At 33.3% G+C, this 123,208-nt stretch overlaps 2 protein-coding genes across 5 annotated transcripts in view; both read left to right on the top strand.

The window, feature by feature from the left end:
- The window catches only part of LOC129226583 (synaptopodin 2-like protein), a 178,717-nt gene extending 177,183 nt beyond the window's left edge, over positions 1–1,534 (top strand). For all 4 annotated transcript variants that reach the window (XM_054861206.1, XM_054861202.1, XM_054861205.1 and 1 more), the window contains one exon: positions 1–1,534. This exon is cut by the window's left edge and continues 752 nt beyond it. The gene's annotated coding sequence lies outside the window, so the exon portion shown is untranslated.
- A 12,150-nt stretch (positions 1,535–13,684) lies between these two features.
- LOC129225559 (ophiophagus venom factor-like) lies at positions 13,685–113,251 on the top strand. Its single transcript, XM_054860004.1, has 41 exons — positions 13,685–13,759; positions 21,518–21,678; positions 22,541–22,738; positions 27,409–27,479; positions 28,718–28,849; positions 30,638–30,680; positions 32,249–32,333; positions 33,666–33,768; positions 36,176–36,418; positions 37,176–37,346; positions 37,999–38,121; positions 38,811–38,876; positions 39,259–39,453; positions 46,660–46,812; positions 47,953–48,076; positions 50,116–50,169; positions 52,181–52,375; positions 52,891–53,035; positions 69,428–69,659; positions 73,738–73,947; positions 74,929–75,031; positions 75,133–75,234; positions 76,754–76,942; positions 77,917–77,992; positions 78,938–79,094; positions 85,387–85,461; positions 86,178–86,346; positions 94,818–94,984; positions 96,387–96,545; positions 97,032–97,142; positions 98,715–98,865; positions 99,776–99,862; positions 101,673–101,748; positions 103,989–104,076; positions 105,154–105,228; positions 105,324–105,429; positions 105,509–105,598; positions 108,650–108,751; positions 110,008–110,091; positions 111,060–111,207; positions 112,903–113,251. The coding sequence occupies exons 1-41, from the start codon at positions 13,692–13,694 to the stop codon at positions 113,033–113,035; spliced, it is 5,220 nt and encodes a 1,739-aa protein (XP_054715979.1). The 5' UTR covers positions 13,685–13,691; the 3' UTR covers positions 113,036–113,251.
- The last annotated feature ends 9,957 nt before the right edge of the window (positions 113,252–123,208 follow it).

A 123,208-nucleotide genomic window follows, 5' to 3' on the forward strand; every position in this document is an offset into this window, starting at 1 on the left:
AATTACCGTCCATTAGCCAGGGCTAAGGAAGAATTACATCTACCAGTTTGTTTGGCACTCTTGGCTTCCTTAAGAGGTTTCCCATCTCCAGCTCAGTCACTTTAATATGCCGGGCTGTTGAGTGCTAATAAGCACGAAACTGCAGTCTTCGGCTGGAATGACTGAGCTGGCGATGTAATTCTGCATTAGCCCTGGCTAATGGGCGGTAAATTACTGAATATATCTGCTTTGCCTTCAATCTACGAGTTGAAACAAACCATTGCTTCGGCCACTCGTCTGGTCTGCTGATTCTATATTAGCTACCAGTTTGTTTGGCACTCTTGGTTTCCTTAAGAGGTTTCCCTGTCCAGTTCAGTCTTTTTCCTATGCCGGGCTGATGAGTGCTAATAAGCACAAAACTGCAGTCCTCTTCTGGAATGACTGAGCTGGCGGTGTTTTCCATAGGATGTTTTCATTGGTTTTTATCTACCTGTAGCTCTATTAGAACGCGCCTGGTAAGTCACCGGTTACTCAGTTTAAACATTCTCAATATTTGGTTGTTTGTAGCAAGCAATTATTAGTTGAATATTGGACTATGTTAACAGCTAATTATGCAAAGTAGTCAATTTGAAATATTGTGATTGCAAACTACATCAACTTATAACACTGGCCGTAACAGATCGTTTTTTAAATGAAAACTTGATTGGGCTACAGCATTGCTTTGAAGATGTAATAATCATTTGTGGTATATTTTTCTGAAATACTATAGGTAAGACTCAGAAGCAACTTAATGAAGGAATTAAGTATTTAACTCATTATTCCATTGTTGCCAGACTGATTTTTTTTTCAATTTTAAAATAAAAATATTAATTAGCTACTTTAAAATTTAAATTACAAGCTTCAAAAAAAAGTGAAATGAGTTATTAAAGAAAAATTTTATGCAACAAATAGTTTCTGTGAGAACTGTTGTAGTTAAGCAAATAATTTGCATGTGGATTATTTTCAGCAGTTCCATATATTTGTCCCATATAAAATCATACTAGCGTTATATATGCATGCAAAATTTCAGATATTAAAGATATTTTGGACGTTAATCATAAAACAGTTTAAAAAATCAATTTTTAAATTACTCAATTATTGTTGTGCTTTACATAATAATAAAAAAAATACAAAATTAATAAAAGTTCTTTAGAAAATTTCAATATTTTTAAAAATATCTTTTTTTAATTTTCTTTGGAAAATGTCTAAAGAAAATTTCTCTTTTCTGAATGAAAACTACAGCATGTTATTTTTCGTTGTTAAATTTATACTTTTCTGAAAATACTTCAATGAAACTATAAAGACAGTTCAGGTAGAAATGGATAATCTATAGATCGACAATTTTGAAACTAGTGAAATGAAGAAATAATTGTATTGGTTGTACAACAATAGAGCTGTTAAAGAAATATTATTGCACTTATATAATGCAATTTGAAAAAGTTATATTGGTTTTTATTTCAAACCAAATATTTTATTGTATTCGAGTTTGACAAATAAAAGATTTTTGAGTTTTCAATTTGTGATCTGTCGTTCTCTATTTTACGTAAACTATCAAGAAGTAGGCACTTCCCATTATGTATATGTTTTTTTTTTTTTTCAACTTTAATTATTATAGTTTCGCTACTGCATATGGATTTATAACTGTTTGAGAATTAAATAAACGATTTGATGTTAAACTAGAAATAGCCGAAAATATGTCTTCTTCTCTTTTTTTTTTTTTTTAACTTGTCATCGCATTTTATTTGAATCGTAACTGTTTTTAAATGTTATGTTTATTTTCGAATGCTTTTAAACTTGGAATATTTATGGCATTTTATTTAAATCATAATATCGTCTCCTCAGAGTAACAGTAAGCAGTGATATTCCCATCAATTTGTCTGAGGGTATACTCCCAGTAATCCATTACTCAAAATATGTGAATGTGATCATATACATAGTATGTCATAATGTAAAATTTTATGAAGCTTGAGGGTATGCGCTATATGTCTAAAAAATGGTTGAAAGGATAAGGCGTATATTCCCTGACAGTAAGATATCTAATCCCAGAAATAACACTAAGATATCTTACTGTTGCTCTGAGGAGAGGATATTCTCTTTAAAACGTTGTAAAAATTATATTGATACATTAATATTAGATTTGCGATTTTCGACTATTGGCGCCATTGTCAATCACATTGCTCTACAGATAGTGGTAAAATATTACAAATTTTGTTGCCTTGTTTTTCCTGCAATAAAGTTTCTACAGTACAGTAGAACCCTGAAAATCTGAGCTAAAGTGAACCGAAAAATAGCCGAGTTATTGAAAATGCCGGATTTTTTTAGGAATGCGCGTGCTACAGCTTGTTCGTGCAGGGTTTTCTCATCCGACCAGAGTGTGGCCGAGTTTTCTAGATTTGCCCAGGTTTTCCAGAGCAGAGTTCTCGAGTTTCTTATGTTCTCAAATCACACACACACACACACACACAAAGAAACAAGAAGTTTTGTCTGGAACTAAACGAGCGTACTTTCCCGCATACCAACATCGATTTTCTAGCATAATATCAATCATTGGTTGCAAGTTGTGTCAAACATAACTTTTTAACATTCATAACTGATTTCAAACGACTAAATATGCATCTTTATGCAACCCCCCCCCCCTCCCCCCTAGAATCAAGTTTAGTTTCTCATATTATTAGAGTTTATTTTTCAGTTATGATCAACCATTGTAGTGCAGTAGAAATAGGTCAAAAAACACCTTGGGGTCAAACAAATTGCAACAGAAATGATTCTTGTGGAAAATGGTAAGTAACGCACTCCTAATGAACACACTAAAAATATACATCCGTACTGGTGGGACAAATGCGTTTTTTGGCCTCCATCTTGAAAAAATATTTTTTTTTTAATCGTGTGTGGTATCAAATAAAAGGAAATTTCATGCTGAAAAGGAATATAAAATGGGATATTTAAAGTAAAGTGGACAGAATAAAAATTTACATCCGCACTGAAGCGAGAAATGTGGTTTTGTTTTCGGTCGCCATCTTGAAAAATCACGGAAAATTTTCAAAAATAAAAAGCATCATGTGTGGTATCAACTGAAAGGAAATTTCTTGCTCAAAGAGAAAAGGATTTTGTTTTAGATTTAAAAGAAGGGAAATAATAAAATAGGAGAATAACTTTGCGTCCGAGGACATTTTTCAAAAAGGTTGAATAAATACATTTAAAAAAATAATAATAAGTAGAAAGAAAAAAACAAAATCATGAAATTAAAGGAGTTTTATAAAATATGATATTTACATCATCAAAATAAAATTTCATCTTTATCTTCATCCAAAATCAAAATGTTTTCTGTGTTTGTGCAGCTATATCCACAACAGTTTTACAAAAGTTTTTACAAATTACCGAGTATGGAAGTCCATATCGACGGCATACACATTTTGTAGTGTTACATCGTTCTTCTAGTATATTTTGGCAAGTAAGAGTTGATCTAGCGCTGGGCTCAAGTCTGGATATTGGCTGTAATTCTCCATTTACCAACTGCCATCCCGAAAGTCTGGGATCACGAGTTTGTAATTCAAGGTTTTTCCAAATAAAGCCTTGCAAATGTACTCAAAATAGATGACATTTCTATGCATTTTGCGTTGGGGGCAAACGAGCTATGTCAAATTCTTATTTAGCTTTAATCTTTTTCCTGAGGTATTGCTCATAGCGAAGCGCGTTTAAGTGGCCTGGGTCGATGTTACCTCCGTATAGTGGCACAATAATCTTACAACCGATTTCAACCAAATACTCTAAAGTAACGTGTTTCGACGATCCGAAACAGCATGATCAACAGTCTTAAGAATCAAATTTTAAGAACAGAGGATACTCATGAGAATAGATATTATTATTCAGTTGTATTATTAGTTAGTTAATTTGGATGCCGATGTTGGATTAAGTTTTAATAAATGTAATGGTTGAAATATTATTACTATATATTCCTTGTGGCATTTCAGAAAACATAACAAGGCTTTCCCACCAATAGATTTCTGAATGGCTTGAATGTCACGAACTTTATCAGATTGTGTGGCAAACTGCATTAAAATATTCATTTGGTGAGTCCCTACAGAAACAGGAACAGGGGATCCTCGGGGGTGATGTATTAAAATATTCTTAGAAGAATGATATAGTAAAAGGATTAAAATGTCTGCATCATCCGCAACTACCGTCACGTGTTTTTCCTGGGCAATTTTCACAGCTTCGTTCACTATCACCGTATTTGCATCACCTTCCGCTTTAATCACAGAATGACCCCTCATTTGAAAACAACTCGCCAGTATGTTGACAAAACGTTGTTTGTTTAAAGAATTGGAAAGAAAATTGTCTTTCGAAATAATTAAAGGTAAATTTTCATCAAATGCTTTTATATTTGGTTTCTTACACCCATTGAATACTATGTTCTCTTTTCAAAATTTTTTGCTTTCATATGCTTCGTGATGAATTGCCTATCTCCAAATATTTTAGACGTGGATCAGGGTAAGAAAGTAGGAAGTACTCTCATGCAGAACGTTTTTTTCATTTAAGGTATCTAACGACTCTGCCAATGAAGATTTATCTGTTTTTCTCATTTGCTGAGTACTGTGGCTTTAGTTGGCAGAGTAGATAATGCGTAGTTTAAAAATTCGCAAGCATCTTGAGCGTTATTGTCTAAGGAGATACATGCTAGCATCATCTGTGTTAATAGACGGGAATTTATGTAGTGAGTCTCTCTAGCTTTGATAATCCTTTTTCAGTACTCGCGTTACTCATCTTTACTTCTTATATAACCGCAATAAAGCCTTTGCCGGTGAGTTTATCTTGGATATTTCTTCTTATGACATCAGAATTTTCTGCAGTAACATTGTTTTTGATATCCATCATTCCGTTAAAAATGTTCCTTAAACCACTTGAAAGAATAGCAAAAAAATTATGGTCTTTGAAGAATTGCATTAGCACTTGCGGTGCTAACATAAGTTCATGTAAGCATAATTGTTTTACCATTTTCTACCTATTTCCTCTTAAAAACACTTCGCTTCAAAAATCTGATTAATGTCCTTTTCCAGTATAAAATTTACTTTTATTTGACGCCACAAATGATTTTTTCTTTTTTTAATTTCGAAAATATTTCATAATTTTTCAAGGTGACTGCAAAAAAATAATAACTTTTTCGCGATAGCATGGGTGTATATTTTTACCATGTTCACTTCACTTCAAAAATCTCATGCTATATTCCTTTTCAAGTTGAAAATTTCCTTTCATTTGATACCACACATGATTTTTTTAATTTTAAAATTGTTTTCATGACTTTTCAAGATGGCGGCTAAAAAATGCAATTTTTCGTGATAGAACGGGAGAATGCTTTTAGTATGTTCACTCCTCTTTTAATATCTCATATTTTGTTCTTTTTAATCTGGAAATTTTCTATCATTTGATCCCACAAATGATATTTTCTTTTAATTTAAAACTTTTTCTGTGATTTTTCAAAACGGCGGCCAAAAAACTTATTTGTCCCATCAGTACGGATGTATATTTTTAGTATGTTCATTAGGAGCACGTTACCTACAATTTCTCACAAGAATCATTTCTGTTGCAATTCGTTTGACCCCAAACGCTATTTCTACTGGACTATTAATGGATTTTCTATTGGGAACACTTTAAATAGATCTATTTTGTATACCGTTTAAGCGTGCAATTTTACAAGAGGCAGATTGAAGAACAGTATTACAAAAAATATTGCTCCTAACAGATAATTTCGAATATGAATATGTAAAAACTAATAAATATTGAAATCAAGAAAAAGCAGAAATACAAGAGCAGCTTATATTAGCTTTTCAAAAAACACTTTTTATTCGTTTGCAAAATAAAATGGAGGAGAAATATTTCGCGATAAATAATTGATATCAAAAGTGAAATCGATAGCAGCTCTTTCATTACTGTAAAAAAATCATCTCCTCGTATCTCTTGCTTTTCTTTTATTTCCGTTGCCAAAACTTAAAAGGAAAAAAAATTAAACTTTAGAAAAAAAATAAATGCAAAAAAGTACCTATACGTAAATAAACTATTTTTATCCAAAAAATAAAAAATCGACTGCAGCTATTCTTTTTAGGTAAATAATAAAACACTCAGAATTTTTTTTTATTCCCGTTGCTAAAAATAAAGTAATTAAATTCTCCCATCGACGTCAATGTTTAAAAAAAAATTTATGCTTATTATGAAAATTTGTTTCTTGTGTTGATAATCGACAGAAAAATGTGTTCCAACAAAGTTTGTCTCAAGCAAATAAATCTGTCTTTACGTGCAGGATCGGTATTTGCTTCAAATTTTAAACATATAAATATTTAACAAAAATGTTAATATGAAACATGAATTGTTCATTTCGAACCTTCATTTTTTTCCATGTGTGTGGGCGTGTGTGTTTTTCGTCAAGAATTTTTTCAACAAAGTTTGTTTAAGGCAAATCTGCCTGTAACTTCGCCATTCTTGTCATTCCTCATTTTTTTCTTTAAAAATTTTACAGGAGTAAGCTAAAAAGGACTTTACTTTTGTGTTCCATTGTGTTTTTTCCTATGCTTCATATCTTCAATTACTTACAGACAAGGGTGCCCACAGGGGGAAGGGGGAGGATTGCGCCACTGAAATTTCAAGGAGGGATTTTAGAGCGCTTTTGATCTACTGTTTTGGGGTTATCATTCTTGTGGAGTTACGCCATTACTTTAGGAGGGGGAGGGGGGAGATGGGCACCACGTTTGTTAACTCCTAAAATGGAAAAGGGACATTCATTAAAATTAAGCTTAGGCAAACATAATAACTCTGAAACTTATGGCAAAGGAATAAAATTTTGCCAAATTTTTTTTTATTATTTTTCAAATATTATTTCTGAAACAAGTTGTACTGCACGATGTAGTTATCATTGCACAATCATTCAGCTGTAGTACCGTTCGATTTCGTCTCGTCATGGACACGTCATGATGATGATCATGATCATCATCATCATCATCATCCAGTCCGTCATTTAAGGGGACGGGGAGGATAAATTGCCCCTTCCCCTGACCGTTTGAAATTAATGTATTTACATGTTAGTGGAAGTGGTTTCCTCTGTTTTTTGGTACCATCTGCATTGAATATATGCCCTTTACCGCCCTTCCCCCTGGGAAAAAAATTCCAAATTACGGACTTGGCATCATCGATTCATTCAGCTATCTTAAAATAAAGCTATGTTCTGAGCAAATTATTATAAATGGATTTCGTGGGCACGGAATAAACAATTCGCCATATAATTGTGAAAACTCACAAAACATTGTCGCAGTTCTCTCCCTCCTTATTTTTCACCCATTTAATGTTCTCTTCAACTAACAAAAGATGGCAGCACTAGACAGATTTTACTTTTCTTCAAAATTTATAATTAGACTTTTCATCGAACAAATGTGAACCGATAAAAATATTATTTCAATCTTTTCTAGTAATAAAAGAGAAGATATGTCTGTACTAGAGTCAGGGCCAGCGCTAACAGCTTGAGAACCCTCCCGCAAAATGTCTGAAGGGGTCACTTTCAATAAATAATCTATGTAGTTTAGTTCACTTTCAGATGCTTACATTTTACCAAATTGTACATTAATCTTTATAACATTAAAATTTAAATTTTAATTGCTCAACAATCAAAATGACGACACGTGTCAAAATCATGCTGGGTTTGACATTCATTTAAATTGAACCATCTGCACAACATAATTTTATAGAAGCAAGTGGCGTTGCCAATCAAAAGGAAAAAAATTGTAGGAATATGGTTAAATTTGGGGCGGGGGGAGGGGATAGGTTCGTTTAAGTTTTTTTTTTTTTTTTTTTTTATGTTTAAAAAAAAGGAAAATGTCTGTGTTTCGGAGGGCATATATATTTTCCCCCCAAGTCCCCCAAATCTCCCGGATACGCCACTAACAGAAAGGTTATTGCTCGATATAATTTCAGAAAAAAAATTGAATAAAGAACCGTTTTCTTTACAAAACATATAGAACTTTGTGCTTCGGATTTCTGTGTAATAGACAATTAATATTTTTGACTAATCTTCAATGTAGGGGAGACTGGGGATATTTGATCCCCACTTTAGTTTTCAATTTTTTCTCTGCTGCAAATTATCAGTTTTTTTTTTTATTTATTATTTTTTATTTATTTATTTTTTTTTAAGTACGTGAACAAAGGTGATTTTTCCCTCTATCTGACAGTATTTTGTTAGTTGAAATTAAACAGATAGTTTTGGTAAAATAATTTTTTTCAAACATTTCATAAAGGGATCATGTATCCCCATCTCAAGGGATACATGATCCTTTCATGGGGGATAATTGATCTCACTGAGAGAATACATAGACTTTTCATTAGACCGGCAATTTAGTTATGGATTTTAGTTTTCTACGTAATGTTTCTAAAAAATAACAGCATTTCTAATTTTCTTTATTAGATTATAATAATGTGATCACAAAATAACATAGTTTCAAATTTCACTAGACATTTGTAAAAAAAATGTACATATCTTTCATGAACTTATGATGCTTTTGATCAGTTACTTATTGTCCAATAAAGTTGTAAACAAAAATACTATATTTTATAAATGAAACTAACATTTTTTTTTAAAGTAGCGTAATGAAGCTAAGATTACATCAAATAAAGAAAATAGGATGACATGCACGAAAATCATTTTATTTGCTTCTTGTCTTGCAATAATAAAATTAAGAGTTTTATCACTTGAATTAAATTTTAAAAAGGGGGAATAAAAATGTAAGTATCAGTGTACATGTAAAAAAGAAAGCCTAACTTATATGTTTTCAAAACCTGAAAAGTCAAATGCAAACAATTTGTTTGTTGTATATTTCTTTAAGTTCCGCTCAACTCAACTGGATGTGTGCAGCTTAACACATTTTGTCAATTTTTCAGGAAAAATAGATTGATTAAGCATATTACCTTTTCGCTTCAGAAAACTCATTTCAAACTCTAGAAATCAAACTTTGCATTCTATCCGCTAATGGGTCTACATAGTGGGCAACTCACTTTTTTGTTGTAAATCTAACTATAGCAAAATCATTTTTTTTTTCATTCAAACAGGGATTTGACATCTATTTCAACTTGTTCAAGCTCGTTTGACTGATCAGAACATAATTCATCAGTAGAGTTAATTTATGTTTAGATGTTTGAGATGTTATGTTGGTTACAAGTGAGAACTGACATTTTAATTGTTTAGCATATTTACTGCAGTGATTTTTAAATATATCACGCATACTATGATAACATGGTTTTGAACGTTTAAAGTTAATGTCAACTAAGTAAACAATATTTATATTGTTTTCATTATGTTTATACTGTTATATATTGTCATTATATTATATTGTCATATACTTGATCCATGATCCCTGGGATCATGTATCCTTCTAAACGAAGGGATTAATTATCCTTATTATGCAATTTTTACAAACTTACTTGTTCTATTATTTACAATCAGTGGCAATTTACTAAAAATATGTCTCAATTATTAAAGACTGTCTATACTTTAACAATACATTTCGGATTTTTTTTTTTAAAGTTGTAATTAATGGATAATGTAAACTTCGGGTTGCTTTCCTAATAAAACGTTTCCCATGACACATTCAGACGATAATTTCTTGAGCTAAAACAAAATGGCTGAAAGAAACAAAATGTTGCCAGTTTTTATGTGTACAAGTATAACTATAATATAATAGTCAGGTTTCAAATCTGTACTTAATGATTTTGGTACATTTTTGGCTATGGGATCATGTATCCCCAGGGATCAAGTATCCCCAGTCTCCCCTATAATTTCGTCCATATTGAGAAAATAAAACTTAATGTATAATGCTAGAATTGAAATTTTTTCACTGAAATAAAAACTATTATTAACTGCCATCTATAAAATGGGTGGTTATTAAAGCATTTTTGAGCAGTGGCTTCAAAAACTTGTTTCTTTCAGTCATTGTACGTAAGTTACATTTTTTTTGTTAGGTTAATCTTACTTTTGGACTCCTTAATTTGGATGCATTGAATAGCAAAAAAAATATTGACTATAATATTAACAATGTTGCTGTTAAAAATGTCGACAATTACTTCAAAACAAAAAATCACTTTTATATAAAAATGAAATTGTGGCCAATTATGTAAATCACCCATGTCATCGTCATCGAATCTGCGAATTCACACCAACTACATTCAGGACGAATAATGTGTTCACATCAAAAGATTGGCTTGTCCATACCGGCAACATAAAATTCCCAAGAAATGGTGTGTTTTTAAAAAGTAACTAAGCAAAAGACACAAAAAACTTACATTTTACGTAAGAATATTTACAATCGAATTTTCTGAGCTTTTTTTAAAAAATGTATTATCAAATTCTGCTCATACATTAATGTTATTTAATTTCCGCTATTTTTTTAAATTATTATTTATAGTATTTAAGTACAACAGTCACCAACAAAAAAAATCAGAATTTTAGTTGTTGAGCGAAGTATTGACAGACAGATAATATTGAAGATAACTCATATTTTAATAGAGAGTTAAGAAAAATAATGTTTTCAAAAGATAAAGATAAAAATGCAACTATATATTTATAAATACATAGAGGTTGCAAAACAAAATTTATTTTTAAACACGCACATCACACATATATATATTTTCGTGCGCAAAAAATAAAAGAGAAAGAAATTAAAAATAGGGAGAATAAAGAAGGAAAAAAAAGGAAGAAAAAATTCAATAGTTTCACTACACAATTTCTATGGTATATGTTTTTTTATAATGCAAAATACTTAAATTAAAAAATAAAACTGATTCCCCTTACCTGAAGCAGAAATATTTTTAAAACACCGTAGCAACCAGGGCAGAAGGGACAGTTTCTTGGAATTTTATTTACTTATTTATCTATTTGTAGTAAGTAAACGATACCTCTTTCAGTTTAATGGAAAATAAAATTCCTACTGCATTTTCAAGCCAGTCATGCATTTCGGTTATTTCTGCGTTTATTTCATTAAACAATTTATTTATTTATTTATTTATTTTATTACTAGAAAATCACCCGTCAAGATATGACGGGTGAAAATTGCTTTTACATTTGAAAAAAGCTATTGTCTGTTGGATGATATTTTGATAGTTGGAATTTTGACCCTAACTCCAATGAATTCACCCTAAGCTACAGTAGATGGCGTTCATTGTTGACCCCTTTTTCGTTTCTTCATTCCCCTGAAATGACAAAGTCTTACCAGTAAATCAGTAAAGTTACCGGACCGAGTTCAGCCTTGTCACAATAAAGCCTTTCCCTACATTTTAAACCTTACCAAAACATCTTATCAAATTATCATGCCGTGGCGCGAGTTTCATTGTTAATGACGTCAGGAGCGTTACTCGATCATTAACTCTTATATATATGAGGATTATTATTATTATTATTTTTGCAAATCCTCCAGTAAATTTTTTTAACTGTAAATAATTCTAGCTTTTAAAATGCTATTGAATTCGAAAGCAACTGTATCTGCACACACTGGTTTTTTTCTTTTTTAACTTCGTATTTATTTTTTAAATTGAAGAACAAACAGTACTGTTAACTACATTATTAATAACACGATAACGATCAAAGTGCATCATAATACGTGTTATTAAATTAACCTCGTATTTCCTGACTGATGTGAAATTAATTGAACAAATTTCTTTAACATCCCACTCCCACTCAGAAAATAAAACTTCCTTGCTTTTAGTACTTTTATCTTTGCAAAAATGTAAAAACATTTCTCCTCCAACCATTAATGATTAAGTTATTAAAAATGTAAAATTTTAATAACTCTAATGTGTAATGAAATCGGTTTCCATGGGAAAAATATCCTACTAAACCATGGAGAAATTTTCTGAGTTCCCTCCCCCCTTAAAGTTTTGCATATAAGCGCCCATGCAGAGTTAAAAGTTTCTGCAGTACTCTGACAAGCCACCGCAGACAAAGTGCATGAAATACACCGCCAGCTCTTTGAATTCCAGCCGAGGACTGCAGTTTCGTGCTTATTAGCACTCGTCAGCCCGGCATAGGAGTGACTGTGTTGAAGGTGGAAAATCTTTTAAAGAAGTCAAGAGTGCCAAATAAACTGGTAGCTAATACAGAATTATCACTAACCACAGCACTGAATTAGCACTGATATTATCGAATAGCAGACAAAGTGTTTTCTTTTCTCTGGTATTTTTGAATTACTGAAAGAGGTCCGGACCTAATCCTCCTGATGTATCAAATGTCTACTGCATAATTCTTTTGACATTTTAAAATTAAATTTGCACGAGATATGAAGTTTTTGCGCATTCACCCCCTCCCCTCCCCCACCTCAAAAACCAAAAATTTTACTTTATATTCAATATTTTCTCAATCAATTAGTTATTGAATTTTTATTCGATGTTTTCATAATCTTGTAAATTAAATACTAATCAACTATCAAAGGGACCTCTGGTCCTCAAACTATGAAGGACTGCGTGTCAGACGCCTTGCCTTCAGAAGACAACACAATGTATGGTGGTACCATCTATGGACAGTTCGAGAATTTAGAACCAGGCCAAGAGCCGAATAGCTTTCTGGTCTGGCACCCCCAGAGGTATTGTTTCACTTGGAGGAGATTGTGTCTTCGAGCATATTTAACGTCTCCCAATCGCCATTAATGACGACGGTGGATCTTCGACCAGAAAGGATCGAACCCGAGACCCTACGGCCTCAATGCCTTACCGATCAGGCCACCACGGCCCTAATTAAATACTTCCCTGCTACATTAGTTCCAAAGTGTTAAAATTATTTTTTTATTATCATCATCATCATTATTATTATTAATATTGTCGTTGTTGATGTTGTGGTTATCATTCATTTACTGTCACTGCTATTATTATGGCTTATATTATTATTATTATTATTATTATTATTGTTAGTATCATTGTTGTTAGTATTATAAATTTACTGGGTAATTATTGTTATTATTATTTTTTTTTAATTTATTATTTTTATCATTATTATTGTTATTTATTTATTTCATTTTTATTGTTATTTATTTATTTCATTTTTATTCTTATTTTTACTACAATTATTTATGAATTTGTGAATTCTTTTAAAAATATTAACAAATAATGTAACCAAAAAAGTTCGTTACATTTATTTTTAGCCGCATTTGTCGCCAAGTCTATGCATGAGAATGTTTTAAACTTTGGAACTGAAAAATAAAATGAGAAAAGCTCAAATCAAATTTATAATGGCTAAGTTTCGTGCAAAAGTTTTAAAATTTAAAAAAGAATAAATAAATGTTAGCTTTTAAATATTTTCTTTTTCTCTGTTAACTTTTTATTGAAACAGCGTTTGACATGTAGACAACCCTTTTAAAAAAGCTTCATTCCCGCCAATGATGAGCCACTTGACTTGACGGACAAAATGTGCGCAATGCTGGAAAACCCGCTTGCGACTTCTTGGATCGAAAAATCATCTAATTCCATGAAAACTTCTTAGGTTTGTTGTTATTATCGGAAGGTCAACAGTTCGTAAGTCACTCTATATCACTGATCAATCAACCAATCAGAACCAAAGATGCACAGAAATATTTACTCTTACTTCCTCGTCCGGCGTAGTTACGCAAAATCAAATCTAAATGTTAAAAGGATTTTGGATGTTGGAAAACAAAGTAATGGATGTCCGGTGGATCGTCATACGATCCATCTTGCTTGTTTTTTGTACCTTATGCAGCCAAGCACAGTAAGATATTTATTAATTTACTATTTATTGTTAGCTGATATATATATTGTTTATCATTAAAATAAATGAAAACATCAATGCAAAATAGTATTTGCATCAGGACCTGTCAAGCATTTGCTCTTGAATTTGTAAGCATCAAGCCAGAAATGCTTTGCTGTCAATAAAAGTGAACAAACTTTTTAAATGGGAAAATGAATGAACTTTTAATTAATTTTACATTATCAGCGATTTAAATTGTGACTTCATTTCTGCTAGTTTTTAAAAAAATCTAATTAACCTTCTTCTAGCAAATAATTATTTTAATGTTGCAACTGTAAATTTATTGCCACTATTTCTTATGATCTCATTAATTAATCGATTTTTTTATTTTATTTATTATTATTATTATTATTATTATTTTTTTTTTTTTTTTTTTTTTTTGAAATCGCTAACACTTATACACAAAAATGGGGTTAGTAAGACATTTTGAAGATCAATGTTTTTAATTTTCTAGCAGCGATATTATTCTTTACTATAGGTTATCATGCTTGAATGTTTTTATTGGTGAACTAGATATAGATTTCAATCAATTTCATTCGAGTTTCAAATATTTTTCAAATATTTTTACAAATATCCCTCCGCCAGCTCACCAAATCTTAATCCTATAGAATTTGGACATTCTAAGACTGAAACGCGTTTGAAAAGCAAGGCCCGGATCTGCGTACTCACAGACCGTAATAATAAATAAAAATAAATAAAAAGAATCTAGCACTATGACTTCATACTGAGACTGCACTCAATAACTGAATTCCGAAAATATGAACGTATATTTGTTCAGTTTACCTGAGTTCAGTACTATAAAGCAAAGATGACCTTTGACAGTCTGAGTTGTTAGATATATCTTCGTGTAAAAAAAAGAATAAATAAATAAAAATAAAATTAAAAAAAAAAACATGTGTAACTACGCTAAGTCACTACTTTAGTTCCAGTAAGTTTTTTTCTTATTTTCGGCAGCCTAAACATTTTTTTAATGATTGGTTACCATAAAATAGGTGAATCTTAATGTTTGGCATTTGTAAATGTGTTCTGGACAACAGGGATGCTTTTAAAATACATAAGAGCAGAAGCAGCAGTGACTTGAAACTAAAGTTTGTTGCTGTCCATATAGTCCTTAGTTTTTAAAGACATTAAAAAGTCATTTTCTTCTAAAAGTATGTCATCGAAATAACTAAGAAAGTCTAGAAATTAAGCAACCATTGCAAAAAATCACGAGTTGAAGGTATTTGATTATTGTGAGAAAAAAAAAACGAGGATTTTAAAAATCGCTCTCTTGTATTTCACCTGTAAGTACAGTTGATTCCGGTTAATAGGGCAACTTTGGGACGGGACCAATTTGGTCGGTCCGATAAAGCGAACAGGACTTGTGTAGCTTGACCAAACATGATATACACAAAACATTTAAATTCCCTATTGTGAACCCTATATGTATGGTGAGCATGCAAAGAAGAAAAATTGCTGTTTACAAATTTTTTTCAGTTAAAAATAAATTAAATTAAAACGAAGAATCATTTTACACTCATGCAACAACGTGTTTAAACCGATAGGGTTTTAGTTCAGCACGATTCAATTCAACAATCAGAAATAATTAAAAAGGTAAAAGTAAAAAAAAAAAAAGTGCCGAAAATACTTATTAGCCATCGAAAACTCCAATAAAATAAAAATTTCGTATTTTACAACATTTTTTTAAAAAACAAATTTACATATTATTGCATGTGCTAACTGAACTGAAGAAATTTTAAATTTCAGATTTTTTTAAAGTCTCTACTGGAATAGTGCCACAATGCAATGGAAGTTTCGTTAACCATTTTTTTCCTGTCGATATTGCTGGGTTTAATTGAAAGTTACTTGGAACCAATATTAATTTTTATTGCAGTATTAAATTCCTTGACCCAGTTGAAACTCGCTTCAAACGGGTGATTTCTAGATTTTTTCCAATTTGTTTTCATGTTCCTTGGTCCGATTAAGCGAATTTTCGGTTCCTATAAGCGAATAATATTAAGCTTGTGTCATGGGATTTGTTTTGGTTCTTTACGATTTAGTCTGAATAAACTGAAAATTTCCCAATTAAACGGATTGCACTGTACGTATTTTTATAAACTAGCTATTAGAATTTCATAAACTGGTTTGAAAGTAAACGTTTAATTGCTTCATCTTGCTTCCTACTAATCACATAAAAAGTCATTTGACACTGAAACCATCTCTTGCGGATATCCGGGAAATTGGGTGTCGTCTGCATCGATAATTTTAGCTACTGAGAAATCGCTATCAAATCTTAAAATATGTATTGTCTACTGACATAAGTCTATTGACTGAGATGAATCGCTATTGAAATTTTCGTGATTTAAAAAAGGCCACATTACGCGGTCATGCCTTCAGGGCTGCTCCGGTGGGAGGTCACTGTGATCTTCTAAAAAAAAATTTGTTCGACAAACTTATCATCATTCGACGTAATTTGGAGTTGATTCGTCAAAATTATTCATAATTTGGCAAATTATAGAGTTCCAGTCGGTTTTTCCGACTCAGATTTTCACCCCGCCTGCCCCCAAAGTTTAAGTTCGGGGCGCCTCTGTGTACAGTGAACACTTTGATACATTGCAGTGCATCAGATAATCGAAAAATGACACAAAAAATTTAATTTCACTCATTTCGCTGAATGGGTTAATTTGACCCCCGAAATAAACCCCTCAAAGCTTTTTATTTTCAACTCGGTTTTATTTGCTCTGAAATCAGCCACCACTTCCTCATAAAACCAAATTTTAAACTACGTGTACATTACTTTGATACCCAAATTCTCATATATATCCTCGTTATTAGAAGTAATAAATATTTGATTCCATCGGTTAAAATAAATATTGTATCTAACAGAAGAACTTCATCGATTTTTTTCCCCTCAATCTACGACATGGAAAAACGTAAACAGCAATTCGAAATTTAACGGAATGAAACTTTACAGTGGAAAACTGTAACACAGCTCCAATCAAGATGATGACACAGAACTGTGCAAGAAGATCAACTGATGAGCAAACGCATCCCGGAATTACAGAACAAATATGTTGGACTAAAAAATGAAATACAATCATATGTATTATCAAAAGTGGTTTTTTGAGAGAACGCCGTAACTTCTTCAGTACTTTGCAAACTTCTTAAAAAAAACTTCATTTCAAAGATTTTTTTTTATTGCTTTTGGCGAAATTTAAACAGACAGCTCAAATTTTAGCTGTTTTGTAGGATAAAAGAAAGATTTTTATTTATTTTACCGTGAATTTATTTAATGTATAGCGTCAGGAAATGGAAGCCCACTGGTTCAGTTTGTTATAGTGAATAAATGCGAAGCTAATAATGCAAAGGGCATGAGCTTGAATCTCCAAAGACAAAAAAAAAAAAAAAAATTGTAGCTTCAATGACTTATTTTCTTCTGCAAAGTTCTGATCCGAATTTCCATCAATATATAGTCTAAATTCATTACAGGATCTGAACTACAATTGCATTGTCGTCAAAATTAGGTAATAAAACATTAACTTTAACATGGAAAATAAGTCAGCATAAGTTTTTAAAAATATTTTTAACTATTTACATGCACCTATTTCTTTTGTTACTTTATTTCGCATTGCCTCATAATTGTATATTATGCTGTAATGGAGACCCTTTAAAAGTTATTCTTTGATTCGGATCTTTGAATTCCAGCAATCGAGCGCAGAAAGGTTCCGTACGTGTCAGTTAAGCTTAATAATACATAATTTCGTTCCTAACAACACGGATATCATCACCGGGGAGGTAATTTTTGGAATCAAGATATTATACTTGAATTTCTGATAGAGGAATTTGAAGAGTTGGCTTCTTGTGTCAACAAACAAAAGCTATATTAGTTTGCGTGACTAAACTCTAAGATGGTTTTGCAGCTCATCTTGTACGAGGTTCTTTTTCGTCCAACTTGGTGAAGCGTGACATGTACTAAACAATATTATTTATCTAGCATTCAACAATGTAAAAGTTTTTAAAAAAAATGTATAATTCATAACAATTTATCATTGAATGTTTTTAAAAATAGCAGTTTGATATTTAAACCATAACGGGAATACAGTGAAACCTGTGTAAGTTGACCACTTGCGGTGCAGTACTTTGGTGGTCAACTCTGACAGGTGGTCAACTAATAAAAGGCTAATGATTTTTTTTTTTTTTTTTTGGTCATTTCTTGCCCCATGTGTTAATTTTTTGACTAATTGACACTTACTCTTTCCTTTCAAGTTACTTTCATTGTTTAATATTACTTTGAAACAATAATTTAAAATGTTATTCAAATATTTTTAGGGTTATTTTCTTAGAATGACGTATAATGTGTCATGTAAATTTAAAATTTCAGTAAATTGATCAAAAAAACAAAAATCATTGTTTATAAAAAGTAATTTGATATTAATAGTTCCTAAAAATTCATAGTTAATCAAAAATAACAAATTTTTCGCTTCTTTTTTTTCATATACATTTAATACATTTATAACCATGATGATCTACTTTTCAACAAAATAAATCCTTATTGAAGTTTGGCGCACTTATTAGACACTAGTTTTGGAAACCCCATATGTGTCAGCTAATTTTCTCTGGATTCTTCACTTTTCAATTAATTTTAATATTTCATACTTTTTGTCAATCTCAAGTTCAACTAACTTTCTTTTTGAAGCCATTTTATGTAAAACTATAACACAAAGAGCAACAAGCTAGACTCTCATAGTTCTAAAAGGCAGTTGAAAATGAAAATGTCCTATTTCTTAATCCCTTGCACCAGAAATACTGCAATGAAAGTAACTTTTACTCTAGCACAATTCCAGTGTTGCCACAAAATATTGCAACTGGAAAAAAATACTTTGTACTTTTCTGTTGACACATGTCTTCATTGAACAGAGAGTACAAAAGGTAATCTCAAACAGAACAACATAAGAAAAACAAGTTTGGAGAATAAAAGGGTTCATAGTAGTTTTCCAATGTGGTTAAACTTACAAGGAGGTTTAGTTATGCTGCTGTTTTATTTAGTTGGTAAAATGCTGGTCTGGCATCAAAAATATTCTTGGAAAGCTATTAAATAAAATAATAATAAAATAAAATAATTTGCTGAATTAATTTTTAAAAAATAAACCAGGTGGTCAACTTTCAAAGGGTTTTTTACAATACTCCAAACCAAATTTGGTGAACATTAGTGATCAAGATAGACAGGTGGTCAAAATAGAAAGGTGGTCAAGTTACAGAGGTTTTCCTTCATTATACAAGATAGTACTAATTCCGTTCCTGACAAAAGCGGTCAACTTAGACAGGTGGTCAACTTACAAAAGTGGTCAACTTTACAGGTTTTACTGTACAACGCAATTTTTATTTATGTTTTAGGTTTAACCGGTATTATTAACATGGACGGTACTAGGAGTTTTAAACAGAATGACAAATGTTGCTGGATATTTTTATCTCAGAACAGGAATTAGTAGCGGGGCGGGGGGGGGGGGGAGCGGGCAAGTCCAATAATTGGCTTTGGTGCTTATGAAATGCTGTAGCAAAGATCTCAAATCACATGGCTCAACTTCGACGAATGGGAGGCACGTTTTAGGTGAAACAAATGGGAGAAATCTGATTTTTTCCAATACTTTATTTTTAAATGTGTCACGCAACATGGTATTCTTGCTTCAAGAATAGAAGGCTTCACTCTTCCCACATTTTATTCCTTCTCAATGGTTTTCACGCTATGTGTTCACATAAGTTTCAACTGCATTTTGGTAATAAATTTTATTCTGTGAAATGAATTCGTGAAGCTATAACCACGGATTGAATGGAATTGGCAAACGTTCAGTTAAGACGAATCTATTTGAATGAGGGGAAAAGTAAAAATTCCACTAATTTCCACTAATTTGAATGACACTCGACTTATTTAAGAGGTTAACGTATATTTGCAAACGCTGACATCCATAAAAACTATTGGATGTGTCCATTTCCGACTGTAAAACGGATGTTTGACTTCCCATACAATCCGTGGTCAGACAGTACTGGTGTTAAATGGGGTCGTTTCCAAAATTTTAAAAGTATTTTTTCTGAAAGAGCATGCATAAAACATTGGATCTGACCATTTTTACTTTCTTCTATATCTAATATATAGAAGAAAATATTGGATTCGTGCAAATTTTCGAATTTCGAATTTTGACGGATTCGAACGTTTTGAGGTGTGCTGAGTCCATTTCGACTATTTTTGGAAAATGTATGTCTGTCTGTGTGTGTGTCACGTCGGTGTGTGACCAGTTTTTTGTGGCCGCTCTACAGCAAAAACTACCGCATGAAATCGAACGAAATTTGGTACACATATGTGCCCTCTGTGAACTTGTGCCCATTGGTTTTTGGCGCGAATTCATCCAAGGGGGGTGGAGCAATAGGACGTTTTTTAAGTTACGCGTGATTGCTATTCCTCAGGAAGTAACTGGCGGAATCAAACAAAATTTGGTCCAAATGTTGCCAGTAACAGGAACAGGTGCTGATTCAATTTTGGTGTCAATAACTCAAACGGGGGTTGAACTATAGAACGTTTTTCGTCGTCAATTGTGACTGCTGTATCTCAAGAAATAATGAACGGAATGAAAGAAAAATTTATCGGCAAGTAGCCCTTAGTGGGTATAAGAGCTGATTTTATTTTGGTGTCAACAGCTAAAAAGGGGGTAGCGCAATCGCCCGTTCTTTTTTTCCATTGTGAGTGCCCTATCTCAAGAAGTAATGCTACGTTCTAGTTGAAATTTGGAATATATGTGAATCCATATGTAAACAGGCTTTGGTTCAATTTTGACGCCAATCGCTCCAAGAGGTGTTGATTTTTTTTTTTTTTTAATAAAAATAGCTTTATTAATGCAACAATAAGAAAGATAAATCGTAATAGATTGTCGTCTGCGTATTTCTCGTGATTTTAATTGAATGAAATGATCGGAAATATTATCTCAATGATTTAAAATTTTTAACTGTTGCCATCTTATGTATGTTAACAAATAAAATATTTGTAATTAATTCAAGCAAGGCTTTTAAAATAACTTTCAATTTTCGCTCTTGGCTTTGCTTTTGCAATAATTCAGACATTGGGATGGTCGTCAAGTTTTTGCATGTGTAATTTTGTTTTTGTTAGAAATATTGCTTCCTCGTCAAGCATGGGGAGGGATCAGACAAAAAAAAGAAAAATATAGAAGAAAGTTTCGTGATAGCCACAACATACTAGTTTGATAAAGTTGTTTACGTTTAATACTTTAAAAAAATTACTTAAATCGGAGCGCTTTCATTGTTTACGGCTTCTGCTGATGACATCACAAATGATGAAACGCCATTCAGTGTTGCCATTCACAGGTCAAAATATTTAATTTGCATCTTTACTCACGTGTATTGGCAACGATATGGTTGATAGCAAGCGTAGAGTGCAATATTTAATTCTCTGCTTGATTATCATAACGTGGAAACGTAGTAGAAAGATGCGGCAAAGTGCATCATTTGTGACGTCATCAAGACCACGCCTTGTTTAAAAAATCGGACATTTAACTAAACTTAATAAACTAAAAAAACACACTGTTGGGAAAATGAAAGTATTTTCTGGGTCCATGTGTTTTTTTTTTTTTTTTTTTTGCTCATTCTATCCATTTGAATGACTAAAAGTAGTACTTTTGACTGAAGGAAACCATCCCATTCTATGCATTGAATTAATTTTAATTCTCTCTTCAGAGTATATTATGTTTGTGCTCCAAATGCCTTGCGAGTTGACTCCAGCGAAACCATTGCAGTTGCTTTGGAAGATGGCCCCAGTTCGATGGTCAAAATCTTTGTTCAAGATCATCCCGGGAAAAGAAAAAATATATCTGAGACAGAATTTCAGATAACTGCAGGTAAGGAGTTAGTGGCATAGTACATATCATTTTGCACGGGTTATTGAAACAATTTAACCGAAATTAAAGAGATAATGGTCACACATTTTCTGCATATTTCATTAGCAACATTTTTAAATTCCGCATGGAGTATTTAGAACCAACATCTGTCGACACATCAGGATCAGCGGAAGATCACTTCCCGATAACTAATAAGCATGAGTTTTTATTGTATGATATTAGTACGCAAAGTAACACCCATTGTAAAACAAATTTTTAATTATCATAGGTAAATATAGGGCAAAGGGAAACAGTTAAGATAACTTACTTTTTTTTTAATGAACAAATTGGAAATTTGTTTTTAAAATTACAGTATATGAGGAAAAATACTGTATTTTATAATAGAACTTGCATTGAAACGTTATTTTCTATGTTTGACAGTAAATTTGTACCTTCAAAAGAAGTTTAAAATCTTTACTTTTTTATGGCGCAAAGTGGAAAATAAAATGTTTTTAAAATGAAATACTTTGTATTACATTACTAAAAATATTTTTGGTCAAATGAGTAAGCAAATAACAAAAAGAAAGAATGAATGAATAGACATTGAAACAATAAATTATTGAATAAATTAATTAATTAATGCGTGAGAAAGTAATAAATTAGTGAATAAAATAGTGAACGAATAAGAAAACAAGTGAATGACTGAATGAATGAATGAATTATTAAAGTTTTTAAAGAAAATTCATTTTGTCATTTTATGGCGATAAAATGAAAATATTTGAAGATCACTGTTTTATAATTTTATATTGTTTTGAAAACGAAACTTTCTGAGTGGATGCAATTCAGCTATCATGGAGATCAATTTCTTTTTTTCTTTTTCAAGGTAACCCAGAAGTTGTAAAGATTCCAATATATTCTGTTGATTTACCAAGCGATTTTCTAAAAGGACCAGAGACTAAATACGTCAGTTTGAATGTGCATTCGGGAAGCTTCATAAAAGAACTAATTGTTCCTTTAAACAGGCAATCTGGATATATTTTCATACAGACTGATAAGCCTATCTACACTCCAAAGCAAAGAGGTAAGACTTTTTTTAATCTTTTTTCTTTTAATAAAAATGAATTTTGTAGTACTATTCTAGGTTGAAATTTATACGCAAATTAATATTATGTCCATTAATTGCAGAACTTAAATTCTAACAAATGAAGTGCCATATAGACTTCAGAATCGGCTTTTTTATGTTTACAAACTGAATTTCATATATTAAGTGTGAAAACTCCCAGAAAAAAGGAAACAAGTAAAGGAACTCAGCTCCCATGGGCTCTATTTCAAACTGAGCCTTGCTCACAGGATAAAGATTTACTATGAAAATAATTACATCATAAATATGTGAGTGATGAAAACACTGTCCACACTGAGAAATGAAATTTGATCCAATTGGGCGCGAGGATCGAGCAAACTATCAAGTGTGCCGTAAAGTAAAAAAAAGGTTGAGAAGCACTGCTGTAGAGACTTCATTTGTAACGCCTAACGTCCGTAGTGCAAAATTGCCTTTGCGTTCTGAAGAAGCTTAAGACTTTTCAGGAAAAACATAGGCCAGAAACATCCAAAAAACAAAAATATTATGTATTTTACAAGAAAATTATTTGCAAAGAAAAAAAGGCTAAAAATATGTGTGTGTGTGTGTGTGTGTGTGTGTGTGTAGTGCGGGTTCTTTACAAGACGACGTAAATTTACAGTTTACGTCGGATTTTTGCCAAATTTGGCACAGAGGTCCTTTATGCTCAGAAATTCACATAGGGTAGTTTTCGTCTCCAAATGAGGGGGAGAGGGAGAGAGAGAACCAGCCCTCCAGGAAATTTTCGCCAGAAAATCCGTGAAACGGACTGTTTACGGCTATTAGTAACAATGACTGAATGTTTCGAATTCTAAAGAAATCTAATCTATATATATAAAAATGGAGTTTAGTAAATTTGTTTCCTAAGATCTCAGAAACTATCCGGCAGATTTGGCTGAAACTTTCACCGTTTGTTCTTTTTGGTACTGGGGAGGTTTGTAGACCAGTTCGAAAAAAATCCGATTGATAGTTCCTTTTTTATTCTAATTTGTCCAAATTTTCGCATAAATGCCCCAATATGACGGCGAAAAAATACGTGCACATTTTAAAATTATGTGTCCATCGAAAGCGCTTATTTTTCTGCTGAAGATGGCATCTGTTAGAAAGTTCTAAGTTGTATGAAAAACGAGTTATGAGCTTTTTTTGTTCCATGTTCGAAGGCTTTCCACAACCCAATTCATTATTTAGTGTATCATCTCAACTCCCAGTTCATAGTTAGAATTATTGAATGTTTTTGTGTTTCGTCTGACTGTTTGAGGCTTTTCTCAAGTCAAATCTTAAAGTAACGTTTTTTTCCCCAAGATTGGCTTATCTATATATATAACTAGTATGTTGTGGCCATCACGAAACTTTCTTCTATATTTTTCTTTTTTTTTTCTGATCCCTCTCCATGCTTGACAATATGCAATATTCCCAACAAAAACAAAATTACACATGCAAAAACTTGACTACCATCCCAATGTCTGAATTATTGCAAAAGCAAAGCAAAGAGCGAAAATTGAAAGTTATTTTAAAAGCCTTGCTTGAATTAATTACAAATATTTTATTTGTTAACAAACATAAGATGGCAACAGTTAAAAATTTTAAATCATTGAGATAATATTTCCGATCATTTCATTCAATTAAAATCACGAGAAATACGCAGACGACAATCTATTACGATTTATCTTTCTTATTGTTGCATTAATAAAGCTATTTTTATTCAAAAAAAAAAAATCAACACCTCTTGGAGCGATTGGCGTCAAAATTGAACCAAAGCCTGTTTACATATGGATTCACATATATTCCAAATTTCAACCAGAACGTAGCATTACTTCTTGAGATAGGGCACTCACAATGGAAAAAAAGAACGGGCGATTGCGCTACCCCCTTTTTAGCTGTTGACACCAAAATAAAATCAGCTCTTATACCCACTAAAGGCTACTTGCCGATAAATTTTTCTTTCATTCCGTTCATTATTTCTTGAGATACAGCAGTCACAATTGACGACAAAAAACGTTCTATAGCTCAACCCCCGTTTGAGTTATTGACACCAAAATTGAATCAGCACCTGTTCCTGTTAATGTCAACATATGGACCAAATTTTGTCTGATTCCTCCAGTTACTTCCTGAGGAATAGCAAGCACGCGTAACTCAAAAAACGTCCCATTGCTCCACCCCCCTTGGAGGAATTCGCGCCAAAAACCAATGGGCACAAGTTCACATAGGGGCACATATGTGTACCAAATTTCGTTCGATTTCATGCGGTAGTTTTTGCTGTAGAGCGGCCACAAAAAACTGGTCACACACAGACGTGACACACACACATACACACACACATACATACACATACACATACATACACACACACACAGACAGACATTTTCCAAAAATAGTCGAAATGGACTCAGCACACCTCAAAACGTTCGAATCCGTCAAAATTCGAAATTCGAAAATTTGCACGAATCCAATACTTTCTTCTATGTATTAGATATAGAAGAAAGTAAAAATGGAGTTTGGTAAATTTGTTCCCTAAGATCTCAGAAACTATCCGGCAGATTTGGCTGAAACTTTCACCGTTTGTTCTTTTTGGTACTGGGGAGGTTTGTAGACCAGTTTGAAAAAAATCCGATTGATAGTTCCTTTTTTATTCTAATTTGTCCAAATTTTCGCATAAATGCCCCAATATGACGGCGAAAAAATACGTGCACATTTTAAAATTATGTGTCCATCGAAAGCGCTTATTTTTCTGCTGAAGATGGCATCTGTTAGAAAGTTCTAAGTTGTATGAAAAACGAGTTATGAGCTTTTTTTTCCATGTTCGAAGGCTTTCCACAACCCAATTCATTATTTAGTGTATCATCTCAATTCCCAGTTCATAGTTAGAATTATTGAATGTTTTTGTGCTTCGTCTGACTGTTTGAGGCTTTTCTCAAGTCAAATCTTAAAGTAACGTTTTTTTCCCCAAGATTGGCTTATAATAACTAGATTTGGTTGATTATTTTCCATTTAAACGGAGCTTTAGTGTAATTGGGGCTTTTTTTAATTATTTGTGCTGATTGGATTTTTTAATCATTATCCAATCTAACAGCAGAAACCTCGCCAAAATTTATGCAAAAAGATTTCAGTAGCGGATGCATTTGGCAATTTTTTCACCTGTCGCGGTTTTTGAAGTCAAAGACTACGTAATAATGTTTGTCAGCTTTCACCATGTAAACAAAATATCCTCAATCAAAGAATCTTTAAAAACTTTTTTTACTGTAAAATAATCCAGCAACTAAATTAGGCAAATCCATAAACAGCACCAAAAACTTCCATTAATGTGACTTTGTGCACAAATTCAAACCATCGCCAAATTTTACTACTTATTTTAGAAACATTTCGGATGAAATTGTTTAGCGCCATTTTATGGTGACCAAAAGTATTTTAGCATATGGCGACAATATCTCTTTAACAAAAATTAGTAACATACCGTTTTACAAAGTAAGGAGGGGGAGCATTATCCAAGGGATCCCAAAACGATTCCCGCAAATTCGGTAACATTTTAAATCGCACCAAGAACCCACAATAATTGAAATTTTCCAAAATAACTAAAGCAAGTTTAAGGGGATGACGCACGCGCGGCTACATTTTTTTTAAACAGTTCGTTCTTCAATAGACATACAGAGAAGGTAAGACTCCATGTTAAAAAAAAATAAGTATTAACTGATAAATCTTTTTAAACATGTGAAGTTTAATATCATATTTCGGAAATTCTTCAAATTTGTATAAGCTTTCGTAAATTTCGTTTCTAAATGAATACTATTTTGCTCTTTTTACTTACTGCTACTTTAGTTTTATGAGTAAGGAAGAAGCTAGATTTCAAATCACGTCAAAAAGGTGTGTTTTAAGTTCTTTCACTTAAAAGAGAAAATAAATGCAAGTAACGATTGTTTCTCATAATTATTGCTAACCCAGGCAACGCCAACAGAAAATAAATGCAAGTAACGATTGTTTCTCATAATTATTGCTAACCCAGGCAACGCCGGGTAATTTTGCTAGTAAGGTCTAAATTCAAAGTTTTAGTCATGAAATTGCTCTTTTTTTACATGTATCTATGCATGTATCTATGTCCGAGTTTCTTCTTCCGAACGCCAGTGAACTGACCATTGAACCAGGTATCGATGGATTCACAATTTTACCGTTTTATGTTTTGTTATTTAACATAATTCTTCGTTAATAATTAGAGGAGATATCAATTAAGAACTATTAATTATGATACAAGGATTTTGACATAAAATCCCTAATTTTCGAAGGATTTCTTCTATTTAAATTATTATTCGGCACTTCAACTCAACTTTCCGTAACAATGCTTTTATTAAAATGTATAGCGTGATGAAAATCATTGAGAAGAAAGATCTGTTGCCATTTTTTTCTCGAATATGAAGAAATAAAATTCTGGTTTTTGTTTTGGGGCTTTTCCTGTAATCGGGGGATATAAATTGCTTCCTTTCTGGTTATTTTTCCGCAATGTGTCATTAAATTTTACTGATTTTTTAAATTCCTTTTTTGTTTAACTCTGGATGTTGAACATGTGTCAGTTGACACAACTTTTAGTTTCAAGTTAGACCGTGCAACGCCTTTATAAAGTATGCTTATGAGTTTTACTTTTTCAGTTCAGTTACGTGTTATTCCGCTAGGAGAAGATGGTTTACCGTCAGATCAACTATTCACTTTGCAAATTAAGGTAAGAATTTTTTATAATGTTTTTTTTTTCTGTACACTGTTTTCTGAAAAAATCCTGAAATTTTACCGTAAAATTTACTGGCATCCATATTGCCAGAAACTTTTACCTTAAAATCCTATTTTACTATAAAATTTTACAGTAGAATAAACGAGAGTTTAAAAACGTAAAATGTGAGCAGCAGGTTCGATCTCGAATCTTTCGGATTGGCAGGCGGCTTTGCTGCCCACCACATGAGTTGGGACACATTAAGTGAGGGGAAATACAGTGTTATTTGCTTCACACTTCAAGTCACGTGGTGTATCAATTGGCTCTGCAATCCTTTGTTTTTCGGTAGAATTTACTGTAATTTTTTCCTGTACTGTAAACATTCCATTTTACAGTGGTATTTACCATAAAAGTTTCCTGAATTTTCAACAGTGTAATCAGTTCACTGCATACTTACATTCCTGTAAAATACAAAACAAAAATATTTTTTTTTTTTTAAAGATCTATTCAGAATTCTTCATGCACCACAAAGTATAACATGAGGCTTACAAAAGTAAGTAAAAATCACAAAAGCTTAAACAGACAAAAGAAAAAAAAAAACACATTCAAGAATAACACAAATAAAGAAATTGGTTGCTGAAGGGTTTTTTCATTTGACTTACATCTAAAAGCACTTTAAAGCCTCCTAATGATAGCTTTTGGTTAGTAACCAATTTTAATTTTTTAAACTAGCTGATCGATCATCAAATATTTAACTGCAGTGCCTTTTAGACCGTTGATTTTTATTTATTTTTTATTTAAATAAGCTATTTACTTATGGAACGATGTTAAACTTTTAAGGAACAGAATTCGAACTTTATTCAATCTCCCTTAACGTTTTAGTATAATGGTAGACGTAATACTACAGTCCAATTCATGTTGTATTTTTGCAGGTAATATTTCACTTCACAACTGTGTTTTGGAAAATAGCCTTTAAAACCATTTATAGGAGAAATTAGAACTCCGTTACAAAAAAAAAAAAATAAAGAATTTTTTTGCTGCAAATATAATAAATTCAAACAGTTTTAATATTACACTAAATACTGCTGGCAAAAAACATACAGTTGAAGTAATTTGGATAAGGATGAATTTGGAAAAATTCATTTTTTTTAAAAATTTTGTTTATCTTAGCTAATTAGCTATTGAATTTGTTTGCTGCAATTTACTTTGAGCCCTATCGCATCCCCTCTCAACCAATCTCCTTTCTTTTCCAGAACCCGCAGAATCTGATTGTTGAGGAAGTGAATCTAACTCGAAAAACTCGTGCTTTCTTGACCCATATCTACAAATTTCCTAATTATCCAGCTCTTGGCGAGTGGTCTGCAACTGTTCGTTATGGTCATCAGGTAATAGTTTGACTTTTAGTTGTTGCTTACTTTGAATGCAACATATAACGGATTGTATTTTTTTTTCCTTGGTGAGACGCATTCTACCTGATGTATTTATCTCCTCTGAAACATCACCGCATAAGAATGACTTGTATTTTAGTTAGTCTTTAAGATGGCTTTAATTGCACTATATATATATATATACAAGCAATATATAAGAAAGAGATACACTCACTGACCAATGAATTAGAAATCTTTGAGAGAAATTTCTTGCCTTACTTGCACAGTGCTTGGGTCTGGAGGGAGCATCATGATGCGGAGCATGTTCTGCTGGCATAGAAGTGGTGTCTTGTTATTCCTCGAGAGTAAACAAAAAGCCATGCCATACCTAGATATAATGGCAGATAAAGTGCTCCCTGCAATGTTGAATTTTTATCCTGATGGCGCCGGATACTCCATGGACGATAATGCAACTATACATCGTGCCAGAAGTGTTGAAAATCGGTTCGCTGAGCATCAGTCTGGCTTCCAACACTTTCCCAGGCCACCGCATAGCCCAGATCTTAACCCCATAGAAAACGCGTAAGATATGGAGGAAAGACGCATCCGACAGCTCTCTCCTCTTCCATCTAATTCGCAAGGTCTAAAAAGCTGCAGATTCCAGCATCCAGAGAATACCATGCAGTCACTGCATGGTAGATCAGAGAATACCATGCAGTCACTGCATGGTATTCTCTGGATGTAAATGCCCTCCAGAAGATTATCGACTGCCCAAACGAATCAGAGCAGTCATCTGTGCAAAGAGTAGTAAAATAAAATATTGATCTTGGGTTTCTAATTCATTGACTAGTGAATGTAGAAGAAAACTGCAAAAAAAAAAAAAAAAAAAAATCCTGGAATGTTTGGTAAAAAGTGCTAGTTTCCCAGTTGCCTGTAATTTTTTACCGTAAAATACTATTTTACTGTAAAATTTTCGGTAGAAAACCAAGAACGCTATGGCTATTTACGCCGAATAAAAACTTGTACTTGTAGCCATTCTGAAACTTTCCCTATATCTATATCATGATTTCTTGGATCTAACCACTGATATTCCCATCAATTTTTCTGAGGGTATACTCCCAGTAATCCATTACGCACAATTTATGTATGTGATCATATACATAGTATGTCATAATAAGAAAATTTATGAAGCTTAAGGGTATATACGCTTTATTTCTAAAAAATGTTTGAGAGTATACGGCACATATGGAGAATACCCTTAGCCTATGGGAACACCACTGATGGAGCTAACGTATAACTGCTCATGCAGTCGGTACACTACAATTCCGCTATTCGCAAAAGAGGAAAGATTTCTATGTTTGAGAAATTGATCTTCATTTCTTGTCGTTAATTTTTTGGTGCCAGTACTTGTGCTAGGCTTTTTTTTTTTTTTTTTTGCATCTCTTTTAAAAGCAGTAGAATGTATATTTATAGTGTTAAAAATTAAAAATTCTTTACATATTAAGTGATTTAGTTACTAAATATTCTTATTTTTAAGATTTTTAAGTAGTAAAATTATTTTCATGATCGGAAACCTTTTAAGAACTGCTTAGAAAACTGAAAAACTCTTTAGTTATAATTTATTTCTTGTTTAGATACTGTTTCGAAGTTTTCAATTGTTCATTCAAGATCCCCCCTAGATCCTTTGTAAATCCATTTTTAAACATAAAAATTTTGTGTTTCTTTCTTAAAAATAAACACTACTACTTTTTTCATTAATTTTAAACTTGTAATTCTTTTTTTTTTTTTTTTTTTTTTTAACTTTAGCAACAGCAGAATGCCACAGTCCATTTTGACGTACAGAAGTATGGTGAGTTTCGTATTTTATTATTATTTCTACTGAACAGATTTATGATTTTAAGTAGTACCACTATAGTGTGGCTTACCTTTACAATATTTGCTTCTTTTGAAGGTAATAAGGAAGGGTGATTGACGCTGAGTTTAGCTGGGCAAATTTCCAATTAAAATCCAATGCAAATTTTACATGAGAGAGTTTTAGAGCTTTGTGTAAGATTTTAATATCAAAAAAGATTTCATTGGATTTCACTAAAACATAATGTGTTTTATTACTGGATGATTATGGAGTAAAAACACTTCTAGAGGGACTTTCTCAGAAGTAAACTTTAGTCAAGTGTTTATTTTTACGAATTCGTTTTTTTTTTTTTTTTTTTTTTTTGACTATCATTTCAGTTTCAGTTCTCAACAATGCTTACTCCATAATCAGGTTGTTTTTTTATCATGACTATTCTTTGTAATTAACTAAAAATCATGTTGACTTTTACTGAATAACAGAATCTTAAAATTGTTTCAAATATCATGAATTTGTTTCAAACCTAATTCTAAGGACACTATAGAGACTTTTTTATTGAATTTTTCTTAATTGCAATATTTAGAAGCAGTTTTAGGTGTCATAAAAATACTAGAGATATATCGTTCATGAACGAACGGATCAAAAAGAACGAATCCTGAAAATGAACGGATCCGTTCGTTCACTTGATTACTCACCGTTCTTTTGAACGGTGAGCAATCAATCTCGAATTTTCTTTTTCTCAATGCAGTACAACGAACCTTTTTACTTTCTGCTTTTTATTCATCATTTTTCTTTACCCGTTGCAATTCATTTGCAATTTTCGAATGTATCCATTAGTAAAGTTTTGTGTAACTTGTTTGGGCTACTAGCAAAATGTTTGGACATTCCATTTCCTGTCCCAAGCAACTGCTAAAATCCTTCTCACGCTTTCTGTCACCAAAATTATTGCTACAAATACCTTTTATAACTTTACTGTGGCGATCCTTTTGTCCCTTCTATAATCTATAACATCTAGTGATTGCCATTCCGGTATACCGACTATCGGTATTTCGCGCTATTTTACAATTTGCTGAGGTAAAATAATATTATTAATCTAATAAAACATATCAAATGTACTTGCGTATGTTGTGCACAAAATCTCCTGCATTTTTTTAAATGAACGAAGTCGTTCAAATGAACTAGTTAAATGAACGAATCGAAAGAATGAACGATCCTCTGATGAACGGATCATTAAAAAGAACGGCATTGCCCACCTCTAAAAAATACTTAATGCATAGAGTACAATATCTGTACTTAATGTGTAGATTCGTAATTTTTTGACAGTAATCTAGTGAAATCTCATTTAGCATCTATTGCTCCAGAAATGCTAAATTATCTACATAATGAAAAGCATCTACCACAAAGAAATATCAAAATGCATTTTTAATGAGATAAATCGTTAAAATTAAACGATAAAAATACAAAGCTTTAAAGCTAAACCTGGTTTTTTCCTAACCTCTTAGACATGTGTCCCATTATACTTGAATTATCAAGAAAAATGATATTCATATTTTTATGCTTTTTAACAGTACTGCCGACTTTTACCGTGGAATTAAAAACGCCAGAAGTTATTTTACCCACTGATCGTATCATCGAAGCTTCCGTAACAGCGAAGTAAGTACACATTTAAAAGTTAAATTATTAAATTAAGGAATTAAAAATACGGACAAAATGAATAAGTGAATAAATTAATATTCAAATTTCTAATGCTATTAAGTATAGTTGGTATACAGGATCTTACGGGAACATAATTTTAGGCTTTTTAATTTTGCTTTTGCATGGCTTATATTAGTGTTGTTTTAGTCCAGCTGTTCAAAATTGATATTATTAACTAACTTCATATTTTTTTCCCTTCTTCCTGCCGCAAAAGCGTTTTGTTTTGTCCAATCTGCATGCTGCAAAGCGTGTAAACCTCCTCTGTGTGGAAGCGTTACATAATCGAAGCAATTCGGATGCTTCATCAAAGTTTAGTTTACCACATAAAATATCCTAATAATTACAGTTCATACAAACTTGTGTTACAGAGCTCAAATACTGGAATCTTTGTTGGTGCAGCAGCGATCAGTTCCAAATATAATTCCTTTCAGATTCGCCTCAACTCGTCACGTTCAGTGGTTGTAAATGCGGGTGTGCTTTTTCACTTTAATTTTCAGTAGGTATAGAAGACACGAATACCTGATTGTGATTGATGAAAATCACATGAAAAGAAATCACATAAATTTAACTCAGGTTACCATGGTAGTCATCAAAGACACTGTGAATATCACTGCTCGAAGTTTGTTATTTAAGTGTATGTATGAACATGTTTGAGATCATTTGACACACTCAGAATGCAGAAGTTGTAATGTTTCTTTAGCAGGTAGAATAAACTTTGTTGCTGTATTCATATTAGTATTCATGCTGCGCTCATGTGATGCGTCATTACATTTATTATCTTCTGTATTGAATGCAATGCAGTTAACGACATTTCAAATGGTGCGTAGTATTTATGGGAGGATGCGAAGCTGATTTAAAGACGTTTTCTCTCTAGCTTGTCAAGATCTACTCTACTGCCAATACACTAACATAAATCTTAAAAATATGTAGTTAAAACTCACTCAAGTTAACTTTTCACATTAGGATGTGGACACAAAATACAATTTTAAAATGAGTTTTGGTTTTAAAAAAATCAGAAAAAAAATAGTTGAGCTCGAATGTAGGGTTGTGCTCTTTCAAAGCTTACATCTTTATAAACCAATAAAATTCCTTGTAACTAACTCCAATACACGAGTATACATTTTAAGGCAAAGGTTTATTCTGTGAAACCGTATTTCCTCACATTCAAGTCCCTCACAAAGATGAACAGTATCATTCCTAGAAAATTAAAAGAGTTTGAGATTATCAAAATGCATCTTATTGTAATAAGATTCTTTTTGACTTTTTACCTTTTTTTTTTTTTGCTCATAGATATGTTTATGGAAGGATGGTTAAAGGCTTGGTTACCTTTAAATTGGGTGTGAAAGGTGAAACACCGAAAACTACTTTTTTCGCTACAGTAGGACCTAAGCAGGTAATTATTGATCAGCTTTATTTATAAAAAATACTTTTCGAGTCCTCTTTCAAACGAGCTGATGACTTCCATTACATGACTTCCTTTTACTCCAATTTAATGATAATAGTAGTGCCTTGGATTAAGCAAAGAAACACTTTAAATATTTTTGCTCCAAGTTTGTGGCGAACTGAAGCAAAAAAACGTTTTATACAGATTAAATTTCCCAATATTAGACTTTTTTTATGTGATTCAATGGTTAACTCTTAAATATCGCCAATAGTGTCAAAATGAAACCAAATTAAACAAAAAGAAAAAAAACGCCAAATTTTTAGCCGCCAAGTTGGCGAAAAAACTTGGTGACCAAAAGCTTGGCGGAATGTCGTCAAGTGTTTGCCAAATTATAACACCACTTGATTTTGCATTGATGTTAACAATGATTTCCCCCCAAAAAGGTGAAAACGAACCCCCTTAGGAACATCCGAATGCAACCAAAAGGAGAAGTGCACAACTAGACCCCACCAGAAGTCTACGTACCAAATTTCAACTTTCTAGGACATGCCGTTTTTGATTTATGAGAGATACATGCGCACATACGTACATACAGACGTCACGAGAAAACTCGTTGTAATTAATTCGAGGATCGTCAAAATGGATATTTCGGGTGTCTTTACGTTCTTAGACTTATATCCACGTGTGATCGGGTTGAAAAAAAAAACTCAACATTTATTTGGGGCCGAGCAAAATGGAAAATTAAGGCCTTTTCTTGGGTCAAAATTTTTCCGTGAATACAATACTTCCTTTACTTCGTAAAAGGAAGTAAAAATAAAGTTTCCGCAAGTAATCATCGAGTTTATTTCATCTTCAACGTTTAAAATTTGTGGACGATTGAAAACAAAAAAAGACCACGGTGATATTTCTGTATCTCAGAACCAGACAAACATAAGTCCGAAAATGCCAATTTGCAGGTTATTGCGGCTTTTAGAATCTTATTCCACATTGAGACATCACAAAGGAATTCTATAAAATAAATTCCTTTCTGATTAATTACCAGCAAAGTGCGAGTCCCATGGTTTGTATGCAACAGACGAAAGTTTTTTTCTCTCTATTGCAAAGTAGCAAGAATGTAACTTACGATAGGCCAGTTAGTCTGATTCTGAGGTACAGATTTTACTTTTATGTACAAGTGTGTATAGTAACATTGTGTACAGTAACATTTGAATGAAACCAATTAAAATAGTTGAACAGCAGCAGAAAACTTCAATAAAATTTAAAACTTTAGTTTGTATACTTTACATTGTGAACTTTTACATGAAAAGAAATTTAAAAATTGACCCAGAAATTCCCTGTAAAAATATTTTACTCCAAATTAGAGACGTACCGAGTACTCGGTAACTACTCGGTACTCGGCCTACTCGGCCAATTTGCCGAGTACTCGGTACTCGACCAAATTTCGATCGGGTACTCGGCCATTACCGAGTAGTTGTAAAAAAATTGAATGTTAGTCAAAGCAGATTTTACAATTAATAAAAAAGTGCAAGCATATAATATACTGCAATCATTTACAATTCAAATTTACAAGTCAAGTTTAAATTTTGAAAATAATGAAGTTTGTTATGCTTCAATGAGTAAATTTTTTATTTTACTGCCCCAAAGTTAATGAAACTTATTAATGGATTTTTGCCACAAACAAAATTATTTATAAGAGGCATAAAAATATCTTTTCTTAAAATATAAAACAAGGTTAAAGCACAAATGTGCAGGACACGTGTTTTGGCATTACAAGGAATGCTTTTTTCAATGCACAAAATGTGAGCTTATGGATTTAAAGACATATGACAAAAGTCAGATTTTTTTTACATTCATTAGCTCACATTTTATTCACTTAAAAAGACATTCATTGTAATGCAGAAACATGTGTTTGCAGTGCTCCTGCACATTTGTGCTTTTAACGTTGCTTTGTTTTCCTTTTAAAAATTATTTATCTTTGGTGGACTAGAAGTATATAGATTGATATAATTTGTTTTAGTTCCAAATTGATTATTTCTACCTTTTATTTATTTGTTAATTTTTAATTTAAAAAATAACTTGTTTGTAAAAATTATTGACACAAATAAATCTTTTAAATAATGCGTAATTAAATTTTAACTGGAATTTTGTTTTAAAAACTACTATTTGGGCATGGAGGTCTATACTACTATTCCAATGAGTTCAAAATTCGTTAAGTATGTGTCGGTGGTTCTTCTTAAAACATAATTGAAACTCGGTACTCGGTAACTCGGTACTCGGCCGAGTAGTGAAAGGCCGAGTACTCGGTACTCGGCTACTCGGCCAAAGTGCGACTCGGTACGTCTCTACTACAAATATTATAGATGCGGAAGAGTGCTCTGGTCCTTAGGCTGTAAAATTTTTGTTATTTTTTTAATAGCTGGAAAAAGGAATGTTCAGATTACAAATCAGCGTAGAAGAGCTGCGACTACATAAGAACGTAGGCTGGTTTCCAGAGATCGCTGGATCTAGATTAGTTGTAGAAGCTACTGTGGTGGATGACGCCTCCGGAAACAAGGAAAACGCAACAGATACGAGAGGACGCTTTTCCAACAGTCCGTACATCATTTCTTTTGACCGAAGTCTGAAAGATTTTAAACCTGGTCTGAAGACTGTTTTTCAGGTATGCTTTCTTAGTCAAGTTCATTTCATAGATCGAAACGTCCCTTGTAATTTCGAAACATATATATAAAAGGTCTCCAGAGACTTTGTAGACTGTCTTTCACCAGCCTACAATCATTTTCTATGGTTTTTATAACCTATTCAACAAATACCTTAAATGAAAAATGTGCGTATAAGTTTTGTGCTATAATATGAGTAAAATGAAAAACCAACGCAAATAAAGCAGATATTTTCTAGAAAATACAGCTTTCTGGTTTTGTGGTGAAGTATTGATTAAGAGGTTCCATTGTGCCTATATGTTGTATTCTCTTAAAAATTTATTTACGTTGGTTTTTAACTTTACTCAGTCAAATACCTTCAGCAAGATTCAGAAAAATTTTGCTGCTGAATTATACTTTTGGATGTTGATCCCTATCATGGCTTTACTGAGCAGTGCGTATTATTTGCATACAAAACATTAATATTGAAAAGTTTTTCATTCATTCTATGGGAATTTAAAACATAAAGTAGTCTTCTCGTTATTTCAATTTTTTATTTTAATTTCTTTTATATCATCTTGAACTAATATTATCATTTGATTATCAACCTAACATTTTAACATGATTTCACTTATAACTCACTAATATTCTACTGTTCTAATGTTTATACTATGCAATGTATAATGATTAATATTCTAATGTTTATTGACTTATAAGTCACTATTCTAATGCATCTAATCCATGAAGAAAATCCTATTTAAGACTAAATAACTGTTACAGGCTGATATCCGTTATGTTGACAATCGACCAGCACCTAGGGTACCTCTAACTATAAAAGCAAAAGCTGATGGCCAAGAAATTGCAGCTCCCGAAAATGGTGTGAGTGACGAAAACGGAAAATTCCACATTCAGTTACAACCCGAGATGACGCATTCGGAAGTTACTCTTACGGTTAGTAATTGTTTTTTTTTTTCTCTCCCGTACATATATCATGAGAGCCAGAATAGAGATACAGAATAGGTCAACTAGGCCGTGGCCTAGAGACCCTTTATTATCGGGGCCTTTCAAGATTTTACTCCGGAGAGCCCCTCCCCCCCCCCCCCCCCCCAAAAAAAAGTGCTTGGCCTATGGGCCGTCATTTTTTCAATCGGACCCTGCATATTATATTGTTAACAATGGTGGATTTGTAGGTTTACGTCCATAGAAGAGAATTTTTAGGAACCCTTTGTCTATCACAGAACTATTTCACACATTTACTGTCTGCATTTTTGTATCCCTAGGGGGCACCTGGTGATCGTGGGGTTTTGAGAATTGCATCATATGCGATATGATAAATCCGTCATTGGTTCTTATTCTGGCATTTTCTATAATAGAATGGTTTGAGTTTGACTGGTTTTTATGCTGTTGAAAATATGATATATGAAAGGTGTTTTTATGCTGTTGAAAATATGATATATGAAAGGTGTTTTAAGTTAGATATTGAATTTAATGCATGGTTTAGTTCATATATTATTTAATAATCTTCAAAGTTTTCTGTAGGTTTATGTATACTTGACAAAGATAAAAGTTAAATATTTTTCAATGGTTTATTTTTTCTCAACAGCTTCAGACAAGTGATCCAAAATACGGGGAGCACCAAGCTACTGGAAGTCATGTGCAGCGAAAATTTCAATCTCCCAAGAATGCCTACATTGCTCTGGAAAGAAGTGGTGCGGAAATATACAAGGTAATGGGGTGGTTTCCTTTAGTCAAAAGTAATACTTTTAGTCATTGAAATTGATAGAATGAGTAAAAAAAAAATACATGGACACAGAAAATACTTTCATTTTCCCAATAGTTTTTTTTAATTAATTTTTTTAAATGTCCGATTTTTCAAACAAGGCGTGGTCTTTATGACGTCACAAATGATGCAATTTGGCGCATCTTTCTACTACGTTTCCACGTTATGATAATCAAGCAGCGAATTAAAATTGCGCTCTACACTTGCTATCAACCATATCGTTGCCAATACACGTGAGTAAAGAAGGGAATTAAATATTTTGTTCCGTGAATAGCAACATTGAATGGCATTTCATCATTTGTGATGTCACACGACAGAAGTTTAAACAATGAAAGCGCAATGATTTAAATATTTTTTTAAAAGTATTAAACTCAAATAAATTATTTAAAAAATGCTCAGATCCTATGTTTTTAAGCATGATCTTTCAGAAAAAAATACTTTTACAATTTTGGAAACAACCTCATTATGTGATGTAATTTGAGGTAATTTGAATGGTGCCGGTTAACTTTGCGCCACTGAAAATCTTTTAGTATGTTGGATTTGGGGGGAGGGGGTATTTCATTGAGAATTCTCATTGAATTGATAAACATTAATGTTGTGTTGATTTTATCAATAAAAGTTTCCTTTATTTATAGCCCGGCGATACTTTCAATAAGATTGTGCATCTGGAGCCCGATGGAATAGCCAATGTCTACTACTTGGTAATCATATGAATTTTGATATAGTTTTCTCAAAAAAAAAAATCATAAACTTGCAATGGCAATGTGTTTGTTTCAAAATTCATGTATGTCTAGTATGCAATACATGGTTCGCACACTTTCAAAAACCTTGAAAACTTGACATAAAAAGTTGAATTTTCAAGTGCTTGAAAGCCTTGAAACACATAAAAATGTATCTTTAGTCTTTGAAGTTTAGAAATAATTTTTAAAATTTACATTAAAAACAAAAACCGTGTCTAAAAGGTTTTTATCTCCGTTTTTAGCGAAGTTTCTTTGATTTTGTATGTATACTTCGGAAATTTCTCTGCCCTGGAAAATTCTATTTTTTTTGGCAATATTACTAAATTTAGATCTTTTTCCGCAGGTGAAAAGTCGAAACCGAATTTTAGAAACTGGTAAATTGCGCACTGGTCGTTTCAAGGTACAGCATTTGGAGTTTAAAATCACCTATGACATGACGCCATCTTTCAGAGTTCTCATTTTCGCACATCACGAAGGAGAACTATTGGCAGATTCGTTGAAGATTGACGTAGAGAAGTTTTGCCGTCCCGAAAGTGAAGTAAGTCTTTTTTCAAATTATTTTCCCATAGGACTCGACCGATGTATCGGCCTGGCCGATGCATCGGCGCCGATGGTTCAACGATTCAGCCATCGGCATCGGCATCGGCGGCCGATGCTAACTTGCAGGAAACATCGGCCCATCGGCCTTAAAAACATCGAAAAGCCGATGGAATTGGCCGATGTTTTTGAGAAAAAAAAGAGGACTTTTGTTGTTTTACATTTTAATACAAAGTAAAGGGAATTATTGTTTTCAAACAAAATTGTTTACTTAAATTTCAGTATGAATTTCTATAGTCACCCCTGAAAGAGTTTTTAATACTGCATTCAGGTACCAAACAAGTTAATTATTGCGTTTTTTCTTGCTGCTGGATGTATGTATGTATCTCTCATAAGTCAAAACTTAAAAATGGTAAGCTGTAGAAGGCTAAATTTTCGCATGTGGGATGTGCGCACGTTCTAGTTATGCACTTCGCTTTTTGTTTTCGATCGGGTGTTCTAAAAAGCTTATTAACCGATTTTTTGTGGCTATTAATTACTTATTTCAAAGCAAAATTAATATAGCGTCTCAGACTGACGATCATTTAGTGATATATTGCAGAACTGGAGACCATGAAAACAAATATGAGATGGCGAAACCGGTTTTGTTTCATTTTGTTAGATTCCCGTTGAACCGACGGTAATTTTTAATTTTTCGATATTTGTAATATGAACCACAGTAATGCAGTCTTTTCTGTATCGCTTCGGCGGAGCTACATGTTTGGGGCCCATCGAAATATATTTTGGGGCCTTATTTCTCTATCACAGAAGTTGTAAAACATTTATCATAAAGATTTTTGTAACTCCTACGGTGCCCCTATGTATATGGGACCTCTCGCGCAATCGCAACATTCGCTATATTTTAAATCCGCCACTGCACGTCAAAACAAACTCGGGTGCAAGTTTTAAAAGGGTTTTTCTGCTCAATATTTATGATTATTTTGAACTCTATTTTTTCTCCGACTATTTTTTGTATTTCCGAGAACACTTGCGTGCCCCTCCTCCCACTCCCTCAATTTCTGAAATTAAACTCTAGTTGTACTTCTGAGTTGTTTAAAACTAACACCATTCATAAAATTAGAGATTTTTTTCAAGCTTTATCTATTGTTTGGAAGAATTTAGAGCATTCATGTAAGAAATTGATTAAAGACGTTTTGAATGGTGGAATAACTCGGAAAACAGGGACTTTTGAATTTTTTCTTCGGAAGTGCTGAAGTAGATTCAGAAACTCTTCCGAGACGTTGGTGGTAGCGGTTCTGTACTAAAAAAATTAAGTCGAAGTTGCGGCCGAAGTTTAACGTTGTGAGTTACTCCAAAAACAGAGGGTGACCCCCCTAACCCATCCTCCTCATTTCACGCATTTCTTAAATAATTAGTGGTTATTCATTTTGGTCAAGAAATGCCATCTTGCGTATTTCTTATACTTATTTCATCTACATTTTGTAATGCGTCATCTTTTTTGCATCATTAATAGCGATCGATTTTTTTTTCTGTTGTAAGTAACTATTTTTATGTCTTTATATAAAATCAAGGAATAAGTTATTTTCGTTTTCATCATATGTTTAATAATATGTTATAGAAAAGTTTCAAGGATTTTCTACTATGCCATTTTTTAAATTTCAGAAAATTATTGTTAAATTGAAAAATTTAATTTGAATTTGTTTGTAGTGCTGCATAAAAGATTAAACAATAAAATTGCTCAATATTACGTGTGCAAACATCAGATCAAGTAGTATATGTATTCAGTTATTAACTTGTTGTAAATATTGAGTTTGTTTATTGTAGCTGCGTTTTAAGAACCTCGCTCTTTTCATGGCTATTTCTTTTTTCCGCAAAACTTATGTCATTGTTATACATTTATGAAAAATGCAAACTTTTCTATTCATAAATTTTAAATAAGTATAAAAATATTCCTATTATGATTTAATATTGTAATTTATCTGTTACCTTTTTTGTTTAATTTGATGATTAAAATATGTCGACGTGCAATCTTTCCACTTTAATTGCGTAATTTGTTGACGGTTTCATAGTTTTATTCTTTTTTTTTTGAATGATAAAACAACATAATTTAATGTTTTTTAACTATGTTTAGCTTACCTAAATCATACAATATTACAATATTACTGAAGGCTTTTGTTATGTGTTCAATTTAAAAAAAAATCAATTGGTTATTAAACAATATCTTTGTTTTTCTTCCTTTTTTTTTTGGCTGTTGTTCTTTGTCTTCCATCATACAGCACACAAAAAAGTAGAAGCATTACTACACCCTATACAGATTGTACGTAGTACAATCCAAAAGTTCGGGGAACAAGTTGTATAAAACCTTACCCAGAATAGTTCATATTACCGAAGCACATCCACCTTCAAAAGGTCATTTTGAGGGACTATATTTCTGCCAGTGTTCATATAACTTTTGGAAACACTGCTGGAAGCCATTTTTCGCTACCTTCTGTGATGCAGCTTTATCTTCTCCTGACGGAAGAAAGCGGTGTCCATGTAAATGTTTTTTTTTTGCTGGGAACAGGTAAACATCACACGGAGCTAAGTCCGACGAAATGTTACGTTATTTGCTTGTCATATCAGAGTATTGACCAATCGAACCGTGCATCCTCAACAAGAAAGTCGCCTTCTTCCCCACGATGAAGTTGAAGCAGCAGCGCAAGAGGCCTTACAGGAGGTTGTGACAAATGTCCAGGAGTCCTTCTAAAAGCTATACGAACGTTGGCAGAAGTGTATAACCGTTCAAGGTGACTATTTTGTAGATACAGTGGTTCCCAAAAGTGTTCGCACACCCACGACTTTCAATGAAATAGGCCCCTATGGCATTGGTTAGAATTAATATTTCGGAATAGATATTTAATTATAAGATCTATGATCTATTTTAAACAAAACTGCACGAAAATTTTTAATAAAACATGAAAACTTAATTTTGTAAAAATCAAAAACCAAAAAGTGTCGGAAATTTTATTTTACAGGTCTTCGTACACTTCGGAAAAAATATCAAAAAATTAGTAAATAATCTAACTTTATATTAATAGAATATCATGCAGTAACAATAACAGCTTTTAAACGTCTGAGAAGAGATTTCATTGTTTTTTCTGTCTTTTTTTGTGCAATTTCTGAGTAAGTGTTCAGCCGCACTACGAGTCCTACTGTTTCTAGTTCGCTTTTCGTTTCAATGGTGTATTTTCGTAATCTAGCCACCAGATATCTCCAAATATGTTCCATTAAGTTTAAATCTGGCGATTGAGGAGAAATTTCTAAGCTTAAGGACAAATTTTGAGGCACCAAACTCGAACGTGTGCTTCTTATCGTTAACTTGATAAAAAACAAAGTTGTTTCTGATTACCAAATTTTGGGCTAATAGTTTAAAATTGTTTTTTGAAATATTTAAGTGAACAGCATGATTCATTATTTCATCAAAAAATTCCAAATTTCCAAGTCCTGATGCTGTTATGCACCCTCACACAAAAAACACCTTCACCGTCCTGATTAACTGATCCAGTTAAGCTCTTAAGATTAAATTCCTCATTTTTTCTTCTGTTGACAATTATGCACTATTTTAACCCAAAATGTTAAATTTATTTTCATCTATAAGTAAGACGTTGTTTCAAAACGTTTTGAGCTTATTTATCATTTATTTTACGACGGAAAGCGTAAGTTTACTGTTTTTCGCGCGCACAAGAAATTTTCTGCGGGAAGGGGTCCCTTTTAATCCAGCTAATCAGAGAACTTGGCGAACAATTTCAGGTGAAAATTAAACGTAAAATGTTTCATTCAATTCTGCAGAAACTTTTTCAGCGCTCAAATGTGTATTTTTCATAATTTTTTTTAACTGTAAACCTCCGATCACGCTTTGTTAACTTTGCCAGTTGTCCTTTTGTTACCTTGTTTTCGATCCGATTCTTGTCTTTAAAGCATTTTATCAAGCACTTCACTATAGAATGGTATAAATTAACTAATTTAGAGACATTTCAAACCAATTTATGGCTACTGTGAGGGAAAAAAATCAAATTTCGAATCGTGTTTGTTGTTTTCTGCGCATACCTGCCATTTAAAAATAATAAGCAGAAGCTTAGGGAATAAATAAACAAAAAATTAATGGCAAATGACTTTACAGTGTCATTACAATGTAAAAACAATAAAAAAACCACATATAATAATTTTAATCATGAATTTATTCGAAAATATTTCAGTGTACGATGACTTTTGTGGCGTATTTTTTCTCTGTCTCATCGTTTTTTGACAAATTTCAAAAATAAAATTTGGCAATATTTTGAGAAAAACTACTGGGTTTTATTCTGAATGGCATAAGAATAGTGTAAAAAAAATGGTCTTCATATTCGAATTCAGTTTTGCGTTATTTTGGTTTTACTACAAAATTTCAAAGTGTACGAACACTTTTTGGAGCCACTGTAGATGTACTTCGGTAATGTGAACTATTCACGATATTTTTATACAACTTGTCCTCGAACTTTTAGATCATACTACTTACGTATGATTTTTCAACTTTCTATTTCATAACGTTTTTGTGTAACATAAGTTTACACGCATGAAGACATCACAAGAGAATTTGCGATAATTAACTAAGGAGGCGTTCAAAATGGATATTTCGGTCATCTATATGTTCTTAGGTACATATGCGCTGGAAAAACTTGTAAAGTTTAAATTGGATGATAGTAAAATAAAAATTTAGGTCGAAATCTGATTTTTTTTTTGGGAGGGGGGATTACAATTCCTTATTCCTAGAAAGGAAGTAAAGTGAAATGAATCAATGATCCTTTAAATCCTTGACAATCTTATCAATTTATTTCTGTTAGATTTTTTTTTCTTTTTTTTTTTTTTGCCATCGGTCAAAAGCATCAGCCATCGGCCATCGGCCATCGGCAATCGGCCATTTGAAGGAAAACAATCGGCCATCGGCCATCGGCCATCTTTGAACAATCGGCCAACAATCGGCATCGGCCCATCGGCCAAAAAATGCCATCGGTCGAGCCCTATTTTCCCAGTCAACTATCAGATAGATTCCCAATAATTACTGTCCGATATTTAAATGCGAAACCCTACTCAAATTTGCGCATGCGTCAGGTCTCTTCTGATTTTATCAGAACAGGGGTGATAACAAGAAGGAGAAAATTGAATGCATCGGAAAGTGCGCTTCCTTAAACCATCACCCCTTTTTCAATTGGAACCTTTCGCAGCTGCTAGTCGCGGAGTTCGCCTCGCCATTTTTGTTTCTCTAGCCTTAATTTTTTTATTTTAATGGAACTAATAATGGTTTTTAATCCCTCGGTATAGTTATTTGGTGATTTATTCTACATGGCAATGGACTCTTCATACTGAATGGCTTGTTTTAACTATTTTGCGGATTATTCCACATTTAAATGAAAGTTTTAATCTTGTTTTATATCTATGGCATCACCAAACGAGTAGCTTCCAAGTATTTGACGAAAATGATGGCGAATATTACTTGGGTTGCAGATAAGTATCCAATGTATTCCTATTATACACTCTAGCCACTGTCTTTATTTAGTTTTAATTAAGGGAAAATTCTTCGAAAACTGCAAACTTTGGACTATTTATCGCATTTTTGCTCTTAAATGGTTTTTTGGCAAGTCATTGCGTTACTAAATCGAATATTAAGCCTATTTTCGAGTTCAACTATGGTTTTTGTTAGGTGCCTATTTCTGTCATCAGTATTTCTTTTACTATCTTTGACTAAATAAAGATTTCAGTCGCGTGGCAACCCCTCTTCCTACCAGTTCTGATTATACAGGGTGTTTCAAAATGAATAGCGGGGTATGTTATAATATTTATTGCACCAAACTTACAGCCACAAGTGATATACCAAATGAAAGAGAAACTCAAACAGTTTTGTTTGTTGGCATCAGTGCGCATGCGCGTGGAATGTTTCTGCTGCAATCCGCTAGAAAGCGCTTGTAGCAAAGATGGCGACTAAAGAACAGAAAGCGTTTTGTGTTTTATCTTTCAGCAAGATGGTGCGCCGCCTCACTGGCATAATGAGGTACTCGATTGGCTTAACCTAACTGTACCCGACCGCTGGATTAGCCGTAAGAGGCCTAATGACAGGGCTTGTTTCCCATGGCCTCCACGGTCACCCGACCTAACGCCGTGTGATTTCTATCTTTGGGGGATGATTAAGGACCGTGTGTATGTGCCTCCACTGCCAGCCGACCTTCCTGAATTAAGGAACAGGATTGAAACAGCTGTTGCAGCAATTACTAATGAGACACTCATCAAAGTGTGGGAAGCACTCGCATATCGTCTTAACGTGTGCCGAGTGACGAATGGTGCTCACATTGAGCACTTGTAGGCTATTTTGTAAAACTGTTTGAGTTTCTCCATCATTTGATATATCACTTGTGGCTGTAAGTTTGGTGTAATAAATATTATAACATGTTAAAATCCCGCTATTCATTTTGAAACACCCTGTATTTTGCAGCTCCGTTAAAAAGTTGTGTAAAATAACACGTTCTACTAATCAAATAGAATTAAACGTTCTGAAATTTTCAATGGGGTTTCCTTTACATTTAACTGTTGCTATTTGTCAATGAGTAACAAGATTAGATCCTATGTCATTTACATTACTGACTGATCTATTACAAATTATTCATTTCGTTCCATCTCTTTCTTTAAATGCACCAATACAATTCACTTATGGTGTTTGTGAATTGAATTACAAGAAATATATTTCTAGGGTTTCAGAAAATTGATATAGCTTGCAAGAAAATACGTAAACTAAATTATAAACTATTTAAGACAATACACATTCAATATTTAACAGGATTTTTTTCTGTTTACTAGAGAGTTCGCAAATAAATTATGGAGAGAGTTCAAAAGTGCAAAAATATTTTTAATTAAAAGCTTTTAGGAAGTTGCCCAGAAAAAAATGAAATAAATTATACTGTACCTTTTCGTTATTTTCCATAGCACTGTTTACTAACACATGATATTTTTTATGGCTAAAGAATAACATTCTGTTTTACAGTTTGTATTCCTATTTTTACACAAATTCCAATCTTTCAAAATCGCTCATTAGGCATTTCAGAGATTTGTCTCGTAATGCTCAGGGATCCACTTGAATCATTTGCAGTCAAAAATTGTTCGCATTGTTTATTGACTAATTGCAACTGGTCTCTAACTGCAGGTATCTTTACAAACTGACTTTCCTGAAGATGCTCCACCAGGAGATGCCGGAAAGATCATTTTAAAAGGAACAAGATCAACACTTGTTGGATTACTTGGCGTTGACGAGGCGGTATATGCGCTCTCTAAGAAAGATCTTCTCACCAAGGATAAGGTAAAAGCCTAGCTTTCCCCCTAATTCTCATGTAATTCCTTACAGCTCATAGAGCTTGAAAATATGTTGAAGAAATTGCAAGGAAAACAGATTTAACAGTTATTCAAAAGCAGTCTCGGGAAATGAATTTCAAACGACAATTTAACAGAGAAAGGATTAAAAATACATTAAGACTAAAACACATGCAACCGTTACATAGATCTTTCAACTCATCGAAAAATTATGTATTTAATAACTTGGTTCATTTGTTAGGTAAGTTTTTTTCCCCCTTCAACTAAGTCTTTTTTGATGGATTGATTTTTTTAAACTAAAAAACTCTGCAATATTCATTTTGGCAACGTTTTGACGAGCAAATAAGCTTTTTGCTGCTTTGAAAATATTTTTTTAATGAGCAGTGACATGACAAAACGGAGAAATATCACCCTTATCCGGGTTTTTGTTAGCTTTCGTGATTTATGCAAAAGTACTTTTTTTATTGCTGAATTTTATCGTTTTACCTTAATACAATAAAATTTGAGAAATCATAACTTCGGAAAGATTGATGTGTTGCAATACATTAAGTATTTGGAGTTAAGACAAAAAAAAATTAATACAGTGTTAAAGCTTTCATAGTTGTCCTATTTAAATATGTGACTGTTATGACTAATTTCTATGAAATTTTAATAAATAAATCTTGAGAAATAACCACAGTCAAAATCATGCATCGATGATTTCTTTCTTCACATATAGGTTGAGGTCTCTGCTATTCCACAAAGGTCTCTTATACTTTCATTAATCCACAACGTTTTTTCCAATTTGTTATTCCAATGACAATACACATGAAAGATTTACAAATGCATAAGAAGGTTAGGAAGAACACCCAGAGCTACAGGCAGGAATCGAACCCGCGCCTATCTGCTTCCAAAGCAGTTGGCGAAACCACGCGCCCAACGAGACCTCAGCGATGATTTTCGAAGACGTAATTAGAATCTAAATATACGTTTGTCATCTTTCTTTATAAATTCTCCAAGAACATAGAACTTCTTTTGTTTTTGTTTTAAATTTTTCAGTAGCTGAAATCTTAGTATTTTATGAAATAAAAACATTCTTAAGGTCAATATTTCTTGATGTAATGATAGCAATTGTTACCCTTTTTTCCAGATGTTCGAGGCATTCTCCCGCCACGATCTTGGGTGTGGACCTGGTGGTGGCCTTAATACCAATGTAGTATTGGCTAACACGGGTGTTCTTATGTCCACGAATTTCTATTCTCCCGGCCAATCAAGTAAGTCACTGCCATCATTAACTTAATTTAAGGGCCTAGATGAATCAACGAAAACCTCACAAATGGAACGAGTGTTTTCATAGGTTTTTGAACATCGGTCTTTGCTCTTGTCTTATGGCTTTGCCTTCACCTGATGGTTATTCTTTTACACGGGCCTAACTTGTGATTTGAAGACTTTTAAGTATCGGACTGTACAGTTTAATATTATAAAATCAATTTTGAGTTTCCTATCTGAGATCAGGTAAAAAAGAGGTTAGCCCTTCTACTCCTAATGACGCCCGCCTGCGACGGGCGCACATCCGAATGGAGTGAAAACTTTTACGTTTGAATTATAAGGCTGATTCAAGTGCCATTGTACTTCCTTCAGACTCGAATAAACATCAGCAATTGTTTTTGTTGACTTCTTTTCAGTTGTGCTATAATTTCTACTAAGGGAGAGTTTCTTTTTGTGTCTTTCTAGTAAGTTTCATCTGCTATTTCTCTTATCAACAAATGATGAAAATTTCGTAAGACTTCGATTTTCCCTTTTTGCTGTATAACTTCCTTTTTATTAAAAACTTTTTCCTTGTCGACTGGTCATTTTAAACTCTTCCAAGGAGGGTCAAAGGGTTAAGTATACTATATCAAAAAACAAGAAAAACTACCCCCAAATACACTATATGACCAAAAGTATTGGGACACTTTCAAAAATTTACATTTTTAAGCATTTATCAAGAAATAAGAGGTTAGTTGCTGTGTAACTTTTGTCACATAAAAGGTATACACCAGATGTCATTTTCCAATAAAAGTTATATCACCGTAGGGTTTCAGGGATCAGTAACAAATTGAGGAAAACAAGAATGTTTTTTGATCATCATTCATCGTAAATAGCTGAGAATAAGCTGTACATTTTAGAGATTAGTTAGTTTACTGTATACAATTATTTTACTAACTTCCGAGAGAGTATCACTGATATTCACAAAGATATAAGCATTTCTTTAAAAACTACGAATTTTATTTGAAAGTTTTTGCCTTATAACACGCAAAGTTTTCCATCAAAGCTTACCAAACTTTCAGAAAAGTTGACAACTTACAAGAGAAGTATAATACTAAAATTTGAAATTAAAATGTTGAACATTTGATAAAATATGGACATTTAAAGCAATTACTTTCTACATGCGCATGCGCTAAAGATAGCGAATTTTAAATTTAAAATTTTTTAAATCCAACTAGATTTTTCAACTCATGATAAAATTCCAGTTGAATATTTTAAAAGTTCAGAAAGTTATCAGCGATTTAATGAGCCGAATTTGAATAGCTCTTGGAAAGGTGACGCATTATGACTCTGTTTTATGTTACAAAATACAAACTCAAAATATTTAGAGCAGATTAGCGGTAACTTAGCTGGGAATTATCATGACGTGTAACATGCCAAATTGCCGAAAAATCCCCATTACTGAAATTACTGTTTCTATTTTTTGTTTCTCATGTTTCAATTTTACATTTTAATGAAATTTTTTTAGTTTTTTAAGTGATTTAATACAATTGAACTAGAATATAGTAAGTGTTTAGATTGAAAACTCTGTTTTCAGAATTGTACATTCTCTGTTATCACTAACTTATTCGCGAAATATTTATAAGCTTCATTTTTCAACAACTCAAATAACGTGAATAAATATGGCATTTAAAATTGAAACCCAATAGATACAGTTTGAAAACGGATTACATGGAATTGGCAAACTTTCAGTTAGGAAAAGTCTATCTGATTGAGGGGCAAAAGTAAAAATTTGATGCTCGTGTTCCACTCATTTGAATGTAACTCTAATTAATTTATAGCATGCATCTGCAAAAGCTGGCATCCCTGAAAACTAATAGATGCGTCCATTTCCTCCTCTAAAACGGAAGTTTGCCTTTCCATCTAATCGGTGGTCAAACAGTAACTCAATTCTTAAACGTAGTGTCATGAGAAATTATAAGACTTGCGTTTTACTCACATATTTATAAGAAAGTAATTAGTTAAAAGTTCATTGCGACTCTAACATTTTTTACTTCTTTTCCAGTATCGTCTTGTGCGGAAGTAAAAAGAAGGAAGAGAGAAATAGCTTCTGAGATAAGTACGTTTACTCAGTACTTATTCTGTGCAAAGGAAAAAAGTTCTTTTGGATTATTAATTTGCTAGCAGTACCCGCACAGCGATGTCCGTGCTAAAAATTTAAAGGAAGTCCACTGAATAAAAAACATTGACGCCCCCCTCTCCCTCTGATGTGAAATGATCATTTTTCCTTGTATAAAATGCGTACAAACCTTTTCAAAAAATAAAAAAAAACCTATTAAAGTTTCTTTGGAATTTAAAACTTTTCGTCAAATCATTAAATTAGATTTACAGTTGCTTTAAAACTCTATTTAGCGAGTGAAGCGGTTTTTAATGCAATTTAAAAATTTTCGCCAAATAAAAAATAAAAAAAAAAGACATCAAATAATATGTTTCAAAAGTAAAAATAGTTCCGCGAAATAAGCGAAAAATAACTCTGAAGCCAAATTATAAATCGTAAAGATGCATTTTTAACAAAAAATGAATTTGACGTTATTAAATAAAATGGTTATGTGCTTGACTGCAACATGACTAATAAAAACGTCTAATGACACTTCCTTTTCATAGTGTTTGCAATATGTAATAAAGTTACATGCTTTTCTTTTTATTTGTCTACTGGTCGGTAACCTTATATTTACTCCTAACCACCGGTATAAGGTAAAGGTATATACAGTCGGACTCCGATTTAACAAATTCATCAAGACCGAAACTTTTATACGTTGAATCGGAGTTATTCGTAATATCGGGGTTCGAAAAAAACTACACTTACTTTTTCTGAAAACCCTAATAAGAAACTGCACAAAAATATCTATAAATAGAAAGTGTGCACTTTTTGTTCTGCATTCCGCGAATTCTTACACACTAATTGATTTAAAATTTTATTGCACTGTGTAATAGATTTTGACAATTTTCTTGATATTACTTGACTCGAAATAGTTCTCTTTCGACTTGAAGGAGATTAAAAAAAATACTATGTCATTTACAGCCTTCAGCATGAGATATGTTTTTAGTTTCCATGTAAAGCATTAGAAAAAGTAAGTTTTAGTGAGAGTTTCATTATCGCTTTCTGCATCAGAACCGCTACTCTTTGGTGTTACCCCCTCGCTCGCCAAACATTGCTGATTCCAAGAAAAGTCTTTTTCTGCTTCGGACAAGACGGATATATCATTTGGAAAACAATCCAATGTTCCCTAACTCAAATTAACGAAAAAAAAATGTTTTTTTTTCGACTGTTAAAATAATTCGTTAGTTCGGGGCTTATTATCCGGTAAATCAATGTTTTTGCCTTTATTTTAGTCGGGGAAAAAGAAAAATTCGCTACATCGTGAAATTCGTCAAATAGAGGTTCGTTAAAACGAAGTCCGACTGTATAACACAATATATTTAATACCAGCCACCAGGGTGGCTAGATTAGCCACCTGCGGCTGGTGTATACCACCGAGGACAGTATACTTCGGGGCTTCGCCCTTTTCTTACTGCCTGCTAAGGAACTCTAATTAATCAGTGGTCCGTTAATTTATACCATAGCCACACTGCACGTTGAAAATCCAGGAATTATTGCACCAAGGTCAAGTTTTCTGTAACGTCACTTTCACGAGAAGCAGTTGTTGACATGATATCAACCGCAGACATCCAGAGATTTTGAATCAAATGAAAACTCGCTGAGAACTGATGTTTTAATTAATATTTCCGCTGATAAAAGTCGTACAGGTGTGAGATTGAGCATATAACGTTCTCCAAAAAATTACGAATCTTATGGTAGTACCTGAATCAAATCCCAGCACGATTTTGTTCTCAAGGAGTTAGGATGACATACATGCATACATACGGTCAGATTTTAACAACACAGATGGTGTTACATCTATTATTTTTGTTTATTTATCTATGTTTTTGTAAAAGTTACGTTTTTGTGAAGTTTGTTTGTTCAGCTGTAGTTCAAAAGTCTAAACGGCCTATTTCTTTTTTGTGACCCTTGAATAATAAAACTCCTAAAATTCTTTTTTTTTTTTTTTTTTTTTTTTTTTTTTTTGAAGCAAGCTCTTATACAGGAATGGAAAGACAGTGCTGCACTCTAGGAATAAAGCGAGATAATTACGGACGGACTTGTGAGCAACGGACGGCGATTGTGCAGAGATACTTGGGAAGACACCATGAAGAATGCTCCAGAGCCTTCTTGCGATGCTGCCTCGACGCTAAAGATCGCATAAGTGCACGCTCGAGAGTAGCCGGTAAGTGATTTAGCAATTAAACCGTAGGATTATTGTTTATCTGTATATGGTGCTTCTTGTTTGTCAAAAAAATTCCAATATTTTCAAAAAAAAAAAATCCAATAGTATTTATTTAACTACACATTTACTGTTAAAAATAAGTTGACGGAGAATCCAACACGAAGTCTTTTATCTTATTTCACTCCAAAACGAACTTCCACAGCAAACTTTTTGAATCGTTCCAACCACCGCCTATTGCCATTCAAGTAAAGATAAAACACATCATTAAACATAATTTATACCTAAGAATAGTCTGAACACTCTAATACTGTTTAATAGGTATTAATAATACATTTATCTATAGTCTGCGTGAATTAACATACTAGTTGATTTTTAAAAAAAATGGTTATATGAATTCAACATTGATGCTTCAGCATTGGAAAATACTTTTAAAGTATGTTACAGCAGGAAATTGATACCTTTACTTTATTGCTTTTGCATTAAAATAAATATTTAACTGTTTAATTAATTAACAGTCGTGACTTCTTTGGGACGCATGGGAGGTTTTGGCGAGGAAGAAATGGATTTCGTGTCCATAGACGAAGAAGAGGATGTCGAGAAAGATGTACTGGTGAGAAGGGACTTCAAAGAAACTTGGATCTTTCATGACATTACAATCGGGTAAGAAAACTCGCCTTTCGTTTCGATGTTGTATTTCGTAATTGGGCAAGTTCTTTATACAACAAAATCATATTTAATGTAACTTTCGAAAATTCTGACTCTTTGCGTGTCTCGTGTCATAAGTACAAAGTTAATCCTTTTTGAGGTTATTTTTATCTATTCGGCTTGGGGGGCGGGGCAACATTGGTTAGAGGAAGGAGTTCGATTAGACCTTTAAGGCAATTGTGAAGATTTTATTCAACTTCAAGCCCTGTCCTTTTGCTTTGTTTGGGTTTTCTTCTCGTACTTAAACATTGGCGTATCATATTTCCTTCATCCTTAACTAAAAGAGTTATTAATTAATAAGAGATAGTCAAATCAAAGGTGGATTGAGTTTCTGACAGGAGGGAGAGAAGTTCATTACTAAAATATGAGTACTCAAACCAGAAGTTAATTCATAAGCAGAATTGCGAGGACTTGGGTTTTACTTAAAGATCTAGGGGGTATTGAATAGAAAATTCGAGTTCTTGATATTTGGTTTTAAATTCTTGATTTTTGTTTTTATTTATGAAAAAGACACATTTATTAAACAGCTTAAAGATAAAACATAATATTACATTCACTCTCTGTGACTGATGGAGCTGGAAAGAAACGAAAAAAAAAAAAAAAAAGGAGGAAGAAGAAGCAAAAAAATCTTACTCACTCTAGCTTTGCATTTCATTTCTTTGCACTATCTGCTTAACTGTATCAAATATTTAATAGAACCTTTTATTTTTTTGCAGCAGGCAATTTTCATGCCATTTTTCGAAGAAATTGTTCCAAAGAATTAATTGAGGCATCAATTTTAGTATTTTTCATTATATTTTCTACTTCAACATTTCTAACATATATATTTGTAATAGACCAGTGAATCTACAATTAGCAATTGCATAAAAGAGGGAAACGTTGAAGGAACGATTAGTTACATAGTCGAAAACTAATGTATAGTAGCATTACTGAAGATTGTAAATGTTACTAAACTAAGTTAAGCAATTTCTTTCGCATGAACTGTTGAGTTTCTTTCTAAGATTTATGTTGTTGGTAACCCTCGCACATGGGACATTTGCGATATCGTAAGTCCAACACTGCCTCTAACAAAAAATGAAACTAATGGAGTTCCCAACTTCAACCATGGCCCACTAAATTTCGCATGGACTAATAATAAGAGTAGATCGAGCTTTCTCATTCTTGCTGATGAAGAAAATTGGTTCGAACATGTATCATGCGACTGGTGTGGGGGTTTGGCGAAACCCTTGGCAGCATGGTTGCTAGATGGCGGCATTATCTTTAGTTTGGCACTCGTCATTTATTTTAAGACGGGATCGACTTTCATTAGTTTCTTTTTTCTTTCCCCGGTGCAGAGATTGAATTTTTTTTCGCTTAGTTATGAATTATTTTGACATTAGTAATTAGTTTTAGATAGCAGTTTTCAGTAACTTTTATTTCATTTGGAACTGATCATTTTAAGTGTAATGTTATGTGTTGACTTAAAGTATTCGCCGCAAACAAGTTGAAGCAAGTTGCCGTGTATATTATGCTGAAACATACTGCCTATACTACATTTCTTGCAATAATAAAAGAAATTAGGGGATACTACGTTTTTAATGAATGCCTTTTTGAAATTTAGAATTTCAAAAAGGTTGCTGTCTACGGAAGTTGTCCGCGGTAAGCTATACTATATAGTAGCCAATTTAGAAATGCGCCATTGTAGTAAACTAAACACTGAATTATTTTTCCAGTTTACATTCTTAAATCAATATGATAGAAATAAGTTGTCTTCTCAAAACGAGTTTCGTATTTCAAACTGTCTAAATAACGTCAAAGCATTATTAAACGGATGTCACCACAAATTAAGAGAGATCAAATTTGACAATCCCGAAAATTTTAAAATTTCAGCATAGAAATACAAATTATTTAAAGATAGTATGCGTACATAAAAGAGAAAACTGAAAATCAAGATTGTTTTCATTTTAAAAAGGGAATCTTTCAAATTGGCGGAAAAAAATTGTCGCCAACATTAAGATTAACTTGCTAACACTTAAAAACCTTTCCAAAATGCATTTCACTTCTCTGAGGATAAAAAAAAATACTTCCAGAAGCTAGCAAAATAGTGTATAATATGTATTCCTATGAGTTTCACTGATATAACTTAGTATTTAATAGAAATACATAGTTATGAACTTCATATCGAAATATGGCTCGGAAAAGAATAATTGCAAGAAATGAAATAAAATGTAATATTAATGTTACTGCATACTTGTGAAATGTTACAGGTAATCCTTTTACATATTTTTCTATGCAAGGAAATGCGCAGCAACAGTGAACCATTTTTCATGCACTTGGGGTGCTATGAATAAGAAAATTAACTTAGCGCTTGGCAAACATGATTTCTTTAGATATGGAAGACGTCGTCTGCTACGATCAACACTCGCCGTTGCTAGGATAGCCACTAGTCACATGGTTTGGTTTGTGAGCAGCAAAAGGGTTGCCATAGCTCGGTCTACTCTTATTATTAGTATATGAAATTTCGGTTACGCTTATAGGCCGTGACATTCGCTGGAACTCGTGGCAACAAATAGTGTGTTATAGGGAATCCATGTTTTCCATTGCGTTGCCATTGATTGGTGGATGCCAGGGTTCCGTTCAGCGCCCCTTTCGGTTAAAATAGGTGACGTCCAATCAAAAATATAAAAACTTTGAAACGTTGACATTGATAGCTGGAAGCCAGGGCTCCGTTCAGCGCCTCTTGCGGTCAAAATGGGAAACATATGAAGTTTCGAATTTTTCGAGAATTTCAAGAGCAAATCAAATCATAGTTGCATTTCATTAACACAGAAAAGTCATAAATTGTCAAGGCCCGTAAAGCATCAGCGCCGTCTAGTGGGACCATGCTTTAACGAAGCTGAATTCCTCAATAACTAACTGTTTCCGTTTTAAATCCACTATCCTTTCCTTTACTGTCGGATTTACTTTTATGAGCTCATTTATAGGAAGCGTTTGAATAAACAAATTTGAATTATCTTTGTTTGTCAAAAATGGATACAGCTGAAGGGGGAAAAACCAACGAAATTTATGAAGGAAAACACATAAAGGAACCCGCTGAAGGAAAAAACACAGAGAAAATAGCTAAAGAAAAGGATATCGTTGATACTGCTGAAGAAAAAGATACCACGAATGCTGCTGAAGGGAAAGATAACATGGATAGCAGTATTGAAGAAGAAGACACTAGGAAATACGCGTCGGTTACGGAAGGAGACAGAGCTGATTTCAAGATGAAATTGGAAGAAGTTTTATCTTATTACATTGCAAAAGCCATCGCACAGAAACCTAATAACTACATCGAGCATGCTGCAAAGTATTTTACTAAATTGAATGCTGAGAGACTTTTGTATGGCTCATCTCAGCGAGAATAGTTTTCTGAAAAAGGAAAGAACATACAACATTAAAAAATAAAAGATTTTCAAACTATGCTCAATTTTTTTCTTTTATTTTTAAATGTCAGTGAATGTTCATTCAAAAACTCATGTAGAATTGAAATCAAATAGATGAGCACCTGAATATGTCAAATACTGCAAATGTATATCGTACATGAATACTTTCGCTAATGAAGGTTTTGGTAACACGCTGAATCTCTCCATCTTTATTTTCTTTTTTAACGATATTTTAGCATATAAATCTGATAAGCTAACTAGCTTAATATTGTAAGGATTAAAAAACAATTTTGTTCTTATATTTTGCATAGTTGCTGGACAGTATAATAAGCATGTGAGAATTATCGTAACCTGAAACATGCCAAGTTAGCGAAAAAATTACCAAATGCTGAAAGCAATGCATTTACGTGGAAAATGTTTTCACTTTTATTGCTTTGATTCAATTATTTGGTAGATTATTTTTCATTTTAATTGAACTATGAACTATTTGTCCTGCTTAATGACGTTTTGTTAAAAATTAAACTTTAAATTTTAAATTTCAGAAACATTGTTTTTGGCAAAATTTGGTAAGCACGTAAGCGCTTCATTTTTATCAGTTTGGTGAAAAGCCAAACGTTTCCACGTTATCATAACAAATTTTTAAAATAAATGGCACGTTTACTTAACATCATGTAAAAGTCAATAATATAATGCAAAAGTTAAGGTTGCATTCTGGTATCCCCCCCCCCCCCCCCAAGTTTTGCCGACACGAAATTTCCTTTCCCCCTGTTTTTCAGTTTCAATCATACCTTTTGATTTATTAAAAGGGGGAAACAATTTCAAATGTAGACAAAACTGGGGGGGGGGGGGGGACCTGCATTATATTACACGCTCTTTCTTTTCTGCATTACGTTTAAACTGTTTTAGCCATCCATTTTGTACAAGCTACCTTAATCTTGATAGATCTCAGTTACTTAGAACTTTCTCAAAATGCATTAAATTAAATCAAATTTCCTACAAATTTCAAAACATCGCAGCGCAACAAAACATTTAAAGCGAAGATTTAACGTATGGTGGCCCCCAGGGACGGCATTTCAGCATTTCCTTCGGGGAGTCGAGTTTTTTGAACATGAATTTTCTCCATGCGGTATAAAATATCTATTGGTTAACAGGAAGTAATAATAAAATGGTAAAATGGTTTCAATGTTAAGAATGATTAGATTTAATAAGAACAATTAAAATTTTTGCGACCGAAGCTTTAAATTTATTTTGTAATTAAGTTAGCTCATAAAATATCTCGGTAGTAGTTTTTATTTTTTAGTAAAGTTTGAACCAGGTATTTTTGGAGTCAGGAAGAAGAGAAAATTTTGTAACTGTATTTAATCAATATCCAATGTTTTGCTTTATTGCCAGTATAGCTTAAAGATGAAGGTTTTGCTTGCCTCATTGCACTTCGAAGGTAATTCTCTAACTTCCTGAGACACAAAAGTCATCTTCCAAATCACTGACCTGATTGAAACCGTCAATAATAAAAACCAAGCGATGGGAGCAAGAAAGTTATGTTAAATAGACAAATTTCCTTGAGATCAGTCTCTTTAAAAGAACCAAGAAAGATTTTTAAATTGGGCTAGTCTTTATTTTGCGTCATTAAAAAGCATAGTCGCAATTCACAAAACAATTCCTCTTCCCTCATGCCAGAAACTTTACTTAGAAGTGTAATATTTTCTTTTTTATTTTCTATACCCGACCTACATAATACTGAACTTAAGACCAATGATAAATGTATGTCATCTAATCCTGTCTTAATTTCTTGAGAAACGCTCATTTTATTCAAAATATTGATTTAATAATTTGACTACAACTTCATGTGGGTTTTGTCACCTCTTCTACAATGGTATACAGTAAAAACTGAAATGGAAAGTTCTGTCACAAAATTTGTTCAAGTATGCATTAGTGCGAGAATTACCATGAGTTTCAATGGGGTCGTTTCCGAAATTTAAAAAAAAAAAAAAAATTCTGAAAGAGCATGCTTAAAAATATAGGATCTGACCATTTTTTAAATACACTGGCCTCAAAAAGTCAAGGTACAACATGTTTCTCGAAGCTCACCATTCAAAAAATGGCAGTAACAATAAAATGCATAGTTTGCATGAATGATAATAACGAACTTGAAATCATTTATGAATAAACGATAGCTGCCATGTTCATTTTATGGAAATGAACATATCTTTATGAGTGAGAAATAAATATGCAAATATCAAGCTTTCGCAATTTTTTTTGTAAGTTATATTGATTTTCAACCGTTGTTGGCAGTTTCGGTGACAATAGTCAATAGAGTTTAGAAAATGTCTCAGAGACGTCGTTTGTCCGATTCGTTAAGGTGGCGGGCGGTTGGATATGGATGGAAATGGGATTGTCTCAGGCTGATGCTGCTAGACGTCTCAAGGTGTCTCGTAGTGTTGTTCAGCGACTTAGGGATCAATACCAATCAGCAAATTCTGTGTCCAGAAGACCTAGTCCAGGCCGACCACGAGCTGCCTGCACACACCTGCAGAAGACCGTTTTCTAGTTCTTTTGCCCCGAAGGAGAAAAACCGCTACTGTGCCGCAGCTCGTCGCAGACCACTTTGTAAAATGAGGAAGAAGAATCTCTGCTACTACGGTGTGAAATCGTCTTCACAATGCAGCTCTCTATGCAAGAGGACCAGTTGTGTTTGTTCCGTTCAACGGACCACAGCGAAGGATCCGCTTATGCTAGGCAAGACAACATGTTTCCTGGACCCATCAGCAATGGGCTTATTTGCTGTTCACAGACGAGTCCAGACTTACATTGGAAAGTGGATCAGGGCTTCTACTGATCTGGTGGGAACAGCACATTACATACCATCAATCCAACACTGTCGAAAGGCAGTTATAGAGATGCTGGAATCATGGTTCGGGCAGGGATCTCGCTCGGTGGTCACACTGACCTGCATGTGTTCCATTGAGGAACTCTGACTGGTCTGAGATATCGGGATGAAATCCTTGATTCATATGTTCGCCCATATGCTGGTGCTATTGGTAGTGACTTCATTATGATGGATGGTAATGCACGACCTCCCTTAGCTCGGATTATCGAGGAGTATCTTGAGAACCGCGGTTTGGAACGAATGGAATGGTCAGCTCGATTTCCAGACCTGAATCCGATGGAACATCTTTGGGACTACCTTGGCAGACAGGTTGATGCTTTAAATCCTCCTCCAAGGTCGTTACATGAGTTGGAACAAGGCTTACTCTGTGTCTAGTCTTCGCTTCCTATTCCGGTGTCCCCCAAATTAAAACAAAACATAGAAAATAGATGCCGCCAATGCATTCAAGTTAGGGGGGGACACATTCCTTATTAGAACACATTTTTGCATTGTTTCTATGACATTTTACTACACAACACTGATGTTCTGTTTTCTCCAAGAATGGACTTTTCCGCAAAGATTACTTTTTTATTATAAATCGTTTTTGCAATACACTTACACACATTTTTTTGACGTATTCAATAAAAAACAATTTAATGCACATATCCTCCAAATTTTTTGTTTCTACATTCATTCATTTGCAAATTAGACGCAAAAAACCGGTTGTACCTTAACTTTTTAAGACCAGTGTAATTCGACTAAGTTTAATATTTTTTAAAAAATACTTTAATCGGTGCGCTTTCATTGTTTACGCATCTGCCGATGACATCACAAATGATGAAATGCCATTCACTGTTGCCAATCGTGGAGCAAAATATTTAATTCGCATCTTTACTCACGTGTACTGGCAACGATATGGTTGATAGCAAACGTAGAGCGCCATATTTAATTCGCTTCTTGATAATCATAACGTGGAAACGCGATAGACAGATGCGCTAAAATACATGATTTGTGGCGTCATAAAGACCACGCCTTATTTTCAAGATCGGATATTTTAAAAATTTAATTAAAAATTAAGCGTTGGAAAAATGAAAGTTTTTTCTCGCTCCATGTTATTTTCTTCGCTTATTCTATCTATTTCAGCGGCTAAAAGTAGTACTTTTCACTGAAGGAAACAATCCCACTGTCAATCCAAGAATTAAGATTAGCAGATTGAAATTTTTATGATAGAGTGTAGCATTTTTCAAAAAACGCACCGTTTTTATAATTAAGTAAACAAAAGTTTAATAAATAAAGTAAACAAAAATTCGAACAAATTCATATACATATTAAAATGACATCAGATTTGCTATCACTGAAAAGGTCGCTTTCCAGTCATGCTTCCAGGGGGCTTTTATATTCATTCAAATGAAACCAGGTCAGTGCGTCTAACTTCACATTACATCAGACGTTAGACGATGCGCATGTATGGACACACCATATATTGGTAGAGAGATTGACGCATGTGCAACGTTTCATGTTGCACAGTGATAGTGTGGTTTAACGCCGAAGAGAACGTGGTCACACAAGTTATCGTCCACTACGATACAGGTCCTGTTTTGACTAAAGCCCTCACAAGGGCCCACTCAGGGGGAGGGGGTCCACTGCTAGTCAAGCTCCTGAAACGGGGAACCACCTTCAATGCCCAGCGTTATCAAACCACTTTACAGAGCCTTAGAGGAGCCATTAAGTCGAAACGGCCAGGCATGTTGTCCAAAGGCGTTCACATGCGGCCAATGCAGTGAAGACAACATTGCAGTAATTTCGGTGGGAAACGCTGGAGCTGAAACATCCACCGTGTACCCTTTCATCGTTCAGGCCTTTCACTGTATGACTTTCATGTTTTTGGACCTCTAAAACAAGCTATTCGCAGATGATACACCGGATATCGCGGATATCACAATGGTAGACGAAGTGTATGACTGGGTTCAGTCCTAGATCCGCGATAGCAAACTACTAACTTCTTTAAAGATGGAAATGACCGCCTAGTGTTGCAATGGAATAAATGTGAAAACAGTTTTGGCGATTATTTTTGAGTTAATAAAATCGTAACCATTACTTTTGGCTAATGACCACGTTTCATTTGAATGTCCCTTACAGATTCAACTCTTGAATACCATCTTGTGTACTCAGAGATAGTCAAGTAACGAGCCTCAAGATGTATTTGTTGAGGTGGTACTTTTTTAATGTGGAATGTTTTTCAAAAATAGCATATTTTTCAAAAAGTTTCTATTAAAGCATATAATAAATACATAGAGATGCTAAAATATGTTTCTCGTACAAGGAATCAATGAACACTTACTAGATAAACATTGAGTTATAATGTGAACCTAAAAATATATGTAAACTGACCAGGAGTTTTGCGTAAAAAGTGCGCATTCTCAACACTGTACGGGCTTCTCATACAAGATGCACCATCATAACATAGAGCACACAATTTTGAAATATTTAACCCATATGAAGAGATTACTTCTTTAGTTAAGGCATACAATTATTCTCAATCAATTTTTTCTGTTCAGAAAATGCAGGCAAATAATTTTATCGGAATTGAATTTACACATTTTTTTTATTATTCTTAGTGAAAAATTTGGGGGTGCAACCCCCCCCCCCTATTTGCCACCCCTGGTGGCCCCCGGTTGCAAGCTAAAGACTTTTATGCGGCGACTTTCTAAGAATGTAAAAGCCTTCATAATCTAAAGTCAATTTTCTGGATCTCAAAAATCCACCGAATGATCACTTAGACTCATTAACGTCATTTAGGAGCGTCAACAAGGTAAATTGCCCTCTCCTGCTTTTGAGAAATTGATGCACGTACATACATGTGGGAGTGTCTTTTGTTGTTTTTTAATTATTTTTTGCGGGACAAAACCAAATAAAGAGAGAGAGAGAAAGTTCTGTCCCAAGCGCCTCCAAATTCATCGAGGATTGACTTAGGATGACGTCATTAGCTAGTTGGATGTCCTGCTCCCATCATGAAGGTGATTTATAGCTTATGAAACAAGAAAAAAATGTTGTGAGTTTTATTTATCTCTACGTAGTATAAAACAGAGTCCCCCAAAAGCGTCTGTGTGTTTGAACTCGCTAAACTCGAGAACTACCCTGCCGATTTCGATGAAATTTTCACAGTTTGTTCCTATAAGTTCTGAAAAGGTTTGCAGACCAATTCGGAAGTTATTTGCTTTTTTAGCTCGAATTAGTTTAGGCTTAGCTGAAATTTAGGCACTACTTTCTTTGTTAAATCTGTCAATAAAAAGTGAAGGGATTGTCCCACAGTTTTATTTTTCACAAAACTGAAAAGAGCGGCTTTTTTTACTCCAGATCTAACTCGACCTATGTTCGAAAGTTTAACCCTCTATCTCCATTAGAAAAAAAATGTTACAAGCGAATTAAATGAAGTTCAAAAATCTATTCTCTATTCGGAACTCCAGCGCTCGAATATGCTACCTTGCGGTGATTTACAAAACTGCAAATGAAACTAAAACATTGCCACGTTGCGTTCCACGTGTGTCTGTTGACGTAAACACAGGCAGTTTGTTCTGAGTATTTATTAACGCAATCGATGTGTCTTAGTTTGCTTTCAGCTACAGAAATTAATTCGTCCCTTAGTAGTATTCTCAAGCTTCTCAAAATAATGTTAATTTTCATTATTTCCTTAATAATTGGTGAAAGCGAAAATTCTGCATTAACAAACTTGGATAACGTTATACAAGGTAAAAAATTTTATTGTTTTGTATGAATTTGTAAGAATATGGTGTTTTTTTTAATCTTAAATTAATTAAACTTACCATATTTTACAGCAGCATTTAGTTGGAATGGACAGTATGCAAAATATTTTCTTGAATATATTATCGTAGAACAAAATGAATAACCGAGAAAGAATTTACTTTATTCCTTTTATTCTCAGCTGAAAGGTTTCGCCAAATTTGTTTAGGGTTATAGTTTTAGTATAGTGCGAGCAAAGTAGCCTTGGCGAGATTTCGCTTTTTTAGTTAAACCATTTTTAATTTTTATCATGAGTGGAATAAAATGGTAGTAAGATTACAGAATTCGATAAGTGAAAAGAAATAATGGTCAATCAACTGAAAAGAAAACTACCACCATATATCCGTGAGAATTTCGTTGATGATTTGCATAACATGACACAATTAAATCGTAACTCAGAAATTAGAAAAATCGAAACAGAAAAGTTTTAAATTAACCGATTCGGGAATTCGAGAGAAATAACTCAGCTACAAATGGAAAACAATAAGCGCTAGCCAAGCAAGGCAAAAAAGTATCATCTTCTTTCGATAACAATTTGTAAAGTCATATTGAATTTTCTAGCATTAATTGTTATTCTTATCAGGCCACAATTATTATTTAGTTTTATCAAGAATTGATAAATATCGAATTCAACATCGTGGAAATAGCTGCTTAGAACTACGAACTACGTAGTTTGCATTAATCTTTGACGTTTAGTAATGCTTCTTGAATTCTCATTTCTTTCTACGTGGGCCAGAATATCCACAAGACTTTGAAAATTAATTAAAAAAGAATAAAGCGAAAAAATCATACGTACGAACAAAAATCACAACACTTTTAGCATTTTCTTCGTTACCATGTGCGTTTGTTTTAGTTTTTAAGTCCGCCATTAGACAGTGACTTCAGTGCCCCCTATAGTTCGTTGGAGTTGCGAATACAAGTTTTTAACCATTTTATTTTCCGTTTCCACGGTAACGCTTTTTAAATCCATTCTTTATTTCCATCTTTCTCATTTTCAATTCTCATTTTCAATTCTTAAACTTATTTTACTTTGTGTTTCCATGGTTACGCTTTTTAAATTCATCTTTTTCATTTAAATTTCTTAAAAGTATTTTAATACTTGTCATCATTGTTTGGAGGGGAAATTTTGCATGATGGTTTTTTTTCTTTTATTTAAGCCTGATTGTTTAATATTCTTCACTTGACACAATTTTTATTTTCAAAGTAGACCGGGCAAAGCCGGGCAACGCAGCTATTTTATACACACACACACTTATATATATATATATATATATATATATATATATATATATATATATATATATATATATACATATTTATATATTTATGAAATACGTAAAAAATTGTGATAGTAAAGCAGCTGAGCATTTGAAATTCAAGTTAAAGCATTTAAAGTAAAACCTATAACCAATAAACTCTAAACAGGAAACAAATTAAACCTTCCTGATTGAAATTAACATAATTGAAATTTTTTTCACTATTTGAAATGAAATACAATACATTATACAGCAGAGCCAGTAAAAATTTACAGACGCAAGTCTTTTTAAAGCATAAGGGATATTAATTAATAATCTTGATCATTCAAAAATAAGTAAAGAAAGAGAGAGGGAAAAAATTTAAAAGGATAGAACAGTAGGGTGGTCCAAAATTTTGAAGGTGAAAATTTTTTGAGTCCTACCCTCCCATTTTGTTCCAATGTATTAAAAAATAAATCAGACAAAATTTGAAAACATTTCGATTATATTTAGAGGTAGCTCAATGCAGATCAAGTTTTCATCATTGCTGAATAGAACATGTACGACACACGACCATTGACCTCACTAAGGTAAAATACTATTGCTATTTTTATTAACAAGAAAACAATTGCTTTATAAAATTGCTATTTTATATGGAGACTTAACAATAGCCATTATGAAAATACTTTTGTAAATACAAGTAAATACATAAAATCTATTCCTTTAACAGTCGTGATCGAATAAATTTTCAACTTGTTGTTGCTTATGTATGTATTCTTAATTGTTTTGATTTTGATTTCACCACTGTTGGAATGGCAGTTTGCGCTTATTTTTGAAATGCATATGTCTCTTTACTTTAAAATAACTGAGCATGGCAAATACATCAATTAGATCAAAATCAGAGGTTTATATTCTTAGTTCAACCATAAGTGAGCTGACAGGTAGTAAACTACCTTCAATTCGTATGGTATTGGGTATGTTTCTTCATAACCATATTGAATTAAAGAAAACCTTAAGAGAATCTTCAAGAAATACAATAGAAGAAATAACAAAATTTTGGTAGAAAGCCAGAATACCCGTACAAAGACCCCAAAACTGTCAGCCCAAGTTAGAAAAACTTTATTAACAATGGAAGTTATTGAAAAAAAAAAACAGAAGTACAATGACAAAAAAAAAATAAAGAAGGTGAGCTTTGCGGGACTGGGGCCTAACTGACAAAGTTTCTGCAATGTGCTTTAACACAACGAGTGTCAATACCGGGGAAAGCAAGGGTACCCGTGTTTTACTAGATCAAAAACTAAAGAAGAGGTTACTATATTTTCCACGTCGACATCACATTATAGAATTAATTATTGGTGCAGTGTTTAATAAATGTTTGGGTTTTTCTTCCGCACCAGACGTACCTCTTTTTAAACGATCATGACACGCAAGCGAGAGATGATTATCAAGAATGTCTTGAACTATGCTTAATATTTCTCGGTAAAGCTCCTCCACATGGTATCAAATTTAGCACCTGGGGCTATGCATCATGCTAGATGGATGTCCAAAATTTTGTATTGTTTCAAAATATGGATGTTTAGCTGTCAATTTATCGTCACGTCAATAGAAGAAAAGGGATTGCAAAAAAAAAAAAGCATATTTATTGTACGTGTGTATTTAAAGGCTTGGATGACTGCTTCTATGCCTCAAAATGCACTGTATAACGATTTTAATGAAATCTTTATTGAAGTATAAAAAGATTGATGAAGACAAGCAAAACTGCAACGCAGAAATTTGCCAATCACCTGTGGTATTTGTCAGAAGAGCTCGTGGCATTAGCCCTTTTTGCCAATAAAGTGCCACACTGCATTAAAAGACAGATGGTGAAGGCAATGAATGAAGTAAACAGGAGTGGTGGAGCACCCTAAGATTTTGCTAAAACATTTTATGGATATGAAATTTGAAGAACTTGTGACAAAGGGGTCAATTTAATTTTTTCAAAGCATGGGTTTACCTGATACCTTCATTCACGCAGATCCAGAAATCTGGGAGCTTTAGGAGGATTTTAAGAAAGCAAAAAGGATTATTCAAGGAATTTCAGTGGTTAATGATAATGCTGAAAGGGGTATATCCCTTATAAAAGAGTAATAGAAAAATGACACGCAATGAAGAACAATTCCAATTCTTGTTGCAAGTTGTCGCAGAACATTGACGAGCTTATCCCGGATGTAAAAAGCAGAGTTTGTAATGTGTACTAAGGAAAGTCATATACATAACTATTAAAATACTATTATTATGTAACTATTTTTAACTTACAAAATGCTGGCAATTTCAATTAAATAAATTACATACTTTTCCTAGTGTCAATTTTATTTCTATCTGCATATGTGGCATAAAATGGTAAAACTCGGAACTTTGAGGCTGTTGAGCTACCTCTAAATGTTAAAATTATGAGCTTAAACTTCACAATAATTATTTTTTCCTCAGATGGAACCAAATAAGGGGGTAGGACCAATAAAAATCAGGATTTTTTTAAAAAGGGCCTTTTTTGGACCACCCTATAGATCAGTGTCTGTTAAAAGTATCTGCTAAGTAATTCTTACCTTCTATTAAAAATATTTTTTCGTAATTTCGATCTGAACAAGAAGTTTTGTCTAGAACTAAACGAGCCTACTTTCCCGTATACCCATACTACTTTCTAATACCTGATCAATATTCTCAAAAATAGCTAAAATCGCAAATTGTTTTAAAAATATTTTTCTGATATTTTAAACTAATTTCTAGGAATAAAATGTTCCTCACTCATCTAAAAAATTAGATGCGTAAAAAAAATAAATAAATAAACGAACAAATAAAATAGCAGCACCTTTTAAACAAAGCAGCTAATAAACGTTTTTCCATTAAAAAAAAATTCTTTAACAGCTTTCAAAACGAAAAAATAATAATTAAAATTAATAAGCTCATTAAAACAAAGCCATCATATCAAAAAAAAAAAAATCGTTTATTTTTCCCCTGGTGCCAAAAATCATTTTTAAATGAATTAATGCATTTACCAAAAAAAATAAAAACAATAAAATATAAACTTAAAGAAATAATTTTCACTGTCAAAAAAAAAATCGTCTGCGCATAAATTTATGTAGAAACATAAATGACTTCGAGTTGATCCGCCGAAAACTGAATACCTAAATTAAAACTTCAGCGTGAAAATAAAAACAAGTCATAATCACAATAATTATTTCACAGTTAAAACCATAGCTGTGGAGTCGGAGTAGGAGTCAGTCTCATTTTGGGATAAAGGAGTCGGAGTCGAATATCCAAGAATCGGAGTCAGCCATTTGTCCTCCATGTATAAATTTTTGCCAAAGCTACAAAGTCAGAGTCGAAGTCAGGGAGTCGGAGTCCGATTAATTGTCGAACACAGGAGTCGGAGTCGGAGTCAGGTGCCCCTAAATTATCGGAGTCGGAGTCTGGAGTTTGGCGTCAAGAGCTATTTCCAAGAAAATTTGCTTCAGATAAATTCGCCTTCAAGTACGGAATCTACATTGACTTTCAGTTCGCCGTAGGCGCTAACGTTAAGAGATTTGAACTGTTCAAAATTGAACGGAAAATTGTTCAAATCAAAAAGATATTTTATATACAAGTTTTTCATCAAAAGCTTTTTGCTACAAAGTTTTCTTGAAGCAAATTCACCTCACAGTTCGGAATTGCCTTGAATTTCCCCGTAGGCGCTAATGTTAAGTTTTTTTGAACTGTTCAAAATTGAACAAAAAATAGTTCAAATCAAAAAGTGAAATATGGGAATGAGGTTTCCTCGCCGAGATCTTTCGAACAAAAAAAAGTTTGTTCGAATCGGACAATTAGGGGGACAGACAAACCGACAGACATTTTTCCCCATCTCAATACCCTACTTTCCAATTTTTAATTTTTCGATATTTATTTATTTTATTTATTTTTGACTTTTTTTTTGTTTTTCGCGATATTTTTAAGATGCATTAAGCTTTCTTTCATGCTTTTTTCTTCTTTTTCTGACTTTTACTGGGAAAGTAGGCTAAAAATCAGATAATGTACCCTAAACTCATAAGTTGTTCTACAATTCAAGTAAATTTGGACTGAATCACTAAAAACACAAAATTCCTAAAACCTCATTAAATTAGACTTCACAACATCAAAAGCAAGCATTAAAATGTAGCTAAAAGTTAATATTAACAAAATTAAGCTTCATATTTCTCTTTATGATGTCAACAGTCAAGATATATAGACACCAAAAAAAAAAAAAAAAAAATAAATAAATAAATAAATAATTAATTAATTTGAATTTTGACATCTTGAATTCAAATTATGTTTTTCGCAATCACGAGTGTGTGTATGTAGGCGTGTGTGTTTGTGTGGGGGGGGGGTATGTGTGTTTGTGTGTAGGGGTATGTGTATGTGTGTCTAGGCATGTGTGTTTGTCTGTGTGCTGGCATAAGTGTGTGGGTAGTTGTGTATATGAATGTGTGTATGTGTGGGGGGGTATGTGTATGTGTGTGTAGGCATATGTGTTTGTGTCAGTGTGCAGGCATGAATGTGTGGGTAGTTGTGTGTATGTGTGTGTGCGTGCGTGTGTGTGTGTAGCTGCGTATGTATGCGCGTGTGTGTAGGACATGGATGCAACCTGGAGACGGCTTTCGCTATAGGAGCAGCATCCTGAGGAGCCCGTCGACGGTGACAGGGTGCAGAGGGTGGCGGTGGGAAAATAAAAAGATAGGACAAAAACAGTCAAATAAGAACAATAAGCAATCGTGATTGCTCAAAAACACGACGAACTAACACTGAGTAATCGGAAGAACACTAAAAAAAAAAAAAAAGAAAGAAAGCTAAATTGAATAACCTTTTATTTATTTATTTATTTATTTATTTATTTTTTTGGTGCAATCTATAGTCAAAATTACAGTTACCCATGGTTCAGAACAAATACCTACCAGAAGTTTCAAGCTAAATACATTATTTACTTTGTTGATGTGCTTATTTAATTTCATTCTGAAAGTGATTAATGAGAGCATTCCTGTGATGACCTTTCTAGTGCTGAAGAGAGAGCAGAAGTTGAGCTTAGTTTGCCCCACAGCATCACAACGTGGGTTCTAAGAGCCGTATCTGTCCATCCAAGCTTCGGAATGTGCGTTTTGGATCCTCCGGCCAAAGTGGTCTCCTTTAAGAAACTGTTCCTACAGCTTCATCTTCCTTATTCAGTGGTACGAAACGAACAGGTGGAAGTGCGGGCGACGTTGTTCAATTATGGAAACATAAGGATAAGGGTGAGGCACTGTAAATGTGTTATGATGTGTAAGCTGTCCATTTAATTTCTCTTTGTCTCACTCTATGTTAATACTATTAGTTATTCATATTAAGAGTGAAATTAGTTGCAGTATAAAACTTTAAATTAAAGGTTTCCTGTTATAAAGTAATGTAGCAATAACAAAGAATCTTATTGTTTTGCCGTTTGCATTTCATTTTTGCTCAAAAAACATTATTTCTACTGAAAAGAGGTACATTTTTTAATCAAATGTGTATTTATTTTGCTATTTTCCATAATTTTCAGCTTTCTCTACCTTAAATTGCTACTCGATATCTTTGTCCCTCTCTTCCTTAAGTTTCAGTTCTCTCTTCCTTAAAAATGGAAAATTGCAGCTCTCTCTCTGAAATTGCAGCTCTTTATCTTCCTTTTTCTTATGTTGTTGCTCGCTTTCGCACTTAAACGTCATACCACTCTATCTCCCTAAATTTCACTTGAATTGTAGCTTTTTCTCTCTCCTCATATTTCAGATATATATATATATATATATATATATATATATATATATATATATATATATATATATATATATATATATATCCCTTCAACTGCAAATATATTTCTCAGCCTTAAACTGCAGCTCATCCGCCCTTAAACTGCAAATATTCCTCAAAAATTTCCGTTTTCTCTCCCTTAAATTACAACTCTCTCTCTCTCACACACACACTCTCTTCCTTAATATGCAGTCTTTCTCTCTAAAACTGCTGCTCTCTCACCTAGAGTCTAAGACCATTTGAGGCCTTAGCTTACCTAAAGGTAAATTCTCATTTTAAATTTCTTTTACGCTATACATAAAAGTAAAAATATTTCAATAGGCTTTCGCAATTCATTCATGCAGTTTATTACTCATTTAGTCTTATAATATATCTATTTCACTGAATCAGAAGTTTCCTCACTCATTTGTTGTAGATGTCTCAAATATTTCAATGATTGAATAGTATTTTCATTTCGTTTCATATACATATGAGACAGTGAGAAGCAAAGGGATGCAGGTGGACATTTTCAAGTTTTGAGTAAAACGCGTTTAAAGATTAGCTCTTGGGATGGCTTTCATTGAAATTTTCTTCTAAATCATGCTGTTTAGCAGCAACTACCAGGGCTCCTAGTACCATCTCTTGCCCCAAGACAGATTAGAGGTTCGCCTACCATGTGTACTGCTTATCTCCAAATTTTTAATTTTGCCACTTACATCCCTTTGCTTCTCACTGCCTCATATGTAATGTTTGAAAAATAGGTGGAAGGAATCTTTATCAAGTTGCCATACTCATAGATGATAACAAAAGCTCTATTTGCGAAAAAACTTGAAGATAAAATATTTCCAGAAGTATTATTCTACACATTCAGGTTTAACAATAAAGTTATAGTTTCTATAAATTACATAACTTTTATCTGCAATAGCAAGAAAACATATTCTCTGAAGCAAGGATCGTGAGCGTGATTTTTCTCCAAAGTTTTCCATGTGTTGTCTACCTCGAGTTACCAGTCACATGGAAAGTATTCTTACTTTTATTACGGTTCTGATGCTACATAGCAATTAAAAATAAGCTAAAAGTTACGCCAATTTGAGTCAATAGTTTATCTATGATTGCTAACTCATTTGTGAAAGTTTTATCTAATATCTCGCTCGAGTTTGAGTCTACTTCTTCAAAGAACAGGGATGTAGTTCGTTGTACGCCTCAGAAATTTGACTATATGAATTTTTCACCTTATCATTTACGAGTATCAAAAGAGCTTCTAGTTCTAAAAATATATAAAGAAATTTTACTTTTACCCCCTCCCCTAGGAGGACTGTGGTTATAGTGTTCTAAACGGAAAACCACATGAATAGTTCAATAATTTAAAAAAAGAAAGAAAAAATTAAAAGGAATCGTAAAAACATATTGGAAAATTTTTTAACACAAAAGTTTTTGCCTTCGTGTCCCAATTATCAAAATACGATGTCGGAAAATCTGTCAATATTTAAGAAAAGGTGCCAACTTTAAAGACTTGGCGAGAAATTGAAAATCCTGATTTCTCGCCGACGATTTCACCGTTTTCATGTGGCAAGTCCATTCAGAGGAAATAAATGGTGGAAAGTGACGCCTTTTAATTTTGAAACAAAGATCCCAAGTCACATAATAGCATTTGAAGTAAAGTATTGTAAGAAATTACGTTTCTTTCATTCGTTTCACGTAAAACGTGTCAACCATTCGTCGTAGTTGAATCACGTGACTAGGGATCTTTGCCTCAACTTTTACAAAGCCGATGATTGGACTTGCTTCCTCCAGTTACTAATTCCTGTTCTAAAGGCAGAACAGCAAGCTGCAAAGGGTGTGAAAGATGTCTTCTATTACTCACCGAAAATTGCTAAATTTGGTTACTTTTCTTTCAATTTTGGCGGATTTTAAGGCCTCATATTTCGATAGCGGGAACATGAAGGCAAATAATTTAAGCGTCTAAAAGCATGCTTTACTGCAGTCTGACCACCGATTTTGAGGAATTGGCAACCGTGCAGTTAAGACGAGTCTATCTGGACGAGGGGGAAAAGTAAAAATTTGATGCGCGTGTTCCGCTTATTTGAATGCGACTCTGCTTAATTTAGAGGCTAACATACATCTGAAAAACCTGACATCCCTGAAAACTAATAGATTCATCCATTTCCGCCTGTAAACCGGATGTTTGCCTTTTCATCTAATCGGTGGTCAGACTGTATGCTCTTTTGGTTGCTACTTATGCAAAAAAAAAACACTATTACACTATTATATGGTGTCCTGGAAAGTAGCTTCCTTTTCATTACTCCAAAAAATTATATGAATTTTTAACCGACTTCAAAAAGGAGACGGTTATCAGTTCAATACCGTATGTATGTTTTTTTTTTTTTTTTGTTTGTCCACTCACAGCGTCTCACCTAGTGGACCGATTTTGATTATTCTTCTTTTAATGGATAGGGGATGGCTCAACTTAGGTCCCATTACTTTGTTTGACCCTATTTATTCGTTAGAAAAAAAGTAATAGTCAAAAAACAGTAAATTTCGTGCAATTTCTCTACGAAATGAATAAACATAAAACCCATTGTTTTAACAATTTGGTGCCATACAACAATAATATTAATAGTAATTGTGGTGATAATTTTGAATGAAGGCTTCTCTGAAGCAAGCATCAAGTTTCTTCAGTGTCATTGCTCTATAGTGGGGGTAAACCTAACGTGGAAGCGAGGTTTATGCAGTGATTAGGATCTGCTTAGCCTTCACAATGCTACTAGGTTAGGTTTGCTTCAACTATAGTAGTATTTTTATCGTTATCATGTATGCCAATAACAGATGATTTGGGCTGAGTAAGGAGATACAGGATTGCAATGCTGGGAAATGTAAATTAGCTAGGGAAAACGTAATATTTAAATGGTTATAATTAAGTTAACACACAAATGAATTCCAGCGAGGAACAAAGATAAATTTTATTGTCAATCGCTTAAAGTTTAAGGCGTGTTTTTATTTTTTTTAGTATGGAGCATTTTTATGCAAAAAATAAGGTAAAGTTTCGTTATAGTAACTTCTTAATATTTCTGAAATACATTTATACTAAAAAGAATAAAATAAAAATATTTTGAAAAAAAAATAGAACCGACTTCAAAATTGCTCTAAAAAGTGAAAAATAATTTTATTCTTTAAACACCATCGATAATACTTTTAAACATAATTTTTGAAGTTGGCGCAAAAACGATCGATAAAATCATTCACAGCCATAACTCCACTACAACTATAAATTAAACCAGGCCCAGTTTCTTCACTACCACATGCATTATGCATTGATGACAGCATATTTGAGTAACGATCTAAATGTTTCGTTCCTAACTTTGGATGATTTTTTGATAACAATATGAACGAAGCATGGTTACAATGGATTTTACTTTTTGTTTTTGCGCCAACTTCAAAAATTATGTTTAAAAGTATTATCGATGGTGTTTAAAGAATAAAATTATTTTTCACTTTTTAGAGCAATTTTGAAGTCGGTTCTATTTTTTTTTTTTTTTTTTTTAATTTTTTTCTTTTGTCGTTTTCAAGGCCGTTGTATACATGTATGGGGTGAAGAACTTATGTACGGGTACTGAAGAAGGAGAAAAGAGCGAAAGAAAACGTGTCGTCATCGAGCCTCACAGCGCAGTTTCAGTGCCATTCCCGATAGTGCCCCTAAGAGAGGGAACTTTCCCCCTCAAAGTGGTTGCCTTAACTTCTGGTGAAAGTGATGTGATCCAAAAAGATCTGCATGTTGTGGTAAGTTTTGCAGAACTTTTACTTTTTTATATTTTAATATTTTCTTCTGTGTGTGTACCGAAATTGAATGTTTATCCCTCATGAGGGGAGGGGGGAACATTCATTCAACCTCCCCCCTGTCGGTTGTTTGTAAATTTTCACATACGTCATCCCATAATTTGTAAAATTTAAGTGTTGAATGTGTACAAAGGGATTGCGTATTTAATTTTTTTTAAAGAACTTTTACTTTGAACAATTTCAAGAAATACCGGAAAATTTCCGAAAGGATTTCGTTACATTTGCTTAAGCATGATCATCTGGAAGAGGCAAACTTAACTTAATCGGATTGAAAAGTCCGATGTCATGCTCCTTGCGTTGTCATATTCGATCCGATATTTAAACGAAGTAAAAGTTAAAATACAAATATTTATCAACAAAAATGCTTGTTTACATTTATAGGTTTGTTTACTTTGAAAAAAGTTTTTATTCCTGAGTTATTTGTTTTAATAATAACAGAACTGAGTTTCTCAAGTGCAATTAGCTTGCTTCTTTTGTCGATGTCGACTAAAGTGTTTTTAAAGCCAGTGGTTAAAAAATATCTACCAATTTCCTCTGTTTTTCAGTTTCAATCATACCTTTTGATAAAGTAAAGGGGTGGGGGTTTGAAATGTTGGCAAAACTGGGGATAAACCGTTTTTTTTTTTTTTTTTTAAGTTTATCTCAGTTTTATTGCCTCATATTTCATACTTTCCAAGTTCCATCTTCATAGTTTTCAAAAACTTGTGTTTCTGTCCCATCTCTTGACACGTCATTTTTATTTTGTTATAATGGAATTGCTTCGAAATGTTACAGTTTTTATTTTCTTTATACAAACAATTCACACATTTTACTGGAATTCAGACTAAAGTAGTTTATATTCAAGTGATTTTCGGTAATTGAAAGTAACTATGAGTTTCCGCTTTAATTTTAAGAACTTGTTATTGATACGCTCTCTCGTTCTAGCCAGAAGGAGTTACAAAAGAATTTCATATTCCAATCACACTTGATCCAATGAACCGACAGAAAAGAAAAGACAAACGACATGTCAAATCAGAATTTGTTTCCGGTAAGTTTTTATTATTTTCCTCATTTATGATTTAAACAACTGGTATTAACCATAAATCATCAACAGCAAGTTATATCGGTATTGTTTTTTTCATCCATCAGATTTTATTGATCAGTCTCAGAACTTGCAAGTGACCGCCATAGAATTACGCATCCCGGAAGATTTCGTTCCAGGAACTGAAAGTTGCTCGATTACTGCTCTTGGTATGAAGTAACAATATGCTTTTTTTTTTCTTTGAAAATATGATTTTCTAGCAATTAAGGTGTCACATTACCTTCAGAACATTTTTTTTTAATTTAAGTAAATTTTGTTATTTTTTTGAAATCTTAACATGCACATTTAGTTAGCACTCAATAGTTTATTTTCAAAAATTTAAAATAGTGCCCATTTTTTTTTTAAATTCAAAAAAAATAGAAAATTTTCCAACCTTTTAAAATTCCTAAGGTTTTTTGTTTTTTTAACTTATTTAAAAATGTTTTTTGCTAAATAATCACAATAATCATCTCTAAAAATCTGTACATTCATTTGATTATATATTTATTAAAATCATTTCTGCGATCAATTAAATAAAAAATTTTAAATATTTCTAAAAAATTTGTTTTTAAATGCATAGCATGCTCTAAATATTTTAGTAATTTATAAAATGCTTATCCAATGCACAGCTTTGTTAAATAGAAAAGCCTGACAGCAAAAAGTATTATTTTAAAGCTGTATCTGAAAAAGAAAAAAAAAATCCTTAGGGATTCCTATAACATGAAAACACAAAAAAAAAAAACGATCATCGAGAAAAAGCAATTTAAAGTTTCGCTTTTGCATATGAACACACAGCGAGCATGACCAAAAACCATTCTTAACTTTTTAAATACTTCAACAAAAGCTTTGAAACTTTTCCCCAGTGTTAGGAATACGTTTTAGTTTTGAAATAAGCAATAAAAAAAATTCATCGTTTGGTCTTTTTGAGGTAATGTAACCCCTTAAGCAGTATGTCCCAGTTCCTAAGCAAAGACTAAGGCAGAACTACATCCAACATACGTACAACCTGGTTATCCCATCCCGGAGGTTACAGTTTCGTCCTTGGACGCAGGTCCCCAGATCTCATCAGTCTGGACTAGGGAATAACTGAGCTGACGTCATCTCATTGTAGCTGAAAGTGCCAACAAACTTGTAGATAAAGTAAATTTATCTGACCAGCGAGAGTCTGCAGAGATGGCGCAGTTCAACTTGAAAATCGAAGGCAAAGCTTTGCCTTCAATTTAAGAGTATAAACATCAAGGTATTTTTAAAAGGATAGGCATACATTATACGTTTCAGTGCATACTTGAAAAATTTTAACTAAGGTTAAATTTTAACCTTAATTACAAATTTGTGATGAAAAAGGGGAGACTACCATTTTCAGGTTGATGCTCAATTTAATATGAAGGCATCAAAAAATTTTATGGTTGGCAATCTATGCTATAAATCACTCCTGAAAAATGTCTTTAGGGTAAATAATATTCAAATAGGAGAGTCTCGTCTGATTTTTTCAAAGAAATGCTCATTTAATTGTATAAATGTGCTTCAAAGTACTATTGTAGATTTGTATTTTCACTTCCAATCAAGCTATCTGGCATATGATTTGTAATGCATGCATCGTTACTTGAACGAGACATTTTGAAAATTAAACTAAAATTACAATTTTGATAAGTCCTTTTTATCAAAATAGCTAAACTGTTTCTCTTGCAGGTGATCAATTTGGCCCTACAGTGGAAACTGCTTTAAACGATCCTGGCAGCCTCATCCAAAGGCCACGAGGGTGTGGTGAGCAAAATATGATTTTCTTAGCACCCACCCTTTACACCATGAGGTACTTGAAAGTCACTGGAAAAATGACTGCTGAAAATGAGCAGAATGGATATGCTTTCATCCGACAAGGTAAGTGACAAAAAATGTCATGATTTCAGAATGTTGGTGTAGGGTAGTATCATTAGTAACAGACAAGTGTCCAGTAACAGACAGTCATAAGTTTGGATTTAAATAATAAGAATTTTAGGCCGGAAAAACTGATTTTGCAGTGGCCTATGAAGTCGGTGCACCTATCCTGTGTTATATGAATGAATTTTTTTGATCCAGTTCGTATTTACAAGACAGTGGCGGAAAGTTATGAACTGCTACCACGAGGTCGAGCAGGTGTTTCATGTTCATTTGAATTTAATTATGTTTCAGTTCTAAAAACAAAGAACTTTTGCACATATTGAAGAAAAAAAGGGAATTTTGCCCATTATTCATCTATCCCTCATCCTATCTGTTACTGGGTATGACCAGATTTTTCGGTGTCTGTTACTGGGGTTCGGTTTTTTGTTTTGAAATTGAGCAAATAAAAATAGAATTATCTGATTCAGAGGATCCAGATGCATCCAACATTTAAATAAGATGTAGTTGCATGAGGGAAAAATAGTTTAAAAAGTTAAAAGGCTCAAACGTAACTGACAACCCACCGAATCCTGAATTAAACACTAATTCATCTGAACACGAAATTAGTTTTTAAAACTAACCCTACTTAGTTACGTTAGGTAGTAGTTTATAGGAGGCCCCGACTTCAAAAGGTTATTAAAAATTAAGAGATCGTATGTAATTAGTTAGGTATTTAAAATAATTCATCGTATAGTAAATAAAATGAGTTTATTTTATAATTGGGTGTTTAGTTAAACTGATTTTTGTACTGGAATTGTAAAATAAATTTCATTTCTAATTTTGGGTAGGAAATAGTACGTAAGAGTAATCGGTTATTTTCTGCTTTTTAGTTCCTAGGTGTTTTTTGAAGGCAGTTTTTTTTATTCAAAAGTAACTTATAGCACGAAGTAGCTGATACTAATTAATACATATTTTGTTTTATCTTCAATGCACAGGTTATGGTCATCAGCTATCTTTTCGAAAAGCAGATGGATCTTACGCGGCTTATCAACAGACACCTACCAGCACATGGTAAGTAACGACGTATGAGCAAGTTACTTAACTCAACTTTTTTTTCCCTCGAAAAATAATTCCAGATAAGTCAATGAATTAGGTATGTCAAACAACCCACTATTTCCTTTGATTTTTAAAATTTCAGATGTCTCGTTTGAGAAAGTATCCATTGCATAAGTACTGCCCTCCCCCCTCGCCTCAAAAAAAAAAGTCAGCTATAGCAATCGTACGATTGCTATAGAAGACTAACATTTTCGTGAATTATTGCGATGAAGTACCTGAAACAGAATAAATAAATAAAAACCCTTTTTGCAGCAAAAAAGAAAAAAAAAACAACGTAAAAGAGCACAAAACTTGATATAACTTCAGACACGTGTTTAGGGTTTCAAGGAACCTCTTTTTCAATGCCAAAAGTGAGCTTTCGGGTGAAAAGACGTCCGATATAAGCTTTTACAAGATATTTTACATCCATAAGCTAATTGCGATGTTTTAATTTAAACAAATGCATCGCAATATGGTGGATCGTTAAAACAGTGTATGATATTCTTTGCCTTTGTCTTACAGATCTGACCGAATGTTAAACTCGTTTATGAATTCTATACGAGGCGCATTCCACTGCTAAAAGCTAAATCGTTAGCATAAAATGAAGCACTAATATTTTTTGAGAATTACTTTTAGAAAAACACTGCTACCTGAAACATGCAAAAACCTGCAAGTTTTGAGACAGATGAATTTACCCGGGAATTTCTGGGGAGAAAAAGAGAGGAAACTCGAAAATTTGAGTAAAATTGAGAAACAGGTATAAATTGGCCCGACCATTCATCCCATTGATATAAAGCCATAAATCAAGTTTTTCATAGGTCTTTAAATAAAACTAAGCCTATTTTTATATATTTCTTGAGAAGTGTATCCCTAAAACAAGATTAATAGGTAAATGTTTGAATACTTGTCTCTGTTTCACAGGTTAACAGCTTTTGTGATGAAAGTATTTTGCCAGGCCAGCGAAATGGTGCACATAGACGAGCATGTGCTTTGTGGGGGTATTGAATGGCTCATTAACCACCAACAGCCCGATGGATCATATTTGGAAGCACGTCCAGTCTATCATGTAGACATGATGGTAAGATTGAGATTAAAAAAAATAATAATTACAGACATTTTTCCTTGCTCCACAGCAAGGACTACACGGCACACGTAGACCGAGTCAGAGCGACATTTACTTTACAAAGAGAAGGAAATTACCACCAAGGTGAGTTCGGAAATCGAGTTCTCGATCTTCTTTACTGCTCGCAAGCAGCTGTCAGAGTTAGCACTTCTGACCGTTCTTCAAGACATTTATGAAACTTTAAACATTTTTAGGCGATGTGCTTATTACCGTACAATCTGGGATGTGATTATTACCGTAAGTTATAGAATTTGTTTCAAAACAATAGCAAATAATTACTCTAAATATTTTTTTCTCGATAGTAAATAATAATTCTTAATTCATGTTCCTTTGTTTTTGCATACTAATATTCTAGGAGTTCATTAAAAGTTAAATTTAAATTTCCAAACAACGAAGAATTCTAAAATGATCACTGAGCTATAAACGAGTTGGAGTGGTTCTATAGCTCTCTGTTTCCTTCTTCTCGAACCAAATAATAAAGCTAGACGAGATTCAGCTATCAATATCAAATCGCAAAGCTTTTGTTTTCATTTATTTTTAATTTTAAGTTTAAAAGAACAAAAAAAAAACTTCTTAAGCGTAAAACATTGCATAAATAAGGAAAGAGCTTTCCATGTAAATTTTAGATTAAATTCCTTTATTATTCAGGCAGTAACTTTGAAACTACTTTAACAGAATTACAAATATGTAGCGATATCACAATGAGGCATTGCTGTGACGTATTCCCTTTGTCACATAATGACCGGTCACAAAATAGCGGTTAAGTGATGTCGCAATGGACCATTGTGACTCGGGAGTGATGTCCCTGCTACTTTGCCGTGAGTTTGTTGCGCTCACTTCAGAGTCCATCTAAAATAGATTTCTAGATAAGATTCTAGAAAAAACAATCTGTGTTACGCTACCGAGTTTTAATATACTTACTCTCAACTGCTATTTACCTTTTTCCGCAAAGAAATCAGGGGTGCCCATCACCCCCAAGACCAAGAGCGCATCCCTCTCCCAAATACCACGAAGCCCCCCATATCGGGAGACCGCCCCCCCCCCCCGAGAAAAAAACAGAACAAACTCCTTAAAACACCTCAACCCCTAAAAATTTCAATGCGCAGTCTGAGCCATGCCCCCCCCCCTGGTGGCAGGGGCGTGCACAGAAGTTTTGGGGGCGGTCACAAATGACTTTTATGCCTCCTCTATATTGTTTACCTCAACGTCCCTACATATATTTCACCCCTCATTTTAAAAATCTCGGTCCCCTTCAGGCTAAGGGCCCGCTTGGTGGGTACCCCTGGAGAAATGCTTCGACCTACTCAAGTACCTGTAACAGCCAATAGATAATCCTACTACGGAGATACAGGGTGTTCTGAAAAAGACTGACTGTTTTCAAAAATTTATAACAGAAGAACGGTTAATGATTAAAAAAAAAAGAGAGAGGGTAATGATAAAAATAAAAAATAAAAAATAAAAAAAAAAAAAAAAAAAAAAAACAAGTTCTTGCAGAAAATTTATGCGGCGGCTGCTAAATTTTTTTCCCTCAGAGTTCCGAATTTTAGTTTAAAAATGTTTCAATAGATGGCGCTGCAAAAATTAAGCCTGTAAGTCCAAAAAGAAGAATTGAAATTCACCGATATTTTCTCCGATTGCGACGTGTGATTACAGACGACGATTGTCATTTTGAAAATATTGCTTGTATTTTTTTTTACGGGCTTACTTTCTGCAGCGCCATCTATTGGAAAATTTTTCAACTAAAATTTGGAGCTCGGGGAGGGGGAATTTACGGTCCACCATATGAATTTTCTGCAAGATTTTTTTTTTTTTTTTTTGAAAAAAAAGACGTATTGATTTCGTGAAGTTCTTCTCGCAAGTCCAAAACGAAATAATTCCCTAAAGTAGAGACAAATCTTTGCTGTGATAATTGAGCAGTTGACCTTTCGAATAAAATCCTGTAATGATATGTTAACTGGAGGCAAAGTCTAACTTGATACTTTTAATGCGCTTTCTGTTATCCGGAGAGGCAAAATGGTATTGTTTGAACCACAAACAGTGAAATCCCGAATGGGGCATAGGGGGCATAGGCAGATTTACGGGGAGTGCCAGGGGTACGCCGCACCCACAGCATTTTTCAATGGATTTCAAAAAGAAAATCAAACAGAATATATTTTATTAGAAAAACAATTTTTTTTCAGCAGGAAATTTGCAAAACAACTTATACTTTTCTAGAGTTACAATGCATGTTAGTTTACTTGAAAGCAAACCCAACAATACAATAAAGTGCAGTTCGTTGTGTGGTTCGGTCACCACACATTGCCAGTGCAAGAGAAATTGTGCTACGTATTAAGAAGTACTTTTATCCATTTAAAAAATAAATGTAATAAATAATGACATGCATCAAATAAACACATTTCCTAAATTATTTATTATTCAGTGCTATATTGTAGAATAATTATGTATACTGTAATTGGATATTTAATGGCATATCATTGCAATTTCTTTTTCTTAAAACAACCATGAGTAACTAAATCAAAAACCATGACTATTGTAATATACTTCTTCAAAAGCAATATAAACTGAAGTCCTTACACATCATTCCAGTAAATAACACTAGCGCCAACTCCATGGGACTTGGGGAAGCTCGTAAATAATTTGTGTTTGTGAGTGTTATTTTTTAGAGGGAATGGCGAATGATTTTGCTTGAGGAGTGCTTTATTTTAAGACAAATTTCTTTTTGCTTAACGAGTGTCATTGAGAGTTGTTACATTTGAAAAATTTACAGGCCTTTGTGAAACTAAATATTAAGGCAAAGACTCTATTTAATACACTAAAAGATGTTCTCGTCCGCCTATGCTTATCTTTTCAGGATTTTAAGAGGACTGCTTTTCGGTGCGTCAAATATGAGGGGGGAGTTTGGTGGAATTCAAAAGTTGGTTTTAAATTTACAGCCCCAAGCAATGTATATCCACTGCATAACTCTGGGGCAGTAGGGAGCAATGCCTAGCCTTTTGTGACTGATACTCTACCTATAAAATTATACTTAAAAAAATGTCGAATTCTGGGGGAAAGTCCCCAAAGCCCCGTTCCTATAACGTTAGCAAAGATGCTCTGAAATTAAGTTTTAAGAATTTCAGTTTCTAAAAATTTTGAGAGGAGAGTGCCAAACTCCATCTCTCCCTAAGGACGTCAAAAGCGGCCCCAAATCGCATTTTTAGATCTTCCAATTTTGAATAATTTCTGTTAGGATTCCAGTTTCATCCCTTCCTTCAATGTTATGAAATTATAGCTCATAGTAGGATTTTAATTTCAAAACATTTTAGGGGAAAAGCCTTAGAACCTCATCTGCATTTCTCTAACATCGCCAAAAGACGGTCTAAAATTGCATTTTTAGAACTTCAATTTCTAAACACTTCGAGGAAATGCTCCGAATCCCATTCTTTTGTCTAACGTCATCAAAGGTGGTCAACTGAGTTTTTAGAACTAAGAGTCCTAAAAACTCAGGATGATTTTCCGGAGGGAACCCCCTAACCCCCTTTTACCTAACCTCTTTGAAGATCGTCTAAAATTGCGGTTTCGGAAATTACGTTTTTTGTCGTCACTTGTGACTGCGGCTATATCTCAAGAAATAGTGAACGGAATCAAACAAAAATTTATTCACAAGTAGCCCTTAGAGGATACAAGAGCTGATTGTATTTTCACGTCAATTGCTGAAAAGGAAATAGTACAATCGAACGTTTTTTGTTTTTCATTGCGAGTGCTATTTCTCAAGAAGTAATGCTACATTCTGAATGAAATTTGGAATAAAAGTGAACCTATATGTAAATAGGCGTTGGTTCAATTTTGGCGTCAATCGCTCTTAAAGGGGTGGATTTTTTTTTTTCTTTTTTTCGTATAAAAATAGATTTATTAATGCAACTATAAGAAAGATAAATCGAAATCGACTGTCTTCTGCTTTTTTCGTGTGATTTTAATTGTTGAGAGATGATCGGATATATTGTCTCAATGATTAAAGTTTTTTAACTTTGCGTTTATTAAAAAATAAAATATTTGATTATTCAAGCAAGGCCTGCAAAATAACTTTCAATTTTCTCTCTTCGCTTTGCTTTTGTGATAATTCGGAAATTGGGACGGTCGTCAAGTTTTTGTGTGCATAATTTTATTTTTGCTGGGAATATTGCTTTCTCGGGGGATTGATCAGAGTTCATAAGAAAGATTTTGAAGAAAATTTCGTGATAGCCACAACATACTAGTTTTTTTGGTGGGGTTGAGAGGGCCTTTAGGATTACATGCCCCCTTAGACTACCGAAGACATCGTTTTTACGTATTTCAGAAACATTTACTAAGATAGTCGCCGTTTTTATAATTGAATGCATAATAGTTGTTTTTTCCCACATTTTGATTAAAATGTCACCCTGCTGTCAAAATCGTTGCCTTAGTCACAATGGGCATCCCTGACCCCCCCCCCCCCCCCCCCGATCCCCGGTATCATTGCACCCCTAGGATTCACAGCCTAAATTCGCCTCCTTGATTCCAAAAAACACACACACACAGAAATGAGGAACAATAAAAAGTGGTGCTGCCATCTGTTGTGTTTCATTACAACAAAATTAATTCTAAAAAATAAAATAATTTCTAATTCATCACAAACATTTTTGTTACAATAAAAGCTTAATAATGTTAAGCTACGTCAATATTTTTTTGCATTTTTCAGGGAAGTATATGAGAGTTTCTCGTATACTCTCATAAATTATAGGTCAGAAAGAAAAATGAATACTTCGGAAAACCGACATCTAATAGAAAAAAAAATAATAGTTGACTATTGTCATCCTAAACATGGGAAAATAATTTTTAAAAGAAAAATTTATCTCCTGAGATAGTACATGAGTTTCAAAGTTCTGATAAAAGGGGGGGGGGGAGGCAAACTGTTACTATTTTTTTATTAAAGCAACATAGGCGGCTGGTACGGAGGGCAGAGGGCAACTGCCCCCTCACTTCCAAAAGAAAAGAGGCCTTCCTCTCCACTTTTCTAAGCTTAAAATTCAGTCGACCTAAAAATGATAATTTTTATCAACTCATGCGTTGAAAGAAAGACTAATGGCCTGTGGCCTCAATAAGTGTTTATGTTTTATATTTTCGTCATCATATTACAAACTGATTTTTTAGAGAGGATCATTTAATCCATAATTATGTTTGAAGACAATAATATGGCCATACTTCCGCTTCTCCCCCGCAAAAAAGTCTTCTATAGGAGTGCTGCCTCCCCGTTCACCCCCACACGCAGATCCTTTGACGCCCCCACTTTTTTAGTGCACCAGCAGCCGATGAACTGTAAATATTTAAAATTTTGTTCTAGCACCACTCATATGCTTCCTTTTTATACTCTTTTCTTGTATCTTTAACATTATTGAAATTCCTTTACGGTTTTTAGCTCTCGCATTGGTCGGAAAGATTCGTGAAAATAATCAAATTTGACTTATCAGTGTTTTTTTTTTTTTTTTTGGCACATTGCAGTATTTTTTCTTTTACAGTCATGTTCTAAGTTTTCGCAATACATTTGGATTGAGCTTCTTTGCTGGTAATCATATTTTACTATATTAACGACCCAGAAATCACGAGGAGGTGGCTATAACCGGTGTTCCGCCCGCCCTTTCCATCTACTAAGTCAAGCAATTATTTACAGAATTTACACATTTACAATTTTTTTTTTTTTTTTTTTTGAATTTACATTTACTATTTGATTTTAAGATGTGTTTCTTCTTCTACATCAAAGTTTGAAGTTGAACTTATGACTCAGTTTTGGCATTGATGATCACGATTGGGAACCGTTTCGTAAAAATACATCTCCTGTTTCTTAAGTGTGACTTGGGAACGTTTGACGGAATTCCTGAGAAGCTTTATCTGGTTTTAGAAATTTAACTACTATTAATTTTGTAAGAGAAAGATAGATGACATCGAAGTTAGAAAAACTAACTTAAAAAACGACTAAAAGTATGTAATATGTGTTCTAAGTGCAATAGAAAAAAAAAACATATGGCACTGACCAAGCTGTCAAAAATTTATTTTCAGTGTAAAGGTCAGAAATTTTTGCTCATATTAGCAGAGACTTTCAATTTAATTCAAGCATAATGCTTGAAATTTTTTATATATTTTAATAGCAAACCGAACTAAACTTACAAAATGCTCTTTTCAGCTGTGATGTTATATCAAACGTTGTTGTATAGAGTTCAATTTTATTTATTTTTGATTTCGATTTTAACTTTAGGGTGGTGTAGAAGGAAAAGTTCCACTGACAGCTTTCTGTTTAATCGCTCTTGAAGAATGCACTTGTGATAAAGAGGTAATATTTATGTTTTTGAAAAGTTGATATATTTCGCTAGCACATGCATTTTCTTAATATATAATCAAATAGCTTACATTAAAAAACAAAAAACTATAATCAGAAACTTAATTTAAGCTTTATTATACGAAAAAAAAAACCTTTTTCCTTTCACACTCTAGGGACAACAGTTCAATTTTAACTATTTCTTTATTTATTTAACATTCATTCAGGGTAATTTTGAACTATGCCCGTTAATTTTGCACCCTTTCAAATTTTTTAGTAGCGTAAAACTCCAATTATCTGAAACAACTGGCACTTTAAAGTAGATAAATTGCAGCTCTGAATGAACATTAAGAAATTGAATTTTTAAACAGCACCTAGGATTAAGTTTTAAACAAAAAATTAGCCTGTAGTAGAAAACAATGAACTATTTGAAATTTAATCAAAAGATATTAACCATAGTATATTTAGTAATCAGGATATAAAAATTAATCAAATGCAACCACAAGAGATTTTTTAAAAAAAAAGTAGCAAAATATTTTCAAGTCATAACCCTAAGTTGCACTGAAAACAGACATAAAATATAGTATCTATATCGGGAATTAATTATATGGCCACTCAATTTGTATTTCGTTGTCCTTTTATCCTACACTTAGTTGCTGACATATCATTGTACAAGTATTTTACAATTCTTACGAAGGCATTAACGTAAAATAAAATTATTATTTTTTCAGAAACTAAATATTGCAAAGAGTAGGGCTTTAGCATTCATAGAAGCTCATCTTCACGAAGTTGTGGAGCCTTTACCAGTAGCTGTAGTTGCTTATGCACTCTCTTTGTCGAATAGTGAATTGAAAAAAGCAGCCAATGACAAACTCATGTCCATGGCACACTTTGACGAAGGTAAGACCTTAATAAGATCTACTCTTATGGCTTTATTTATTCTGCGTCGGCTTCAGAATCAGTTTTGATGCAATATTCATCGCGCCGCTTAACAGTAAGAACTAACGCATGTATTGCAAAAGATATATTCAGTAAATTACTGCCCACACTCTCAGAAATGGACTTTCAAATTTGACGAAATTTTCTTCGTTTTTGACGAAACCACTTCCAGGGATATGCTCCGAGCGAACATTTCGTCAAATTGAAGAAACTGCTTTTGTTAGTGGCTTGAGGATGCGAATTTCGTCAAATGTAACGAAATATTTCTTCATTCTAGTTTCGTCAAATTAACAATCATTTTCGTAGTTTTGAGAGCATTAGTTTCGTCAAATTAATTTCGTCATATATGAGGACGTTAGTTTCGTAAATTTTTAAGAAAATTTATTTCCTTTTTTTTTTTTTTTCTTTGAGCACATTAATTTTTTTTTTTTTTTTTTTTTTTTTTTTGAGAATACAGTCGAACCTCGTTAATTCGAACACGCTTAAAACAAATAACTGCTGAAATGAACTTTTTTGCAATCTTTGTCTTATTGTTTATTGTTTTTTGGATAAAGCGAACCAACTTTTTATAATAATCGATTTTAATGGTCCCTTTAAGTTCGTTATAACGAGATTCGACTGTATTTTATAAGATTCGTGTGCGTGTGATCAAATCCTAACTTCAGAATCTTACCACCGTAGTTTCCCACTTTATTACGTATAGTCACTTTCACAGGCCCGTCATTTACGAGGTCAGGGGGTCAATTGACCCCCCCCCCCCCTCCCGTCTTGATTTTTGAACATTCATGTTTTTATACATGACTGGCCGTTGTTTTAGTTCGTTTTCTGTAAAATTTTTATTGAGTACAGACTCTTTGTCATATTTGGGAAAAAATTGAAACAACGGGCCTGCAGCCCCCTCCCCCCCCCCCATCAAAAAAAAGACAAGTAATTGTTAAAAAAAAGAGGCACATAGAATATGTCAAGCGAATTTTTATTTATGTAAAAATGCAAACAAACAACTTCTTAAAAAAGGTAAAACAAATCATTGCAGATTAAACTCTCCATGATATCTAATCAACCCCCCCCCCCCATAATGGGGGTTTTCCTTCAAAAAATCTAATTTTTGTCGGATATTTTCCAAAATTTGGCACAGAGGATCGTTATTGGAGGCTCGGGAATTCACACATGGTCGTTTATGTCCCTCTATGGGGGGGGGGGGACAGACAACCCCACATTGGTGGTTCTCCGTATTAAAAAAAATTTTTTGTCCGATCTTTTTTAAATTTGCTACAGAGGTTCTTAGATGCTCAAGAATCACGCAGGGTAGTTTTCATCACTTTATAAGGGGAGGGGGGGCGATGGGGGGGGGGGGGTTCTTTGAAAAAATCCAGTTTTTGTTGGATCTTTCCGAATTTGGCAGAGTTTCGTTATTTGATGCTCAGGAATTCTGATAGGGTGGTTTTCTTTCCGCTATGGGGGGCAACCCCCATACGGGAGGGGTTCTTATAGAAAAACAGTTTTTATCATATCGTTTCCAAATTTGGAACAGAGGTCCTCTGATGCTCGGGAATTCACACATGGTAGTTTTCAACCCTCCATGATGGGGGGGGGGGGGTAGCAACACCGCATTGGGGGTTCTCCTTATATAAAAAAAAGTTTTTTTCCGATCTTTTCTAAATTTGCCATAGAGGTTCTTTGATGCTCAGGAATTCACGGAGGTTAGCTTCCGTCAATGTATGGGTTGGGGGGGGGGGGGGCAACCCCGATGGGGTTTTCCTTGAAAAAAATTATTTTTTGTCGGATCTTTCCGAAATTTGGCATAGAGGTTCGTTCATTGATGCTCAGGAATTCTCATAGGGTGGTTTTCGCCCCGCTATGGGGGACAACCACCAAATGAGGGGTTTTCTTATAAAAAACCAGTTTTATCATGCCTTTTCCGAAATTGTCACAGATATCCTTTGACGCTCGGAAATTCCCGTCTTCGTCCTGCTATGGAGTGGGAAACCACGTGTGTGTGTGTGGGGGGGGGGGGGGTCTTAAAAGAACTCAGTTTTTGTCTGATCTGTTCCAAATTTGGTACATTTGTCTTTTGATGTTTCGGCATTCTCATAGTGTAGTTTTCGCCCCGCTATGTGTGGCAAACCCCATAGGAGTTTTTCTTATTAAAATCCAGTTTTCATCGGATCTTTTCCAGATTCGGCCAGATATCCGTTGATGCTGGAAATCCACATAGCATAGTTTCCCATGGGGTAGTATTCATACGGTGTTGCTCCCCCCCCCTACCCCATGTGATTAAAGAACCTATGTGCCAAATTAGAAAAAGATCTGACAAAAGCCTGGATTTTTGTAAGGAAAACTCCCCTAATTGGGGAGGGGGGGTGCCCCTAAAGCGGAAAGAATATTTCAAACTGTTTGAACTACATCGCTACATCGCGATGTAAGGACGGCGAATCATCACGATGTTGAAATTCCTACATCGCCCTGCCTCTACTGGGAATATAAAAGTGCTACTTCCTCAGCAGACATTGGGTTCTGGAAAAATAAATCATGTGCCACTTTTATGCACAGTTAGATCGATATATGCTCGGGAGAAAATTGCTGAGAAGTTTCTTCATTGCATCGCATGAAAAATTCCAGAAAAAAAAAAAAAAAAGATTTTTATCCAACTTATACCACAAATTTCAAAGAAAAGTACAATAAATTGGACAACTTTAAGTTAGTACATATTTGTTCTAAAATTAGATACAGAAAATAAAATTAGATAATCTTAAGAAAAAGCTTACCTTTTTCTTTTTCTAATTAATTATTTGTTTTATTAATTTTGCTTGTATGTAGAATGTTTATTTGGCCACATGAAATGCATGCAATAATAAAACTCCTGTTTTTTAATACAGGAATTTTGTTATTGCATGCATTTCATACTTCATACTTTGAAAACAATTCTCTGCCAAAATTGCAAAAGGTATTTGAAAATATAAATCTTAAAAAAATGCAAATGTGAAATAAATCTTTCGGTAAAATTAATTTAGTGTAATGTTTGTTAAATAATTATAAAAATATACCTTTGCTTTTCACCCCTAAGTTTTTATTTTTATTTCCAAACATGTGTAACATGAAATCAATGTATAATATACGAACATTTAGAATATTGTTATAATTATGAAAAAGTCTTCGTCTGTCCTTGTTCCAATTATCTCCGTGATGTTGGATCCATCCTAAAAAAAGTTTTAAAAAGAGAATATATAACATAATAAGTAAAGGTTTAAGTCCATAGGTGTATGCCCTCATGCACATGGAACTTTTTTCTATTTCGAGGAAAGTTTTAAGATTAAATTCATCAGTTTATTTCTGAAATGAAACATGTTTTCACGATATCTTTCAAAATCTGAGTTTTTTTTTCCTTAAGTTTAAAATCTAAGATTCGCTTGTGACTTTGAAAAGCATCTGATTTAATTTTCATATTTTTCAAAATATATGATGATTTCAATGCTGACAGCTTTTTTTCAAGCAGATTGCAAGAATGAGTTATTTTTACAGCGGATGAACAAAATTTTTATTTAGGCAGATAGACTCTCAGTTAGTTTCTGAAATTAATTTCCGAATAATATTCTAGAATTAGAGTTTCTTCAATTTTTCGAGAATCAGCATTATTTAGCCATTAAACGAGTTAATTCTTTTGCACATTTTGAATTTTCATTTTTTTGAGCTATAAAAAAATCAAAAGTGCGAAAATTGTTGATCTGTGATTTTTTTTTTAAATTTATTTTTTATTTTAACCGATAGCCAAAATACACCGTTTTTCTTTTTTTTTCGATTTTCGTGTTCCGTTTTCTTCACGAATGTTTTCTGAAGTACTCTCTCCCCCTACTCAAATTAGTTCCAATAAAGTACTTATGAATTAAGTACTGAAACTGGTGATTATGATTTTATTTGCACTTTTTTCAGAGATTTTATTGTGCTATGTTATCAATGAACAACATTTACTTACCGAGCTTTACCTCCTTAAACCATTATCAAATTCGAGTCAAAAACCCAGGGCTCCAACACTCGAAGCCAAGCTCCATTTCATAAGTTAACTAATAATTACATAAAGCTACCTTCTAGCTGATGGATAGGGATTTAGTAGAAAAAAACTGATTTTTCTGCTATACTGGGGGTAGAGTACTTACAAAATGGGGCGTAGCTTAAGGGCGTGTGTACTTCGGATTTTTTTAACTCAGCTGGTAATGATTTTAAGAGGGAATGCTTGCCAAGTAAAGTTTTTAATTGATAGTATAGTACCTTGAAATCTTATATTCGAACAAAATCATAAAATCATCAGAATCAATCACTAGTACAAAAATATTCAAACGTAGCTCTACTTACTAGTTTGGGACGGAGACGAAGGGAGTATCACCTTTTAACTAAGCATATTTGATTTTTAAAATATGCAATTTTCACGCAGTAAATAAAAAAAAACGCCAAGGGAGAAGAGCTGCCAAAGATAGGGGAAATCCAATAACAAAGTGCATTTCCTTGTTTGTTTGTGTCTTGAGAACTAATTGACTGATATCAATGGATTTTTTTTTCCAAAGATTTATAATGAAAATAGGGACCAGTGTGGTACAAACAAGCAAAGCTTGTTACTTCTTATCATATATTTTCATTATCCTTTTAATTTTACATATTTTTTCATTATCCTTTTAATTTTTCATATATTTTCATTATCCTTTCAATTTTTCAGTTGAAGTTCGGTTAAATTTTCAGACATTTTACTTTGTATCCAGCAAAATCAACAAAAACAAAACATTTGCTCACACATGCTCACATGCATGCTCACACATGCTCCAACAAAAAATTTGGATTTATTGGAAGTTCATCTATAAAATGCTTCTTAGTCTGATTTAATGTAGACCGGGATTTCTCACTTTTTGTTGACAATACCTTGAGGCGGCAAATATGGCAATGAAATTAATGCTGCATTTATTGTAGCTGTAGAAACTATGTATAATGGAAAAATTCATAATTATGACAAATCATGTAGCACAAATTGACATAGAAAAACCTATAAATTTAGTGTATGAAGTGGGAAAATAAACAAAAATTGCTTATTATTGTTATTACAATTTCCAAACATGCTGCTATACTATCTTTTCTTTTTAAATCGAGGTTAAACATTAAAACTCTACTTTCAATAATTTATTTTAATTTGCGGAAAATTTTTAAAAAATATTGAAAATATTCTGCTGAAATATCAAGCACAAAGATAGAGTTCTTTATGGAAATTAATATTTTCTTTATCTTAAAATGATTTGTATTAAATTGATATTTACTTTACTTCATGTTTTATGCAAGTAAAAAAAAAGGCTCCACAAATAATGAACATAAGCACTTATTGCTAGAAACATCTGCTGCAGGGAAAGAGATTATATAAACAACATGGGATATGCATTTAAAAGTCTTGTCTACGAGCTTAACAAAATAAAAGACGGTATCATTTCGGATCCAAAAGCTGATATAAACGGTTTGCATTTATTTTTTATTGCATCAAGCGCTTTTTTTTTCCTCGAGTTTCATCGATTTTATTCAAAGATTGCTAAACAATTATTTTAAAATATTTTCTACGAACACTTTTGTGTTATAAAGTTCTTGATACTTTTTGATTATTAATTTCTTCAAAATCAATTTTTTTTTGCTACTTAAATATTTCATGAAGTTTTGTAATATTGTTTACCCATTCCAAAATATTAATTTTTACTAATGGGTATAGCAATATTTCATTGAAAATGATAAGTTTGCGAACACTTTTGGGAACTACTGTATAAATTATTATATTGAAAAAAACATTAAATGTAGAGTGGAAGAAGAAAAAATATCAATACTTACTGGGGGATTGGTACATAGTATTTTTTTAAGAAAATAAAAATGCAGAATGAAACAAATTTGAACTATTAAACTAAAAAATACACTTCGTTTAACAGAATTATTTTTGTAAAATTCATGGAGAAGAATGAAAACACATAACCATGTAATATATTACACGTTGAAATTAAAAGCTTCAAAGTTCTATGCCATTTATAAAAGCGCTTATATCATCTGTGTTAGTTTAGCTACGGTGGAGTGTTTTTTTTTTTTTTTTTTGTGAGTTTAAATTCGTACAAATTCTTTAGTCATGTTTGTAATTTTTTTAACGAAATAAAGGAAGTACGTTTTGGAAATAAATGTCAACAAACCAATATTCTCTTTTTCAAATAAAAAAAAAAAATAACGCTAGCTAAGCCTAACGTGGAGGTGACTCAAAGTTAACAGACAGAATTCTAAACCTAATCGAACCATTCGTTTTCAATTTTAATGTGTTTTAAATACAACAATAAACACAACACTAAACAAAAATGTAACAATACATAAAAGAAGGCACATTGCACATACAAATTTCAATAAATACTAACCTTTTTTATGAATCCTGTAGGATAATTTCCGTAAGATAATTTAACGAGCAAGTACAAGACTGAAACGAAAATTCCCAGAATGCACTGCAATATGACGAAATTGGGACGAAATAATTTCGTCAAAAATTTGAGATTTCTGGTTTCGTCAAATATCACGTGATTCGGTGACGAAAGGATCGTCGAAAATAACGAAATAGTGCTCGAGGATTGCCGAATCGTCAAAATTGAGCGTTTCATTTTTGACAGTGCATTAGCCAGGGCTAAAGCAGAAATACGTGAAATACACCGCCAGACCGGAAATGACTGAGCTGGCGGTGTATTTCACGTATTTCTGCTTTAGCCCTGGCTAATGGGCGGTAATTTACTGAATATACCTTGACTCGCTTTCAATCTTCGAGTTGAACCAAACCATTGCTTCGGTCACTCGTCTGGTCTGCTAATTCTATATTAGCTACCAGTTTGTTTCGCACTCTTGGCTTCCTTAAGAGGTTTTCCATTTCCAGCTCAGTCACTTTCCTATGCCGGGCTGATGAGTGCTAATAAGCACGAAACTGCAGTCCTCGGCTGGAAATGACTGAGCTGGCGGTGTATTTCACGTATTTCAAAAGATGTCTAGTGGGAGAAAAAACAGTTTTCTTTGGCATGCTTTCCCTCAAAAACTAAAGCTATTACCACACTCATGGTAGTTTTTGCAACTGAACAGTTGGTGAGTAAAGACTTGGTAACATTTTTAGTGAAGTCCTGTTGTAAAGAATACCAGTACAACGAAATATCCATTTCAACGAAATTAATTTTTAGTTCCAAATTAATTTTCATTGCATTACTTGAATTCCATTACAACGAAATTCTTGTTACAACGAACAAAATTTGCGGTCTTTTGAAGTTCGTTGTAACGGGATTTCACTGTAGTACTGGCTTATGGAATACTGGCTTCAGTTCTATTACCGGAGAAAACGGATACGCCGACATATTTTTTGGGAATATCCGGTGCTGAAAATACCGGCGTATGGAACATCGACTCCGGTTTCATTGCGGATTTCTTAAATGAAGCTGGAACCGATGGTTCAGTTAAGTTATTTTATGCCGGAGATTTTTTTCCAACAGAGATAGAAGACATTCTGAGAGTTTCGCGTGTTTTCGAACAATTGTGAAGCAAGGCGTCATCATTGTTTGAAGATGACACTGTGAAAAAAGTTTTTTGAAATTTAATGGCCTTACATTTTCCCGTCCAGCATTTCTACAAATGCGAAGTAGATTTCAATTCTGGCTAAGCGAAACATAATTTCAAAGTTTCAACTTGAAATCCTTTCCTTTCTTTTGGATGTATTGAGACATAAAATTTTGTGCGTTGTGTTCAAGAAATAGTCCACTCTGAGAATAACTGGAAATAAAAATTTTTGACTTTATCTTGTTAGTGAATGAAATTATGTTCCCTCTTACCTCAGTGACTAAGGGATAAACGGAAACACCCCCTTTATTTTCTCATGAGGATTGATGCAGATAGATAATCGCACTACATACCATCAGCTTAGAAGTTTAAGAAGTTCCACACTAACAATACTCAACTCGTGAGTACTTCCTGAAGTTGGGTCGCAGATGTTTCAAGTCTTTTGCGTTAATATTACTATTTTTCAATGGAGATTATTTCCCTAAATATAATTGTAATAGACCTATACAGGCCTAGGGGCCGTATAAAAAGTTGCATTTCGTATTTTTTCACTTTTTTTTTTTTTTTTTTTTTTTTTTTGTTTCAAATTTTTAGTATCTTAACTTTGGATATTAGTTGAGCAACTTTTCAAATTGGAGATGTATCGCGTACGTATCGTGTACGTCCTGTCCGTACGCTACAGAGCTATGAATCTAAGACTAACAGAGTCGAAAATAAAGATCTTTCAGGTTAAAAGTTGACACGAAGTATAATTCTCTGAAACAAGGCATAATCATTAAGTGAACTTTTATAATTTAGAATGCATAATTTGGCTTTTGCGCACAATGCATAATCTTTGCTTTATATTTCTATAGATACGAATACACTACACTGGAAAACGAGCGACTCCGCGAGAGACATTGAAGCAGCTGCCTATGGATTGCTCAACCAATTACTTTTAGGTGATATGAACCGAGCGATGTCGATCGTTAATTGGCTAAATACGAAGAGACTGCAATCAGGTGCCTTCCAATCAACACAGGTTCGCATTTCTGTGATCAATCCGAAAACGGAAAGATCTATAAATACTGCATGTTACATTTCAAATACTAATACGTGTGTGTGTGTGTGTGTGTGTGTGTGTATGTATTTTTATACCATTAAGGCTGTGTTCGGAAGCAATGCACCGGTTAAACCGCGTGGTTAGACCAAGTGCGGTTATGGCGGTCACTGATATTTTTCGGGTTAACCCCGGGCTGTGTTTCTGAACGCTCTTGGTTACAGCGCGGTAGTTTTAGTTCGACCTTAAACGGGAAACTCCAATCAAAACGTAACTTTCGTGATCAGAGAGCCACGTGGGTTACGATGAAAATTTGAAACACTACCGGATTGGCCAAAAACTTCGAGACGGCGGTGCGAGCGGTTGCGACTGGTTCGATCGCCTAAGAGCGACCACAGCGTTTTCCGAACGCTGATAGGTGACATCCCCGATTCCACCGCAAGCGTTTTCGAAGGAATGCAGTGGCACCACAGTGACCGTTCTTTGTTTCCAAACGTCCCTTAAATAAATTTTAAAAGTCAGTTTTACAGCAAAACAGCAAAGTTCCATTTAGCAACAGTGAAAAAAGGAGTCTGCTATTTGAAATTCGTGTTGCAGAGCTTAAGAAGAAATACATCAACTTTGTTTTGCTATGAAGTTTACACAAATGTGCAATGTGTGAGCACCCATTGTGCAAAACAGCTAATCTGTGAATCAGTTTGTTCTACACATTTTTGAGTATCTAATCTCAATTGCTCGCAACGGGGGGGGGGGGGGGGGCTAACAAATGCATTGCTGAAGTTTATGTTGTGTGCATTCGGCATCGGGGGTTTATGAACTGTGTCTTTGACGTAACCTTATAAAAAGAAATCACGTGAAATGAAGTTTTCTTTGAAACGAACTTTTGTGAACGTGTTTTGTGTGTGAAACGAACTTTTCTTACAGATTAGACGTTTGTCGTTTAACAAAAAGTTTACACGTCGAACATTTGTAACTGAAAAAAATTTGGTATATTTCTAATTACATTCATGCATAGCTGATTGTAATATGTGCTACAATTTCAAAAATATGATTTTTTTTAAAAATCAGATCCACTATTTGTGCTCACCCTGTCATATATACATACATACATACATATATATATATATAGTGAAACTTGTCTACAACGATACTGTTGGGACCTAAAAAATATTGTTATATACAGGTTATCGTTATAGACAGTTTGATTATTTATGCTGAGAATTTGCTGAGACCATGGAAAATATTGTTATAGACAGGTTTATTGCTATAGACAGTATTATTATACACAGGTTTCACTGTATACGTAGAAAGTTTCAGCTCATGAATTTATTTTTAATCAATTAATAAACTTACTGATTTACGTTTTTATATTTTGGTGTTTTAGGATACGGTAATGGCTCTACAAGCTCTTGCTGAATATGCTATAGCAGCCAGAGCTCCACCTCTCAATCTGAAAGCTAACATTTCATCTAACAATGACAGGCACTTTCAAAAGGTTTTATCATTTAACGACGGAAATGCTGAATTGCTGCAAAAACTCAACGTAAGCAGAAGAAAATTTTCATAGTTAAGAAAAGCAATGTAATTTTCCAAATTTTATCGCAAGCTATTATTTTTTTATCAGTTTATTGTGTATTGTATCCAAGCTATGGAAATGTAAAGCGTTTACTGTACAATTAAAGTCTTAGATTTTCATTATCAAGTGAATTTCAACAGTCTCAGAAACTCATTTATGAGACATCAATAACTAAGCATACTAAAGGTTTTTTTTTTTTTTTATGATTTTGAAATGTACTTATTTGTTGACTGTGATGCTAGGAAGTTTTCACTATTCTCATAAAATCTTTTTTGTTTTTTGTTGTACCATTTACCCTACGAAAGGAATATACTTCGTTGCGTAACTTGTGGAACAACTTCTCTTGAATACAGTGGTATAAAACTTAAACCACGATTTTTCTTTCACTCACTTTCCTTTTCTTTTTAGTTTTATTGCATTCATATGTAATTTTTCATTGATTCATATATTTAGGTGGATAAAGTTGGAGGAACTATTTTTATCAAAACTACTGGTCAGGGTGTTGGATCAATGGCTGTCAAACTACGTTATAACATACTGAAAGCCCCAGAAAAAATATGTAAGGTATGTATATCATTCTTTCAACACTTGTACTAGTTTCCTACTTTTACTAGGTCAAAAAATATTTTCGTATTATCCTAGAAAGGCTGTCTAACTGTTTGTTCAAAATGTATTGTATAGGAAATAGCAGAAATGTATAAAATTTAAAAGCCCCAACGTTTAATTGCACAAAACTTGAAGAATACTGCATCTGCAAGTTTTGTGTAGTTAAGCGTTGCTGTTTTTATTTATACATTTTTTATTTAAAATTATGAATCTAAACTTCTTAACTATTGTAATTTGCAAATACTTTGTGCGATTAATCTTTTTGCACCTAACTACAACAGTGAAAAATCGATGTGGTTTACAGTATTACTGAAGCAATCAAAGGAAAATCTTTTATCTCTAGTTTAGAATATTTCATTATTCTTCTTATTATTATTATTATTATCATTCTATAAAAAAGCTAAATTTTCTAGAGAGTTTAGGTATGTTTCAAATAAGATTATCATCAAAGCATCTTTAATCAAAACTAAGCTCTTTTGAAGCTAAATTATTCTTATTTCAATCACAATCAGCCTGCGATGTTTTTTTCCCCCTTTCTTTCTTTTTTTTGAAATGCTATGTACTGTTTCATTTACTTTTGTCCGTAACTAAAGTCTTTAAGATCTTTTCATCATAAAATCATTCAAAAATATATGATAGCCCATAAAATGTGCAAAAAAAATATTCAGGCATCCAATTTCTACACATATTTTTTAATGAAATCGCACATTTACAATAAAAGCACAATTTCATTCAAGTCAAATCAATTCTCATTTCTTTCTTTTTTAAAAAATACAGTTCGAGCAAGCGGAGTAGTTCAAGCTACACTTACCCAATAAACTGCAGTGAAAAATATAGGTGCAAAGGCTTATGCCAATCCATGTACTGGCAACATATCGCACTCCAAGCCTACCACTCCTTGTGGTTTAACCGTTAGATGGGGCCCTAGAGGCTACTTTGATTTTTTGATCCAGACCAGAAGCCGAGCAATCCCTGGTCCATCAACCCCAGAGGTATTGGCTCACTTAGGAGGACTTCGTGACCACGACATATTTAACGTATTCCGGTCACCATTAATGAACGCAAAGGATCATCGATCTGCTTTGATTAACCCGGCATGAAGAGTTTCGGTTAACGAACCCTTTGGTTACGAGTCTGATGCCCTACCCATCAGGTCACCACTGACTTCCATCTACTGGCAATAGGGTTTATTTAATTTCAGAATGGAGCAAAAAAAAAAAAATAATAATAATAATAAAATCTGAAAAGGCTAACTAAAATGTATGAAAAATTCTAACTTTTAGAAATGCAAACTAATAATTACCAGGACCCTTCGGTTACGAGTCCGACGCCCTTCGATCAGGCCACTTAGGCATTCCACTGGCAATAGAGTTTAATTTGAGAAGGAGTCAAAAATATCTAAATAGGCAAACTAAAATCTATACAAAATTATAACTTTTAGAAATGCGGAGTAATTACCAAGACGAAATTTTTCATGAAACAGCTTCGTGTTTTTTTCTTTCTTTTTTTTTTTTTTTTAATTACTCTTAGTTTCAAGTGGTAGTGAATGTCACATCTCCAGACAAGAAGGAAGAAATCATGAAAGAAGAAGAATTCGATTTCGATTTGATGAATCCAAGAAGATTAGATGTTTTCGAGCCATTGCCTAATGACCTCATCAGGGGTGTTGCAAGTGCTCTGGGTAAGATATCCAATATTCTTCATTTCACTGTAAAAAAATTCTTTGTGAAGAGGGCCTCATCGATATTTCCTTAACGGATGGTACATTTTGGTATCATTTATTTAACCCAACTACTGACCACTTTGTAGACTTATACAAGGTCAGGCATCCATTTTTCAAACAGCAAAGAACAGAGTTACATTTCAGGAAGAAATTTTGATTTTGCCATCCGACAGAAATATGATTGCCATTCATTTAGCCTTAGCTAGCCTCACTTAATATTCACTTAAGATCACTTCAAGGATTTAATGGTGATGGATCATCGTCTAAAACCAATGTTCTGTGAGCTTGTAAGCTTTAGCAGGTGTTCCCATAGAAAGGGTCTGAGAAGGTGCGTTAAAGAGCAATTCTTCTGCAGAATCTTCAGTAGATGCCAGTGAAATTTCGTACTACTCAGTGAATCATTTCTAGTGGTGTTGCAGCAATCAAATCACGAAGGGCGTCTTCAATTCCCCAATATTCTGTGAGCTTGTAAGCTTTAGCAGGTGTGCCCATAGAAAGGGTCTGAGAAGTTGCACTAAAGAGCAATCTAAGAATCGATACTATCGTATTACGTATTTCCGTACTTAACAACAACTTCCGAGGTCTTTTTCGAGGCGTGTCCATATTTTTAATGTGGATTTACAATAGAAACAGACTAAGTTCTCGTGAAAAGATTGTAATTCTTCAAAAAGTACCGCGAGTCGGAAAAGTTTGGAAACCCCTGATATACACGATAATACAACAATCGAAATGAAAGAAATCTTGACAGCAAGGAAATAATGTCGGTAACATTTTCCTCTAACCTTGCTCTTATCTAATTGAATGAATAAACTAGCTCTATCCTATGCTCATTTCTATAATGCACTGAAATGTGGATTTTTTTCCCTAGATATTAATCCGGAAGCTCCAGTTTTAGAAGAGGATCCCCGAGATCGAGGGAAAAAGAGAGCTACACTGAATGCCATGCCCAATATAGGTATAAACGAGCTGATGTTTGCATCACATGACTTCCTTTTACTCCAATTTAATGTCATTTCCCCATTACTGGCAATTTTAATGTGATTCAATAGTTTACTCTCTAAATATCACCAACAGTGGCCTAAATAAAACAGATTTTTAAAAAATCGCCAAATTCGTCCCCAAGTTGGCGACAAAACTTCGTGACCTGACTTCGTGTCGTTCGTCGATGACTGGCGATATATCGCCAAGTGTCCGCCAAATTATAACACCACTTAAGTTTACATAGAAATTAACAATGATTTCCCCCCAAAAAGGGGCAAAAGCCCTCTTTAGAAACATCCGAATGCAACCAAAAGAAGAGGTGCACAACTACACCCCACTAGGTGTGTACTTACCAAATTTCAACTTTCTAGGACTTACCGTTTTTGAGTTATGCGACATACATACGCACATCCGCACATATGCACATACGTACATACATACGTCACGAGAAAATTCGTTGTAATTAACTCGGGAATCGGCATTATGGATATTTCGCGTGTCTATACGTTCTTAGGCACTTATCCACGTGTGGTTAAGTCGAAAAAAAAACTTAATATTCTTTCGGGGGTGATTAAAATGGAAATTAAGGTAGATTTTTGAGGGAAAATTTTTTCGCGATTACAATATTTCCTTTTTCGTAACAATCAAAAAAAAAGTTTTGTCCAGAAATGGTGGTGAATAAAACGGTGCATTTATTATTCTCTTACTTTTTAGGGCCAGTCTGAAAAAACAAATAGCATTATGAATTCAATTTAATTTGTTCGCTAAAGTTAAGCGTTGAAAAGGTCCTTTTTCGCAGACCATTGTTACCTTTTTTATTACTCTTAAACTTCTCTTAAAATAGCAACATCTATCTATTAGCAATGTTTGCTTGATAAATTAAATGGTTTGCTTGATAAATTCAACGAATGTGTGAAAAGTTTTACAAATATATAAAATTTTAAAAATAATAAACTAAGTCTCTTCTGGTGTTGATATATGTTATGCTATAATAATGAAACAATCTTGTATTGTTTCGAAAACCAAGATTTAAATCTTTCGGTAAAAATCCACCGCTTATCTTATTTCTTACAAAAGACAATTTCTCTCTTTTTTTTTTTTATCTAATTGACATTCACTGCGGTTTCAGCAACAATCTCACATTTGGCAAAATGTTCAGCAGAGGATGTTTAGTTTAGTGTTGCATAAAGATACGTAGTTGTTATCTATTTACTCTGAAATCATAGTATTATATAGGTTAAAACTTTTAAAATAGTTCCCACAAAACCGATTTTTGTAAAAAAAAAAAAAAAAAAAAAAAAACATTAATATTTAAAATGCGCCAAAGGACGCATATCCTGTGAAGGAAGAGTGTCGATTTGACAAAGTTACCTTTAAAATAAATGTTTTAGTCAGAAACACAGAGTCATTTCACTTTTATATGACATTAAATTGATATCGGGAGAGACATTAAAAACTCAAAACAAAAACTAAATTCTGGCAAACTTAAATGTTTAAATGTCAAACACTTCTGTTCTGATCTTTCAAAAGTAATTGTCATCTACTTACCCCTAGAAAAAAATCACCCTTACCATCCTGCCTATCTTCTATATTTTCTCTCCTTAACCATAGCCATTAAGCATTTTGAATTCTATACCAATTAAATACTAAACCATAACCATCTGCTTCAAAAAAATCTAGGAGCTGCTGGCCTTTCAGAAATTACTTTGCTAATGCTTTAGTTTTATTATATATATCTGAAACAATGTCAAAGTAGTCGTTTAAGTTTTCAAACTCTGTTTCAGGAAGACCACTTCGAGTTCGGAGAGAAGATCAAGTCGAAAACAGTCAAGGACGACTTAAAATATCTATCTGTTCAAGGTAAAATTTTAAGTGTTCAAAATTATCTGTTGTTTCATAACGTATGGGACACCTATGTACATTAGGGTGGTTGAAAAATACATGTTTAAAAAAAAGGTTTTTCCTAGATAACAGGACACCCCTCAATATTTTTAGACTTGTGGATAGTAATATACTGGTAGAATATTAGCTTCCTATTTCAACTGAAAGACGGGGCTCAACCTCCTCCCCGAAAATTTATAAGTATGGGGAGAGGGGTTAAAAAAGTACATTGAACTGAAAAAAACAATGCTACGTATTGTAATATACACTAGTAATATGCATATACATTGCATTATAATGATTAAATGTTTCTAAATTTGTGGCATTTTCTACGCTACGGCTAATGTTAAATTAAGGGGTCATTGAGCACCTTCTTAAAATTTGAGTAAGAAGTTTGAGTAGTAAACTTTGAGTAGTAAAATTTGAGTAGTACAACTTTTGCAGCATAACACTATTAGTAAGTCCAAAAAAATAGGGGTGTCCTGGATTTTAGCTGAAAAAAAAAAGTTTTTTCGAACCACCCTAATGCATATGGGACTAACTTTTTTCAATGCAGAGAATTAGTATAAATGCTTTAACTGAAAATGTTTGTCAAACCAAACTTTTTCCCGGAAACTTTTAAAGTAGCCGTAGTAGATCTTAGCAGCTACCAGGGGCGTCCCGATAGGTCACGGGAGGTCATTGTGACCTTCCAAAAAATGGCTTACGTGGCAAATTTATAATTATTCCGTAAGATCTGGAGTTCTGTTTGGAAAAATTATCATCATATTGCGAAATATATTATTGCGAAATTTGGAGTTCCATTCTGCAAAGTTAGGGAATTCCATTCGGTAAAAAAAAAAAAAAAAAATGCTCTCGGCAAATTGGGAAGTTCTACCCTCCCAAAAATTTAAGGTCGGTGCTCCCCTGGCAGCTACGCGTAGGTTTTATGTATGTGTATTCATGTATTTTTGTGTGCGTTTTATATTCTACTAGTGGTACCCGCACGGCTTTGCCCGTAGTAGAAAATTAAAAGGTCATTTGGTTCGCCTGTATATTTACAAATACAATAGACCCTCGTTTTACGTTGAGGTTACGTTCCACGGAAATGCCGCGTAAATTGAGACCTAATAATAGTGTTAAAATAGGGGTTTGGTTCCGTAGATAACAAAATACTTCATTAAAGTGATGACTAATTGTATAAGTTTAATGTGTACTTATATCGACTTTTATGCAAAACATGCATAAAGAAACCATAAATTAATTTCGTGTTCTGTTTATAAAAAGAAGCTGACTATGATAGTCTTAGCAGTCATTAAGAATTTTTTTCTGTAATTCTTTGCAAAGCATTAAACGTATCCATGATCACTTGCGTCATTTTCATGATAGACTCTTCCTTCACTAACAAATCAGAAAGATCATTTCTATTGTCTACGAATGGCTCAAAATTTTCAAAGTGAGCGTTTATGGTTGTGCATCACAGACGTCGGCGTTGGTTTTGGAGTCCTTTGTCACTCCTAAAAGCTCTTCTTCTAGTGAGTTCTAAACTGTGTGAGTTTAACAACTTTACTTCTGGAAAGAGCTCTGGAACCAATCGCATAAAATGTCACCAGTGGTCCAAGCTGCATTATTAGCACGCCAAAATGCAGTTGATTACGCGTAATCTGCAATCTTTAGAAGTCTGAATTTTGAAAGAGGGGAAAGTGTTATCTGTTTGCATTGCCGCATCCGCGTAAAACCGAAACTCATCCGCGTTAAATGAAATAAAGGTGTCAAATCTTAACCCGCGTATAATCAAAACCGGTTAAAATAAACCCGTGTAAAACGAAGGTCTACTGTAATGGATAATTTGCTCGCCCATGTTACGGTTCCACGTTAATATAGTTGTGTAATTTACTCGTCCACGTTTTGATAATTTTGCTCAGTAAAATGTTTTTAAAACAGAAATAGAAAAAGAACAAAATCGAATTTTCGAAAAATAGCTTCCAGGTGCACGCTCCCATGCTACAAACTAATCCTGCACCAAATTTTGTGAAAATCAGCCGAACGGTTTAGGCTCTATGCGCGTCACAGAGAGACATCCCGACAGAGATCCGGACAGATATCCCGAAAGATATCCAGACAAACTTTGAGATTTATTATTAATAAAGAATATTGTGCGCGTCTATACATTTACCCATCCTGAACTAAAACTTTGGGGAAAGACTAAATATCTTTCTTTTTTTAATTTATATCCATAGATATCTGGGAGATAAAGATGCAGGCATGAGTATTGTTGATGCCGGACTTTTTACAGGGTTTGAACCAGAAGAACAAGATTTAAAAGATGTAAGAATGTAATTTATGTTGTTGCGCATTTTTTAGTAATTATGTTACAGATTAAATTTTAATACCCATGGATTTTTCCCCCAAATCAGTATGGTCCAACTTTTAATTCCCCGAGCGGCAACGAAACATGATCACAGAACTGTAAGGGTCAAAAACATTCCAAAAAGTAACGAACTACATATTTTATTTGAAAACTTCATAACTAAAATTAATATAAAAATGAGATTAGTTTAGCAGGGGGTGGGGGTACTAGTTTAATACCATTTCATTTCACAACTGAGAATTAAATTGCAATGTGATGACTGGCCCTGTTACATTGATACAATGACTTCTGTAAGTTTTTTTGGAGAAATAAAGATTGTAAATTGCTGCAGACGTAAATTTAAAAAAAAAAAACTTATAAGTATATAGTATAACTTTAAAACCTAAAGCAGAAAGAAAATTAAATGGATTTTTTCTCGGAAGTTAATTTAAAATATATATTTTGATAAGGGGGAGGACAAGGGCCAACGGAAATGAGCAGGCGGGCCGCATGAAGCCTACTGGTCACGGGTTGAATCACATTGTCCTAAACAGGATTATTAAAAGAATATACATTTCCGAAGTATTAGAATAATTCAACTTAAGTTGATGCTTGTATTTAGTTCAGTATTAATCAATGTTTGCGAATCTTAAACTAAATTACTACATTTTGCATATTTTGTAGATAAAGTTGAATTTTAAAATTTCATGCTACTTTGTTCTGTGTTTATTCTGCGCGAATCTACCTAAAAAAAATGATTTGTATTTAGAGTCAAATATCATCGGTACTAAAACGAAATTCCCATAGCACAAAACATTTAGTTTATAAATGTAATTATTTTAAATGTTTGAAAATTATAGGAGGATATAATTTTATATAATCCTAATTCCTCTTCTTGGTCTACCGATATACCTTAATAGCATAATTGATTCATATCTTGAAATTACTAAGTAGAACTTATATTAAACAGCAGTAATCCGCCTTTTTTTAAACGGAATTCGTAACCTTCGTACTTAATAGACAACGATAGTTACTGTTGCATTCTCCTTTCTTAGCTACAAGATATGCCCCAACATTTGATAGAAAGATATGAGAAATCAAAGCGTGGTGTTGTGTTCTACCTTAAAAAAGTAAGTATTTTCTTAAAACAGAAGAACTACATGTTCTACCATGCATTAAAATGCCCATACTAACGTTGAAACCTTCTTTTCTATGGTTTTACTAGGTTCCAATGGATCAGAACTATTGTTTTAGCTTTCATGTACGTAGAGAATATTTTGTTTCCAAACCCCAAGCTAGCGTCATCAAAGTGTATGACTACTACAACCCAGGTTAAAAGAGTAACTTGTTCTCTGGCTAAATATTTATAAAATATCTCCAAATTTTATAATAATTATTTTTTTTTTCCAGACGCTTCTTGTACTGTGTTTTACAGCCCCGAAAATAACAGCCCGCGGTTGCGCACGTTTTGTGAGGGAGGAGTTTGTCAATGTGCTGAAGGTGAGTGTTTCTATCAATATTAAATCATCCATTAATTATTGTCAAAGGTCAAACTCATGAACGTTTGGTAGAGGAATCTGGGGCAAAGCGAAATGGTTAAGGTAACTTACTTTTTTAAAAATGAACAATTTAGAAATTTAACGAATACCTTTGTGCTGAAAATTAAATGAATCAATGAACCAACCCATGTTGGTTAATTGATTCATTTAATTTTGAATTTTTTTCTGAAAATTACGGTGCATAAAGAAATAACAATGTATTTTATAATATAACCTGCTTTGAAACATTATTTTTTATTTTTGGCAATAAATTTGTATCTCCCAAAAAAAGGTGGAATTATTTCACTTCGTTTTTTCATGGGGAAAGAATGAAAAATAAAATATTTTTAGTGAACTATTTGAATTATTAAAGATATTTTTTGTCAAATAAAGGAGTAAATAAAAGAAAGGATGAATTAATGAAAGAAAATTAAGCAATAAACAAATAAATAAATAAATTAGTAAGTTAATAAATGAGAAAAATAAATCAGTAAAATAGTGAATAAATAAGAAAATAAGTAAATGAATAAATAAATATAAAAAATAAAATAATTAAAGAAGGAATGTAAATGAAAGACATAATAAATGAATACGTAAGTGATTTAATAAAATATTGAATATGTAAATGAAATGAATTATTTTACTTTGCCTCATCCATTTTGCCCCTTGCGCACTTGACTAACTCTACAAGGCATTTAAAACACAAATAAGCTTAATATGAAACAAATAAATATTTTACTAAACATTAGTGCATTTCAATTAATATGTTTAATGTAAATAACAAGAACTTTATAATTTAATAATAACAAGAATAATTTTTGACTTACAACAAAATATTACATTACGAGTAACAATTTTTGAAAATTGCTTGTATTATATTCTTTGATTTTCAGAGGTAATTTCCTTCTTGACTGGAACATGTGTTACTACATGGTTAAAATATTAATATACAGGGTGTTCCGTTTTAACCTGCAAAAACCTTTATTTTCGCAACCGTTAGTCCTAGATGTATACTGCCAGTTACAAAAATGTTCAAAATCAGATGCAGAGTTAGAATATTGAAAGTTGGCAGCAAAAATAAAAATGAGTCAAAAAAATACAAAATTGAACTTTTTATACGGACCCCAGGTCCTCTAACATATTTATGGAAATAATCTCCATTGAAAAACAATCCCAACACAAAAAGTTTGAAATTAGTGCGAGCAATGTTCACCAAGATATGAAACGCAACGTTTTGTGACTTACCCTACTTTTCACTCGCCGTCAATAACGCCTTTTGGGGGGAAATATAGCAGTTAACATGTGTTTATTATATGTGTGCAGGGAGTGGTTTTTCAAATTGTTCGAGGTTTTGCAGTGTGTTTTTGCGTATCACGGCATAACATTTGTATTTATTTTTGAATAGCAATGAAAAATTTAAATACCTTGTTTTTTGTTACTATGACGACCTGTCATTCTTCTGTAAGGGCGATACGTTCCAATCTCATCTTTTGTATGGTCCCTTAAAACTTTAAACTGGAATCTCTCACTCAGTTTTGGTCGCACAAATGTCAAGGTTTTTGTGTTAGTAATATCTTTCAATGGATCCCTAAATATAAGTTAGGGGACGTGGGGCCCGTATAAAAAGTTAAATTTTGCATTTTTTGACTCATTTTTATTTTGCTTCAAACTTTCAATATCTTAACCCTGCATCTGAGTTTGAACATTTTTGCAATTGGAAGTATACACCTAAGACTAACGGTTGCGAAAATAAAGGTCTTGCAGGTTAAAACGGAACACCCTGTATAGGTGGCGCTAACAGCAGAGTAAATAGTTCACTATTTCACTTTGCCCTACATTCCACTACTCTGTTCAAACATAGAGGGCTTAGAATGAAATTTTGCTAGCTGCTGGCGGCAGAGTTCCAGAAGAAACGAAACCTGAAATATCAACGTTTGTAAATGTGAAGAACTACTGAAAAATTGCCTATCAAAACCAGCGTTCTACAATAATTTGATTCTTATCCATATTTAAGGCTTCATCAACTGGAAAAAATCATCTTCCACAATAAAGAATTTTGATGTTCAGTATTTCATTGAATGTAGTACTTTTGTACGATATAAATAAAAATATAACTTCACTGTATTTAGTAATAAAATATTTTAGATTAGCAATGAAATTTCACGTTTTGCATTATAGCCCTAAAATATCCAAATTTTCTTCGGTATATACTGAAGAGCAAAATCGTATACTAGTTGGGAGAAACCGCTTTCTGGTCGATTTTGTCCCACCATTTTGAAAAAAAAAAAAAGCTATGAATAGGAATGAGTTTGAATTTTCCTATTACTTACATCCAAACGAAACAGTATTTAAACTTTTAAATAATTGTATTTGAATCAAATTTTAAAAAAATAGCTTTTAAAATTCAAAACAATAGGTTGAAATTGATATTTGAATATTAATTTATTACTTTAAGTTATTGTTTATATTTATAAAGCTCAACCACATACAAAATGGAAATCGGAAACAGTTGCCGGCATCCTCATATATATAATAGCCAAAATCACTGATCGAGTAACGCTCTGACGTCACCAACAATGAAGCTTAAACCATAGCCTGCGTGACGGCATTATTTCATTGTTGAAGCACAAAAAATTCAGTAAATTACTTTTACCTGATAATAGTTTTTGGAACTGTTTGACATTCAGGGAAATGTTTTATTTTGACAAGGCTAAACTGGATCCGGTAACTGAACTGTTTTACTGGTAAGTCTATCACTTGAGAAGAATGAAGAAACGAAAAAACTGGTCAACAGTGAGCGTTATCTACTGGAGTTTAGGGTTAATCCACAGGAGTTACGGTTAAAATTTCAACTATCAAATATCAATAAACATGCAATTACTTCTTTCAAATGTAGAAGATATTTTCGCCCGTCATACCTTGACGGGCGATTTTCTAGTACTTAAATATAGACGAAATAATTTTAAAAATTTCACTTTATAAATGCAAATTAACTATTTGATATTGATTGCAGGTGGCTGTCCCCCGAAAAGTCCGTTTTCTCAAGTCAAAAAGGATCTTCAAGAGGACATGAGAGCACAGTTGTTGCAACTCGCTTGTGATAAATACGACTTTGGCAAGTATTGAAACCTATAGCGTGACAGCATGCTGCACAATTGGGTTGCTTCTGAAATTTTAAAAGTTTTGTTCTCTGAAAGAGCATGCTTTGAAACATAGGACTTAACCATTTTTTAAATAATTTGATAAAGTTTAATGTTTTTAAAAAATATTTTTTAACTGTTGCGCAGATTCAATTTAATTTTTTACAGTTAGCGCATGACATCACAAGTGGCAAAAGTCCATTCACTAATGCCATCAGCGCAGAGTGCAATATTTTAACATTAGATAAAGATAATTATTGCTATTAGAAAAAAATAAAAATATTATAGCGCAATGATAGTACTGAATTTGCTTCAGAAAAGCTCTCATTCAAAATTATCATTATGATTGTTATTATTATTACTATTGGCAACCTTTTTTTAACAATGCATAAACATTCAGCTCGCCAATGGAATATCGCGCCTAATTACATCACTTCTGACGTCATAAAGACCACACCTTATTGCCAAAATCGAAAGTAAAATAAATAAATTTAAAAAAAAAAACTATTGGGAAAATAAGTTTTTTCTCGCTCCATGTTATTGTTTTTTTTTTTTTTTTTTTTTTTTTTGCTCTATTAATTTTAGTGACTAAAAGTAGTACTTTTAACTGAGGGAAACAACCCCTTGGGGGGACTGCTAAAATAATTCGTTAATTCGGGATTTATTATTCGGTAAATTGAGGGTTTTGCCTTCATTTTAGTAGGAAAAAAAATCGCTAAATCGCGAAGTTTGTTAAATAGAGATTCGTTAAACCGGGGTCCGACTGTAGAAATAAATCCCTTTTACTAATAAGTGAAAGAATGAATTTTATTTATGACTGAAAAAAAAAGAAACTTTTAGTGAGCTGGGGAAAAATCTTAACATCGGAAAAAAATAATAAACAAAGAAAAATGCGTCACTAAATAAAAAGATTTTTGAAAAATTGGCGGATTGCTTTGTTCAATGCACTGTTTTTATTGATATGCTGACCTGGAAAAATGCAACCACACTCCACGCCCTGTATTGTCATACTTAACGCTCATTTTATGCTGAAACTTTTAAAATGGTCTTTCCGAACCGTTTTAACTTTAAAATGGTATTTTTAAATTATATTTTTATTATTATTATTATTTTTAAGTTAACTTTAAAGATTAAAAATGTTTTTCTTTTTTTTTTCGGTTTTTGTTTTTGTTTTTAAAGTTTTTTTTTTTTTGTTAACTTTTTTTATTAACTTTTTTTTAATTTATTTCAGTTTGGAAGGGTCAATCTGAAGGAGATGAAATCGAAGGCGGCTTCCGAAAGATTTCCTTTAGAGTTGATACAGTCGTGAAAGAAGGTGATTTTATTTTAAATTACTTGCATCTTTTATGTATTCCAACAATTTTATGTATTTCCTCAATTTGCACTGTAAAAACCTTACTAATCTTCATGACTTCTTAAAAAATACCAGTTGTACCGAATGTGGTGTTAATCATGCGCAGTGAAGTTTTGTACTGAAAAAAATAACATACAAGTCAGTACATAATTCAAAATAAGAATAGATAAATAAAACATCTGAGCGGGGAAAGAAATGTATTATTTGGGATTTTATATGTTGTGTTACATTATATAAAAAATTAAATCTGAGTAAAGATTTCTGCTGTTTAGTCGTCCACAGGGTTGCTTGGTAGTAATGCGCTCCGTGTTACGTCCAAGCTTGTGGGTTCAAGCCCGACACCAGTCTGTGTGCTTTTAAAATGAAAAAAAAAAAATGTTAGCATCTACGTCTTGAGTTCCTGTATGGTTATAGATTTAACTATTTTTTTCAAAACAAAAATGTTTCCTTAAAAATAAATATCAGCTGTGTGTGTGTGCTTTTTTATTATTATTATTAATATTACAGAGCATATTATGATACAATTTATTTATTATTTTTATGCGTTTTTCATTTTTTCACTTATTTATTTGGTTATTATTTATTTATTTTTGTCCATTCATTTTATCTTATTTACTTATGTATTTCCTATTCATTTTTTAAAAATTTATTTGTTTTTTTTTTTCATTTATTTTTAACACTTTCATATTATTTATATATTTATTTTATCTATTTATTTTTTCGTTGCAACTTTTTTTTTTTCAATGTTTTGGAATTCAAAACGTATTAATTTTTTCAATCATATTTAGTTTTTCCGTTTCCTTATGTAATGTGTGCAGAAGTGAAACACGTTTGCTGAGATAAGTAATAACTTAAACCTATTTTAAGCCCATTTCTGCCGAAAACTTTAATTTTTGCTTCTAGTTAACGTTATTAATTTATCTCAATAGGAATGGAAAAACGAGAAATAATAGAAGGAGAAGTGAAGGACCTATTAGTGAAAGAAAACTGTGAAACGGCAGTTTTAATCCCGGGAGCGACATACCTCTTAATGAGTAAAGATGGCCAAAAGTATATGAACGACAAGAATGAGATTTGGTACGAAAGATTTTTTTATGCCACAAAGAAATTTTTACTGAGTATTTAATTTCCAGTTATTAAGCTCTTCTCCAAACTACCAGGTTAATTACGAGCAAACGACGTCTGCTATTAATTATATATATATATATATATATATATATATATATATATATATATATATATATATATATATATATATATATTGAGCTATAACGATTGCTTATTGTTCTCACTTGACAGTTTTGAATTCCTATGATTTCATTCCCCCCCCCCCCCCGCCTCCCTCTGCAGCACCACCGTCGGCCGCCTGCCTCACGATGCTGCTCCTCTAGCTAAAACCGTGTCCAGGTTGCGTCACTTACACTCCTACACTTACACACAAATACGCTTACACATACACACACACATACACCTACACACACAAACACGTACACACACACAGCTACCCATACAAACACATACCCTCCACACAAACACACATACACACAACTACCCACACACACATACACCATACCCCCTCCCCACACACACATCACACACGCCTACATACACACACACACTCGTGATTGCGAAAAACATAATTTAAATTCAAGATGTCAAAGTTCAAATTATTTTTTTTTAAAATTTAACACAGCATATGTAAATGCATAGTGATTCTAAACTGACTTAACAGCATAAGCCGCGTTTACAGGAATCTTTTCTACCTCGGAAAAACTTGCTTTTAACCACAATCTGTTTATTTGCCGGGGAAATGTGAAATTTTCTTCCTCCTTTCCATGAAAGCGTAACAAACAAACAAGCTCACTTTCGCATTTATAATATTAGCAGTGGCGTACCTAGTATGGGTGACACCCGGGGCGGTAATTAGTGGTGTCAACCCCCCCCCCCAACACTTACAAACACAAACGCAAAAGGAAAAAAGTATGTCAGCATGAAATTTATTCAATTTTCAGACGCAACTAGATTTGTGTTATAACGAAATTTTAAGTGGGCTGATGTACAAAAAACAAAAAGAAGTGGAGTTCCGTGCTTTCCCCCCCCCCCCCGGAAAATTTTCACATTTGGAGTCTTAAAATTGCCTCTTCATATTTTTCAAAAACTTGCATTTCCACTTTGATTGTCACCCCCCAGACGGGTGACACCCTGGGCGGATCGCCCCCTCCCCCCCTCCCCGTAGCGACGCCACTGATATTAGTTAGGATTCCATAAATTCGATTTCGATTCAACAGTTGCAGTTAAATTTACTTTGATAAACGGAAAATTTAGCAAAAGATAAAACTACAAAAGCTGACCTTTGAAAATAGGCTTTTCCGATTGTTTTTAAGAGCTTTTTAAAACAGTTACAAATGTAAAATTTCTTTTGTGAAAAAGATATTAATTCATTCGAGTTTTAAATTATTTATTTCACTGTTTTTTGTACAACACGGTGTTATCACTTTCTTCACTTATAGTCTCCATGTTCAGCAAAGTTAGAAAATATGTTTTTTGAGCAAAAAAAAAAAAATATTTTTCCTTGACCGTTTTTTGAAGTGGTAAATGTATGAGTTTCGTTAATAACACTCTAAAAGTAAAGTTTCACGTATTTTATCAAATACTTTCGTCTCTTTTTTTCCTTTCAAATTCCACTTAATTTGAGAATGATCTGTATTTATGTATTTGTATGTTACATTTTTAAATAGGAAATAACTAAGTGTATTTATTTTCTTGACATAGGCATCGTTATCTGCTTGGGAATTCGACTGCAATTCATCTTTGGACGTCTATTAGAGTGTCTCCAAAAAAAGAACTGCAAAAAGCTCTAAAATCCGTAGTAAAAACACTCAATACTAAAGGATGCAATCAGTAGAATTAAAAGAGTTATAATTGGAAAATGAAATGAAAAACTGATATGAAATAAATATATAATATACAAGTGTAAAAGCATACAGGCCTGAATTGTTTGAGTTTAATATTTACTAAAGTAATTTCTCAAAGATGTAGATAACATCTACAACAATTAGAATCTCTCTTTTAATCTACGTTTCATGTACCAAAAATAAAAATTTGCTTTGTTTTACTGTTTTATTTTACGTGTTATTGTGTTGTTACATAGTAGCTTGTGTCTGAAATACTTTTGCATACGTTTTGTTTCTTAAAAAACATGCTTTTTCATTTGATTTTTAGTAAACGTTTTTATGTGGGTATTTCAATTTACAAGGCCTAACAGCACACGAGGAAATTTTCTTATTTTCTTAAATTTTTTTCTCTTTATTTCTTTTTCTTCAATTAAAAAAGACAGCAATATATTACACTGGGGAACAATTTGTAAAACAATTTCTGTTGAGTTAGGTTTTTGAGCTGTTTTATAGTTAATTAGGCATGCTGGTTTCAAAACTGTAGTTAGTTTTATTCTACCACGTCAAGTTTTTTCTCTACACCTTATGAGAATGTGACTACTCCCCGCGGAATCGAGCATGAATCATTGGCTGGCTGGCACTAACCTTCTCCGATTGGCGCCGGGTAAATGACGCATGGGAGCACAGCGACAGGTTTATACTGGTCTGGGGTTGTTCAATTACGCCTGAGATACTGTAGTGAGAGGTTGTATGTTACTCTGAAATAGTGAATCACATTCCAACGTGGAGTTTGAGTTCTTGTTTATATACTGTTCTTGTTCTTGTTTTTGAGCGTTTAGTTTTCACTTATACATCAACTGAAACTTTTCCTTATGGCTAGTTCACGTCGTAAGTGCTTAAACAGCCCCGATTCGTTTTGTTATATATGTGGCAGTTTTACCATTCCCAGTCAAAGGACAAACATCAGTACATTTGTCAGGCAAGTCTATTATGCCTATTTTAAAGTGAAAATTGGAGATCAAGACAAATCATGGGCTCCACACAAAGTGTGTAAGCAGTGTGTTGAGAGTTTACGGATGTGGACAAAGGGAACACGTGGTAAATTTCCATTTGGTATCCCTATGATTTGGCGAGAGCCCAGAGATCATTCAAGTGATTGTTACTTTTGTATAGTGAAAATGTCAGGATATAATAAGAAAAACAAATGTAAAATAGAGTATCCTAGTTTACCATCAGCTATACGCCCAGTGCCTCATTCAGCTGAAATCCCAGTGCCAGTTTTCAATGAATTACCCTGTTTGGAAATACAGGAATACAAGTCTGATGAAGATCGAAGTGACCCCAACGATAAAGATTTTGAAATTGAATGTGATTCCGTTCGTAAGGGATTTGAGCAACATGAGTTGAATGATTTGGTACGAGATTTGGGATTATCCAAAAAAGCTTCAGAGCTCTTAGCATCAAGACTGCATGAGAAAAACTTGCTTGAAAAGGGAGCTAAGGTATCATATTTTCGATCAAGAGAAAGCGCGTTTCTGCAGTACTTTCGAAGTGATGATGGATTTGTGTATTGCGATAACGTACATGGTTTAACGGAAGAGTTGGGAATTTCAGCCTATAACGCAACTGAATGGCGACTGTTTATCGATAGCTCAAAGCGGAGCTTGAAGTGTGTTCTTCTTCACAATGGAAATTTATTTGGTTCAGTCCCGATAGGCCATTCAGTTCATTTGAGGGAAGAATACGAAGACATAAAGAGAGTCATTGATTTGTTGCAATATCAAATGCACCAATGGATCATTTGCGTTGACCTTAAAATGGTCTGCTTTCTTCTTGGCCAGCAACGCGGATATACTAAGTATCCCTGCTTTTTGTGTATGTGGGACAGCAGAGCTCGTGAGAAACATTGGATGCAGACGAACTGGCCGCCAAGATCTGACCTGAAACCTGGTGATCCAAACATTCTACATCATCCACTTGTCGACAGAAAGAAAAATATATTTCCACCTCTGCATATAAAATTGGGTCTCATGAAGCAATTCGTAAAAGCTTTACCAATTGAAGGAGACTGTTTCAAATATCTCATTTCAGCATTTCCTAGCCTGTCATTTGAAAAGATAAAGGCCGGTGTTTTTGATGGTCCACAGATTCGGCAGCTTGTGAAAGATGAAACGTTCATAGGAACAATGTCAGAAATTCAAAAGAATGCTTGGTTGGCATTCAAAAACATTGTTAAAGACTTTCTTGGAAATACACGAGCCCAGAATTACGCCGAAATTGTCCAGCAACTCTTGGAGAGCTTCAAAATGCTTGGTTGCCACATGAGCATCAAATTGCATTTTTTACATAGCCATCTTGCTAACTTCCCGAAAAATCTTGGTGCAGTCAGTGATGAACAGGGCGAGCGATTCCACCAAGATTTGAAGGTCATGGAGACACGATATCAAGGTAGATGGGATGTACATATGATGGCTGACTATTGTTGGAGCATCAAGCGAGAATGTCCACAGATTAAACACTCCAGAAAAAGCTATAAGCGAAAATTTTTACCTTAATATGTATAAATACACAATTTTACTTGCGGTAACTATTATAGCCTTTGTATGAATAAAATTGTTGATTGTAAACAGTGCATTTGACAAGTTTTTACTTTTATTTTCCTTTATATGCACAATTTGTATGACTTTTGAAGGTATCCTGTAGGTTGAAAACATGACGTGATAGACAAAAACTGCGAATATTTTTGGACCCAGAGGCCAAAAGTTAGTTGAAATCAAGTCACAGATTTAAGACAACGAAATTGCTGTTCCCCAGTGTTATGAAACAAGCAGTAAAAACACGATATCTGCATTAAAACAAAGTACTGATGATAAAGTTTTACAAGTCATGAGTAATGTAGGGGAATTTGGGATAAAGTGAAGTGGTAGAATATTAACTTTGTCTTTAACACCACCTGTCTGGTTTTATTTTAACTGTGCAGTGCACATGTATTCCATTCTAGTCTGAAAAAAGTTACCTCGGACGATCAAAGTATGATAATACAAGCAATATTAAAAACTGATACTTTTTTATTGTAATATGAAAGTGTTGTCTTAGCTAATTTAGAAAATATTGATTAGACACTGAATAGCTGATGTTGGTATACGAGAAAGTAGGTATCTTTAATGGAGTCGTTTCTAAAATTTTAAAAGTATTTCTCTCTGAAAGAGCATGCGTAAAAGCATAGAATCTGACCATTTTTTAAATAATTTCTTTAAGTTTAATATTTAAAAAATTACGTAAATCGGTGCTCTTTCATCGTTTAACGCTTCTGCCGATGACATCACAAATGATGAAATTCCATTCAGTGTTGCCATTCACGGTCCAAAGTATTTAATTCGCATCTTTACTCACGTGTATTGGCAACGATATGGTTGATAGCAAGCGTAGAGCGCAAGTGTAATTCGCTTCTTGATTATCATAACGTGGAAATGCGGTAGAAAGATGCGCCAGAGTGCATCATTTGTGACATCATAAAGACCACGCCTTGTTTGAAAAATTGGACATTTTAAAAAAATAATTAAAAAATAACTGTTAGGAAAATGAAAGTATTTTTTAAGTCCTTTTTTTTTTTTTTTTTTGCTCATTTTCTCAATTTTAGTGACAAAAAGTATTACATTTGACAGAAGGAAACAACCCCATTCTGGATGGAACTTTTTGTTTTTCCGATTGATAATTTGTAATATTGAATGCACTCTATTTTGTACTTTTTTCAAGTTTTTTTTTTTCTTCTTGGAATTGCAAATAAAACAACAATTTTAAAACCCTTCATAAATATTACTGTAATACATATTGGTACTTTCGTATGCAGAAGTAGTAGGAGATGGAACGAAAAAATATGATTCGTTCTTAAAAGTCATTAAAATTAATAAACAATTCAAAAGTGAATAAGAACCACTTTTTCCTGAAACTAACCCATGTTTACTATCCGAATGACCGAATTTCATACAACTCCAATGTATCAAAGCTGACCAATCTCGTACAACTGGACACTAATTTTGTAATCCAATGCTTAAATGGGAGGTAATATTCACTCTCCATTTAGAAGCCTATTAAATGCCTCTCAAGGTCCATTAGTGCTTCACAATTTGCTCTTCTCTCGCTTAACATAACCCCTCATTCGAATCAACAGGTATCCGATGCCTGATGCGGTTGCTTTAATGAGTATGTCGCAAATGAAATCGTAACATTTAAAGCATTTTTCGATGAGAATCGAAACTAACTTCACCCTTAACTGATGATGAAGGATGCCTTCTGCACCAGAATTGGACTTTTGCATTCAATTGTTCTGTATGGTTTACGTATATGGCTTTAGATGTAAGGGAATGTGGGACAAAGTAAATTGTGAAATAGTTTCTCTGTTTGTATTGCCCCCTATTTGGCAATATTTAAACTAAGCAGCAACACATATAGTTCATTCCAGTCCTGAAAAAGTTACCTATGAAGGACAAAGCATATGATAAAACGAGCAAATTTCAAAAATTGATACTCATATTGTATTTGCTGAATGGGGTGGTTTCTTTCAGTCAAAAGTACTACTTTTAGTCATTGAAATGGATAGAATGAGCAAAAAAAAAAAAAAAAAAAATAACATGGCCCCTGAAAATACTTTCATTTTCCCCAACAGTTTTTTTCTTAATTAATCGTTTAAAATGTCCGATTTTTCAAACAAGGCGTGGTCTTGATGACGTCACAAATAATGCATTTTGCCTTATCTTTCTACCACGTTTCCACGTTATGATAATCAAGCAGCGAATTGAAATTGCGCTCTACGCTTGCTTTTAACCATATCGTTGCCAATACACGTGAATTAAATATTTTGCACTGTGAATGGCAACACAGAATGGCATTTCATCATTTGTGATGTCATCGGACAGAAGCATAAACATTAAAAGCGCGCCGATTGAAGTTTTTTTTTTTTTTTTTTTTTTTTTTAAATATTGAACTTAAGCAAATTATTTAAAAAATGGTCAGATCCTATGTTTTTAAGCATGCTCTTTCAGAAAAAAGTACTTCTAAAATCTTGGAAACGACCTCATTGTTTTACTCAAAGTTGAAAATTATTCTTGTTTTTATAAAATAATAAAGTTCTTGTTGTTAACATTTAAAGATAATACATTGAGATCTACTTATGTTCAGTGCAATATGCAAAAGGAGCATTATGTAATTATGTGTTTCTCTCGACAAAACTATTTTACGATTTTTTTTTTCTATATCTTAACGTGCTCAATTATTAGATGAAGCATAAATGATTTAAACAGAAAATGTGCAATGTTGAAAGAAAAGTAAAACGCAACAGAATTTTTGTCTCGTTGCTATGTAAAATAATTCTATGTCGATTTTACTACAGTCATTTAGGGCGGCTTTTAGCCATGATAGTTAACTTTTAGCCTATTCTGATTTTTTAAGTATACTAGTGTTCACCCAGTGGTCGAAATTCGACCATATTCATAAATGAATATTTGAGAAAAGTTGAATGAATTTAATTATTTCCAACGTTCTTATTTCTACTCTTACTCATATTTACTGTATGTCTGGAAACATACAATTTTTATATGTACACACAATAATACCAACTAATAATTTGTTCCAATTTTGTTTTTGTCTGTGAATCTCAAAATAAATGGATGAAAGGGAATATTTCGGTAATGGGGAAGAGTCCGGGAGAAATGTAAAAAAAGATATTTTTTTCTGAAAGGGTATGCTTAAAAAACATAGGTTTTAGCCTTTTTTAAATAATTTGAAAAACTCTAATATTTTTTAATAATTATTTTAATCGGTGCGCAGATTGAGATTCATTTTTTACGCTTCTGCACATGGCATCAAAAGCGATAAAATGCCATTCACAGATGCCATTAGCGCAGAGTGAAATTATCATAACATGGAAACGCGGTTGACACCAAAGCGTAAACATTTAGCGCGGCAATGGAGTAGCGTGCCAAAGTACATCACTTGTAACGTCATAAAGACCACGCCTTATTTAAAAATAGAACAGTTAAAATAAAATAATAAAAAATAACTGTTGGAAAAATAATTTTTTTTTCTGGCTCCACGTTTAGGAGAAATATTTATGCGCTAAACATTTCAGAAAATGCACCTAAGTATCACTTAACACTCTCTCCTCCTCTTTTCACTCTAACCGCACTTAATTCAATATGATATCTCGAACTACTAGTCCAGTCATATTCGACATTAAAATCGCAAAGTGCGATGTAGTTCTGATTTTTAATATGTTGTTTGGGTCAGTTAGGGTAGTATAAACTTAAGTCTGCAGTTTTCAAAAACCTGTGCTCGCTGCGTAATTCGTGAAAAATTGCGAAATTTTCGGATTTATTTTAGTTTTTCCTTTTTAACTCCTAACTATCAACTTTTGATGCTAAATGTGACTACCAGTTTTAAAGCGCATTAAAGTTTGAACAAATTAAGCTCAAGTAGTGCTCTGTACGACCAATAGTCTAGGAGATATTGCACTTCAAAAATTGGCTATTTTTGGCGAAAAATGAAAAAATTATGCTTCTATCACATTTTAGGCCAAATATCGACATGAATTCCTACTTTACAAGATAAAAATTGAAAATGCTGTTACAGAAAATTTAGTTGGCTTCTTCGTCTGTGGACTCAATAGTTCTTTTACAATCGCAAAACAAACAAATATTCGAAAAATTCAATTTTTGAAGAAATGAGACAAAACACTTCTCAAGGCAACATGGAAGATCCTATTCTGAAAACAGGGGGGCAAAGAATGATATAATACAAATACAAATACAAATAAATACAAATGTGACGACCAGCAACAGGCTCTGGGCCCAGCTAGACTGGTCCTAGTCAATTTACAATCCCCAGTGAAGATCAATGGCCTTCTTAAAACTATCTACTCCCGTGCTCATGACCACCTCTTCCGGTAAGCTGTATCTTTCTTAAGAATTTTATAAGACTCCAGTGTGTGTTTATATAAGTTACCTGTGTTGGGGAAACATGGCGGTTTTGAAAAAATAATAATAAAATAGGAGTGGCCGATAGTTGACAGCCCTATGCAGGTAACACAAACATTCCTTCCTTACGCATCTACATACTTTTCACATTGATAAATTTTCGGTCGTATGTAGTTTTTCGACTTAAAAGTCACTTACCGAGTAAATTTTGAATAGATAATGTTTTTGACCAAAAGATTTTAAAATTTTCCTATTAGAATAAGAGAGATCTGGACAAAAGAATGAAAACAGAAGGATTTTAAAAACTGCGTTTACACGTTAGTTTTATTATTAAAACAGTTTAATTACACTTAATGTCCTGACTTTTATAGTGTCCTTGATGGATACGATCGTGCTCGAACTGAAAAAAGGAAGGTTATGATAGGTTGTTTTTTTTTATTTTATTGTTTTTCTTTTTCGCATTTTTGTCAATTAGAATGGCAAAGGTGTTGTGGGAAGTCTTTTCAAATGGCAGATTGCACAAAGCTGATCAGTTAAGACCAGCTCTGCAACAACAGCATACTCCCATATATCCCTTCTTGCACAAACATGAGAGAAATCTGAAAAGGACGGATGAGGTTGGTTCGTTTAATGTTGTGATTGGTGACGAACCAATCTGAAAATGTACGTTGGTCGTCGACCAACTCCTCTATGAGGCATCCTTCTCCTCTGCCAACCATTTGTCTACTTGTCGGTACCTGAAATACAGATGGAATGAAGCTACTCTTTTGGTTGAAGACTAACAAAAACTGTTCACAGTTGCTTTACATGCTATTTTGACGAACAGGTGGATTTGAATACCGTCGTAGGATATCGGTGGATGCCTCACTTCCATACAGAGCAACTAGCAGCATCTCTACAGCTTCTGCTAAAGCTTCGTGACTCACTTTAAGAAGGAAAACTATGGTGACCTGGTCAACCCATCACCGATGCGTTTGAAAAACACTGCATAGTTTTGGTTTTCTTAGCCAGACATGGGAAGATGTGATATCATATCCACTAACTGCGTGAAGAAAAAATACGAATCTAAGAGCTATTCCATTTTTCCTCGGTTGAAAAAAAAATTTATAAAGCTGAATACATATTAACTGAACAAAATACTTCGTCCGGACAACTGGACAAAAGTGTCACTTCGGAAAGGAAATATTTTGAATGTTTGTCCCAGTTCTCCAACAAAGTTTGACATGAACACAATTCATTAAACTCACCAAAACATCGCACAGCTGAATTGTTTAATATGTTACAACTGTGGATTTCTTCTTTTGTGTTCTCTATTAGTTTTATTAGAACCTGTTAATTTCACAATTATGCTCACAAATTAGACGAAAATTTATTGATTAGCATGAACCGTGAAGTTTCTTTCAGTGTACATAAAAAATCCTTTGAATACATTCCTTTTTTCAGATCTGTTGTACATATAGGGAAGCATTTTTTGCATGGAAATAGAGCACTGTCAGTAAAAAAAATGGAAGCATTTTGGTTAATGTTTCCAGATGTATCATTATTTTACATTCTTTCTGCGTGAATGATTTTTCAATAAGTATAGTCATTCGATAGTATTGTCCTTAAGGTGTACAGACGGGGACCCCTTTCATTCTTGGTTTCCCGCTAAAGCTTTACGTTTGATATGATGAACCTAGACAGTCTCATTTTCTTTTGCAAAAAGAATGAGTGAACTCTCGTTTTCATTTTTTCTTTGTTTCTCTGCTCGCCCGTCTTCGAATAGTTGAATCTCATTAAAAATTCGTCTGGTCTCAAAAATATTTTCTATTAGGTGGTAGGTTACTTTCCAGTCGAAAAATGAAATGCGGTCGAAAATTCATCAATGTGAAAAGAATAGAAGGGAGTGCGTTGTGGATGGAATGTTTGCGTTACCTGCATAAAGCTGCCAACTATTGGTCTACTATTTTCTTCTTCATAACTGTCATGTTTCCCCAACACAGGTAACTTTTATAAACACACACTAAAGTCTTATTATATCATTCTTTGCCCAGTTTTTTTTTTTAGAATGGGATCTTCCATATTGTCTTGAGAAGTGTTTTGTCTCATTTCTTCAAAAACTGAGTTTTAAGATTATCTGTTTGTTTTGCGATTGTAAAAGAACTATTGAGTATACAGATCGTTTTCGGCTTAAATAAAACCCAATTAAATGTACTGTAACAGTATATTCAGCTTCTTTCTTGGAGAGCATGAATTTATGTCGATATTTGACTTAAAATGTGAACAAAGCATAATTTTTTCATTTTTCGCCAAAATAGCCAATTTTTGAAGTACAATATCAGTTAAATTATTGGTCGTACAGAGCACCATTTGAGCTTAAATTGTTAAAAAATTAATGTGCTTTAAAACGGGTATTCACATTCAGTTTCAAAAGTTGGATAGTTTATGAGTTAAAAAGGAAAAACTAAAAAAAAAAAACGAAAATATCGCAATTTTTCGCGAATTACGCAATTTGCATAGGTTTTTAAAAACTGCAAACTTAGGTTTACATTACCCAAACTGACCCAAACAACATATTAAAAAATCAGGACTACATCGTGCTTTGCTATTTTAGCCTTTTTTTCTTTTTTTTTGTATAATATGGCCAAGAGGCTGTACGTCTAAAGTCCTAGGAGACTGTACATCTCTTGGCCAAGAAAAGGGGCAAACCTTTACAGCTGTGAAAAGCAGCGGCTTACGTTTTAATCTCGAGCATTTGACAGTGCAAGCAGTCTGTTATAAGCTCCGTGACACACGCACCCCCATTCTATCCCTACACAGCAGACGATAGCAGCTGCGATGGCTTTTGATCTACTACCCAGTTAATCTTTCGATTACAAGATCCCCAAGCCTTCTGAGGTTTCTGCCTCATTCCGAAATTTAAATCCTTGCTATTGAGGGCGTATAGGAGAAACGGTCAGTAGGTGAAAGATATCGGACCTTGAAATCTATTCTTGATCCGATTGGTCAGCAATGGACACCAGTTCCTCAAGTCAGCTCAGTCGCGCGTGATACAGATGTCCGGTACTAGTGAAGTTGAACTAGACATGTACGTTTCATATAAATTACGTATCTAACAGGGATTTTTCTGTTCAGAAAATTAATTTGCTAATAACAGCTCTAAAACATTTATCTCGTTCAACCTTTTTTTTTTTTTTTTGTTTATTTCATTCCTATTTATTGAAAAAATTTATA

This window comes from Uloborus diversus, chromosome 7 (assembly GCF_026930045.1).
Source record: "Uloborus diversus isolate 005 chromosome 7, Udiv.v.3.1, whole genome shotgun sequence".
NCBI lineage: Eukaryota > Metazoa > Arthropoda > Arachnida > Araneae > Uloboridae > Uloborus > Uloborus diversus.

Coding starts and splice junctions, on each gene's coding strand:
- LOC129225559 (XM_054860004.1), top strand. CDS start 13,692: ATGGATGTCCGGTGGATCGTCATACGATCCATCTTGCTTGTTTTTTGT. Junction 33,769..36,175: donor CTACAGTAGGACCTAAGCAG/GTAATTATTGAT, acceptor TTTTTTTAATAG/CTGGAAAAAGGAATGTTCAG. Junction 38,877..39,258: donor TAGCCAATGTCTACTACTTG/GTAATCATATGA, acceptor CTTTTTCCGCAG/GTGAAAAGTCGAAACCGAAT.